Here is a 144,179-nt window from a genome sequence, read left to right as displayed (position 1 = left end):
TACCGGCGGGCCGCCTTCGGCGGCCCACTACAATAAATATACATTATGTATTACCCATGACCCTCTTAACAGGCAGACGCCTTTGGCGGCCCACTCCAATTAGGTTTCTTCATGCAATGGCCATGATCGACCCTCTTTACCGGCGGGCCGCCAGCGGCGGCCACTCCAATAAATTGACTTTATGTAATACCCCACGGCAATCTTAATGGCCGTGCGCCTTCAGCAGCCCTGTCCAGTAAAGTCTATTTATGCAATAGCCATGATCGACCCTCTTTACCGGTGGTACCGGTGGCCCACTAGAATAAAGTTGACTTTACGTAATGGCCCATGACCCTCTTAACCGGAGGGCTGCCTTTGGCGAACCACTCCAATAAAGTTCACTTTATACAATGTCCATGGACATGAGTTGTCTATTGAAATGAAGTTAAAAATTGCCTTACAGTCGTCCTAATTAACAGACGTTTCAATGGATGTGGCTGAGAAGTTTGTGCACTGGCATCTCTGCTACACTAATAAAGTGCGCGGCGTACCGGAGTTCAAATCCAAACCATGCGGGTAAATTTGACGTATGGGTTTTAGTTATTTTTAAGCGGGGGGGGGGGGGTCATCAATTTTTTTCGTCTGACAAAGGGGGGGTCATCTTTTTTTCACGAAAAATGCAGGGGGGGTCTATATTTTTTTGAAACACCGGCGACAAGATTTTGCCGGGCCCCCCCCCCCAGCCGTAAAAACTGAACGCTCCCTTAGAAGGTGGCGTTGAAGCCCGAATTTTTATTTATCCATGAAATGAATCAATAAATTAAATTGCAGTGAAAATGCACCTATTTCTAGCGTAACATGCTAATCGTGCATCGTGAACTTTGGCTCGCGGCATGCGGATCGTAGGTCGTGGCACGCGGCACGCGGCACGTGAATTAGGCTTATCCTACCTCCCTGCTATACGGCAAGCATGGCGGAATACTTAATGTCATTACATGCGCACTGTGTTTCAAATGTCGTTACAAACGGTTATGCTAGGTCTGCTAGGTGCTTGTATGATGAATATTAGTGTTGTACTTGAAGGGAAACTTATGAAAGCAACACATTTGCCTTGCTTTATTTCGGAATCGTGACTCTCTTCCAAACAGCAATCTTAATTCACTGTCCACGCGTGTCAACCAGATGTTATAGCCATTCCCCAGATTTCCTATAGATATGAGTGTGTGCGTAAACAAGGAAAGTAGCATATTATTTTTAGGGGTGGACCATTGTGATATCCTGGGGGGCTAGGAAGATTGGTGGAGAGCCATTATTTTTTTCCCACCTGCTTCACCATGAATTATTTTTTTTTTCTACAGGGCATATGCTGGCAACTTTTTTTTTCACTTTCCTTCTTCGAGATATATTTTTTTTACCAAATTTCGGTGCAATGTTTGTTTGCTTGGTTTTTCACACCCAGTAACAAGATGCTGTTCTATCGCACACAGACTATATTCAAGAAACTAAATAAAGATATGTAAATACATGTACATTTTTGATTCACTTTACAAAAATATCAGTTTATAGATCTTATGTATACCATGGGTAACACACTGAAAATACAAATCAAACAACCTGATTACTGAGTTCTACATTAAGCATTAACAAACTTACAGTGAAAACTTTTCTGAGAACATCACTGGTGTCATCAGAAGAGATGATGGTATCCTACATATATTTGTAAAATCATGTACATTTATGGCAGGCATTTACTTGTGCTTGAAAAAAATATGTCATTGTCTGACAAGTGTCCTGGTTTGAGTGATATTAGCAAGTTGAACAGTCCACTTGACTGACTGAGTCCACTTGACCCAGTTCATGGCAGGCTGTCTCTCTTCTTGTGGTATTTTGACAAAATCCATAAATTCAGATTTACACATTTCTGGTAAACACTGGTGAGCAATTTCAATTTCAGCATACTTCCTCTAATCAGAAGGTCATGTATACTGTACAATTGTTCATATTCAGTTATTGTTCCTCAAGCTTGAAATGGTTTATGCTTTATAAAACTCCAGAGCTACTGCTTGATTTTTATTGATGCTGCAGTGTGCATCGAACAATTGCCAAGATTTTTTTTTCCGAGTCGCAATGGTCCATAATTGTTTTTCCATCAGCCACTTAAAGCCAGATTTTTTTTCGAGCAACTCCACCTGGCATCTTTTTTTTCCCCAAATCTTCCAAGCCCCCTCCCAGGATATCAAATGGTCCACCCCTAAATAGATGTGGTTGGTATGGCCGATCTGCCCCAAATAGGCCATAACCGCCATGTCTAAACAATGTGGGGGAAAGCCGTCATGTTAACCGCAGTCCCCGCACACAACGTTAACCAAAATTTTCAAGAGTCCCTTACTTCTGTAGGTAAGAAAATGTCGGTAGGCTCGATCCACCTCCAGCCCTCATAAAAGAGCTATCTGTTTGTAGTGTTTCTAAAATACTTCCGTAGTCTGTGCAAATATTTTCTCTGGCTTGTCTTCAACATGACAGCTTTTCTCCATACGTAATCTACCTTTACTCTAACGGTAACACACATTGTATTCTATTTAAACTATCTCGTTATACAACGAAATGTCGACTCTTCATGATATGCTGACTCCGCAAACTTACAGTCATTATCGACACTTTTATTACTACCTGGATTGTTACGTTGAAACATCGCGCGTTATGCATGTGTAAAGATGCTGACGTGTATAATGCTGACGTGGGAGATATTACACCATAAATCAACATCATAAAACTCTGTTCGTGTCACTCGGACAAGGTGGACAATACGTTCGACGTGAGAAATTCAAGACTGTGACACTATTAGCCCTACTGCCGGTATTAGTCAGAGTGCTGGGTTACAACTACGCTGTAGCCCTATTATAGCCCTGCCACGAATAGCGCAGTATCGTTTCTGTAAACGCCAAAGAAGTAAGGCACTTCTTTTATTTTATATGTGGTCTTTTGTCCTGGTAAACTTTGCAGCCACCTAAGTATGTGTACGGTAATTTGTTAGCCCGCGTACAAAGCTGTGTGTTAACGGCGTTATACGGCCTCCCACCACCGAGAACACACAACATCGTACGCAGGGCTAGGTGATTTTTGTTCGTCCACTGTTTCCTCCATTGTGGTTGAGGGTAACGTAGTGAACGAAACGTGTAAACAGAGGTCCACACAGCATCGTACCTATAGTGCATCAGAAAAATCATGAAGATTTGTTTCTATGTAGAGAGGGTGAAATGCATACATTAGCCCCTAGTTAAAATATTAGTGGATGTGTTATAATCCCAAGCAGGCCAGTTTCTGTGTGGGGGAAATGTTGGAATGAAACGTTCTGTTTGTGATAATGTAACCAAATGTACATGCTTATCGCTTGCAGAGGGTTCAACAAGGTTTCAGCAAGGTGGCAATCATAGGCTGATGTTTTAAGCATTCAGTACGCTGTCATGCATCATATCACGGTCGAAATGACACATTGTATCGTTTCTTGCAGAAAAAACTCTTAACACCACGGCGATTGTGATGTAACAAATGGCACAGTATATCATATAGGTGCGGCTCGGTCGTCTTTTCAGTAATTCTGTTGAATTCCAATTTTTTAATTCTCGTTTCACCTTACACACTGATTCAAAGGAAACGTTTGCTATGGTTCAGAACGCTGTTGGGGTTTATCAGCCACTCCGATCACATAACACCCCACCTGTTAGCCCAGCATTATATATAAGGTAAATGTTGCAAACAACACCGCGTGCCCTTTTGACAAGGTTGAAGACTTTTCACATGCGTGAGTGACATGTATGTGTGCGATAAATTATGATTTTTAGGCCTCAGGTCATTTAAAGGTATTCGCACTTCAAAAACAAAGCATAACACTTTCAGCAAACTTTCCTTAAAGAAACGTTAAACCATCGTACTGTTCCAAATTTAAAAATAAAAACCGAGGTTACCGTACAAATTGCGGCAGTAGACAACCAAATTACCCAAAAGTTTTGAAATTCAAAATGCCGCGAACATTGTGTAAGACAGTTGAAACTGTATTTACTTACTGAGCTTGAAATGAGCCCCCGCAACTGGTTGCCAAAAGAATATTCTTTTCTTGCCTGTCATTTGGGGGCTCATTTTAAAGCTTTTCTTTGTAGAAGAATAATGAACTGCGATAGACATCAATTCAATGTTTAACACGCTTCAATATTACTTCTGGTCATATATGGCTTATGTTAATACTTATTGTTAATAAATGGAGAGTCATCGCTGAGACTTGCCAGCCTTGCAGTATTTCATTCAAAGTTTGAAACAGACAATATACTTCGATTTGCATATGCACTCTATTTTTTTTTTTTTTAGCAAAAAGAAGATAGGACAAATATGCGCCGGATGATTTACACCACGTGATGACCGTTCTTACACATGAGGTTAATGGTGCATCTTCCGCCCCAACACACATTGCATATTCATTTGATATCTCGCTTTGTGATAAGTGTTCACTTTCCTTTCACGACTTAATAATTAGTCGGCCACTTCGACCCCTTTCTGAATTATAGGTAGGTATGCCTCAAAACATTTGGATTATGTGACGTAAGCTCTTGCAAAGACTAGAAATTATGCAGGCAGGTTTTTGATGGATATTTCACAAGTGACCATAAACATTACAACGATAGCCCTGTGAAAATGAAAATGTGGTCAGGCCTGATGCGTCGTCCTTAAATATCGTATGAACATGTAAAATTTACAGTTTGTTCAGATGTAGAAAAAATTTCACGAGTTTGTCATCGCTGTTCTGCGATGTTACAAAACGTTTTAGAAAGTCCATGTACAGTCCAGGGCACGGCATGTAATTTGATCTCGCTGCCTATTCTTTCGTATACCTTAAACTATTCAACTAACTCGTTTTTGTGTATTGTCATAGTGCCTATATATAATGTTGCAGGACACATGATCTGTAGATTATGCCGTTAAAAAGCTCTTAGTTTTTAGATCTGACAAGTTGAGCTGACGAGAGTCCACTTACAGAGAGTGTTAGGCTGCATTCAGAAATACTGGTGGGGGAGCTAGAGGAATTTTGGGAGGATTTGAAAATTCTGGGTAGTAGAGAGGGGACTTGAAAGTTTTGCTCTGCGTATAAGGGGTGGGAGACAAAAAAGTATTTTGTTACCTGTTATTTTTTACAATTTCAGAGTCCATAGTTTGGTATTATTTCAACGAAAAAAATAGCATTTTTTATTTTATCCAATGGTTATATGTAAGTAATTATAATAATTAAACAAAATATTGATGAATTTTGTCACATTTCATGACATTACAATCTATCAAATACAGTCTAGCTGTCTCCCTACAGCACGCTAAAACACACAATCGTAAGTTGGCAGACAAAGCCTGCATATGTAAACACTATTGGGGATAATTGAATAAGAGTCCAGACTGACATTTGATGTAGTGAAGAAGGGTTTGGGTCATATGACGCTCATAACAATGAAACATACTTGTACACAAGATCAGACCGGACAACACATTGAAGACCAGGAGACGTTACAGTTATCAATAGACAAAGGCGAAAGGGGACAATAGATGTATCACTCTTCACCAAAATCAATGTTGACTGAGTTACACAAAAAGAGTGCATTTCGTTGAATGTAATGGTACGGTTTACTTATGTTCCTATATGGCTACCTGTATTTGTCATTTTACAATGAATACATTGTCCAAAGAGTGCATCATAAATGTGAACGAACAGTAGGTATGTTAAACTTTATTGTTTTTCAACATTGTATTATTTATCAATAATTTGTTTTTTGATTTCTTTAGAATCGCGTTTTAATGTTTTAAACTTCTTCGTACAGTGTGAGTATTAATATGCGTCAGTTTTATGGTATGTTGACATTTCGATGTACATTACATGCAACTGACAGCATGTAGTGGTACATAACACATATGTAGATTGCATTGATAGGTTGAATACTATATTTTTTTCAGGATAACCTTAATAGTGTATACCCAACTGAGTTATTGCCTTTATACTCTTAGAGTTTGTTAAATTTGAAAAGGATGATATAAAGAATGGCATTGTTGGGTCAGACCAACCATAGATCTTGGGTTTTGATAACAAGATTGTATGATCAACAAGATCAAATGCTTGCTAGGGTCCAGAAATACTGAATCAACGAATTTCCACTATCAATTTCTTAAGTCCATAACGCTGCGTTCACAAATAACGGTTAGCGCCACTACCTGTAATTGCATTGTTATGTCGCCCTCTCGCGTTCAGCGCATCACTCTTTACTTAATGTTTATGCGCATGTGTCTCTCTCTCTCTCTGCATCGCCATTTTGTTGTTGTGTTAGTCTTACACCAGTCGTAATAAAGTTCGACGTTTATCTCCGACATCCTGTGTCTGGTTGTGGTCTTGACCTGATGGTTAAACAGGGATTGTCTCCCTACTGGCTAGGGGGTGGGGGTGGGGTGGAGGAATCGTGACTGAAATCTTATTTTTTTAAATCCCTCCAGTACCCTCAAAAGGTTTCAAGTTCCCCCGTCTATATGATCAAAATTTTTCAAGTCCCCCCCCCCCCGCAATTATCATATAGCCGCATAAATACTTATTAGGGATGCACGCAAAGAAACAATAAACATGTATTGGGCAGTTCTACTCCCAGATGTTCGACACTACCTGTTATGAGTAGTTTATAGGGCCATATTCTAATAAGGCAAGTTCTTAATTGATTCATTTTAAACGCATCAGTGGATTTTTTTGGTTTTAGCAGCCCTCTGGGTCACTTGAGTTAATCCAACTCTGGCCAGGTCAAGGGCACCTGCTGAAGAGCACAAAAATGACGATCATGAAAGAGTATGCAAATTGTGAATTCCTGGTTACATTTTGCCAAATTGTCATAGTGAAAAACTGAGCACAGTGACTTACCAAAAATTTTTTTTTCAAAAGTACGAGACTTATATGACTTAGATGCTGCTCAAAATTGACAAAACTGGAAGGTTAAAAGATTCCATAAAATAAACTTTTTAATCCCTAACATGTTTGGTGAAATAATGGCAAATTTGGTAGAAAATAACTAATTTCATTCAGTCACACATTTTTTCGTTAGAGTCTTTACTGTTCAAAGTTTTACGTTGTGTTTTACCGTTGTGTTGCGATGAGAATGTGAAAATGTAGAAAATCAAGCTTGGAGACCCCGATATGCAGTGACAGTGACACTGCAGTAGCCACGCAGTAGCTGTATAGATTATTTGACAATATTTTATTCGGTTTAGACAACTGTGTTCTTGTTCTTAAATAAATAAATTATAATTATTTCTACTCCCTACAGCACGTTGAGCTGTTCAGTATTCAGCTTGCCAACACAGCCTGTGTATGTGTACTTTGCATTGTATCATTGACAAATGACTTTAAGTCTGGACTCCAGTTCAATTATCATCCAATACATATTTACATACATGTTTTGTCGACAAACTGAACATTCTGTCGGGAGACAGTAAGAAACTGTATTTGATATATTGCATAAAAATATTGAAAAAATTATCAAGAGCTGCAGCTTCTGCCCTTTACTAGGCCCATGTGTTTGGATATAGAAGTATAGAACAATTAAAGTATAGAACAATTAGATGACATTAATATGTTATATATTTTTAATTTAATTACCTGAAAAACCTTGTTTTGGAAAATGTAAAGGTAAATGGAACTAAAAAAAATTCAGGTCCCCCTATGAGCAGTACAAAACTTTCAAGTCCTCGCTCCACTGCCCCTTAAATTTCGAATCCCACCGAATTCTCAAGCCCCCTTCACCGTTTTCTGTGAACGCAGCCTTAGTTAATTAGCCCAGCCACTGTAGTTTCACCAGAGTGTCTGGCACGAAATCCAGTTGGTTAAGGACCAAAACAGTAAACCACCCTCCCTCGTGAAGAGAGGACCTGATAGTCTACATTATAGTTTCTACTTGGTAGAGGAATTCAGATGGCTGAGATCTGTAAAGGGGTCAATCTATGTCTTGTCATGATAAGGAATACATGACTGTAAAAGCCCGAAGTATAGGCGTAAATTAAAACCAATGCACGGGATCCACAAGTCCCTCTGATAAGTACCATCGCAGATAGGGTAAGCCTATTCAAGATTCACGATTCAATATTCAAGATTCACGATTTATGTTCTGCAGTTTAAGCTAGAAACAGATACATTTTCACTCAGCTTTACATTATCGATACAGTACGCTGATTAATCACCGTAGGACTTCAACGGTGCCTTCTATGTGCATGGAGTGGTGGCCTGCGATATGTCTGTTTACGAATTCTACATTTAGGGTCCCCGAGGTTATTACAGTAAGGGACTGGACAGAATTTACAGGGAGGGAAGGCCGGTGTTTTTCAAAATGACGCCGAGCATAAAATAGTGAACCTTCAAGAGTGTTTTCAAGAAAAAGTGACCCTTCCCAATTTTCATGCGCAGCTAAAACTGGTTAATGATTTGTAGGACCAGTAGTAAATCGAGGTCAAAGATCATTCTGGTCACTTGACATTTTGTAAGAAAAGCTTTCTCTCCAATACTTATCCCTCTCCACCAAAAATCAGACTTCTGGCTCTATTGGCTAAGGTAGAATTACTATGTGCGTAATTAATGATGTACAGGATGATGTAATGGCCAAGGGTCAGGGGCAACCCCAAAATTTGGGTGTGCAAATTGTTCCCATGCATCGTCCTTCAATAGACACTAGCCCTCTGGGACTCTTATATGGGGCTAGATAAAGCCATAGCTTAGCCGCAAGCTGCAAAGGTCTAGGGCAGGTCAAAGGTCATAGAAAATTCGGAAATAACTCTTGAGAGGGCCGTGACCTTGAAATTTGGCACGTGGGAACCTGGCCATATTCTACAAAGTATTTGTAGAGAAATTTGATTGTTAATTTTGGTGCGAGCGAGGTAAGGTTTAAAGTTAAAATCCGCATGGCCACAAGAGAAAGGGTCTAAATATTATTGATATGGATTGTGATACATAGGAAGAGGATCACTGTTTGTTGCTTATCTCATTTTGGGAGGGTCACTTTTTTTCTTGCGAACACTTTTGAAGGGACACTTTTGTGAAAACACCGGTCGTCCTCCCTGTAATTTTTGTCCAGTCCCTTACTGTAATAACCTGGGCCCCTATACGTGAAGGATTTGTAAACACAAGAATCGCAGGTAATCACTTTATGCATGTAGAAGGCACTGTTCTTTCGACAAACAACGGTCCTCCCTCCCTATAATTTTTTTCCAGTCTCCCTATATGTAGTATGCGTCAACACTCATATCGCAGGGCACTACTTCATGCGTATAGAAGGCATTGTTGAAGCCCTAATGATGTTTTATCAGTGTGTAAGAATCGAAAAAGTCAATAGGAGTGAAAATGCATTTGTCTCTGGTTTAAACTGCAGAACATAAAATTGTGAATCGTGAATCTTGGATTAGGCTTACCCTCCCAGATTAGCTTAAGTATAAATGTGAAATATAAATATGTTTAGCTATTACGATAGTGGAGTAAAAACATCAAATTTAAAATTGTAAGTGAATACAAACACGATTTCACAGATACTTCAAATGCTATAATTTTGAGATGCAATTAATGACCAACTGAGGTGGTCATACCATATTGAAATTGTGTAATATGTACATTTCTTATCATGTCTTTCAGTAAAATTAATGCACTTTGTATACTGACCCCTATGAAATTATTTGCAGTATTTTCCTGTGAACTATTTTCTATTTACGGCTATACAATGCTTCAAAACTTACCACCCTGTCTCAATAATTTTGTCTGCCACTAAAAACTTGAAATGAGGAAACTATGCGCTTAAAATAATTTTTAAAATGAACACAAGGTTTGGAGTTTCTTTACACATGGCATGGCAATTTCTGTGAGAGTACAAACTAAAGGAAGTTAAGGAGGATCTCTAGCACTTGCAGTTTTCACGATTTTTAGTCGTGTTATCTATTGTCACGTGTCCCTTATTTATATTGACTTTTCTTACGATTTGTTCTCCTCAGTTGATAACAAACACATCTTCTTTGACCACAAATACGATCACATCGCATTTGCTTTGATTGCTTGCATGTGACAAAAGTAACTAGGTTTGTGTGTTGCGGTAAGTGTGGTGAGGAAGATTTTCATCATAGTATGCATGTAGTAAATAGGTCAATTGCAGAGCCACATGGTGGTACATTGGTATATTTAATAGCATTGAATCAAGGGAAGTGTAATTGATGAACATCTACAATCTTACCTATTACTATCACATGGAAGTGACAGGAATTCCAATTTCCATATGGATCACTGGCATTGAAGGAGACCTCTGTTGAACCAATTTTGAACTTGGTTCCTGATTCATGGCTACAAGTCACAGTCACATCGCCTGAATTATCAGTAGCATTAGGGAGTGACCAATTCACAACAGCGAAAGGCTTGCCAATCAGCGTTTCGTGTTTAATATCACCTGGGCAGGTGATGTTTGGCTGTTCCTTATCTATGAAAATAGTAAAAAATGCTTTTAGTGTTTAAATTTGGACATTTTATATTTTCTGGCAGATCATTCGGAAGGATTATCACAATGATTGTCAAGTAAATACACGATTACTTTCCAAACTTACAAATAATAGTGCAAAATTAATCTATCTTACTGATTACTATGCATCTGCAGGGCCTTCAAGATGTTATTACAGACAATCGGCTAAAAGCCTAGCAAAAGTTGTATGCATGGTTGGCTCCAGTGGGTGAGTGTGCGAATCTATCAAGCGACTAAATTGCAGATACAGTTTAATATCTGTGATAGTGTAAACCAGAACAAGTTATAGGTATTTCTCATTGCGTTTCAGTTGTGTGATCATCGTCACGTTTTGCTTATTTATATTTTACTGACTTTCTTACAATTTGTTTTCCGAAATTGATAACAAATACATCTTATTTGACAACAAATACAATCACATTGCATTTAGTTTAATTGCTTGTAAATGATAAAAGTAACAAGGTATGCGTGTTGTGGGTAAGTGTTGTATGTGAGATTTTAATTATAGTATGCATGTAGTAAATAGGTCAATTGCAAAGCACATGGTGGTACATTGGTATATTTAATAGCATTGAATCAAGGGAAGTGCTAATTGATGAACATCTACAATCTTACCTATTACTTTCACATGGAAGTGACAGGAATCCCAATTTCCAGACGGATCACTGGCATTGCAGGAGACCTCTGTTGAACCAATTTTGAACTCGGTTCCTGATTCATGGCTACAAGTCACAGTCACATTGCCTGTATTATCAGTAGCATTAGGGGATGACCAAGTCACAATATCAAAATCTTTGCCGACCATCGTTTCGTGTTCAATATCATCTGGGCAGATGATGTTCGGCTGTTCTTTATCTATGAAAATAAAAAATGCTTTGGCATTTTATGGTGTCTCCTACCAGATCATTCAGAAGACTTATCTCAATGCTCGTCAAGTAAATAAATCATCATTTTCCAAAAGTACAAGTAACAGTGCAAAATTAATATATCGAACTGATTATTATGCATCTAATGGGTCGTCAACAAATATTTATAGTCAATTGGCCATAGGAAGACTTTGTTTTGCAAGGCCAGGCAAAGGTTTTATTCATGCGTGGCACTAGAAGGAGAGTGTACAAATCTATCAAGCGACTACATTGTAGATAGGGTCCCACTGGGTTTTTTCACCGAAAACAATACAAACGGCATTGTGTGTGTTACTTGCAAATCACATGCAGATGACTAAAATTGCACGTATTTATTGATTTTTTCCACGGACATTGGTGACAGCCAAAACGATGTGAATGGCATGAAAGGGACTTCACAGACACAATATGCCAAACAGTTCTGAAATAATTTGCTCAAGAACAATGTCGCCATTAGGAACCATAGTAATACGGCTAGTTTTTCACCGGGTTTGAACTCACAACATACGGCATCCAGTTGCCTAGCGGAGAGGCAACAGACAGAACTGCTCGGCTAATTCCGACTCTCAAAAAGAGTGGTTCAATAACGCAGCTAAGTTGTCACACTTTTCTGACTGCAGCCCCTCCATACGTTGTAGAGGTCATGAAGCACTCACGTTCGTACACTCATTGTCACTCATCGCACACAAACTTTATCGAAGCAATGAATACATCGCTTAACTGGGCGAAAACAACATTAAAAGTACTTCAACAAGTTATTGCCGAAAAAACTGGTTCTTGACCAAACAAAGCTTAGTACTTTTCATCATCATTTGAGCAATTTTATGTGGAAATCCATAAATAACAAAATATTTTTCTTGAAAACACGGGAACTTTCGCACCAGTTACGCACACATACTAGACATAAGCATCCGAATTCAAAATACACTGCATGTATGTTGAGCTTGAATTACACGTTAAAGGTTGCTAGTTTGGTGTAATTATTTGACCTTCAGCAAGCAATATACCTTACACAACTGCTAAATGGATACAACTTTGAAATCATGGCTCGCTACCTCCGCTACCCTTCGTTGCCCAAGTTTTATTTGCATAAATGAATCGTGCCTCGATCGTGCATTAGTCGGTTTGGTGAAGCTTTAACACTAACATCAGCTCCAACGGAATTGTGTTCCGTTTCTATGTCAAAATTCCTATTTTATCAATTTTCAATAGATTGACAGGTGGCCCTTTTCCCACCCAATGCCCTGGTTTTGACCCTATGTGCATAGGTATTCCCCTGTCTATTTATGACAATGAATACCCATGAAACTAGTTTCGCCAACACAACTTAGTGCTCACCATGACACGGACCTCATAGATTCAGAACTGTGCACGCATCTTTTACCTGTCACCCTTGTATAGATTATTTCCCACTCGTCCATTTCATGTATTTTGTGCATGCGAGCGAAAATTGTAGCCTCCTGGCCAGTTGAATACACTGTGACCAGTTACCCCGTATCCAACAGCAAAAATGTTTCAAGTAGTGATTCACATCTTTCTGTATTACCAATCTTACTTTTAATGATAATTTTACCCAGTAATAAAACATCTGAACCATGAACTTGTGTAAGATAATTGCCAGCATCGATTACTTCAGGACGTCCTTTTTTAGCAACGAAATACAAAAACTACTTGGCGAGTGTCAATCCATTGTCGATCATAATTTTGTTGACACTTTGAATCAATCCCTGGCGTGTTTTTTAAGCCGAAGTGCTCAGATGACTTTTACCTATGACATAAGTGTTATCTACATTTTACTCAGTAGTTTCCTGTTGTAATTTGGTGTGGTTTTACCCCACCTACAGTTTTTCCTCGTACCTCTATTCTATTTGTAATTTATTAAGTCATTATGGTAAAGGTAATTTTGGAACCTCAAGTTGTTACATTATCAGCTCGATCTATTCAGATTCATCACAAAAAGACTAGCTGAAGTCAGATTGAGGCATTACCGGCCTCCGCAATTCTCTGTCGTTTTTCAATGTATCCTTGTTTTCAGTTTGCTCTTGCTGGCATAGTTTGCAAGTTGTTTACATCTCCCTACTATTCCATAATACCAACATACTGCTGTCTTTGTTGGATCTACGACTTTGGCATTATTTGTACTACCCATTTAATAAATTACCTTTAAATAGGTAGTAAAAGGCAATCAATATTATCCTTAAATCCCGAATAAAGCTGACGTTTCACCATGTTTTGGGGACTGGTCAGTTTCTTCGGCCTGGGGGTGGATTCATTGGGGGTCACCGGTCACCCTATTTTTGACTTTGGTGATTGGTCACCCTGTTTTTGAAATGCCCGATGGGGGGGGGGGGTTCAGTGTGTTTTTGAAATTTCGACACGGGCTCATACTTACCTAAAATGCATCGTGCTAGTCATAAATTTCCTAATTCAGTTGCATTTTTCGGCGCGCCCTTCGGGCTCGTTACTTTAAAATATCAAACGTATTTTTCAGCATGCCCTTCAGCCACATGACTTTCATATATCAGATATATATATATATCAGAGATATCTAGATGTTTAATATTTTTCAGCGCGCCCTTTGCTATATGAGAGCTATATGCCAGAAATATCTTGATGTCTGTAAATTTAAAGTCTGTTTTGCAAACTGTACTGATCATTATGAAATCAGCAATTCATATGAAAAGCATGACAAGTTCCTGATATTTTTCTGTTTTTCTATGAGAATTAAGTATTAGAAAGCAACACACAATTCCGGACATCTGATTATCAATAAAGAGTGTGGGATACATTCACACCTCATCCAAATACTGTATTCAAACTTTAGAATTGACACTTTTAAGTTACTATCTTAAATTGACATGACAACAATTTCTTTACAACACAGAATGACTGAATGTTTAAAATATACCTCTTTAAATCAAGTCCTACATAGGTCATTTTTCCAGTCCTAAAAATTTGCAGTGTAAATATATTCCACCTTTTGTTTTACCTTTGTTGCGCGCAGGGGGAGGGGGTCACCCAGTGTTCAAAAGTTGGAATTTGGGAGGTCACCTTGTTTTCGAAAGTTGGAATAGGGGGGTTCAGCCACTTTTTGACGTTGGCAAAAAATAATCCACTGCCCCCCGCCCGGCCAAAGAAACTGACCAGTCCCTAAAACATGGTGAAACGTCAGCTTTATTCGGGATTTCAGGATAATATTGATCGCCCCGCCCACCTTTGAAGTATAAATCGATCATAACTGTTGTTCGCTAAAGCAGGAACAGCTCAACGGTAATTGAATTATGATTGGAAAAAGACTTCATACCATACAGATTGATGAGAGGAGTGTGAAAGATGACGTCCTTGAACCTTATACAACTAATGCCCGTTTAAGGAACTTTTGCCAGTCCGGTCATTGCAAAACTTAACTTTGAAAGCTATTATATCCTCCAACAGTCAGAAAAAATGAGAACATATTTATATGACTTGCAGACTCTCTGTCGGTGGAATTTTGATGTTGAAAATTTTTAACCACATGTGTATATGAAATACATTGTGATATTTGGTGAAAAGCAAATATCAATGCTACTGAAAAATGTAGGTATATATTGGCTTTTGCACTGATCTAAATTGGTGCAGGCTAAAAACGACAAACAGACACATCGTTTAAGTAAATCCTGTACAAGGGGCTGCATGACGATAAGTTGTATTATATTCTTGGTTTTGTCAAAGAATGCCCAAAAACAAAAGGCTAGGCATTTTTGATTTTTTTCATGGTGCAGAATATGACAACTAGCTTATACCTGCAAGAATAGTGGTTGTTTAAGTTGATCGGCGACACGGAAAATATTCAGATTTTTAAGGCAGACGGGAATAATCATGTTAAAACACAATGACTACATGGTAATGTCAACTATTACGGAGTACTAGGTGGATATTGCGTCAGACCCTTATGAGGCACAATGCATACCTCTCTCATGGAGTTAAGGTGTGGATGTAGTTTTTAAAACCGTCACGTGACTGCATTGCATGTAAACCTTAATGCTTGCAGCACCAGTCCCAACTGGTTTTGAGCACACCACGTGTTCACCAAGCGACACTTTCTAGCCGGTCACGTGATCAACTATCCCATGTCATGTCAACATTTTGTGTTACTGCGTAACTGTACATACGATCAACTATCCACTGTAGGAAACATCTCCAAACCTGTTCAAACTCGTCACTATACCGGAGTAGGACATGTCCATATAGTCACATGATCAACTCTCCTAGTAGAACACGCACCCTACCTAAGTTGCTTTAAACGATCATGTTGATCAACTCAGCCATGCTACACCCTTACAGAGAAATGACATAAATACCTGTTTTTTATGGTTATATTGGTAATTACGTCGTAAAAAACTTTAAAAAGGTGTAAAACCCGCACCAGAGCAAGTGTGAAAGAGAGGGCACCACGGTACCAGAACAAATAGCGGATACAAACACTGGGTGTCGAGGATTAAAACAACAGACGTTACAGGTTCGACCCTTCGTCAGTAAAAGGGTTACTGACGAAAGATCAAACTCGAAACGTATGTTATTTTAATGTCCTGACACAGTGACTAAAAGTTTTTTATCCACTGTTTTTGGCACCGTTAATTTTATCACTGGTAATTATATCGTTGGTCTGTGAGGGTATAGGGAGTAGCATGGCTAAGCTGACAAAGATTCAATGAATTAGGCATGGCATGGTCGATTCATTGCACAAGCGTACTTTGCCTGCAACTGGGTCAATTATGGTGTTTTGTGGCCATGACTGTGACGGTTTAAGATGAAGATTTACTGACAGAAATGAAGCGAGCTTCAATGGCAAATTCGATGAAATATCATGGAAGTACAACGGTGGTACCTAGTGGTGACCTTGCCATGAAGGACTGTGTGCGATGAACGGCATGAGATGGAGAGGTTGCATGTGGTTCTATACTGTATAATGTTTATCCTTTTATGACGACTTGTTGTTTTGTAGGGACAATAGAGATGTTTTAAGTAATAAATGGCATACCAGCAAGGATGTCCTCTTGAATTGCATTCGGGACTAATTCTCATCTTTGAAACACATATCCATCCCTGTCAGTCAGTATCATACACATGACAAATCTCCTGAACTAACTGTGGGCGCACTTGTTGTTGCCTGGTATCTCTCTCCAAACAGGAGTAGGTGTCTAACAAAGTTCAATGCGGCACCTCCTCGTACATGTTTCACTGCAGAGCAAAGGCCATTAATGACAATCGATTGTCGCACTGATGTACGCTCTAATTATGATTTGCCGAATTTCATTTCATGTAGGTTTCTTTCCAAATATACTTTGAGGCTGAAGTAGACATCTGACAACATGTCGGAAACATGTTTCGGATAAAATCGCATAGCTTCTAGAGCTGTAATCATTCACTTTGTCGATGTTATACCCGGCAAATTCCGGAGCCCAACCTCGTAATTTGATCAAGAGAATGTGAAATTTCCCTTAAGGTAATATGCGCCTCGAAAGTGAAAGACTTAAACTTTTGCTCAAACTTCCCTTAATTTTCAACCATACTCTTTCGAAATCAAGAATAAAAATCGGGGTCACCGTGCAAAATTTGGAACTAGAGAAACAAATAACCACAGATTTACCGATATTTGAAATTCAAAATGGCCGCTATCCCTGTGTTAACTCTATGGAAAAAATTTAAAAAAATTAATTTCGTAAACTAAGCCGGTGAAAAGTTCTTTTACACCAAGAGCTTTAAATTGAACCCCCACAAGCGGTATATCAAAAGAGAATTATAAGAGTTTGTGAGTCCGAATATCTGTCCCCGAGGTCTCTATAGGGCGTGGTTGACAATGAGTTAAGAAATTCCAATGGTCAGTTCGTTGCCACTCTTAAGGTGAAGTACTACGAATTACGTCAAAATTAAGTTGTGGTGTCATTTTCTTGAAACTTTGCACAAATATTCTTGGAAGTTGTGCAAGTGCAAAAATGAAATAAAAAATGGGGGTCACCACGCTTGTTTCCATGGAAACGGACGTTAAATGGCGTCGTTTAGAAATGAATAAAAATGATATAATTCACTTAAACTAAAGACAGCAATCATAAAACGCTTAGCAAGTGAGTTAATTTTAATAAATACCAAGACTTAAGATCCATATCTATCGAATGTATAGTTTTCATGATGTTTGTGAAGAAATTTTAACATAAATATCGATTACAAAATGACGAAATACCCATTTGCGGCAGGCTGGAGTTAAATCTGCGCAGAAACGTTCTAAAGCGTGTGCGCGTCCGAATTCGTCGCCCTTTACCTTAATTTGGAGGTTCGTTTTCGAACGACTGCGCATGCCCAGATCTCAACTCGATTACGTCACTGAATCTTCGTGTTTGGTTTGGGACATCGGCTAATTTCGGCCTTTGTTTTAACGCTATGCAAGTTCAAGTTAGGAAAAATTCGGTAATGGTGAACCTCGAGACTAACCTCACTACTACATCATCGCACAAGAGAGCATGATAAGTCGTAATTTGCCAATTTTTCGAGCTTTCTGTTTGACGTAGTGCGATCGTCACCTCGATGTTTTCAGTATTGGCAGTGACAGGTCAAGCACGTGCAGTTCAAAAAAGTCCCATTTTCGCGTACTTATGTGTTTGTGAGCAATGTCATTCGAGTTATTCAATCAATAAATATAGATGAACAAAGGATGGCAGTTTCATTGAGCTACGTTGACGGGGGACGTTGGGGGACATTTTTGAAAATCGGTTACCCTTCCAAATTGTATTCGTTTAGCCTGGTCAAGCCAGCGAAATTGATGATCGCCGAACTGTGGATGGTTCAAAGACTTTGGAAGTGCAGATTTTTGATAAAGAGCTATGTTTATTGACTGAATGTTTCCAAGTTGTCTTTCCCGGGGTTGAGGCATTTGACAAACTTCATAAGATTATTTCCAAATACCCCACACTAGGGTAGTACGTAGGTAGGGGTTGGCATTGACTTCCTACTTTCCACTGCCCCTTATGAAGTTAAACCACATCGTAAATATGTTGAAGCTTCAGCATGCTCGAGATACATGTTTTAATACAGATACACTGCTGTTAGTCAAACACGTGTATGTCACACATTCAGAACGACCTAGACACATTGGGCATGGAGTGAAATCAGTTACTTGCACGTCGCCTTCATCTAATATTCTGAAACTTCATCATTATAGTACGTACAGTGACATTACCAATGAATTGTCCCGGGAATTTACCAATGAATGGGAGCTCAGTTATGAACACGGAGGAAAATGTACGGCAAAGCGAAACTTGAGGTCTAAATCAGCTTGAAATTGTGTGTAAACAACCTATTTATCTTCGCTAAGTGATCGGTCCCGGCATTATTACCACTTGCCCGCCTGCACTGTGGCCGGTCACAGTCCATTTCCGAGTGATTACAGTTCAACAGCTGATTCCCGCTGCGCTGTAATCTGTGTAATCGGGATTGAATAGGCATGCGCGTATCAAAGTTCACGAGGTCATACAATCTGCGATTGCGCGAACGAACCTCCAAATTAAGAGTGGCAACGAACTGATAGTTAACATTGGCAGAGATTTCAAAGTGCATTTTACAACAAATGAAATCTGCCTCCTCCGTCAAAGGTGTAAACTTCTACTGTTCTGTTATGGTGTCATACGCCAGTGGTCTAAAAGTGCATTCATCCACGGGAAGAGACATCCGTTTTAATGGTCACGGGTATCGCTAATCGGACCCTATGCGTACCAGTAAACTCTTGCCCAAATCTGAAATCTGAACTGATGGCTTTTCAACGGGGTGTAAAGCCAATGTAGTATTTGTAATCATAACACGCCACATGCTCATTCCGTGTCATGATTTGCGAGAAAACGTCAACGTGTCGTGAAAATAGAGACGTCTAGTCCCCAAAAAGTGACGCCAGGGGGTATTTTTTTGAAAGCTATTTCCCTAGGGAAATAGTTTTGACCAAATTAGGAAAAGTGCCTGGTGACCGCAGCTTTTCAAACAATGGCGGGTGACTAGAACGTGATGTGCGCCCGGGATGAGCGACGAGCCTCTCTAAAACAGATGGATTTTCCATTCCAACAGCGTAGGAACTTGAACAACTCATCGACGAAAAGATTCGAGTGCAACCAAGGATAGGTATGCTTAGAATATTTTTTGGAAGAAAGTGGTACTATGTACTTCTGTAACTTGAACCACTGTGGAAATATCGCCAGGTAAACTTATGATGGATTGCTGAGGTGCAAAATATGATTAAAAGCTATAAAATAATACAACATGAGCGTGTGTTGTGTTATAAAACCCCTATAACCCTGGTCTTTATACGGGCTGTAGTGCCCGTTTATTACCCCCGTGGCCCTGCGTTACCAGAAACACATCGCTGTACCCTCGGCCTACCGCCTCGGGGAATAGCGATGTGTTTCTAGTAACGCTCGGCCCCTCGGGGTAATATACGGGCGCTATAGCCCTCACGACCAGGAAATAGTTGTTTGCTATTGTTAGCTGTCACGAAAATAGCTTTCAGCACATATTCAATCACGGGTTCTACGACATATTCCGAGGTCCCAACAGGTCGATGCAAATGAACAATACTCCATTCAAACTGTAGTGACACTTGGAACTGCTCAGCAATGACTAAAGGGACTAATTTCCGGTGGAAATTCCCACGGTTTCGTCATGTTTAAACAAACTCCTACTGAATGCGGTACTGTGGAAGGCACGCTCCATTATTGGAATAAAGGGTCTTCGCCATAGAGACCACCTTGGTAGAGGACAGTCTGGATATTCTAATAATTACAGAACCTTGGAGCAATAGTCATACTGATCATATCCTAGTCAAATTTTATCCTTCCGTCAGTGGCAATACGAACCATCATCAAGCCCCCGGCATCAAACCCAGGCTAGGTAGTGGATTAGTTCTTGGTGTGAGTTTCGACCATAGTACAGATCATCAGCAATCGTGCCTTCTGTGCCCTAGTCACTTATACATCACATAAGAAGCGTATACATGTACATCATGAAATGATGTGGCAAACAGCAATATTTCATTTAAGACTATGTATGTGTTATATATAAAATGCCCTTTTCAAGTAAGTGGTGAGAATGCATGTCCAGCAAGAAACAGCATGAAGAGAGGTTTGCTGTATCTGCAAATAGACTACAACATCAACAAATGCTGTGAAAAGTTAAAATTCTCCTCCCGATTGCTTCATCAGGAAAGATAGGTTTCAGTATTCACCCGTTACTCTCATCACTTCTGGGCGGCAAAACTGTCTGCATTCACAAGCTCATCAAATTTCTGTTACAATTCTACGATCTGGTCTGTGTACTAAGAACACGTCCTTGGGGTGCTTACTGGCCCAATGTTGACTGATGCTTAAAAGCAACCCATGGCGCCACTGTATCCAGTAAATGTTTGATCAAAATCATCGCAATAATGTAGCACGTTTTATAATAGGGTTTAGTCTTCTTCAAGTAAGATAGAGTCCTGGTCCAGTTGTACACTCGAGGAGTGGTGGCGACTAATTATAATCGACGAAATCGCGAAACGGCGAAGTAGCGAAATGAAGAAATAAAGCAACTGAATAATAAATTCACACATTAATAAAGAAATAAAGAAACTTGAATATATAGAATGAAATAAATCCGACAAATAGGAAAACAGATGGTCGATTCAATGTATTACTCGCGCCACTCGCCACCCCCCCCCCCCGGCATTGTCATGTTATTAGAGCGCCCGTATGTGAGTAAGGGAAGGGGAGAAATTAAAGGGAGGGGGGTCAATTTTTTTTCAAAATGACGCTGTTCGTAAAATGGTGACCCCTCAAAAGCGTTGGTGACCTCCCCTATTTTCATGTGCAAAAGCAGTGACCAATCCCTTCGTGAACTATAATCTGCCGGCGTCTAAAATGTTTGATAATGGCAATCTTACCATCGGAATATTCATGGTCTTGGTACCAAAATTACTGAAAATGACTTTCTTACTCAAGAAATTTGGTTAGGTAGTTTAAGTAGTAACTTATCTTTAGATATCGATAGTTACAGTTATTTTAGGTCTGATAGGCAAATTAAGGCTATCAACTAAGAGTAGAAGAGATTCAGCAGGAATTACGGTCTTATTTAAATCAAAATTTAAAAGGTGTATTACTAAACTTAAATATGAAATTAGTGACATTATTTGGTGCAAGATAGATAAACGTCACTTTTCTGTGGAAAATGATGTTTATTTAGGATTCATATACATTCCTTCAAAAAATTCAGTTTATCATGTCTGTCATAATTACTTTCATTCTTTGGAGAAAGAAATTTCTATATTTTCCCAATTAGGAGAGGTGGTAATTAACTAATGACTTTAACAGTAGATTAGGGAATTTAATGTATTATGTTGCATATGATGATAATACTCACATTCCTGTTCCACATAATTATTCACTAAAATTTTTCACAAGAGACACACACAAGATAAATTTGCAGCAAATTATGGCTATATCTTTTCGTAAATACCAGTAAAGTCCGAGACGGCAAGTGTCTCGTGAACAATGGCCGGTATGGGACGAAAATGCTCGACTACATTTTTCGGGTGCTGATGACCTTTGACCCTCATATCATCCTGTACCCTATTAATTATACACAAATATAATTAAAGGCCAGCGAGTACGGCTAGAGATCTGATTTTGATGGACAGGTATGAAGATGTCAGAATGTCACGTGTCACTTTCTGTCAAATGTCACGTGACCAAATGATCTTTGACCTCGTTATCATAAGCTAGAATGAGTGTGTTTATAAGGGACAGAGAGGACAAGCCTCAGAACAGCAAAGGGAAAGATCAGGAACTATCAACCAATCCTTTCGCACCAGTCATGAATGCAGAGAGTGTCCATTTGCAAGGGAAGATGAATCATCTCAAGAACAACAGTGGAAAACACCCAGGGTAAAGTTTGTAAGAAAGACTCAGACATTCATTGTTGGTGACTCTATGCTGAAGGATATCAATCCTTCCAGGGTGTACAGAAATACTCATGTGAGAACTATTAGGGGAAGTAATATTCCTCAAATCACAAGTCATATTCAATCTGTGTCAGCTTCCAACATAAATAATATTGTCATTCATGCTGGTAAAAATGATATTGATAGTGGTATTCCTATAGAGGAATATGTAAACAAATATTCTGAGTTTTGGTTCAGGTAACATTAGTTAAATTCCCAAAGTCAACAGTTTTAATCTCATCAGTCATTCCAAGACAAAATAATTCATTATTCAATGATCACACTCATGTTTTAAACACACAACTGCATAAAATGTGCAATATGCATTATAATTTAGTGTTTGCCAATCACAACAATAACAATGCAGTAACATATTTGCATGACAATGTTCTTTTAAATGACCGGGGTACAGCTTTTTTAGTGAGGAATATTAAGGATATGCTCGCTCCAATCCCTGGTGTGAACCGAAACCTTTTCAGGAGAAGACAGTATTTTCAACATCCTGTAAATCCGGCGGTACAGCAATACAGGGACGCAACATAAGGATTTCATATGTCTAGACTTCGCCCCATTTTGCCACAATATATTGATACACCTCAAAGCCATAGGCAAATGATACCAAACAATAGATATGTGTAACTGTACATTTCAGAAAAACAGCAATATACAAAGTTCACTGTCAATATCATATTGGAACGTACAGGGTTACCAAGAGAGAAAGTTTCAAGATAGTGACTTATAAATAATATTACTCAACATGACATTATTGATATTGGAGAAACTTGACTTACAGAGCAATTGAAACATACTTTTTACATTCCTGGATACTAAGACTATTCTGTTGTCAGAAAAAAGACAAACAGAGGGGTGGTCTTCCACTTTTGGAAAAAATACCATAAAGAAGGGTGTAAAAATGGTTCATTTAGATGCGGAAGACATGTGTTGCAAACTTTCAAAAGCATTTTTAGATTACAACAGGATACATTTATTTGCTTTGTTTACAACGCACCAGAAAATTCCAAACATAAGTCTGAATAATTTTTCGAACGTTTAGAACAGTTGATCATAAAAACGTAGCTGTCTGGATCTGTCATGATTATAGGGGATTTTAACGCAGAGTAGATTACTGCCAGATTTTATTGACAATGATTTCTCAAATCTATACCATTTCCACCAGGATATTCTGTTGATACACATCTTAATTGCTGCAATATGGATAAGATTGAAATAAGTATGGTAGAAACCTCATAGCTTTTATGTAAAACCAGCAATACAAGAATTATGAATGGCAGACTACCTGTAGGCATTTGTGGAAAATTTACATGTTACCACTGGAAGGTAGTAGATTATGGTCTTGCAACAACAGACATCATCGATAACTTTGAGTATTTTAAAATACACAATTTGTCAATTTTTTCAGATCACTCTCAAATTTCTACTCTTCTTACACTAACAAATTTTAATCCAAGCGGTGTTAAAGATACTGTGAATTTATTGCAAATGCCCCCAAAATGGAAATGGGATAAGTTATCTGTTTTCAATATCACGGATAGATTAGCATCAGATGAGCTACAAAAAAAATTTGCAGAATTTTTGAATACTAATATTGGTAATAACAAATCTGACATTAACTCAGCCACTAAGCATTTTAATGACATCTTAGATAAAGCCTGCAGTGCAATTTTCAATAGACAAAAGCAGAGAAAGAAAACTTTAAAGAGAAAGAAATCAAAATGGTTTGACAAAAGCTGTGATGCAGCAAAAAGGGACCTAATAGCAACAGCTAAACTATTAAATAAAGCTCCATATGACAGTCAGTTAAAAATTATCTATTACACAAAGAAAAAGAAGTTTTAAAAACTTGTTAAAAATAAGAAATTGCAATTCTGGCAAAACAACTTAGACAAATTAAACAGTCTATATGCTAACAATTCACATGATATGTGGAAATTGATCAAGTCCATAAAAAATAATGATAAAGATAATAATACTGGAGATTGTATCTCAGCATGGAGGGAATTTTACAAAAATCCTTACTCAATTGAAAATGACAGATATAATGATTTTTCAACAGCAAATTATTGATAGTTTAACATCTGAAGAAACTAAGAATCGGGCTAATAGGCAGCTGGATAAGTCAATAACATCTAAAGAAGTGTTATCAGCAATTAGAAATTTAAAAAGTAAAAAAGCAGCAGGGATTGATGGCTTTTGTAAAGAGCTGTTAAAACATGGTTCCTCCTTTCTATGTAAACCCTTAGCTAAATTATTTAATGCAGTTTTAGATACACCAAACTTTCCAGACATACAAGCATTATGACACTCTTATTTAAAAAGGGAGATAAATATGATCCGAAAAATTATAGGGGCATTTATGTCGGAAATTGTATAGGAAAACTTCTCTCTTACATTCTAAATGAAAGGCTAAATAGTTTTTTAGATGATAATCATATTAAACATAATAATCAACCTGCATTTTGCAATAACCATAGCACAATAAATCACATATTTACCCTGAAGACAATAATACACAAATATATTAACAATAACCAGAATATTTATGTTTGTTTTGTTGACTTTGCTAAGGCTTTGACTCTGTATGGAGAGTAGTTTTTAGATGATAATCATATTAAACATAATAATCAACCTGCATTTTGCAATAACCATAGCACAATAAATCACATATTTACCCTGAAGACAATAATACACAAATATATTAACAATAACCAGAATATTTATGTTTGTTTTGTTGACTTTGCTAAGGCTTTTGACTCTGTATGGAGAGTTGGTCTTTTTCATAAACTTCTCAAAAATAACATTAATGGCAAATTATACAGACTTATAAACACGTGTACACTTACACAGAATTACACATTAAAACAAATAATTTTGTCTCGCCTAGCCTGAAAGTTGAAAAAGTAGTAAAACAAGGCTGTGTTTAGTCCTAGTCTGTTCAATTTATATGTCAATGACTTGAAAACAAATCTAGACATAGTAAATACTGAATCACCAGTGTTGAATAATACTCCAATTAACTCATTATTTTACGCTGATGACCTAGTCTTAATCTCTACTTCAAAACAAGGTTTGCAGAGGAAGTTAAATACACTACACACATTTTGCTCTAATTGGAAACTTGATGTTAATATACAGAAAACCAAAGCAATTAATTTTAGTAAATCTCCTTTGATAGATAAACACTTATTTAACTATGGTAGTACATGCATCAAATATGTTAAGAGCAATACATATACTTAGGACTTGCACAACAGAAAGATAAAATTTCCCCTACATTTAAACCTGTTTAACTGTATGGCTCAGAGATTTGGGGGACAAGATTTCATGGATTACAAGAAGTGGGATAAATCAGGAAATTGAAAAAGTTCACCTCAGATTTTGTAAGAACATTTTACATTGTAATAGACAAGCTTCAAACGCCGCTGTGAGGGGTGAACTAGGACAATTCCCACTTCTACCATTATTATTATTATTATTATTATTAGACTTTATTTAAACTCGATAGACTGTTGAGCCGAAGGCTCTTCTCACACAGTGTCGAGATGCAAGAAATATACAATATGTACATTAAAAAAAAATATATAAAAAAACAGAACAGAGAAAAACAAAACATTAAGACATCAAGAAACAGACGACAAAATATAAAAAAACTCCAAAAATGGCTCAAAAATTACATTTTGCCCAAAAGATGAGACTTACATTTCTTTTTAAAAGAGTGAAGAGTAGAGCAAAATTTGACATCTGCTGGTAAACTATTCCATATTTTGACACCGCTATACGTAAAACTCCTCTTAAAAATTTGAGTTCTGTGTCTTGGAATATATAATTCATTTCTGTCTACAGATCTTGTACTACGACTGTGGACGTTCTGGACACTTCTAAAAACATTCAAATAATTAGGAGCCAAATTATTTTGGACTTTGTACATCAAGACTGATTCATTAAAAACAATCCTTTCTCTAAATGGTAACCAGTTTAAAACGTCGAATAAATTACGACTAGGAGTGCTAAAATCTGAGTCTAAAAGTACTCTGGCTACAGCTTTCTGTAGTCTTTCAACACGAAGTAAAAGTTTGTTGGAACAATGACCCCATATGTTAGAACAATAGTCAAAATGGGGTAAAATAAAACAATTGTAAAATATCATCTTAGCTCTCTGAGTTAAAAAGGGACGAATACGTTTTAGATGCAGCAATTTAAAGGCTACCTTACTACAAACTGAATTTACTTGCTTTTCCCAATTTAGGGTGTCGTCAATGGTTACACCCAACAATTTTTCATGGGTTACACAATCGAGCTGATCATTGCCACACATAACATTGATGTGATTTTTCGTTCTGGCTTTTTTCTGCGTTGTACCAATGACAATAACCTTAGTTTTCTGTGAATTAACACACATGCTATTTTGATCGCACCAGCGTGTGATCAGATTCATATCTCTGCTCAGCTTGGTTTCAATTACTTAATTTTGGGACTGATCACCTGAGCTGCTGTGTCATCAGCATACATATACATATCAGAATTTCAGAAGCCAGAGGGAGGTCATTTATAAAAAGTAGGAACAACAGGGGCCCTAAAATAGATCCCTGCGGTACACCTGTACTGACAGGAAGAGAATCACTCAGGGTTCCATTAAAGGACACCAACTGAGTTCTGTTTGCGAGGTATGAAGTGAAAAAGCCCATTGTCTGCTCTGAACAACCATAAAGTCTGAGTTTCTTAAGTAAAGTACCATGATGAACTAGGTCAAAGGCTTTTCTAAAATCAACGAGTAAAACACCTATTAGATTTCCACTATCGATTGCCTGGTACCATGAGTTGGTAATGTTAGTCAAAGCTGTTTGACAAGAGTGGAACGTACGAAAACCGGATTGTTTATCTGACAGTAAATTGTGCAATGAAAGAAAATTGTAAAAATGACTATGTACATGTCTTTCTAACAATTTTGACAAAACAGGAAGGACTGAAATAGGTCTGTAGTTTGAGATGTTATCTTTGATACCCTTTTTGAACAGAGGAGTTACTTTAGCTGACTTCCATTGACTTGGAAAAGTACTTGTTGTGATTACATAATTAAAAAGAGCTGTGAGACTCGGTGTGATTTGACCTGCGCCAATTTCAAAAATTTTGAACTGATGCCGTCTAAACCAGTGGATTTGTTACAATTTAAATTCATAAGATATTTCAAATGTCTGAGTCTTTTAGCAATGGTATATTGAATTTTGCATCATCCGGAAGGTGTTTTGTTATAAAATTTGTCAATTTGTTGAGAAGGTCATCGTTGTTGTTTGCTTGTTTTATGTATTCTGAAGCTACATTTGTGAAAAAGTTGTTAAAAGTGTCAGCAATGTCTTTATTGTCAGAAATTTCATTACCTTCTCTGATAAGAAATGTAGGATTCTGTGATTGTGAGCGTGGAACGAGATGTTTGAAAACTTTCCAAAAATCGTTTGAGCAATTATTCAACATACCATTGTAAAAATCACGTTTAGCTGCCCTGATTAAACCTGTGACTTTATTTCTCCATTTCTTGTATAATTCAAATGATTTATTTTGTTTGTGATTATCTCTAATCTTGATTGAGAGTTCAATATCCTCATTCCACCATTCTGGAATTTTTGGATATTTTACACGTTACTACTTGAGATCAAACTTAACATTGTTAAATACTGGCTTCATATCGTACAACTTCCACATTATAATCTTGCTAAAGAAGCTTTTCTGGAGCAAATGGTAAACAATACTAACAGTAGATCCTGGTTTAACTGTTTAAGTGCTCTGATTAAAGAAAATGGAATGGACTTTCTCCTTGATAAAGCTCCATCACTTAAACACCATGAATTTATAACTGGATTAATGAAAACAAATTTAACAAACAATTATGAAGTCTTTTGGAAAAATTTGATCACTGATAAAAATAGTAAACTAAGAATACATGCCAAAATAAAACATAATTTTAGATTAGAACCCTACTTAACAAAGTTACACGGTGAGAGAAGAAAATTACTCACCAAACTTCGCATTTTTAGCAATCATGATCTAGCGATTGAAAAAGGGAGACACACTGTTCCAAAAACCCCCAATTACTGAAAGATACTGCAGTCAGTGTAACACCAACAGTATTGAAGATGAAACACACTTTTTATTAGTCTGTCAGAAATACAAAGTCCAAAGAAAGAACTTTTTCAGTAAAATCAATTTCCCAAACGATACAACTGAAAATCGGCTTATTTCTCCACTAACAAAACAAGAGTTATCTTTTAATGAACAACTTACAGATTATATTTTTAGTATAGGATAAAGCCCGAGTACGAGGGCTCTACCGGTATATAAAGTCCAACCCAACGATAAAATGTCGAGGCCGCAGGCCGAGACATTTTTTACGTAGGGTTGGACTTTATGTACCAGAAGAGCCCGAGTACGAGGGTTTTATCCGACTTAAAAACTATCGCCCCTAACTGATATATTTTCGTTTTCAATGTGTTTACGTCAACCGTCCCCTTTGTCAATGTAACATGTTTAGGATATGAATTAAAACTTTTATTTGTGAAATAGCCTTCCAATGTAATGGAACATCCTATAAGTGCCCTAGGGCACATCAGTTTAAATGCCCTAGGGCACATTAGTTTATGTTTGTACCACAGCAGATTTTGTGTTGCAGCTGGTTTCCGCTGTGTTACCAAATTTGAATATTAAAATGTACCAGATGTCTACAGAATATGACATGTTCACTTTTGATTGGACCGTACTTTACTATGGCGGTGTCATTCGTTTCTGGAATTTGGTGACCAAGGCTTTACGAGTAGATAAAACACCCTGAATTGAGCACTCTGATTGGTCAATCAACAGTAGATAGTTTTTAACTTTATATAAACAAAGAATTATCTAGTTATATTTATTATTAGCTACTATTATTATACTGTATTACTTTATCTTTATTGGAGAAAAATTTGAACTTATTTTTGTATCACACTTTTATTGCCACAAATGTGATGTAAATCCTATATTTACAAGCAAGCAATAAATTATTATTATTATTAAGTATGCCTAGAAATCAGTCACTTAAAAAGCTACAGCCTTCGTATTTGGTTAAAATGAGGCACCTAATTGCGTCATATCCTGAACCTCGATAATTATATGTCAAATAAAATATTACATTTTATGTTGCGCATAGAAGTAGGGAGAGTCACTTTTTAAGGTCACTATATTTCGCCATTTCGCCGTTTCGCGATTTTGTTTATTTACAGTGGTGGTCCATTGATGAAGATGTCATGTTCTGTTATGGGCCATACTGGTATTTATGTCATTAGTCTGTGAAGTTGTAGCATGGCTGAGCTGGTTACACAGGCATACTTTATCTGTAACTGAGGTAATTATGAAGGGTTATGGCCATGACTGTGACGTTTTAAGATGGCGACAACTGGCAGCATTGAAGCGAGGCTCAATGGAAACTTCGATGAAATCCCCAGGCATAACAATGGTGGTAGCTTGTGGCATAGAGAAAGATAGATAGTCTATGTTTCTCTGTGCTTGTGGTGACCTTACTATGAGAATGTCTGCGATGAACATTATCAGAGGTGGAACGGTTTAAAGTTGTTATATATTTTATGATGTTTATCGCTTTGATGACAACTTGTTGTTGTGCAGGGCGAATAATGACGTCATTCGAAGTAATAAATGCCACACAACTTCCACACTTTTTAACTAGCGATACCAACATTATGTGATAGTTTCTATGCTTATTTGAAAGCTTTGCAACTCACTTTTGCCGCTCATCAATATACAGGTCTGACATTTTTCCGATTTTTCTGTGTAATTATATGAATATTTTTAGCTGTCCGTTCTTCTATATAGCGGCCATTCCTCTTTTTTTTAATAAACAAGTGGTATTTTCTTTCCATAAAGCTAGAGGAGGTTGAGCAAATTTTTCTGGTCGTAAACATTGAATTATATGTAATCAAGCTATCGGAGGTATTATGGAGGTTTCAAATATTAAAGAATGACCAGTTTTCCATTTATGAAGATGATTCACTAAGATACTACGTATTTTCATCAGATTACTGATGAGAATGGAAATTTGTGGACACCAACATTTACATCCAGTAATCGAATATCAGCATGAACGAAATGTTCAACATTTCCTTCTGATCTGAAACGTATTATGAAATGCCACTTTTGCTATAAACAAGAAGATCAGAGAACTTGCTTTATAGCACTAAGAAATGATACGTTTTAGTCAGCAATCTCGATAATTTAACTCAATTTTTAACAGTATTCTTGTATAAAAAGCGTTTTCAATTTACTCATTTAATGAAGACAAACGGAACTCTTGCTTGAAAAATTGATCCCACGGCTTCTATAGTTACCAAGTGAAAATCCGCCTTGACGGCAAACATGAAAACCCGAGATGACCCGAGACGAAGCAGGGACACCCAGACCCTTCAATATGCCGATGAGGATGATTGGAAAATGTTTTTGTTTTGTTCTTGCGCCCTCACAGTCCGACACTCATTTCCTTGATTTTGTTAATGTCAATTTTCCCCTAAGCATTGATAGGATCAAATTATAAAGTGCTCAAATAAAGTAAGCTTTCGTTTTTAATATGTTGCACGAGTGCAGATACGATATTTAAATTCCACATTTTCGGTGTATAGAAGAAGGTGCAGTTTCAGCAAAATCGACGAACACCTCTATCCAAAATAATGTTGAACATCGACGCCTCAAGGGCGAGCTTGGTTGTTTTCAAATTGTGCAAATCACCTCAAGAGAGATATTTTCTTAGTGCAGACGTGTACAACGGGAGTCTGAATACAATAAAAAACGGTGGAGTATTTCAAAATATCTTAAAGTTTTGCTGTAAATATAATAGGCTGCGATAGGTGAAGTTGCAGCGCTTGTGTCAAAATTGGGCTTACGTATGTCGATCTAGGGGCCGGTCTGGTTGCCGCTGGCTCATCTTTGGTTGCTTCAGGTTTCATGTTTTGCCTGCCCTTGACCGAAGTAAGTATTACGGAGTAGAAATCCAGGATTTTTGTGTTTAAAATGTTTTAGACGGAGACAGTACTTGACTCTCTTGTACCACACGGGTTCAATTGAAAATTAAAAGACGAATACATCGATCGCGGATTTCCCCCTGGCTTAGTCTGGCAGAGACCCTGCGATTCGCGTTCTCGCCTGTTGGAACACGCGCGCCCTTCAGAGACGCGACGCGAATCCCAGGGTCTGGACGTTCTTGCAAGCGACCGGTCGGATTTCTGCCTGATCCGGGTACTTTATAGAACTCCACACACCCGTTAATCAAAACAAAAATGACAAGTAGCATAGCCAAATAAAATGAAAAATGAAAAATAAAATATACCACGTATATAGGTCTACCGGCTACTAGTATATATTGTCTCCGCCCAGTTAGATAGGTGTTTCTTTTGAGGTCACTACCCTTATGAATATTCATACCCTTGCAAAAACGGACAGTCGCTGTGTCTGGCAGCGCGTGCTCACAGCTGCACAGCGTATACGCGTAGTCTTCGAATGCAGGCGCTAGGCCCATCGTGGGCGCGCACAAAACAAGGCACAGCGACTGTGGAGAGTCTACCCCAGGGCTGTGCACGGGTGGCCCGATGAGAGCCCCGCAGAGTAATCTGGGTTACCTAAACTAGAAAATTCGAAAACGCTCATGGTAACACAGGCGAACTAGGAGGAGTAAATAGTCTAAGAATATGATACTATTTTCATAATAATTATGGAAATAACGGACGACGCGCTGACCATTAACGTTTATTTGTGGGCAAGGGCGAGAGGAAAGCCAAAAATTAACGGGCGAGACTTGCCGAGCCCGTTAATGGTCAGCGCGGAGTCGATTATTTCAATTATATTATCAACGAACCCCGGAAACCCGTCAAAATTTACGAAATTTCCCGTGCGAACGACAACGGGGCCCCAGAAACCTGTCAGTGAGTAGTACGCGCGCTGCAAAAAAATCCAAATCCGGGAGATTTTTTGAAAAAAAAAGCGTCTAAACGTGGCCCACAAATGCTCCATTTTATTTAAAAGTAAATACTTATACATACTAAGATTTAAAAAAGATCTTTGAGTTAATAAAAAATCAAAAAATACTGAACAGTATCACAAATTTATGTTTGTAATGTTGTTTGATTGAGGGTAGACAATCAGGAAAATGTAGCTATTGTTATACTTTTGTATTTGACATTCTAAATTCTGGTAAACAGAATTATCAAATATTAAAGAAAATTATGGAGTCACCATGCTTGATTTTCTACAAATGAACGATGAAAAAGTCACTGTTTTACGTAAAAATCACTTAAAATTATTATATCAAACCATTCATTTCAAGTTCATTCATTAACAAATGTTCACATTCTCGTCGTGCTTTAAGGTAAAATTTTGAACAGTAAAGATTCTAATTGTAATGAAAAAATATGTAAATAAATGGAATTTTTTATTTCTTATACTTTCCAGTGTTGTCAATTTTGTACAACTTTTATAAGTATTATTAAGCACATATATATCTTGTACTTTATATAAAAAAAATTCTTCAGTAGATCACCCTGCTCGGTTTTTCAATATTCGGGAAAGTGGTCAGGAATTCACAATTCGCACTGGCTCTCTCATGACCGTCATTTTGGGTGCTCTTCAGCGGGTTCCATTGATCCGACAAGATTTGATTGACTCGAGTCGGCTTTAGACTGATAAATCCAAAAATCCCACTGATGAATTTAAAAATAAATAATCAATTTAAGAATTTGCCTTAGGAGTATGGCCTCTTCAAACTGCTGACAATGTTTCTATAACCGCTACAGAAGTTTTATGTGCACCAAAAGGTAGTGTCGAACATCTGCGCAATACATGTTTTTTTTTTGGCGCGAACATCCCTAATAAATATGCGGCTACATGATAGTTTAGGGTTAGGGACTCGAGAAATTTTGATGATATTGATTGGGGATTTGAATTTTTTTAAAGAGCGCAAGGGATCTGAAAAAAAAATTAACTCGCGATTCTTCAACCCCACTCCCACCCCACCCACCCCCCCATAGAGACAAAGCCGTATTACTCGCACTCACGTAACAATTTTAGAAATTTGTACCAGGGAGAATCTTGCAACAAGGTTTGCTGATAAGATATGATTAAAAGTAACAATTACAAGCATGGTTGTCTATTAAGGAACGAACTTAATCCGGAATCAACGATTCAATTTGTGATGTTTTCAGGAGGATCCAACCATTCGAGTTCAAGAGACTGCAAGGTTTAATCAAACAAAAAATGAAACTTTTTAGGGAGGCGACAATTCTTAGCAACCGCCTGCCAATACAATATGATTTCTTTTTCTTTCTGAGATCAGTTCCCCCTCTGCTTACTTTATAACCTCGCTGTTATTTTATGCAGGAAATACAATAACAATGCTTGGTCGAATGACGCAGTGCCTTGAGGGCGGGATCGCCAGTGGTATAGGGGAGGAGTACCTTCCCGATGGTGATAAGTGGTGCGGATTACCGTCGCCTAGGTGACTGGCGCATACGCGTGCCAAAAGACACCTATGGTTGATTTCCTGTTGACCAGTCGGATGGCAGAGTTGCAAATACCTGGACTGAACCATTTTGTTTTTTGTGGGTGTCGGTGGTACTTTGACAATAAAAGTAAAGATGCACACATATTGAGTTTATTGTCTTGTTTATGAGCGGCCAGTATTTCCAACAGCATAAATTATGTGCATTTGCCCTAGAAGAAATAATTTCGAATAAAACATCGCGAATGTAACCACATTCCTTAAGCTCGACGTACACTTAAGTGCCCCAAAGAACCATGAATCGCCCGACTTTCGATTGAAGAGATGAGTTTTGCCAAACCGCGTATACAGAAATTTCAAAGTTGCAGATGACTTATTTTTGGAATCATAGACAGTATAGAGAGATGTAAAAATGTGAAAGAGGCTCCCCACCTAACTATCCTAAATGTTTTTGTGTCGAGTTTGTGTTTGATTCGTTTCGAAAATGTGTTCCTACATTCTTATCCGATTGTTTGTGTTAATGAAATGTTTGTTTCGCTTTGGATATTTGTAGGGAAGTTTGGATTAGTGTGTACGGTAATGTTTTGTTTGTGTGGGGAAAGCTTATGGCGAGACGCAGCCGGGCCTATGGTGTTACAAAGTTGATAGAGTGGCCCTTTGACGCTTGCGGCGAAACCCGAGTGTGGTTTCTTATCAGTCGCAGTGTAGATTCTTTCCTTAGTTTGTGTTTGTGAAAATTTATTTTAATGCATTTTAGTGGTCTTGCTCTTCGAGTAGCGAGGCAAGTATATTAATTTTGGTCACGTTGTGAGTCCGTTTGGTGGTTCGGTTTGTTTGTTCTATGTTTCTTTACTTCGGTAAATTTTGTTTTGACTGGTGTGTCTTTTAGATTTTTGCAGAGGTTTGTGAATTTTTAGGCAATAAGTACCACTGCGGGGTACGGATTTTATGTTTATTGGATCAAGATACTTACAAGTATCATGATTGATGTGCTTGTTCTCGCACATTTTGATTAATAGTTCGTTTACTTTGTTTACTGTTTGTTCTGGCTTGTTGTGTATAATACTGAGTGTTGCGTAATTGCCTTTCGCATTCGAGTACGTAATCGTTTGTGTTGACAATGACGAAAACCCGACCCTTGTCGAAGGGTTTTTTCCGAAATTTGTCTATTGTTTGCAAGCTGGTTTATCGCGATTCTTTTGGCACGCGACATGTTTTGTTTCCTTGTTTGAAAGGATATCTCTAGAAGTGCGAGTTTAGCAGCTTCAGATAGCTTTCAAGTTTTTGGGTTGTTTTTTTTTGTTGTTGTTCGGGGAGTCCAATTTGACTTTTCTTTGAATTGGTGTTGTTGCGATTGTTTGTGTCTCACGATGTAGCGTAGTCACATTTTACGACTGTATTTGTTGAAATCCTGAGGTGGTTTTATTCTGTTTGGTTTTGTTGGTGTCCGAATGAATTTTAAGGCTTTTGCCTAGTGCTATTTTTCGGAGTTTCATAGTTTGAGCGATGATAGGTTCTTGCTGAATTTCATGTTGTTGTCGGCTTTTCTTTGGAAATAGCTGATTTATTTCCACGGCCATTTTTTCTGTTCGTTACGGTGATTGTTTATTTTGTATCTAATGTTGTGTTTCAGTTGTTTGTTATGCGTACGATTTTTGTTATTTCTTTTAAGTGTTTGCGTGTTCTATGTCATTTTATGGTTTTTTTGGTAGTTCTCTTTTTGGAGTATTTGGTGGCCCTGAAAAGGGCCGCTTGGTATGGGTTTGGGCGATGAGCCTTGCTTTTTTATGCTTCTTTTCGCCGATTCGATGTGCTTGGTGAGTAGGCTTTTGCCTAGTACTATATACCGCTTGGTATGGGTTTTTGTTAGCGCTTGGCGCGTTTGTTTTGGCGATGAGCCTAGCTTTTTATGCTTCTTTTCGCCGATTCGATGTGCTTGGTGAGTAGGTGTTTGCCGCCTTCTTGTCACTGTGTGTGCGTACATGGACAGTCTGCATAGCCCTCGAATGTGGTCTCGATTTTTATCAAACTTACAATTTAGGAGTATATATCAAAACTGATAAATGATTTATGTTTTCACATGGATTCACAAAACGTTTCGCCCCGGTGTTCATTTTTGGCCCAGGAATTCCATCTACCCACCCTTTGCAGAGTAGTAAGCTTATGGGGCAAGTAAACATGGATGCGCCGGTGCGATTCAACGATCAACCTGTATATCGGATCGAAAGTCAACAATTTTACGGCTCGGACTATGATTTTATAAGTTTATATAAAAAGTATAAGGCGCGGGGTATTATATATTGACTGATTACTGTAGCTATAGATAGGCTACATTCAGGACGGGCAGCGACGGGCAGTAATTAGTAGGCAAAACAGGTGGTTTTCACCGTGGGCAGAACTCGGTGCCATGATACTGAACTTTAATAGTAAGCCTGTCACCTTGAAGGTAATACTGTAGGTGAAACAAGGACTTCAAACGCACGATGGTACAAACAACACCACAAGTGAAACGTACACATAGAAATACACGCGTTCCTACGTTGTGCCCACCCGGGCCATGCGATTAAAATATGACTGATACTGCTGGATAGTGTTAATTGGGTCGGTAAACAGTCAATTAATAGTTTAATTGACTACCTGGGTGATTGGCAGGTCGTGTCCAACGACGTCATATGCAAAGCAGGCCAAAAGACAAAAGCCCCAAAGATATTGACAGCTGGCCAGGGGTCACCATGAATACGTAATGAAGCTTCACTACGCAGAAATTGCGTTGTCAAGCCCTTCTTAACCGTCAAATCCTCTTGGCATTTCCTCCATGTGAATGTTTTAAATTAAGTCGCAGAAAAATATATTAACAATAAAAGCTTTTCCTATAAGCATGTTTTTACCCAAATTGAAATTAAATCGTCATAATTTATGGCTGCATTTCAACTTATCTCCGCTTGTCATGGAAACCCTGCTTCAGTGAAATCACACAATGGAAGAGAAAAGTGTGACGTTTCCTTTGCGTTGCTGCGACGCGAGGGCTTTTTGTCAGGCTATAGTTGCTTTGAAATAGGTCCTTTATGGCCACGGAAATTAGTCCCATACAGGGAGTGAAAAACAATCGAAGTAGAACAGCGAAACGATATTAAAGAATGAATAACAGAACAGATCGATAACGGATAAACCGATGATTTAATGATAGAGTCAGTGACTGCTCACGAAGTTGTCACCAGATACTCAAACTCGTCATTAGTCCTTGAGAGCTGCAGCAGTTTAACCAACGACAATTTCAAGAGAAATCTTGATGTCTGTCACACCAAACTCGACCGAAAAAGAAAAGGTTGAGTACGATGTGTCGCGCAACACAACGCAGATCCCATGATAAAAATTGTCTCTTAACCAAATCTCTTGTCAGTTCCCCTCTACCTGAGCGCTAGTAAAAGAGTTACGATGAATTCTTTCAAAATCAAAAATGGGAAACCTTATTCAAGGTGTCTCGCATAGAATTTGGTTACATGCTTGAAATTAGATACTACTTGTTTGACCTGTGAACAACAGGTTGCGCTAAACAACGAAATGTCGGTTTTAAAAGTGTCATTAACCATCGTGGAAGATATAAGAAAGTCAGTTTTCAGTCGCCATTAGGCAACTAAAGATCTTGATAACCTTACTTAGTATTTGCAAGAGAGGATAATCAAATATTCATTCCGTGCGCGGCTCTTACCTCCAGCTGACCTGTCCAACGTGCTCAGCAAAACCATGATTCCAAAGATTAGTCGAACGAGCTCCCGAAGGCGCCATAGTGATTCTCAACCGTCGAAAGTTCGACGGAACTATCCTTGTGGTAGACCTTCAAACATTTGCTGCGGACTGTCGAGACAGATTTGCTTAAAATCGTGCACCACACCCAATTTTGAATAAGGTACAGGTTAACATAACCAGAGACAAGTGCGTGATTGATGACCTGTCGAGCGTACGGTAGAGTGCTCAACACATTTTCAAATGTCAGCTTTTCGTTTGTTACGTTTCTTGCTTTGCATTCAGTTCGCGGGAGTTGTTATAAGGTGCACACTGAGACATAAGCTATGTGAAGCTTTAGCGTTGGGACTGGTCTTGCATACCTGCTATTTGACCGAGATTCACCTGTCTGTTGATTCTCTTGCGTAATTTTTTCACAGGTTTGAAATTGAAATTGACCTATGGGGATGATTAAAAACTTATACTTCATGGATAAGATTTCATCATTGCTTTCTTGTCAATCATGTTAAGCTGCTGTTGTTACAATTAATCTTTGATTTAAGTTGACAACTTGATACCCTTAAGGCTTAATGGTTTGGATAATTTCTCAACTATTAAAAATGACCAAAATGTGTACGTATACATTTTGCTTGTGTTTATTCGCAAAGTTTTAACAGGAGCGGAACAACTAGCCGACAGTTACATTGAAGACCTTTCACCAAGATAAATCTATGCCCATGTATCGGCTCAATTGGTTGTCGATTATACGCATCAGAAATAAGCCATCGTCAAAGACAGGTAGATGCATAATGAGAATATTTATAGAGCGCCTAGTATCCGTCAGGGATGCTCACTGGCGCTGATCAGGATCAATCACAATAAGCTCTCTTAAATAAGTAGGTTTTGAGTTTAGACTTAAGCTTTCCACAGTTGGAGCACATGAAACTTCGTCTTGAAGTTGGTTCCATAGAAGAGGACGGTACGCCCATGGCCAACCATGCCAAACTTCGGTCACAAAAGAGAGAAAAAATGCTGATTAAGTCGAGGGGTGGCAACCGAGATGATATGTTGACATAATGAGGTGAAAGTAACAATATAATTACATGTATAACTTGTGTGTGAATATTTATTTTCTCACATTATGGTTTGAAATATTTAAGCCATCAAGCGCCGTTGTAAGATGAGTTCAGCAATCAGTTTCTAAATCATATTGCATTTATCTTGGAACTTTCGAAAGTTCCTTTAAAAATGTCGTTGTAAATGTAATACATTTGTATTACGGATGTTTGTTTGCAGCCTTTCATAGAAATGTCATAGAAATATCATGTCACTTGGCGTCGTTTTGACAGGAAGACGTAAGTAGAAGTTGACACTTTGGTGAGCATTAATATTTTGAAGTTTGAATTTCTTCGATCTAGCTGCAAGTTCCAAAAAATGACAGGATGAACGAAATATTTATCGGGCCGTATGAGCTGCACACTGTGGTAGTTATATGACCGTTCACCTCTCATGAAACTGTGTTGTTATTTACTCGACACAAACCACTTTACTCATACCCTCAGCTTACCGCACACCGACCAATTTTAGAAGAGACTAAGCTTATTTGTAGCACTGTCGCTCAGTGTTGATATTTTGATGTTTCGAAAATTTACGAAGATTTCCATGTGAAAATAAGTGGTATTGCACAAATTTTTCAAACTAACAGGTTTTCAGTGAGACACGTTCATAAAACTACTCAACCCTTTCTCATAGCATGGTCTGGCCTAAAGCAATTGTTCATTGATGGTACAAATTGACTGCTTTTACAGAAAATGGAGATGGACATGTTAAGCCAGCATCAAAAAAGTTTGTCCCTACATGCTCTATCACTTATGATCCTTTTTCTTCCATCGTTAAGATTTTAAGGAGCCAAGATTCATCTCTTTCTGATTGATATTCGTTTCGTGTCCAATGCCAAGACGTTATGAAAGTAGAGGAAATACGAGCAGCTCTGCATTTTTATGAATCCGGTCAGAATAAGAATTATCAGAAACTAAAGTTTGTTGTAGGTGTTTTATCAACATTGCATTGGAGTAATTTTGATTTATAATTACTGTATATCAACAATAGCATATTAAGACCACACAGAATTGAGCTTTACAACCGGTGACAAGGACGTGTTTGACAAGACAAGTTTTATGATACCACTGTACGAATCTATCATAACAGCATAATGCGCATGCGCAGTTCAATCACCAGAAGGGCCAGAAAATGTCATGTCTTCATGTCACAAATGGTGTAGTCAAATTCCAAAGTAAAATATATAACGTCGTATTAGTATACATGTCATGTTAGTAGAGTACAGAGGAGGAGACGAGTTCTTAACTGTCTGTATTGCCCATGGACAAAGCGCCATTGTATGGTAAATCGCGAAGTCGTACAGCACACCGAGGTGTGGTCTATCTATTGACACTGTCATAGTAGTAATTATAAATTAACAAATCAAGACGTGAGCCCTCTTCATCAGAAGAACAAAGATGAGTCCACTTCCAACCCCATGTACACGCAGACATGCGTTCACAAAATCTGTAATGAGCAGTTAAAAAGACAGAAGTGCGCGTGATGTTCATCATGTACCCTGAAAATTAAGCTGGAAATCACAGTCTGAAATAAGTATTGTCAGCAACCATCAAAATCCATTAGAGTGTAAGTGTATGACCCATTTATCTGGAATCGAAGTACAAATCGAGGATCGTTAAGTACTTCTTTATAAATTCACTCTTACTTCAGTTGTTGTAAAATAATTGTGCAAGTTTTATCAATACCTCGCCACATATTTTCATCAGGCTTAATTACATGTATTTAGGTAGAGATGTACGCCTTTCTTGACGACATGACGTCTCACAGTTCCTTACTGATATCCCTCAGCTGCGTTAACTTTTAAATATGCGCGATGATGTGGAACTACTTGACGCTCGGTGGTGTGGAACTATTCGGTACCACCCAACATTCTTACTGGGATACTACAGGGAAAACAACTTGGCCTGTTATTTGTTCTTGAATTATATAGTTGAAATGTTCAGGTAGGGTAATTCATTTCCTTATCCCGGTGCGTTCATCAGGACAAGGTGGGTCAGTGAGTCAGCATGCGCCTTAGGAGTTCTCTGCTGAGGTGAAGATCAAGGATACTTTCCGGGGACTCAGTGTTTTAGAAGTTTTTCTTTCGTTTCTTTGCGCATCTTTTCGAGAGTCTGATTGTGTTTCACAATCCCCGTCCAGAGACAGTGCATCTGCGACATGTTTCCGGACAGGAAAACACTCTCTTAAATTTAATTCTACCACGCTTTAAGCTGTGGAACAACTGACCCTGAAACGACTGACTTGAGCCACAAGCAACACTAACAACTTCAGGAACTTTGCATACATTTTACAGTCTTTTCTATATTTGTGTGCCCCGTGTGATGTGTGACCATAACATAGCCAACTGTACCCCTTAACACACTTTGAAGCACACAAAGATAGAATTGTTAGCAAAGTGCATTCACTTGTGGGGCGCGAATACCATTGTTTACTACTGCTTTCAATTCAAGTCCCAGTTATCAAAATTTCAAATGCACCTAAGGGATAAAAAGACTGCGTTAACCATATTATATTATGTGATATGGGCATAAAGCGACCAAATGTTGCCAGAAAAATAATGCAAAAATATTATGGGCAGCCAACATAGTTATTCTCGCAAAACTTCGATCACGGTCATTTTATTGCGCAGACCAATGTTTTCGTCCACAAAATCAAAACATGCGAGTAAAATTTGATGTAAGTGACTGGCGGCATTTTCCGAAGATCAGCCAAACTGACAACGTCAAAGTTTACGATACTGTAGGTTCTCAACACCTCTTGTCCACACGTAGCTCACAACTTCGCTCACAGTTTGCAAAATTGCAATGTATTGTTTTCCATGCATTACCAATGTACTGTACAACCACAGTTGTAAATGTATGAATAAAACATGTGACATCTTGTTAAATGTAAATCTTACCATCGCAGCATGAGATTTTAAACAGCGTATCTATTACAGTAGCCTAGACCCTATTTCTTCGAATTCGCTTTGGCCTCCGTGCCTCCTTGGTTGGAGGCACGGGGGCCAAAGCGAAGAGATAGGGTCTAGGCTACTACTACAGCGGCTGAGAACAGAAAAACAACAATGTTCAAAATCAAACACGGCACTAAATCTGTGAAAACTCGGTATTTGAGACAAATGAAAGAACAATGAGGAAATATTGTGTTTGATTGTTTTGATAACATATTCACAGTGATTCGCGGGTTTTACTGAAGAAGTATCTGACTGAAAAAGCAAATTTGAACTCTTCCAGCCTATTGACTGGGCGATGTCAGACCTCAGAGGATTCACAAATAGATTGGGCAATCGTTTTCTCTTTCGTGTTCACTCTTTGTCTATCAACACTGATGCGGAAAAAACTTCATTCTTGTGTCCAGCGGGCATCTTTGTAAATAACCCATAACCATAAGTTGGCAGCGAGCAGGCTCCCGTAGTTCGCCGAGTTTGCCGATTAAGGAAGGTCGAAGTCACGTCGGTTTACAGGGACACAACAGTAAGAGCTTTCATATGATGGGGAGAGGGTCAGCAAGGGTTTTAACGCGTGTGGACAAGGGAGGGACGAAACTGCGAATGGCAGATGGGACTCTGAGAAAATATGTTACATTGTAAGGGAGAACAGCTATGAACGGCTTTCACTTTACCTCCCAAATGTGATGGTATTCAAAATCCCTTAAAATATTACATTAACATGTAAAAATACCACTGCTTCAAGTGTTCAAATCAACAGGTTTGGCGCGAATTAAATATCATCTTTTTAAATTGTCGAGAGTTCTATAGTTTGCCTCAATAAGGCTATGGCAAGTGAGTGGTCGAGCGGAAATTCTAGTATACGGGAAGCGAACAGTTTACTGAAACCCAGCATTGTTGTATTCAAGTAAGAGGCAGACTTCAGAGACAATCTGCGCTGTCACGGACTTTGCACGTGATTTCAGATATGGTAGAAAGAAACTTTAGCGAGTTCGCTTTAGGTGAAAGGTTAAATGGAGCCCAAAATATCCATCGAATCGTTAACAATGGAGTTCTCACATGCGCCCTTTTTGTTGATTGGTGCGAAACGATAGTTTGTTGTTGTTGTTGCTGTTGTTGTTGTTGTTGTTGATGATGATGATGATGATGTTGATGTTAATGGTGATGACGATAATAATGATAATGATATCATCTGATCAGCCTGATTAGGACGTTAGGCACACTTATCCCTGCATTGTAAGTAGAATGACGTCATGCCATGCACTCAAGACTAACGGTAACTTCTGTTCTGTCGATGCTTAGTTTGCAACCCGATGATTTTTCGTATCTATATGTTTGATTGCAGGTGTGTGTTTGTTATTTAGAAGTCAGTAATCTTTCATTCACAAGCTTCATTAGATTAAAGCACTGCCTGACATGTCTCTGTATTCGACCTGTCCATTGTGTAGCCATTGACATCCGTGACCTCGTTTTGTGTAAACCAGGTAGTGCGTGGAAATCTGGGGAATGGATCGAACTTTGACCAAGCACGGTCCCTCTATAGGACCGTGTACCAAGTAACCATATGAATAGACCATTATAGACTTAGGAAGGGGTGACAAGGATGCCGATATCACCGGCAAAATTTATTTCACATTTCAAAAATTGACTTTGTGGGGTTTTTGAATGGCATGCATACTATTTTCTTCGCAATTCATCCACTTTTAGGGGTTTATGTGAATATTTTTCAAAAAATAAGCACAGCTTTAATTATTTTTAGAAATTATTGCTATGCACATTTGTTTTCCATTGTGACCATTCCCATTCTCAGATGAAATGGTCCATCCCTTAGCTTCCAGTAAAGCTGATGCGTACATGTACAGTTTAGTTATAAGATGCATCAATCGGATGGGTTTTGCAAGGTATACATTCCTCCCTAGTCGTTGCGGCCTAAGTTTCTTTTCCTCCGATTTCATTGTTTGGGTTTAGACTAAGGTTACATTCAACGGGCCGGGAGATATTTGTCTATACGATCATATTCAACTTACGTGCAATGAAAATAGTTATCAAGCACAGCGTCAGAGAAATCGACGCATTAAGAGTGGTTTGCTTCAGGACTAGTGGCAATTCTTCGTACTAGTCTCGGTAAATGTAATACATGACGACATGATAATAGAAGCAATATGAAATTGGTACTATTATGAAATAACCACATAGTACATGCGATGGTGGTGTTTTTAAAGTAACAATTACCCTTTTAAAGTGTTTGCCTTACCGTGACGGGGACACGCATAGACTTGTACAAGAGATATTATTAAGAAAAGTGCAATCCATAGAAGGTGTTGAGATAACTGTAAACTCCATGAAAACAATGCAACAAAGATGCAACAACGTCGGATTTTATCCTTTCTTACTCCCGTCCCCATTTCGCTGTGTAAACATCCCTCGTTACAGTAAAAACAGAGAGGTCGGGTCAAAAAACGTTAGCCAATGGGTTTAATGGTATATGCAATTTGACAAACAACCTGAACAAAAGAAATGATAAACAGAGAGAAAACAGAGAAGTCTGTCACTGTAGTTTGGAAAGGTAATGTGTTCCGAGGTACATCCAAAGTGCACTCTTCCACCGGTCAGACACGAAGTAACATCAAAATGACATGAAACTTGACTGGGAATCAATAACGACTCATTGGGCAATCAAATGTGAGCGATATGTCTTCCGCGACTCTCACACTTATCCGGGTTTGCTACCAAGCTTCTAATCCCTGACCTTCACTGATGTGCCCTCAAAGGTCAGCCTAACCATCCACAATGCTAACGCACTGTGAAACCAGGATGGCTATGTTATGCGGCCGCTGAGCAAGGCTAAGCTTGAAATCAAGGTTGCTGAGTGCAACACTACATATGCGCCTCGAAAGTGAAAGACTTAAACTTTCACTCAAACTTTCCTCAATGAAACTTTTGACCATTCTCTTACCAAACGCAAGAATAAAATCAGTGGTCACGCTGTAAAATTTGGTACAAGAGAGACAAATTCCTAAGATGTCCTGATGACATTCAAAATGGCCGCCATCCGTGTGTTGACTCGATGGGAAAAAATAAAATTTTCGATTATCGAAAAACTAAGACGGTATAAACTTTTCTTTCATCAAGTGTTCTGAAATGAGCCCAAACAAGAGGTAGATCAGAAGAGAATTGATAAAAACTTGAAAGCCCGGATTTCTGTCCCCCTAGGCGCGTTCTATCTTAACGGGGACGGCTTTGAGAGAGTCCAATGTTTCCGTCCCAGGTCTGTCCTTTTCATTCAGTCGGGGTACTTCGGTGTAAATGACTATAGTGGTTTTGTTTGTTTAGCTCATACATAGCAGGGATACGTCAGCCTTTGCAGACATCCCAGGGTTAGTTTGTATATGACGCAGAAAACAATGCCAAGAGGTACTGAAACTATAATAAGCCAATCCTTGAAACGTGACCAGCAATTTTTATGCGAATAGAATGACTGTGGTAATTATTCCAAAATAAAAAAATACTGCACACTTGTTAACCGGAGTAATTGTTGTTGCGACACGCAACATTCAGTGCATTTAAGCGAGGCCACAATGTCGCCTGATTAAAGATCCCTTGGCGATGAATTGTCGTCATGCCAACTCGGAGTGACCTCCATAAATTAAGAAACGATGGCAGTTGTCGTTATTTGAGCCCTATGCCAAGATTCCCCGGCACAAACACTGTAGGTTCGAAATCATTCCAAATATATCTTACTTGAGGTGCAAATTGAATTGAAAATCGTTCAGCTTCTTTACGTATAGGGATAGTTACTGCGTTACTGGCTCATTCTTAGGAACAGCAGGACGTCGAGTCTTTCACGAAGTTACTGGCCTGGCATGACATGAAAATAGCTGGCCTCGGGCCATCGGGTTAGCGTACATGGAATCTACAACACCCTACCTCAAAACAACGGGCGGGTTGGTATCGGGCGAGTTTGAATCGGGCGAGTTGGTTTGGCGGGTTGGAAAAAGTGCGAGTTGACTGTAATCTGTTTTTACTTTACCAACCTTGGAAGCTGATGAAAAACCCTGTCGCCAAATAGAAAACTTCCCCTGAAAGGAATTTATTTATTTTCCAACAACCAAATACCTAATCAGTGATATTTAAAAGTTGTACGTTATGGTCAAAAAGCAGAGAGGAAATTCTTCCGTACTGATTTCCTGTATTATTATTATTATTATTATTATTATTATTATTATTATTATTATTACAAGTTTAGGGGCTATAAGTATTATATAGAAATATAATAATAGTTCATTGAGGCTGTGTGGGAATTCTGATAAAGAGGTGTTATATATTTTAATTTTGTCAATAGGGGTGACTTCCCATTGATGTACGTGCAGCGCAGTTTTCTTCCATCAAAAGTCACGACTATGAAAAAGATTTCCAATATAAATTAACTCTCTCTCTCTCTCTCTCTCTCTCTCTCTCTCTCTCTCTCTCTCTCTCTCTCTCTCTCTCTCTCTCTCTCTCTCCTATGAAAAAGATTTCCAATAGGCCTATAAATTAACACACACACACACTCTCTCTCTCTCTCTCTCTCTCTCTCTCTCTCTCTCTCTCTCTCTCTCTCTCTCTCTCTCTCTCTCTCTCTGCAGTGAAATTGCTATGCTGCGACCACCGAACGAATATTTTCCATACATTAGGAATAACATTAAAAGTTCATTATATAAATCTAACCAGTGTAGTCTGGCGTTCTTCGCGTTCTTCTCTGTTGGAACACGCGCGCGCCCTTCAGAGGGACGACGCGATTCCCAGAGCATGCGCAATTGAGAGTGCGTGGCGTGACATTTAGAACGTCTCCGATCTCGTGCTATCGTGTCGTTAGCCTTAAAAATGATGGAATGTCAACAGAAACTGAAATTACTGCAGAGAATACTTTTCAGGATATCACATGTGAGTGTCTAAGGTACCAAGTAGGACGTTTAGGAAATCCTTTCAGAAACTTCACGCCGCCTGTGGCCATTTTGTGGAGTATAAGCTTATAAGCTTACGTAACTGCAGCGTAACAGTATTTCTACTGTGTATATATTGCCGGAACATATGCGATGGAAATGTTTGCGTTTCACGTCTTTCAATTATTCAGATGGAAATGCCGCCCTCTACTCAAAACTTTGAAAAAAAAATGGTGACAGACTTTGGAAGGCTAACTCTTGTCTAACAATGACGTAATTTTATGGGAAGACATTTGTATTCGAGCACGGCTACAGTACAGTTTTTGATTCGAGAACTCTCATCATGTCGGATTCACTGAAACAGTCAGTTGTATGCTCAACAATCCAGAGGGTGAGTCGAACTTTTTCCTATGTCCATGTAGAACTTGTGCAAAAATAAGCGAATCCACAGGCCTTTGGCGAATCAATAAATGCGTTTTTCACCAAGCTGAAAGGTGGAAAGATTAATTATTTTGTAGCACGTCAGTAGTTTGATATGACTAACGCCTTTCACAATAATACTGGCTATTCCATTGAGCATCGTGCTACAGGTCAAAATCTTATTCCTCAGGTTGATATACATATGTAGAGATTTTTATAGAAACTGTTCCATAGCTATTACATTTCTTTATCACTTTTTGCGGTTTTGCGGTTTCCTGTTTTTTGTTAGCCGATTAGCCGGCACACGCCAAAACGACTAGTCTTTGCGGTTTTCTATAATTTTGGCACGCGCCAAAACGATTAGTCTATTGCGCTCGTATGGCACGTTTAGTCTCACTGTTTACTCCGGTTGGTTAGCAACCACAGTTTAATTGACAGCCGATTCTTATATTTAGGGTAAATTGTTGCAATAAGTGTTTCCTACGACGTTCGCACAAGTGAGAGCCCTATACTATGTCAAGTAGGGCAGTATTAAACGTGATATCTTGTAATATTTCCCCTTGTCTTGGCCTGCTGGGTTTTTAAAAAGTGTTTAAAGGTATACAGGCACCATGTTCAAATTAAGCCGTTGCTACCATGGAAAGGGATCTTGCTAGTCATAGAGTTTATGGGGTCACGCCAGGTCACATTAAATAATGCACCACTACATGGTCATAATTTTACTATAGTTAAACAATCAGAAATAATTTGTCTTCATTATTCTTCCTTGAATGGGACAAAGAAATTATTAATTGTCAATCCATAAAATAAATAAGTACCAGTGAATCTTGAGTGCTAAGGGGAATTGGGTTCACAAAATTAATTTGAGATACTAGTAGAATTAATTTATCACATAAAATTAATTTGAAGGCATAAACTTAATTCGATGAATGCGAAGTAAGTAATATACTACATAACACTTATTTGAGATGACTGCATGAAACAAAATTAAAAATGCTTGAAAAATTATTTCTGGTCTATATAAAATTACTGTTAACACACTAAAATTAACGGAAAACATAATTTTGACCAGAATGGCCCCAATATACATTATCTTATCATTATACACCTGCGTCTGCAATCTTGGAGTTTTCTTCGTACAGTAAATTTCGGTATCAGAGGACGCAGAGTCCAATACCTTTGCCGCGGAGTACAATAACTTTTGGTGTTATTGGACGCTATTTGACCTTTGACCTCAAAACACCATTACGTCAATATGGGGAAATACTTCTAAATATTGGGTATTTCACAACGTTAGTAGTGGTGAATCAAAAGCCTGTGAATTCGGGTGAAATTATGCTGCCGGCCTACAATTTCTCACACGTACACTGCGCTGCGCGGGTTTGAAATTTCGTCCTGTGCGCTCAGCTGACGCGCTTAACGCGTTCTCAGTTTGCTCGCGATCGCTCAGTGCAGTGTGGGACGGTCATCCCCAAAAAAGCTTTAATTTTGATTTTTTCGAGGTAAAATTGGATTAAAACAGGTGTATAATAATGAAGTTATTCCCAAATACCGGGATTTATGTCCGAGTACATTTTAAATAGAAATAAGGGAAAAAGGAACATTTTCAATGCCAAAATAGTTACCATGGCAACTCGAAACATTAAAATAAGTCTGGTTTTTGTGTTCTCTGACCCGAATTCCCCTACTAGATAATTTTCATATCAATCAAAGTAACTTTTCATGGGATATTAGAAAAATTGATATTTTCAACCCCTAAAATGGTTACCATGGAAACATGGGGCAGTGAAATCGATATCATATTTGGTCTTTTCGACCCAAAATACCCTACTTGTGAAATTTTCACGGAAATTGAACCTATTATTATTCGCGTTATTATTTCTATATAATACTTATATTAATTATTATTACAAGTTTAGGGGCTATAAGTATTATATAGAAATCTAATAACAGTTCATTGAAGCTGTGGGAATTCTGAAAAAGAGGTGTTGTTTATTTTAATTTTGTCAATAGGGGTGACTTCTAATTGTCGTACGTATATTCTCTCCGCCCAGTTAGGTGTTCCTTTTGACATCACTACCCTTATGAATATTCATATACTTGCAAAAACTGACAGTCGCTGTGTCTGGCAGTGCCTGCTCACAGCTGCTGAGCTGCACAGCGTAGGCTTCGAATGCAGGCCCATCGTGGCAGTCGTGGGCATGTAGAAAACAAGGCACAGCGACTGTGGAGAGTCTATGCCAGTGTAATTGGCCTTGTAAACGTACCTTCAGCGTGGCATTTGTAGTTGTGGCGAAAACCATAAACCCTCTCCCTATGCTGACGTTGTTGGTTTTATTTTGTTCATGTGCATTAACTGTAAGCAATCAAGGAAGTTTTGGGATGGAAATAGAGCAAAGGCATGAGCTTCCATGAGATCTGTGCTACAAATATAACTTTACGCATGCGCACTCTTTTGCCAGTGTAATCTGCCAATATGAGCGTGCGCAGTTGAGTGAACGTGCTCGTGAATGTGTAGTCTGCACCACTACGTCTCGTGTCATTCAGCTTTGCATGTTGACAGAAACTGGAATTACTGCAGAGAATACTTTTCAGGACATCACATGTGAGTCTCTAAGGTAACAAGTAGGACGTTTGGGAAATCTTTTCAGAAAGTTCACGTCGCCTGTGGCCATTTTGTGGAGTATAAGCTTATAGTTATACATACCTGGAGCGTATACAGTATTTCTTCTGTACAGTGTACATATTGCCGGATAATATGCGATGGAATTTTGCGTTTCACGTCGTTCAATCATTCAGATGGAAATGCTGCCCTTCTCCAAACTTTGAAAAAAACAGGGTGACAGATTTGGAATGCTAACAATTGTATATCAAGAATGACGTAATTTAATGAGAAGACATTTGTATTCGAGCACGGCTACAGTTTTTGATTCGAGAACTCTCATCATGATGGACCGTGGTTGTATTCAACAATCGAGAGGGCAAGGGTGAGTCGAACTTTTTCCTATGTCCATGTAGCACTTGTGCAAAAATAAGCGAATCCACAGGCCTTTGGCGAATCAATAAATGCGTTTTTCACCAAGCTGAAAGGTTGAAAGATCCGTCCGTCACTTGGGACGAGCTAGATAAATGCAGTCAAACCCAGCTGGGCAAATAATGTGACTTTGTTCTGGAAATTACGAAGACGACGTGCTGTGGAACTTTGCAATAAAGTTTCAATATCTGTACTGACGTACTTGAATGACTGGCACAGGAAACAATGGCCAATAAAAACGCATTCTCGTTGCATTTTGATAATGTATCAATCACAATGACACAGAAATTATGCCTCCTCCCGGCAGAAGGGCCATGGCCAATTTTTAGCCCTGCTACAGTATGTCTCAGTGCTGAAAAGGCCATGTTGTTGTCAGGTTGTCACGGCGACTTTTAAAATTGACATACAACTCTGAGAGTGAAACGGGTTATAGGTCACAGAACTTTTGAGTCCCACTGTCGTCCATTATACCTGTTTCCTTGGGTATAAAGGTGTGCAAGTATACACATCAAAAGACTAGAAAATTCACTTCATCGGCAGAATCTCGTAAAGTAGCCTTTTCTTGTCTTGTTAACGAAAAAAGATACCCCTGATCTAAAATATGCATGGTTTTAAATAAAAAGCTGTGGTTACTGGAATGGTTACTATGGTAACATTAAACAAAAATGAACATGGAGTTCATACTGTTATAAATACACTTAGGAGAGCATTTGCATAGTAACTGGGATCACTTTATATGGACTTTGGACAAAAATTGAAATTTTAAACGCAAATAGGGTACTATGGAAAAACAGGGCAGTAAAAATGGATATCATATTTTGTCTTTCTAACCCGAAACAACCCTTTGGTATAATATTTCTGTTGATTACTGGATTTTTACACTGGATATTTGGTCTTTCTAACCCAAAATATCCCTTTGATATAACACATTCTGTTGATTCCTGGATTTTAGGTGGAATCTTTGAAAAACTGGTAATTTTAACTCCTGAATGGTTGCCATGGAAACATCTCACATTAAAATGAGTGTAATTCTTTTGGTGTTCTAACCAGAAAAACCCCTATTATCAATTTTTACATCAATCAATAGTTCTTTAATAGGAATTAGGGAAAAAGTAACGTTTTCAAAAATGAACATGGAGTTCATGCAGTGATAAATACACTTAGGAGAGCATTTGCATAGTAACTGGGATTACTTTTAATGGAATTTGGAAAAACTTTGAAATTTTAAAACGCAAATAGATTACTATGGAAACACAGGGCAGTAAAAATGGATATCATGTTTTGTCTTTCTAACCCAAAATAACCCTTTGGTATAATATTTCTGTTGATTACTGGATTTTTACACTTGATATTTGGTCTTTCTAACCCAAAATATCCCTTTGATATAACATATTCTGTTGGTTACTGGATTTTAGGTGGAATCTTTGAAAAACTGGTAATTTTTACTCCTGAATGGTTTCCATGGAAACATCTCACATGAAAATGAGTGTGATTTTTTTGGTGTGCTAACCAGAAAAACCCTTATTATCAATGTTTACAATAGTTCTTTAATAGGAGTTAGGGAAAAAGTAACATTTTCAATCCCGAATAGTTACCATGGCAACTCAAAACATTAAGATAAGTCTGGTTTTTGTGTTCTCTGACCCGAACTCCCCCACTAGATAATTTTCATATCAATCAAAGTAACTTTTCATGGGATATTAGAAAAACTGAAATTTAAACCCTAAAAATGGTTACCATGGAAACATGGGGCAGTGAAATCGATATCATATTTGGTCTTTTCGACCCAAAATACCCTTATGGTGAAATTTTCACGGAAATTGAACCTATTATTATTCGCGTTATTATTTCTATATAATACTTATATTAATTATTATTATTTTGTGGTTTCCAAAGCTTACATAAAACGAAAAAGACTAACATTTTGACAGGACAGGAAACGCCAGCTGAAAGCCATATAAAAGGTGTTGCTAAACACATATTTTCCGCTGCAAAAAGTTTTAATATTTTATTAAAGCTCGGCAGACAGACACTTTATGAAGTTCACAAGCTTAATTTTCAATTTTGATAAGGGGGTCAAAATTATCTCAATGGCAATTAAGCAAATATTTACAACGAAAACATCACGAGATTTCTAAAAGTTAACAGTATTTGCGAATAGAGGTCACTTTCGCAATTTCCGAAGTTATTTTGTGAACACTTGTCAAGGAAGAAACTCCTCCACGGCTTTCATTTCATTCTCTCCATTGTACAACATACATTGTGACGCAAATAGATACCAACTTTCCGATGCTGCTCGTCGAATTATGAGATAAAAAAGTTGACACAAGAATACCTAGAAAAGATTACAGTAGCGTGTAGTTATGACACGAAAATAGTTTGCAGCAATCTGTACTATCTGACCGTACCAGCTATGCGTGTAACAAAATTATTTAATTATCTCAGAACTGAGTAACCTGCACTATAGCGTTAAACTCCTATTTGTTAAGAAACGACGAAATCATCTCAATCCCAAGCATTCTTCAATATGCTCACGGCTATCTATTGTCGTCAGTTTCACTTTGCTGCAATCTGCATAGTTTTGATATCGCAGCGGTACTTGTGGCGGTGTATCGAACGCGCTCGGGTCATTGAGGTCATCGCCACTGTGGCGATGACCTCAATGACCCGAGCGCGTTCGATACACGCCATACCGCTGCGACATCACAGCTATACAACCTGCAATATCCGACAATCTATGACTCGGCTCCGAGTAACCTTCACTAACGTTAAAACTCCGTCTAGGCTAAAAAAATTACCAATCCGTCTCAGTCTGCAGCATCCTCCAATACACTCAGGACTCTATGAAAGTCCACACATAAGAAAAGTCAATCACTTTGCAGCTATCTGCAATATCTGACAAGCTTTGTATAGTACAAAATAAAATAATGTCTCAGCTCAGAGCAAACTGCACTGATGTTAAACTCCGTCAAGGCTGAGAAATTACTGATCTATCTCAGGCCGTAGCATTCTCCAATACACTTAGGACTCTATCAAAGTCCACAGATATGAAAAGTCAATCACTTTGCAGCCATCTGCAATATCTGACAAGCTTTGTATAGTACAAAATAAAATAATGTCTCAGCTCAGAGCAAACTGCACCAAGGTTAAAACTCCGACAATGAAAACAAATTTCAAATCGCAGTCTGTTGCATCTACAATAAACTAAAACTGTATCTACAGTCCATACATACGAAAAGTCAATAGTTTGAAGCCATCTGCAATATCTGACACGCTATGTATAGTACAGAAATTATAAAATGTCTCAGCTCGGAGCAAACCGCACCAAGGTAACAATTCCGACCATGTAAAGAAATTTCAAATCTATGTCAGTCCGTTGCATCCACAATAAACTCAGAACTCTATCAGTGACGTCTGGCGGTTCGCCTGCAATGAGTCGAGAGCCTGTGGGCAAAACCACTGGTTGCAACGCGGTTCCTCCACCGAAAACAATCGGGTTTTTTTCACCCAAAATCGTGATCGATCTCCTATTTTGAGCACGCTCAACTTGTCTAGATGCACGATGAGCTAAGCTGTGCTTTTGAACTTACACAAAGCCCACTTTCATCTCTCTATGCGATGGGACCATATCCGTATCAGATGCGCCATATAGTAAATCTCGGTCTTTCACGATAAGCCTCCCACGCACGGTGCACAATAGACAAAACTGCTGATTGCAGCGCGCAGTTTCTTTTCCAAAAACAGCCAATTTTTAATTTAAAATCGTGATCGATCCTAGTTTCGAGCACGCTCATCTTGTTTAGATACACAATGTGCTAAGCTGCGTTTTTAGACTTGTGCAAAGTTCGCATTTCTCTCTCTGTGCGAGGGGACCATTTCGCGTCCGCCATTTTGAATCTTGTTCGATAGCCAGTAACACTGCCCTGCTCCGCAGAGCTAGGTTTAGAATGGGATGTTGAATTGTGAAATAGGATTTGAAGTGCATGATGTGTTGTCAAATGAAATTCGGAAGAGCATGTTGAGTTGTAAAATAGGATTTGGAATGGCATGATGTGTTGTCAAATGAAATTCGGAAGAGCATGTTGAGTTGTAAAATAGGATTTGGAATGGCATGTTGTGTTGTCAAATGAAATTCGGAAGAGCATGTTGAATTGTAAAATAGAATTCGGAATGGCATGTTGTGTTGTGAAATAGCATGTTGAATTGTAAAATAGAATTCGGAATGGCATGTTGTGTTGTAAAATCAAAGTAGTAATTTGGCATCGATTGGACACCATAGTCTATGGACTGCCTTATACATGGGAGTCTAGGGACTGCCTTATACATGGGAGTCTATGGACTGCCTTATACATGGGAGTCTATGGAGGTGAAAACTAAAAAGTCCTCTGACACGGCCAAATTTGATCGCATTGTGAAACAAATCGACGTGCATCTGTATGAGGTAGAGTACTATCCTTGTACCAAGTTTGAACGAAATCGCTCCAGGCGTCTCTGAGATATCTGCGTGAACGGACGGACGGACGCACGCACGGACGGACGGACGGACGCACGGACGCACGGACATGACCAAACCTATAAGTCCCCCCCCCAGACGGTGTCCGTGGGGACTAATTAAGTATGTGTACAGTCACATCAAATTTGGTTCAATATTTCTTGAGATATAGCCCTATGGCAAAAAAGTCATAAAATATGCAAATGAGCAATTAATTAATAAGCCACACCCACCAAAATCTAATCAGATCTAAGTCTCATCATGATAATACCAAATACCAAATTGCATGACATTGGACCTAAGGGTTCTTAAGTTATGAGTGGAACAAAATCTGTCTACGGACGGACGGACGGACGGACGGACGGACGATGGACAGACGGACACACCACACAGACATTGTGGCGACAAAGGACACCTTTGGTGCTTCGCACAACGGTGTCCACCAAGTGTGTTATATAAAAATTAAAGTAGATGAGATAAGATTTGTACATTAAATCAACATTACTTCACCATATACCATCCAATTATCACAAATTAGTTCCAATCATGTTTGATAGAAAAAATCCGCTGAATTAAAGCCCAGTTAGATGTTAAAGTTTAATTATAGCATAAATAGCCCTGTCTCTTAATCCCTTCATAATTGGCAATAATGGACACATGAAAGGAACTGGCAGGAGCTCCAGAGAAGGCCCATTTTACAGTACCATACCCAGATATTATACATTTTTTGAACATCCCTGGTAGTGGCTCTGAAGTTAACTTTTCCCCGACTCCCTATTTTAAGTCAGTTGTTTATGCAAAAACTTATCTTATAGCTGTTTAACAGTTAAAATGCAGTCAACCTAGAATTCGAAGCGCTGCGAATCTCATAGAAACACGATATGGTGATAACCTGACAAAGTACAGCATCTAAGAGCCATTGTTATGATCAGTTTTTTGACAAAAAATTATGCATATCAATTTCTTGACAAATTAATTGTGCATATATCAACGGTGTATAAGTTTCTTTACTTGAAAAACCCTGCTTCATTTTCAGGCCAACGATTCAGTACATACACTGCACTGAAGAGAGCAGTAGTTTGTATTTGTCAATTGGTCAAAAGAGATCATTGAATTGTCATTCCATGAGATTTTGCACTGTAATTGAGTATAACCGGTAATCGGCGGTACTGTCGAGACAGCTCGAGTCGCCCCTAGTTCATTCGTGTTTTTGTGGTAATTTTTTTCTTTCTCTCTGCGGTAAAAGAAAGGGATAACGAAGAGGTACTTGGCCATTGTACGATAGGAATTTCATTTGAACCAGCGATTCTCGATAGCAGAGGAGTATTTATTGTACACGAAATCACAAAAGGCGGAAGTTTTTTGCATGCTGACGATACCGCATGAATGAAAATGTTTTTATGGTGTGACCTACAGGTCAAGTCGAGGTCGAGCATTTACACCAATGAGAACACTTGGATACAGTGCGTCATCGCTTTTCCTTCAACTGATTGGCTGTTACAGGTGAAACCACTGATCACATCCCAATTCTCCGTGTAGGCAAACGTGCTAATCGCTCCAAGGGTAAAAAATATCGCAAAAATTCTCCCTCAACCCGGATATAGTTTTTATTTGGCGTGGAATTCCCTTTAAATAAAAAGCCATAAGATTGTGCATCGTTGGTAAATCTCTAAATTTAATCCTTATGTCCGCACTCAGGTCCTTAGAAAATTCGGTTGCACAACCTCTCTTACTATTTGTCTATTTTGCTTCATGCGTACGATTCTCACTGTTCCAATTTCTGCCGCTGGTGGCGCTGTGCATTCCACTCGCTACAGACACCACACTACGCGTAGCCGATTACACCATAGACCCCCACCCTCTACTGTCTATGATTACACTCAACATGCTCAAGATACTTCGCATTGCGACAGCCCACAGGCCTTCTGTTGACTGGGTAGTTTGTAAAAGTGTAGGTATGCTACGTTCCCACGTTCTTTTCTGTAGCCTTATCACCAAGGTGTGAAAAGACTTATCCGGCATGCAAGAAAACTGCCTGTTGTGGTCGAAAACATTCCAACTTTTCCCCACACAGAAACTGGGCACTTTGGATTATTCATACCTATCTTAATCCTACTGTTCGTAATGTTTATGTCGTAAACACATCTATCGCACACTTTAAACACCTTTCCCGGGTTCTTGAACCCGGTTGGTCAAAATTGGCTGTTCTGGCCTTTTTGATCACCCCTCTTAAAATGCTTGGATAGTTGACTTGGAAAACAATTAACATTAAAAGTTTCATTAGCAATTAAGCCAAACACCGGAGACATCATGAGACACGAACAATCGCAACAACACCAATTCAAAGAAAAGTCAAATTAGACTCCACGAACAGCAAAAATTACAAAAATCTGAAAGCTATCTGAAGCTGCTAAACTCGCACTTCTAGAGATACCCTTTCAAGAATCGCGATAAACCAGCTTGCAAACAGTAGACAAATTACCATAAAAAAAACCTTTGTTTTGTCTTCGTCAACACAAAAGATTACGTACACGAATGCGAAAGGCAATTACGCAACACTAAGTATTATACACAACTAGCCAGTGACGACACAGAACAAACAGTAAACAAAGTACACGAACTATTAAACAAAATGTACGAGAACAAACACATCGATCATGATACTTGTATCTTGATCAAGAAAACATAAAAGTCGTACCCCGCAGTGGTACTTATTGCCTAAAAATTCACAAACCTCGGCAAAATTCTAAAAGACACACTATTCAAAACAAAATTAACTGAAGTAAAGAAACATTGAACAAACAAACTGAACCACCAACGAGAACTCACAACGAGACCCAAACATTAATATACTTGCCTCGCTACTCGAAGAGCAAGACCACTAAAATGCATTAAAATAATTTTTCACAAACACAAACTAAGGAAAGAATCTACACTGCGACTGATGAGAAACCACTCTCGGGTTTCGAAACGCAAGCGTCAAAGGGCCACTCTATCAACTCTGTAACACAATAGGTCCGACTGCGTCTCGCCATAAGCTTTCCCCACACAAACAAAACATTACCGTACACACTGACCCAAACTTCCCTACAAATATCCGACGCGAAACAAACATTTTTGTTAACACAAACAATCGGATAAGAATGTAGGAACACATTTTTGAAAGGAATCAAACATAACTCGACACAAAAACTTTTGGATAGTTAGGTGGGAGCCTCTTTCACACTTTTTACATTCATTGCTCTTGTGTGGGGGGTTGTCAACCTGATGTAATCGCAAATCCTCAGATTTCCATCTGATATAGGTATGTACGTAAACAAGAAAAGTAAACTCATGAATTTTAATAGACGGGGTGGCTAAGACCAATTTCAATAGAGATTGGTCTCAGCCACCCCGTCTAAGTCTGTGTGGGGAAAAGTTGTCATGAAACAAACACGAATCCTACAATTAGTTACCCCGTTCGACGCGGAAGGCTCTGTACTGTCAAAAAACACTCTCATGTCACGATAAAATTAAAACTTTAGGAGAAACAAGGCATTTCTGGCGTCCACCGTTGTAATAACGCAACTCATTATCATAATGGTACGCCGTCCACATCGCTGATTGGTCATCAACGGCATCAGACATATATATATATATATATATATATATATATAATATATATATATATATATATATATATATATATATATATATATATATATATATATATATATATATATATATATACAGATTTGTGTGTGTCTAGGTGTGTGGTAGGCACAATAATCATAACAACTTTATGTCAGGTGTGATTACTGCGTTTACAGAAACAACACTAACTATTACATCTTACATTTTGAATGTCTATATTAATGACATCGATAAATACTTATAACAATTATTATTACAAAACGATATAAATTCAGAAACACTGTTATTTTTCTTGTATATGTAATAGAAACTGAATACCGCATTAACTGCATTATGTTTTTGACATCATCACTAGTGCAAAATATTTCTGGTAGATCTTCATCCATACGCAATGAAAATATCGCTAGAATGATGGAGACATAGACTAAATTAAATACTTAACGGGCATGTCAACGCATTTCCGACTTCAACGCATGCTCCATCATAGACCATAGAACGAGGTCCCCATGACCTCGGGTCTTCAACAACACGGACTATGGCTTAAATAAAATAGTTGATTTGATATCGTTACCAATTAAAAAACTTGAAACAAACTGCAAACGATGACCGCCTGTATCGTTCAGTGAAACCTTGCATTATACAGTTAGAACAAAAATTTCATAGTAAACAAAATGACCTTAAAGGTCATAAAAATTATCACAAAATTATTCGTCCTTTCTACAGATCAATTTCATAAATGATTCACACCGTTACCTTATTTTAAGTACAAATTATACCAGACAATTTTTTGTCCACTTAAACTACAAAGGATTAAGCTCATACATACACGTATAGTAACGTACATATAAAATCACAAATAACAACAATAATAAGATTCCTGGGGTATACAATAATGTCCGGTTGTACTAACAGGAAGAGTTCACTGTACTAGTATTTCATAATAAGCACCACAGAAGCCACCATGAAAGATAATAACGTACTAGCAGAGTTATAAAAGACCACTCCATTTTGACTGACATCTTATCTTACATGTATGTTGGCGAATTGGTCAGTGTGGTGGTTGCAGTAAGCGAGCTCTTGGGATCTTGAATTCTTTGTCTATTTCAATAGTACCCAATGGGTTATACGGTGCATCCTGTAAAATATCAGATATATATATATATATATAATATATATATATATATATATATATATATATATATATATATATATAATATATATATATCACAAATTACTTCAAGTACAAAGTAATTATAGATTGTTTGTCTGTCTGTCTGTCTGAAGATTGCAGGATGCATGAAACTTAAACGGGAGTCAAAAGACCGTGGGCGTGCAATAGGCGGATTACTGATGACGCAGGCATTTGCATACACTAGGCCGGAGTTTTTAAAAAATTTCATAGCATCGCTTTGACCGTCAGATAAATTTAATTAATCATCTTATGCACTTTAGTGACTTTTGCAAAGATGAGTCAAATGGTCGTACAGGGAACACAGTTTGAAACATATGCGTTCTCTGACAAAAAAAGAACTTTTTTTTCAGTTTATTTTCAACTCAAGTTTAGTCGCTATTATATTATCAGACATCTAATGTAAGATATAATGACAATTAACGCCAAAAACATGGGAAAATTATGGGATTCTGGGACAAAACTCGGCACGTCGAATCATTTGCATACATTTGCATAGATTTGCGATAATCCGGCTTTTATAGGAGAGTTCTGTTTAAGTAACAAATATCACTCCTTTGTACTTGAAGTAATTTGTGTTTTGTATGACGCTCTGCTTTCCGCATCGAGCATGGTAATTTCCACACACAGACACACAGACACAGACACACAGACACACAAACACACACACACACACACACACACACATGTATATATATATTATATATATATATATATATATATATATATATATATATATATATATATATATATATTGTATTTGAAATTATTCATGTTATATTATCTATCACATACAAACACCCAGAACCCAGATTTTTAGACAGTGTGACATCCCACAATTAGAATCATATGGTTTACAGGATTCCGTATTCCCGTTCTTCTGACATCAGAAATAAGAAATAGAGTAACAGTGCCTGCACTTTTCTCTCCTTTTTTTCTGACGAGATAGTACAGTTTGTCGGCGTTATCGCGTAGACGAAATGACATTAAATGGTTTATGAAGAATGATTGCGAATCAAAAATACTATAAACATATGATGAAAAATCCCCAGGCATCGACAAACGATGGTCATGTCAGTTTATTTGTGTCAAATGAAAGCGTCCACTATCGTCTGCTGCTACAAGAGCAAGCTCGTCCACCAAGCCGTAAATCCCCGAGTCACGTGTTCATATTGAAACACTTCTCACAATCGGTGAGAATCGAGCACACGAAAAATCAACAATTAATGCTGTCAAGCGCTAATACAATATTGAGCATAGGCAAAGGATTCAACGAATGTTTAGTATCAGTAGTAGGCCACATCAAGGGAAAGTGAGATCATCGGCGCTACCACTGTGAACGTTGTTTTCAGTAGCTTGTCATTCCTCGACCCGCCCGAACGGTTTCCTCAAAGTTGTTTGAGTGCAATCTCATATATATGGTACAAGAGATAGTTGGCTCGAACAAATGCCAAACGATACATAGCAAATATTAAATGCTTCTTTGTCCGCTTTGTTTACTATTACGGAAATCGTTTTTGTTTCATTTATAATTCAAGATAGCTTTTTTGCGCCAAACGATTCCGCTGACTTCTTCATACTGCATCGTACTTCAATTTGAGTTCCGCTTGTGCACTGTGGTTGCATCAATAATAGACAAGAACAATGTGATGTACAGTTTAATTGTGGTTTTATGACATAACTGAAGTCAAGATTTGACATGATCTTGAAATAGAGCAGACAAACTGTCATCTTCGTTGGAAAGTGTTCGATCATGCAATAGGGCTAACTGTGGTAATGTAGAGGAAAGCGTGAATGTGTACAGGATAGCAACAATGAATGACAAATTTTGAAGTACCTTTTGATGGAATCACGTTACCTTCACATACTATGCTGCATCTGATGGTTAACATTTCCCTAATGATGATGGCTGTTGCCATTCAAGTTTGTAAGAATATTCGACAGAGAACGACTGTTAAAAATACCATTTGAGCACTCTGACTGGAAGCGTGCGATATCGACTCGTCCAAATTATATACTATAGAAAAATGTTTGTATTCGGAATAAAAATAAGACGACATCGAAACCTAGTCTAGGTTCACTCCTCATAGCTGTATTCCCCGCATACCAACTCATTGGATAGTTCATCTATGTTAGGGGATCCCTAGTCTTCGATGACGTCAAACTCGCTCGAAATATTGAAAGATGTTATAATAGTCAAGCACACACAGATAGATGGATAATAGATAGATTATTAGATAGATAGATTACTTGCATTAAAGTTGTATACTTTGCTTTCAACCTATAGAGTCAATCTCTGCTACACTCGCTCTACTCGCTATATTCCATCGCCGTACTAAATTCTTACCGTGTATTCATGAAGTTCTGACCCATCAACGACAAATGGCCGTACAAATTCACTGTTCAGTGATGGATCTGACATATCTACAGCCCTCTCCGCCCGATTTCCACGAGGAAACAGGAGCGTCTATGACACATAAGAGTAAAGGGAGTCAATTACAACCATGTCAAAATCTACATATACAGTTTCTATCAGAAAAATCTGCATGAGAGAAGTTGCAAATTTACTTTGGATATGATGACGTATACCATACGTTGCAAGTCTGATTGACACAAGTGAATGATATATTGAATCAGGATATTCAACTTGGTGGAGTGTAAAGAAAGTTGTCTGCAGCTCACATGATACAGTCACTATTAACTGTCTTTGCTTTCAATCTGCCATTTCCCTGTTAGGATAACATGAATATACAGTGCAGCACTCTCGTCAAAAATACCGTAACACCAAACTTGAATGTCCGTCGTTTTGCTTTACTTCATCACTTCGACAGCTTTATTCCTGCCCAAAATTAACTATAAATCAGGCATAAGATTCACTGATGCCAGAATCTCATGTCAAAGAGACAGCTTGATTTTTTCAGGCACGAAGGCTGATACAAAAAGATTGATATCGTGAAAGATTCAGTAGTGTGGATTATGAAGAATTATGAAGAATTATTAACATCTTGCTGTGAATCTCCCACCAGCTGTCTTGTCCCACACGATAATCGCTATGCAAAACATACCTTGTAATGTGGTGTTAATTTTTTCAACTCTAGCTTTGACCGGTCATAATATATACCCGTAACGTTTCTCGTCTCGAGCAAATGCGATTAGCTTTCAAATAATACAATTAATAACTTGTTGTCTCATATATCTTGACATCAAATTTGTGTAGCATATCAGTTAAATTTCATTCGTAAAGTGCACCATCTATATACGTCTCTGTTACAAAGGTGTTGACGTGGCAAATGTCTGTTAACAAATGGATGAATACTTATGGGTGTGAATATTTACAATCGAGTTATCCCTTGCCGCAACGTTTGTAGACATTTCCCCTATTATCTATAAAGGTGAGCAGTCGATCGTGTTACCTGGAAATCCCTCGCCATAACCATTGCACTACGCAGTCTTTCAGCTCTGCCATGTGGGATACCCATGTGAGTGCTGCCTGGGCTAGCCCTTTCATCTTCACCATACGAACTGCTGCTGTAATTGTCCCAGTGCTCCTCCTCTCTGTAATAATCAGAGCCGATACGTTTTCGTCCTGACCAAGAAAGCGTCCATGGCCGGTGAGCATTTTCTACGTAAGGTTTGGCTTTTTCTTCAGAAATCGTCTGTACAACACCAGAAACAGAATCAAGGCAAGCAAAATGAAACCAGCTGTGAGGCCCGTCGATACTCCAATTATTCCTGCCAGACCTAAACCTGTAATATAAGCAGACAGCACTTAGAAGCTCTGATTAGAAGTCTAACACGCAGCTTCTGCTCGGCTCCATCAGCACAATTTTAGTGGTCGAGGTTTAAACAGCGAGATGGAGAAAATATGGCAATACCAATGTAACATCTTTTTTCAATCTAAAGTGCAAAGATATCCCTGGAAGAAGCAATGAATTGCTGAGACCGATATTTGATAAAACTGAGTTTTGCAAACACATAATTCATAAAACAAGACTGTATAAATGGACAAAACCTTAAGGCTCACGAACCTCGTTCTTCTATTGTCAGGGACTTTACCACTTGGCAAATATCACCTTCAAACTTGTATGAGCACCTGCATTGTTGAAGTAATGACACAATGTACAGTGAAAGAAGTCATTCTTGAAAAATATTGTGCCTCTGTTGTATGCACAGAAATTAAATCGTTTTCTCTGTCTATGTTTATATGATTAAAGAGGCACTCCCACTTGGTAACATTTTTAAAACACATTTTTTTAATGCCAACGGTCGATATTTGACGTGGCGACTGCGCGCGGATCGCGAGATATCGATAAAAACACGTCATTTCCCGAGCGTATTTTTCACATCCCGAAGTTTTACGATCGTTTCTGATTTTGACCCGAAATCCCCCGAAGGTTTGTTGTTGTGCTGATTGACGATATTCTAGGGAGTCTACAATAAGTTCTAACGACGCAATTAATTTACTTCCCACTGCAAAGACTTTATACAGCATTATGCCATTACCTCAGGTAAGTTTTGTAAAACTTCTCCTTAGTTTTGTCATTTTCACTGTTCTAAATCAGTTGTACTATATTTTTAACCAATACTACATACACATCAGTTTTTACGTGTCAAATATTAGCTGCCTCTGATGACTGCATTTTGTCGCCTGCCACACAGTACGCCGCGCGCGTGGTAAGCGTCTATGCGTACCACTCGGCAGCCGCCATGTATCAACCGCACGTAACTGCTAGACACCTATGCGAATTCTGGTGGAATCAGCAAACTTTGTTTTCCGTTTTTATCTCAGAGTCCGTAAGACTCGGCTTTCCCAAGGGGAGCATGACCGCGAGTGGTACTGTGGCGTACAGCAGCGTTAGCGTAGACTCGTACTTCATAGCTTAGTTTACAATGGCCTCAGTGCCGAACGTTCGATGTTCGGAAGCTGAATTTAGGTGGGCCACCGGAATTCAAACTTTAAATTTTTTGAGGACATGTTTTTTATCGATATCTCGTGATCCGCGCGCAGTCGCGACGTCGAATATCGACCGTTGGCATTAAAAAAATGTGCTTTAAAAATGTTACCAAGTGGAGTGCCACTTTAAGATGAGATGTAAATACACTTTACATTTAATTTTCTACGACTGCGTGTGTCATTGCTTATTCCGTTTTTCTTCAAAATGCCAAAGCCACTTTCAAACTCGTCGATGCAAAACGCCCACAATAGCAAAATTGTAAGGGTACCATTCTTTTACTTACGTGCATGTAAAATTATCATCTTTTTCCGTACACGTTCCTCCATTTTCACACGGATTAGGGTTACATGGATCTATCATAAAGAGGAGTTGAAATTTGACATGACGTGCTATTATAATTAGTCCAATGACCAGGTGGAAAACGAACAATATTACACATGCAATTTAAAGACGAAATTTCATCGCATGTTAGCTGTAACTATGTTACAATCTGAATTAAATATCATACATCAAGATGTACACCGAATGTGATGCAGATGCTTTCCATGTACTATTAGTAGTAACAGAACGTGATATGTATACACCAGGGTACGAGACTCACCTGCAACACAAGTAAAGGTACCCTCTACATCTACGCATGTCTGGTCATTCGTGCAATGATGTCTATCTGGACTGGAACATACCCTGTCCTCATACTCTGAAATAGATGGAACAAAGTAATAAGCGGTAACATAATGATTGGATTCGAAAAGTAATTGTTGAAGAATGAATAGCGTGACACTAACCTTCAAACCTCACTTCAGTGACAGTGAAATTGAACAAAGTACCATTTTAACATTTTCGTTGATCGCGTCCCCCAGATTTTGTGTGGTGACATTTTCCTTGTCATGCCAGGTGGTGGTGTAATCGACTCCAACGCTGCCTCTTGTGAAACCAAGAACAGTTGATCCAATGTATATGTTTGGAAATTGGGCCTTCATGATCATGTCGATCTGTAGATAAGGTATTAACATTTTCTTCACATTTAGATATAATGTGACTTCTTCTGAAACCAAACATTTTGATCAAAATATACTAAGCATATGTTGTATTTCATAGGAAGAAACATTACCTTTCTTTTGATTTAGAAATTTAGAAATGTTTCTTTCAGCAATTTCTGTGCTATTATTATGTTTAAACTCAGAACAATAGGTTTGGAAAAGATTATCCTGTTTTGGAAACAATGTCATAATGTAAGTGAATACAAGCTACAGAGGTTTCATAACAACTCACCATTTTAATGAAACTTTCAGCTAAAGACTTGAACTCATTTGACTCGGGATCGTTTAATTCAGGTGTGTAATCAACTTCCTTGCCATGAATTTCTTGGATCTTCAAAGTACCCTTGAACAGTTGAACAGCTGTTGACAAAAATGAAATATTACTTTTTAAGATTATTTACGCTTTTGATGCTACACTCCAAATTCCATTGAGATCGTCAAACTCAGTTCATATGTAGGTAAGTTCAAATGGCAATGCATAATTATTATACAACTTGTTTCAAGAAGCGAACTGCTATAATAATGCAGATGAACTGGCTTATCGAGTAGCTCTATTGGTAGACTACCTTCTGACTGCTGTCGACAGCAAAGTTCACATTGACTTTTGTCGACCACGTCACAGAAGAAAGATACTTCTTCAAGACATTACAATTATCCTTCGGTATGATGCAGCTTAAATCTTTGCATCGTAAAAACCTACATCTCCCCTCTGCGCCAAGAGGAGGGGTAGGTAGGTGGGCGGTTAGGGAAGTCGGTTACGCAATAAGCATGTCTGCATGCCTGCATTCATGCATATATGTTTGCGTGTGTATCATACAGCACTGTGACATTTTATGAAAGTGTTATACAAGCGTGAAATACCATAATATGTATCTGACCTTGGTAATGACAATTGTTCATCAGGGCACTGAATCCTTCAGGCATACAAACAACATACATTTCTTCAGTTTGTCTCTCATTATTTATAGTTAATGTTATTGAAATGCATTCACTATACTTCTTTATTTACTAATACTTACGCGCACATTCACCATGGACGAATCGCCGGCTAGCCTTGCAAAGACACTTGTGTCCCCTTGCTTCATTTTACAATATTCGGTGTCTCGATCACATGAAAAATCGGTACAGTTATTGGTGCCTGTTGTGTAGAAATGAACCATAGAAATTCAATGTGAACACTGATACCCGCCAATGAGTGTTGTACAAAAGATAAAAAAGATACCTTATGAACATTAGTGGCAATTCATTAAAATAGTCGCTAAACCCGATTAACCAGTCTTTTCAAAAATGGAAAGCTGGAACAAAACGTCAACAGTTTAACTCGAGCTCGTATTAAAATGTGTATTTCCGTTTACATACAAATGTAATCATTTAGGCTTGTCCACCTTAATTTCTCCAAAGACTCACAAATTGTGTTTCTTAGTTTGATTTATTTCTAATTCATGTGTTATTTTGACTCTTTGTTATTTAAGGGTCTCACCTATACAGATTCTACCGGGCGAATTTATACTATCCACCGAAGCATCGTCATACCCGTCATTGCAACGGCACTGATAACCCATGCCAACGCCTGTTGGCATACACTGTGCGCTCAAAGAACAATCGTTGTTATCACAGGCAACAGCTGAAACAGATAACAAATGTTAAGGTTGTGCCGGGTGCTTGAGGAATATATATAAACCACGGCGACAAAATAAGGATTCTATCATACTATTCCTATACAGCTCTACAATATTAACAACGGTAGATGTCTATCTACAGCATCCTACTTGGAGGTAAGAAGAGGATAACGTACGCGGAATAGACCGTTGAAAAGAATCGTTTTCATATACTGCTTGGATGTACAACATCTCCGATACCACTAGTGTCGACACATTTCGCTCTAAAATCTGCAGAACTTTTTCAAATTCACTAATTTCTCATCGAGTTGCTTTGTCTTTGTTTTGTTACTCACTCATACAAATCCCATTAAGTTCATTTTTGTTGCTTGAATGTCAGTCATTTTTTGAAAATGTTAAAAGTATTGTCACAGTCTTGGCTCTTTGATTTGAAAAACGCTACCAGTAAATGCATTCACCCGGTGATATGGTTGCTTGGTAATGATAACATATCATCGAAGACTTTATGAGTTCCGAAGCGTACTTCAAAATCAAACTTTGCAATAACAAGAAGCCTGACAATGACAGACGAAAAAGCTCTTGTTTCATTTCTAAGTATATGCAAGGCTCCATTTTTATGTATAATGCTCCAATGATACCTATGCACAGCATTCAACAGTAAGTAGCGAGCAAAAAGGCTTTACTGTCAACTTCGACACAGGCTTCAAGGGAAGGTGACTTTTACTACATACATGAAACAAATATCATAGCTGCCATCTTTATCGCAATTTTGTAACCCTATAGAAGCTCTAGGACTACAATCAAATCAGAAATTAAAAAGAGTTCATCCACTTACATTGACATGTGCCATCCTTAAAGGCATAACCTCTGCCTTCATCACAGTTGCATTCGTATCCACCGATAGTGTTCTTACAAACTTCAATTGAATTGTTGCAATTATTGTTCGAGTCACATTCATTAATATCTGCAGATCAAAGCATTCAAGGTAGGTTTTGCATTCATGAAAGCAACAAAATGTTCATAGTTTTAAATTATTCTTAGCTCACAATCTTGAAATGAACGTGCCCGATAATAGACAATATAGAATCAAACATTTTAATAGATCATAGATGTTTGCAATGCAATTAAGTGTCATTTGTATCTACAAATCTAATGCTGAAAACGGTTGCCTAAATATTAAGTTAATGTCACATTCATATTTATTTGTCATATTGTTGCTCAGACATAAACACGTATTCACATGATTAATTAGAAAGCATAAAGAGCTTGAAATTCTCCAAACAATGACTAATTAATATTATATAGGGCTCAGCCCTTGGTGTCTCGCCAGGGGTTATTAAAGATTGGCAATGTTATTTGTATTGATTCATGATAAACTGTAATTGTTACTTCATAAACGTTTATATGACAACTATGCCCAGTTTCCTTCTGATGAAAGCAGTTCACGTACGTACACGACGCAAACCCTGCAGCAGGGCAGGTTAGATTTTCTGTAGCGTGTAAAAATTTTGGACAAAAATTGGCAATTTTACAATGATAACAGCCTATTGCGATAAACAAGGGACGTATTATGCAATCATTATCATTGCAATGGTAACCGCACTGCCCACCTTCCACTTGCAAGCTGAAAACTATAGCGTTCCGTCTAAAAACTGGCAATTTTTGAATCTAATTATTGACACAGGGGGCGCTCTTCTATAATTCAATCCCAGCATTCTTTGCGTATGCCCCCGTTCATATGCACGACAGTTTTCTCCCTTTATCTATATTAACGATATTTTGTATCAGCGACAAGGTGCATAATAACATTTACTGGCTAATAAAAGAGGTATATTTTATAAAAGGCATGTTATATAATAGTAATTTGTTTCGTTTTTGTTTATTTACGAGTACTCAAAAAAAATGGCGGCGCCCATGAAAGAAGGGTACACTTCCGGTACTCGCATAGTATATTATGAATAAGCGCATGCGTAGTCAGAAGCCGCTAGCGCGACTATACTGTTACATCTTTAGTAAACCACTGACACTTTTCATTACCACTGTTTCAAACAAAAGGGCCGACTGGTGGAATTAATAGCGCTGATCGCAAATGACGTCATATTTCTTTCATTATCACTCAAAAATAAATATTTGTGCACATTTCCCGCAAGAACGACGAAAACAACACCTGCTAGTGTTATAATGGATACTTACTTATGACTCAAACTATGCAACAACACAATTTGTCAGGCAGCAGTGAGCGATGTCGCGGGCGTGCAGCTATATTTAGTAACAACCCTGAAATCGCGATCTGCGCTATATTCATTTGACAACCAACTCTCGATATGATATGAAAGGTATTGTTAGCCAACCTTTACAAGACGAGGTGTCGTTTTCGTAACCTTGGTCACATACACAGCTGTACGACCCAAGAGTGTTTTCACAGTGAGAGTTCATCGGACAGAATGGTGTTTCCTCCAAGTCCGTGCATTCGTTTATGTCACTACAACTTGTTCTACCGTCTCCTGTGTATCCTGTTTTACAAGTACACTCATAACTTCCTGGAAGGTTGACACATTCACCACCATCAGCATCGGACTGGCAGTTGTTATCATCATTTCTTGCACATTCGTTGTCATCTAGTACGGGGCAAGTAAGGAAATATTTAATTTAATATTAAAGAGGCACTCCCACTTGGTAACATTTTTAAAACACATTTTTTTAATGCCAACGGTCGATATTTGACATGGCGACTCCGCGCGGATCGCGAGATATCGATAAAAACAAGTCCTCAAAAAAGTTAAAGTTTGAATTCCGGTGGCCCACATGAATTCAGCTTCCGAACATAGAACATTCGGCACTGGGGCCATTGTCAACTAAGCTATGGAGTACTAGTACGAGTCTACGCTGACGCTGCTGTACGCCACAGCAGTACCACTCTCGTCGGTGAGCGGTCATGTCCCATGGGAGAAAGCCGAGTCCTACTGACTCGGCAAAACAACCCCGAAAAACAAAGTTTGCTGATTCCACCAGAATTCGCATAGGTGACTAGCACAGATAGGTGCAGTTGATACATAGTATGCATAGTGGCCGCCGCGTGGTATGCGCGCATACCACACGCGGCGGCCGCTATGTATCGAACCACGCGTAACTGTGTGGCAGACGACAAAATGTAGTCATCAGAGGCAACTAATATTTTACACGTAAAAACTGATATCTATGTGGTATTGTTTAAAAATTTAATACAATTGATTGAGAATAATGTAAACGACAAAAACTAAGGAGAAGTTTTAAAAAAGAATTACCAGAGGTAAAGGCATTGATAATGATGTATATAAAGTCATCGCAGTAGGAGGTAAATTAATTGCGTCATTCGAACGTTTTGGACTGCTTAGAATATCGTCAATCAGCACAACAACACACTTTCGGGGGATTTCGGGTCATAACCAGAAACGATCGTAAAACTTCGGGATGTGAAAAATACGCTCGGGAAATGACATGTTTTTATCGATATCTCGCGAACCGTGCGGAGTCGCCACGTCAAATATCGACCGTTGGCATTAAAAAAATGTGTTTTAAAAATGTTACCAAGTGGGGTGCCTCTTTAAGAAATTAATTAAAATTTAATGAATATTTTCAAAAAATTGATTTGTAGCATAAGATACTGTGTTGGGTCACAGAGTAACATAAACAGAGTGGCAACACTTGCATGCCTTTTGTTCCATGGTCGTCTCGGTAGACTATTGGCTTTTATATTAAAATGAGCTTCAAAGGTGTTAAACTTTTTGGAGGCTTTGTTTGTGGTTGATAATTACACGAGATTATGCGAAACATACGACGAGATGGCATCGTACTGCCAGTCGCGTAACAACCATAGTTACTTTGTGAGCTCTCAGGCCAGAAACACTGCTTCACGCCAATCAAAACATAACACGCCAGCAGTTTCATAAACATGTCCTTTCTTGACGCACGTGTAAAGACGGTATGACTGACCGTAAACCATTGAGTAAACCAGACAGTATCGATAAAAGACTTTCAAATTTGGTTCAAACACACTCATTATATATTCATAAAAATATGAGAGGAATTTTTAAAACGGTAAAACCCACTTCCTAAAGCTCAAAACACTCCCGCTTTTGCCAGCACATCCATTTCCATCAGCACCACACGACAACAACAACACAAACTTTGTCGAACATACTTTCGCTTAACAATTGGTGAAAATCCGAAAATTACCGAAGGGTGCATGGTCGGCACTCTTCGGAAAAGAGAGCCAAGAGCTTCGTGAGGCGAGGCAAACATGGATTGCTTACGTAACCGCTTCACGCCTTAACAATAGGTGTTGCCACTCTGTGTATGTTACTCTGTGGTTGGGTGTAGCGCTCTTAAAGAGAACTCTCCCGAACGTAGTTGAGACTGTAGACATGCGTATGGTCATTATGAATATCGTCCTTATATCGTCCTTCCAAAAATAACAAAGTAAGAATTTTAAAAAAAGAACTAGCTGATGGTGATTGGCAGTACAACTTATTTTTTCATAAACTGACTAGTATCTTATTTTCGAACGGTAGCAGTAAGGAATGGTTTTAAATTGTGGCACGCCGGGCAAATTTGGCACACTTAATCGTTACATTGTTGTCATAGCTCATCTATCTGAGTAATGACTGACGTTGGTTGACTCATCATAGATTTGTTTGACTGTATGTTTCATATTGGTTTGGCTTGTATTCTATATTGTTAAGGACATAATGTGCAATACCTATTAGTGATATTTTCGAAATAGTTGGGAAAAGCAATAAATATAGCAAATAGCCGGTATGGGCAAAAAAGACACCTACATGTACCTCTCGTTAAATGTCAAATCTTCAAACTGTCGCGAATGTATCATTGGAATCAGTCTTTTGAAATGGAAATATAGTCTACAGAAGGTGTTCGAAATATAAAATGCAATATGCTAGTTACATGAATATTACACTTTGACAAAGAGTTATTATCATTATCACATGAACTGGCCCGAATCTCCACCTGTGTGGCATAGAACAGGAAGGATAAGAAATCCGAATTACGTCTGTTGTACGTCATCTACCGGAACTTTTTTCGTGCATAGTAACGTTCATTCATGCAGGTCAACGTTGCGACACAAACAGATTTGTTGTGATCGATGCCGTGCTCGCTCGCACGTTATTTTTACAAAAGGTGACCCGATAAATCCAGACATGGAAACATAGAAGGCATATTTGTCCAACGAAATTTCAAGTCGCCAAAACTATAGCTTTTCCCGAGAATCGAATGGAGATACCGATGATCGTTTTATTTTAATGCTCAGTAAATTCTCGCTCGGAATCAAACTTGCAGCGCGGCATAATAAGCATATAAGGCTGTAGCGAAGACATAAGCTGTCGAGCTGTGTGCAGCGCTGTGGAATCCCATGTACTTCGAAAGTTGACTCAGACAACACTCAAAACAGTTTCCGTCAAGTAACAAAATTAGGATGTATCCACGGGCGAGATATGTGTCACTGCAAACATCAAAGTCCGTAAGACGAAAACATTGACGACCGAGATCGGGATTGACGAGTTGACACCGGCAGAGACCGGTGACGGCAACGTTGTGGAATGAGTGTGTCATCGAACGGAATCTTTCGCGCTCGCCAAGGTCGTAAACTTGTGTGATATTTTGAAAGCCACGGCATCTCTGAGAATGAAGAATTACTGTTTCGATCGTGTCGTTGCATTTACTTCATAAATCTATTTGTAATATTCTATAAGGAACTCTGAATTCTATGGCTATCAGTCGCTAGCACGGTGAAAGCTATGTCCGCCGATGGCCAACTTGCCTTGGCATCGGTACAGCGCGAGACAATGATTGACACGTTCACGTGACCGAATCCGTATGTCTGGTTGGTGGAGATACCATTTAATGAAGCAAATTTCAGCTTGATGGGATTCATGAATGAAAGTATCTCCTGGGTTACAGGCCGCTTTACTCTTTAAATGAAAGTAATCCGCGTAAGTAAAACACAAATCGAGACGAAATTCATGTAATTTGTTACGATAATTTTGATCCATCTACGTCAAAAGAAAATAAGAAGACTGTTCATGTGATAAATTATAATCCCATGGTATTTTTATCTGTTTGACGTCATCGTATACTCGTGCTTTTCGCAAAGCCGCACAACTCCTTGCCTTCAGCTCGAAGTTTTACGGCTCCTCGAAAAACACTCGTATACGATGACGTCAAACAGAGAAGAATATCATGGGATTATATATTATAATTGTTTTAGTAAAAAAAAACTGTGTAATCTGTATAGAGAAATACAAATACACCTAGAATTTGCACAAAGAGGTAAAGTAAATAACCTTCCTCTCATCGTTTAGTATGCAATACACTTTGCCAATAAATAAAGAGCCGATAAATGTTGCGAACTCATGTCATCCAAGGTCTCCTAGCCGTATCCTCAGTGCATCAAAACAACAACACTTTGGCAAGATGTGACCTTGGTTGCAATTCATAAACCATTTACCTGTGTTCGACGATTTTCGAAAGAAAGATGAAATGCTTACATGAATTAAAAGAGTCATTACCTTCGCATACTGATCCAACCATATGATAACCATCAAAACATCGGCAGTAATATGACCCGACTGTGTTTATGCAGTCTGCTTCGTCAGAGCAGTCGTCAGTCAGTCTCTCACACTCATTTACATCGCTGCAGGTTTTGCCATCTCCATCGAAGCCGGCCTTGCACAAACATCCATACGAGCCAATCTTGTTGATACAAGTAGCATTGGTATGACAGTCATTATCTTCGAAATCATTACATTCATTAATATCTGCAGGATAAAGAAAAAATCACATCTGCATGGTAAAGCTACCATCAACGTAATTGGAACATATAGCAAACTGTTACTACAAAGTTTGTTGCATGACCCTTTACGTATCTCTTTCAGAATGATAAAGAGTTTCAAAAACAGTTTTGAAGAAAGCCATAATAACTTTACATTTATCGATATTTCAAATTCAACTGACGCTAATTCTTATTTTTTTTGGGGGGGGGGAGGGGTGAATTTATTGAAAAAATAAATACCGATATCGTTTTGCAAACTTTCATATGGTAGAAACGTGCCATTCTTTTAGTTCACAAAATAGGTCGTCTAAAGCTGTGGAAATAGCAAATGATTGTACCAGTTTGAAATGCCGAGATACATTCAGATATATATCTATCAAAGTAATTATCAGTTTTTCGTCTTCTCCCCTTGTCATTCAAACAAAAATATATTAGCATAATGATGCATTGCAAACCTTGGCAGTCTTCTCCGTCGCCAACGAAGCCTTCATTACAATGACAAGTGTATGAACCGACTGTGTTGTTACACGTGGAGTCGTCATGACAGGTATCTATATTCTCTTCACATTCATTAATTTCAACGCAAGAATCTTTGCCGTCTCCGCGAAACCCCATGTTGCAAGTGCATCTGTAACTCCCTGGGATATTCGTACATTCAGCATTGTCTGCACAATCATGACCGTTGAGACATTCGTCAATATCTATATACAAATGTATGAAAAAAAAACAATCTTCATCATTTTCGGTTACATTGACACACGACACATGTAAAAGTGAATAGACTTTCCTTTGTTCCAAAAACAGTCGTAGCTCATCCAATTCAATACGTTAAAAATAACGTTAGAAAGTTCTATGTATATTATTAGTAGGACCGTTCTACTTTTTGAAAGATAGTAAGACTAATAGGTGGTTTACATTCATACTCGGTTACAGTTACTCATACTTGATATTAAAGGGTAATTATAATAATAAACGAATGAATTATGTTTTACCATCACATTTGATGCCTGTACCGTTGTAACCGTCTTTGCAAGTACAGTTGAAGTCGCCCAGTCCGTTTACACATACCGCAGCACTAGCGCAATTATCGGCCTGGGGGTCGTCTCTCGGTAACTTGCATTCGTCGACGTCTGTAATGGTAATGCTATATATTCATGTTTGCTAAATTACACTAGCATAAAGGGCCATGAAAATATTCTCCTTTCAGATCAGTAGGTTTGTGAAACAAAATATATATGAAAGCTTTAGACTAGAACTTTCAGATATGAAGTTAGTTATGCTAAACCTGTAAATGTATTCCATACTCTATGCACATTTTTACAAATATTTAATAACTTCGGAATTAAATTACCCTCGTTCACTGCAAAGATATATGGCAAAGATAGTGATTTGTACAATAAATATGTATGCAAGTTCATCGTCATATGAACAAACTAGAAAAAGGTGAACCTCAATTACCGCTATATTATTTCAAAACTTGCAAATACCATTAAGGAGTCGATACTTTTTTGAAGTTTTCTCAACGAAAGTGCGTAAATCAGAATGCAGGTTACATTAACCACACTTAAGGTGGTCAGCAAGAGAGATCTTTATACCGAACACAGGGTATATCTGATGGAAAAGATCAAACAACAAAAGTACTTGTGTTTGTATTTACTAGACAGGTGACGCGTCTATAGATCTCAGTGGTGGTATTTTTTTCATGCCTATTGTTTTTAATAAGCTTCCTAACAAACAGTAAGAGTTACAAACATATTTTCATGATGGACGAAATAAATGATAATATCAGTTACTGAGGCAGTTTTTGACATGGTGACAAACCGGTCCCAAACTTTAACAAACATTGTATCAGTGAATATCTGTATAGGAAAGGATTTGTTCACAATATGGTTGTTTGTGTTCTATATTAGGTTGCTAGGATTCACGGTGGAAAATTCTGACGAACAGAGATGTACCATATCCTTTTCCAGTTAACAATGGTTAAAATTTCCTTACCGACACAGGTTCTACCATCGCCCATAAATCCAGACTCGCATCGGCAGGTAAACGAACCAGCCGTATTGCTGCAGTTGCCGTGTTTTCCATGGCAGTCATGCATCTCAGTAAGACATTCATTGATATCTGAAAGGAAGAATGGCGATCATTAAATTTTTGAACGCAAGCACGAAAGTGGACTTCTTTGTTTATTTAAATACTTGATGAATAAAAACGGGAAATTCAAAAATGATACTGAAATTTACTAAGTAATAAAAACGGGAAATTCAAAAATGATACTGAAATTCACGATCAAAATAACACGTTTTTTTCTTGCAGTCTACATTCACTAGTGTTTGCTAGTATCAACTGTCACTGCAATAATACTGAGATCAATAATTTATTTATTGTTGTATAATTACATTTATAATGCCGTTATAATGACAGACAATCATTCTTGCTTTGACGTATACTGAGCATAACCACCAAAATTCTGTTGACTTTGTTGTAGCCGTTTTCTCCGCTTGAGTTGTTATGTGTTGTTGACTTAACAGCTAAAGTCGTCAGTATTGACTGGCGATTTGACCTTGACCTCCACACTTGGTGTTTTCAGATTCGCTTCATCTTATTTTGACAATCTCCAATTAGGGGCTGCATTCCGATAAGACTGACTTATCTTTTTTTAAATATGTAAAACGACACAGTAAGTCACTATCATATTCAATTTTGGAACCGAACTTGTCCAGTTTCTAGACACAAATGCACCTTTACAGAGAGAGGAGACGTAGATACAATTGGACACCCTGACACGCTGATGCTACCGACTTCTGAGAGCAGTTTAGGTAGTGGACTGTTTTGGACCATGTCTTTTTTGCGCATTAGACTTTCTTTGATATCGCAACCATTAAGGAGCATCATCCTTAAACTTACGTCAAGTCATTGAGTATCTCTCGTTTATACATGGTTTATAATTACATATTCCTGTTTATACACAGTTTAAACAGTTCATGTAAACGGCGACGTGACATTACATATAATATGTTTAGATCTCGAAAGCAACTATTCGCTGTGCCATACTTTGAGCGAATTGTATCCGATGAAGGCATTTTAATTGATGCATTGCCTTCAATGCCTAAAGTTGGCCACACATTTAAAATTTGATGTTTATACGATCTGATATCATTCTCTTTTGAAGAAGGTTGGTTCACACCTTCACATTTCACCGGTACCGTTGTAACCCGTGATACAAGTACAATTGTATGACCCGGGAAAGTTTGTACATATGGCGTTCTGATCGCAGGGATCTTCCTCTGCACATTCATTTTTGTCTGAAAGAGGTAAAAAGTCGTATAAATTTATAGAAAGAAATATAATGGAATCTGTAGGTCACGAGCACTTGCTGCTACGTTAATGAATATTCTTTTACTGTTAAAAACTTACTTTCTGTTTTCATGACTCACTCACTTTTCTCAACAATGCCTTTGCAAATATTGTCGGTAACGAAACATCCAAGCATTTGATTCACTGCGCATGGGACTATCAAGCAATGAAACGATCTTTTGGTATAGCAGAATGTGAAATGACTCAGGACAGACAAGCATTATGATGGGAAGGCCATCACAGACAGTTTGAGCACGACACATGGCAGCAATGGAGTAGTGGGATCAAAGTTAATGGTAAAAATTAAAGTTAAATCGCTCTGTGTTACCGTTGTCGTTTCGTAAATATTAGAGTTCTTACTCACCTACACATAGAAATCCATTGCCTTCATACCCGTCATTACAATTACAGAAGAAGGATCCTTCTGTATTGTTACAAAAAGCATTTCCATCACAGGCAACCGTGCCGTTCTCACATTCATTAATGTCTGTCAAGAAAACACGACAATGGGCATACTCCAGTGTGACAAGTTGAAATAGGAAGGGAAAACGTGTAAGAGGAGACTCGGATAGATTCAGTATCTACAAAGTCCAGAAATATTACCGATGTCAGCAAAGCCAAGGCATTATCGAAGTACCATACTGAAAACTTGGCTAATCAGATTCTCAAAGTCATTGATAATGTATTCCGTTTTCGCTCTTTTGACTAACAACTCAATAACGATTTCAAAGTGCACCATGTTGAATAAATACCTTCACATTCCGAGGCTGTACTGCGGTAGCCATCTTTACATACACAATCGTAACCACCATCGTTGTTAACACAAATCTCACGGTCTGTACAATTATCTTCTCCCAATATGCATTCATCTTCGTCTGTGAGAACCAAATGAACGATTGAATACTTGTTATATGTTCTGCTAATCAAGGTGACGCAATGTTGATCGATTTATGCAACCTTGACGGTGTTAAGATCTTTTACTATCAAATGCATAACTGCCAAATCCAATAATTAGTAGGTATGTCTACAAATAGATATATATATATCCATCTACAATGATTCAAGCACCCTTCGAATTTTACTTTTGACATCAACTCAATATCTCTCTCATGGTAATGTTTTACACAAACTACAAAACCGCTTCACTTAACCTAAAGCAAATTTCCGGTTAAAGATATTTTAATGACTAATACTTTGCTCCAAGAAATGATCTCTTCAAAATAATACGAGAAAATGAAGAACCAGGATTGTGCAAATATTGATGGATAGATTTTCCATTATTACCCCAATGTGTAGATTTCAAGGCAATCACACAAAGCAAACACAGGATCCGAGTCGAGAATCTATCTCCTGGAGCTATCCAAGCAGAAATATGATTTTCGTCATGCACGATATCAATGACAAAGGTTCATATCATTAGACGCCATAAGGTCATTCATCCTCACCAGAACAAGTCCTTAGATCAGCTGTGAGTTCATAACCATCATCGCATTCGCATCTGTAGCCAGGCGTCTCGTCAATGCAGGTATGTTCACAGGCTTGTTTATATTGCATTGGGTCATACTCCGTGTCATTACACTCATTTATCGCTGAATATTGAAATATAAAGTGTCTCTTTGAATACGTTATCAGTCTAAAATGGGGCCCTCTGCAGCCTGTTATTCACTTTAAACACACGCAACTGTCCAATTTTACTTCTGGTGAATAATGCAAGGTTTGTTACTTTAAGTGGCATATGTCAGCAATCTATACACTATGAGAGTAGTATAAAAGTATGGATGAAATTATTTGCTTTCGACATCATCAAAGCAAGTGAAACAAAATTCTAGATCTAATCCTTATGAGAGAGTACTTATATCAGTACATACGTGTACATAGGGTGTCGTTCGTTTCGCTAATCCATATCCCCGATCACAGTAGCAGTTTTCTCGTCAGAGTCATTAAGATAGCAGATACCGTTCATGCAGTCCTTAGAGCAATTCCGCGTTTCATTAACTGTATAAAAGGTGAATTCACTTAAACCATATCTTGTTGAAGAAGAATGACTATATATGAACTTTTCATGCTAAATGTGGATTGACTTCCATCTAATCTACACACGAGTATGCAGGTTTCATTTAACGAACGATTAAATTGTTTGTCGTATACTATAACTGACAGTGTGAAGTATGACGTTTAACATCAATTTCGATAATGTATGGGAATCATTACTATTTATTTATTATAGCCTTTTTAATGAAGCCATGAAAAAAACTCGATTGATCAGTTCTATGTATTGCGCACACGCTTTCCAGAGCATAGATAAGGCTTAAATTATGATATTGATTACAATGCTGAGGTTATATGTTTGAGAACCTTAGAATAATAATTTTAATTAATATTAATACACTGGCTAACCTTTACATGCAAAACCGTTATGATCCAGGTAAAACCGTCCGCACAACTGCATCGATACCCATATGAAGAGTCTTCAGTGCTGTTAGTATCCTCACAAAGTTGAGAGCAATCATCGGTTTCATACGTACACTCGTTGATTGCTAGATTAAAATAGAAATTCATGTTTAGCCGGAATCGAATGATCCTGACGGTAATCAGATCTCTCTCTCTCTCTCTCTCCTCTCCTCTCTCTCTCTCTCTCTCTCTTCCTCTCTCTCTCTCTCTCTCTCTCTCTCTCTCTCTCTCTCTCTCTCTCTCCTCTCTCTCTCTCTCTCCTCTCTCTCCCTCTCCTCTCTCTCCTCTCTCCTCTCTCTCCTCTCTCTCTCCTCTCTCTCTCAGCTTTGGACGCCCACTTAGTTAATATTGCTGCAATCATTTTGACCTCTTAGTTGAACGATGTCGCCCTGTGAATATTTATCTAATACCAGGGATGCCAGGTAACGAATCACTAAACTAACGCATGTTATCAGTGTATCTTACGATCACAGTTAATTCCATTGGGATTAAGTATGTAGCCCTGTCCGCAGGAACACCGGTAAGCACCCTTTTCGTTTGTGCAGTTCTGTTCACAAATATCCAAATTGCATTCATCAATATCTGAAAAAAGGAAATGAACTCGTATAGTCGTTAGATGCTTCATTATTCCGCTTAATGATTTGAATGTTACGGCATTAGAAAACCGAGTGTATAGATAATAATAGAACAAATATAAACGCTTCTCTGTAGGGTTTCTTATTGGTATAAAAGTGCTAGACCGCGACTTAATGGTTGGTTCAATAGGGCGATTAGTTTTTTGATTGATCAAAGACATTTATATCTTTATATAGTTTTAAATTCAACTTATCATTAAAATTCAAACTGAATCGAATATCTGAAAGTTGTTGTTGTTTGTACAAGCCTCTAAACAAACCCCACGGAGAAAACGTGACTCACTGACCTTCACAATATGTTCCATTGCCGGTGTATCCAGGATTACAGAGGCATTGAAAACTACCAAGCGTGTTAGAGCAGGTGGCGTCTTCATGGCAATCAGATTGTCCATGACCAGCACACTCATCGATATCTAGTTCGTAAATCGTTCAGAAAAATACAGATACTTGGTATCACAGAAATGTTATTGTCAAAAACTTGGTTGTAATCCATATCATACATTGCAATTAATGTACAGACAGTTTGCTAAGGAGAGGAACATGCAAATTGAGGTCTAAATATTTTTCTCACATCTTCGACCATCATGTATATTTAGTTGCAGTCTGGTGAACGTTTAGTGTAGCGATTGCTCGTTGGCCATTCGAGAGGCGAGGAAAACGTACGAGCAGGCAATTATTGAGTTAACGTCAAAGAGCAAGAATGAATCTCAGGGACAAACACACTTGTATAGCTGATGCAACTGACGCATGTCACTAAATTAACGAATATCTTACCAGAGCATGTCTGGCCATCTCAAGGAAACCACTCTTGCAGATACATTGGTATGACCCTGGTATATTCTCACACAAGGCGTAATCAGAGCAGGAGTACGTAGAATTCTCCGCGCATTCATTGACATCTAAGACGAATCGTTTTACATTAAAGCACTGAATTTAAATACATGAAGAAGCGGTGACATAATTGAAGTAAATATGCATATCAGAATATTGTGAAAATATTGTACTTCGCTGAAATATTGAAGGAATGTAAAAGCTAATAACGTAAAATTCCTGGCAGGTATTCATGCTTTTCTTGATAACATATGCCAAAGCTTGGAACGAACTTCCCCTAATAATTAAAAAACTTTTATGATGAGGATTTCATAAGTATGGGTGGCCCGAAATTATACAGTTGAGTGATATCAAAAGCATTCGTTTCCAGCAGTTGCCAATCCTGAACCCTTCCATAATCTATACTCTTTTAAAATGTGTTAAATATGTATGACCTGGCAATGACAAAAAAACTTGTTGATTCTGTATTTGAAAGCGCAACACACAATGTGACGTCTTAACCGCTACAGGAGGTCCCATTACCAGTGTAACCGTCCGTACAAACACATATATAAGACCCAACTTTATTTACGCACTTTGATCCCTCGACTTCGCAGTTATGCTGTCCAGTATCGCACTCGTCCATATCTGAAACACCATTAACACATCAGTCTGTTACGCTTTAATATTGACGGGCACACATGTACTGAAATACAGACGATGTCAAATTGTCTACGACAACACACAATGACGCAAACTTGCACCAACACAACAATATCTCTTTTCAACTACTAAAAGCTTGTTAATTCTAATACAGTAAATGTTACATCAGTGTGTCAAATACGCCAATGTGTCACACTGATCGGAGGAAAGCTTACACCATCAATGGTAAAAAGGTTACTTTACCAGTACTAATATGCCCATTGAACTATCACAGAAGGTCAATACCATAGTGCAGGGAGTTTAGATGACAAGGAAATTCTTCTTGAAAACAGCGACAGCAAATTAACAATCAAAAGACATGTTTTCAGCGGTAGCATAAAGCCTTGAAATCGAGGTTTTAGGCCCAATTGGAACATTCGCTGAGTGGTCAAAATTTCGTCATCTACTTGACTTACACTAACATGACTGAGTGGGCGTGAAAAATATCAACATCACGCAATGCTTCTTTATTGGCTCAACCTTTACGTTCAATGAGGCGTATTCAATTTTGAAACTACTCCTTCCTTTTTGGGTACTCAAACCATCATTGAACGAAAGAAACTCATTGAGTGATATGATATAATAGAAATATCCCCTTTTCAGGAGAGCATATACTCGAATTGGGTATACTATTTTGTACAGCACTCGCCTCTGGCTCATTCTATGTTTTGCGATTCACTGAATTCTGCTATATACCCATCAACACCTGAGTTGGCTATTACGTATGCTCTTAGCATACCTTCACATGTTATACCATCTCCGATGTATCCAGGTTTGCATGCACATGAGTAGCTGCCTTCAAGTTCGGTACAGGTAGCCCTTTTCACGTGACAATTGTTCATTGTGATGTCACTACATTCCTTGACATCGGAGCAGTTGACTCCATTTCCAGTCCATCCAGCATTGCAATGACAGTCAAAGGAACCGATCGTGTTGGTACAAGTTGATTGCGGACTGCAGTTGTCTGTGTGTCTCTCACATTCATTTACATCTAAAAACAGCAACATAACTTTACTTACTTTTTGTGTACGTTCCCTTCTCTCGCAACTGACATGTAAAACGCGAATGAGTGATGAACAGTGTCCAATGATTATTCATTACAGTCATAATTAAACATTTACAGTCAAGGACGCCGTCAAAGTTTTCAAATTAATCCTTAAAGTGACAATTTCCTAAACTTCATCTTCGAGCCAGTGCCTTTACTTACAACGAAGTAAGATTTGATATAGATCTTTGAAAGTAATTTAAAATATAATAAGTTTAATAGAAAATTAAAGATTAAAATGTTGACCAAGAGTTTGCTAATTGTTTACCTTACTTTTTCCTATCGTCGAAAAAACTACTCATCGGAGGTAATCGAGCTAAAACGTAGGACAGGAAGTGAACATTGCCTTTGCAAGCCAAAATTTACGCCCTTCTTTAGGCAGTCCTAATGCTAGACATGAAATTTAACTTTTACGATATAAACTGACGAAATCCATGTTATCTCAATGTTTGCTTTTGATTAACAAAGGACGGTGAATTTTAAAAGTCTAATTATCAGAGGCGCATTCCACCAAAACAGGCATTCGACACTGTCGCTCCTCGTCCATCCGCACCCAAAAACTTGCTTGCAAAAGGGAGATAACTAAATGACGGCCTACCAGAGCAATTGAATCCACCACTATCAAATTCGTAACCATCCAAACAGGTACACTTGTAACTTCCAACGATGTTTGTACAGTCTGTGTTTTCACCGCAAGGCTCTTGCAAACATTCATTCACGTCTGAAACACAGTTCAAGCTTCTTATTCACATTGAATACAAGTAAGAAGATTCTGAAAAGATTCCGATTTTAAGTGTGTAGCGGCCATGTTTATATATTTCTATATCCAAATAATGTTTACAACAAAAACTATGATTACAAGGGACTCATAGTAATTATATAATACTCAGTCAGGACCATTGTGTTTGACGCATTTCTACTTAATCTCAAAGCCTCGCATGAGGATCCATTACCTTCACACAGTGTTCTGTTGCTGTCGACGCCAATGTAACCATCATTACAGGTGCAGTTAAATCCACCGCCAATGTTAATGCATGTTGCCTTCTGGTGACAGTCATCAATGTTTTCCGTACATTCATTGATATCTGAAAACGAATGTTTATCAAAACAACTATATTACACAAATTAGCCTGAGCTTAAATAGCTAAGAATTTTAATGGATGTTCTGTTTTTAGCTAAGAACACGATTTGAACTAATTTGGGATAACTGGATCTTCACATTTTTCAAATTTCTCAAAATGTTTGGTGCAATATAATTGAATGTTGCCTTATTACAAATTACTTGCAAAAACAACTGTTTAACTGAAAAAGGAAAGCAGATGAGCTTACATTCGCAGATCAAACAGACATTACTTCACCATCCAATTATGCTAAATTAGTTCCAATCGTGTTTAAGAAAGAATACACACATATTGGCCGTGAATTCAAAACAAACAATCAATCACCACACACCCTTAGTTTGGTACAGCAGATACCACATGAAGGAAAACGATGTATCACACTAAATCCAAACCACCATATTCACCTGCCAACATCTCATCTTAAGATGGTATCGATACGAGTTTCTAATTCCTGAGATTCCAGTATTGATAATAACGCTTTTATACAATGACAAACGTTGGATTTGCCACATCGCTTAACTCACAGATCACCTTTCAGTCGTGCTTGCGTGATTGATTTGTGTATGCTACAGTGACTTTTGCAGTTTAGTATCCCAGCTGTGTGCAGTAGCTATGACAAAATTGCTACATGAAAGTGGGTCATTGAGCCGTCCTGTGTGAGGATGGGAATGTGACTCGGAGGTGCTTTCTACTGTCATAAATTTTAAAGCGACCATGCTGAAAGTCTGCAATTGTATAGTATAACGTTGATGGCACGCAATGAAGGCAAGTAGTTCAATAGGCTTGATCATACACTGCTGTTCAGGAGAAAGAAAATATCAATTAATTACCTCTACAGCCTTTCTCATCAGCGTCGAGGCGATAGCCCTCTGAACAGTGGCAAACATAACTTCGAAGAGTATTTTCACATATTTGATCGCAAAATGGTTCACTGGAGTCAAAATCTCTCTCTTCTTCGCATTCGTCAAAGTCTGCAAATATACATGATACAAGATTGAGAAGATCATCCTATACCTGTAAAATTCCATCCAGACCAAGCGTTTGGAAAACCTTCTCGTAATGGTTTATGAAAATGAAGAATAATGGCATAAACAATCTTCTGATCACCATAACAATATGATCAATTTCCTAGAGATAACAGTTTACATTGATTGAGAGAGCACAGCCATATTATACGTAACAGTAAGACTTCGTTTGTAGACTCCGACACATAGTGGGTTATTTCTTCACATACAAATATTAAGCCGGTGCTTGTATGCATTATTTATAACAATGATTATAATATAAATTCTAACTCATGAGAAGCCCGCGAACTTGTAAAAGTCCATACAAGGTTTACGGAGACATGCCATACTCACCAAAGCATTTCGTGCCATTCCCTATCAACCCTGTCGGACATTCTCCACATTCGAAACCTATCGACGGTGCTTTATCGTCGGTACAATTGACACCAGGAAAACATGGATTATCTGCACATGCGTCGTAGTCGTCTTGACAAAAGTCACCGGTGTAGCCAGGTGGGCAATCGCACGTTACAACCTTTTAATAGAAAAAGGCAAGTTTCAAATGTTTGGAGGTTGGGAGAATTTTTCGAGGATTAATCTCTTGCTAACTAATGTGAGAGGAACTGACAATGATGACAAGTAAACTCGTTTAATTTGCTATGAAGCCATTATATGAATACACTAACATAACGTGATACATCATAACTTCAGATAATTTCAGAAGTACATGCGTTCTATGTTATAGTTTACTATATCAACCTAAGTGAATACATAAAGCTTAAAGTGTATCCTGCTGTGCTGTTCATATTCTTTTTCGTTAAGACTAAATCCGGTCACCTACCTCAAATTTGTCATTTACGAGATCTGACCCTTCTACGGATATATTGTAATTGCAACTGCCACCATTTTGGCAGTCGCATACTTTGACTTGAAGCACAACGGCAGTACTGGCTAAAGTATCGGTAACAATGATTGATATATTGACTTTTTAGTGTCCTGAGGGGTCCATATGAAGTTACCATCTGTTGATCAGAAACAATAAAGCATTTGCTTATATTGGTCACTGTTGGCCGTAAATACTGAAGAACACCATCGAAAACCTAGATCTTTTTAACCATATCATTGTTGGCATAATGTTTTGAATGTGCGTATTAATTATCTTACCTTGGTCAATGGAAGCGCCGAGCACGGGATCCGAAAGTTTATATGTTTATGGTGTCTCCGGGGTTCGGATCTGTCGCATCCAATTTTAATGATATGGCCTTACCAACTTCCACTTCTAATAAGAACTGCCTTTTATCGTTACATTCGGAGGGAAGTTACCTGGTCATCACATAGCAAAAAATGGAATCGTTACATGTCTACACAACATTCTAGATTACTTCTCGGTGCATACTCAAAATAGAGTGAGATTCGACCTACCCAAATCTGTTTGCTGTTGTCGTATTTGTGTTGATGAGTTCCTTGTCAAAAGACCAATCTCTTCTCTCTCCGTAGCCAATGAATCAAACAGACATTCCTGATCGTCGCCACAGTTTGATCTGATCTTATTGAGATAAGTTGGGTCTTCTGTTTCATATTTCTTGATAAGCTCGTCCAAGAACAACGGTTTGAATGTTGGGTCGTTGTAATCTGACCACGACTTTCCTCCTTCATACAAGAAGAGTGACTGATCGACTGATATGTTCCCTGTGTGGAACAATTGTGTTATAATTATGTAACAATATTAACAGTACTGTTAAAGGCCTGTGCCTTGGTCACTGGAATATTCAACATATTACGAACAAAATTGATCAGTTAAGATTTTGGTTTTGCTACACCAAGAATGTCTTTGATGTGTTAATTATCAGTGAAACTTTTCTCAATGACTTTCACTCTGACACTGACTTTCTGATCGATGGTTATGACTTATGCAGAAAAGATAGGGCAACAGGTATAGGAGGTGGGCTTCTTGCATTTGTGAAGTCACAAATTTTGTTCAAACGCAGGAGAGATCTTGAGTCCAATTCAGTAGAGATGATTGTTCTCGAACTTGAAATGAAAAGTGCACGCCCACTGATTGTAGTTGGAGTATACAGGCCACCCGCTTCCTCAATTTCAGTAGACATCGAAATTGAATCAGTTATTGAAACTCTTTATCTTGAAGATAAAGAAATTGTCGTCTTGGGAGATTTCAATTTTAACTTATTATCTCAGAATGGTAACAATCACTATATTTTTAAGTGTATGGATTCAATGAATTTTACACAGCTTGTCTCTGTTCCAACCAGACCAGTGTCGGGACTCTCCTTGATCACGTGTATGTCAGTTGCCCACAGAATTTTTCATCTGTCTGTGTTGCTGAAGTTGGCCTATCTGATCATTATCCTGTTTTTGTTGTACGACGTTTGAATGCATGCTCTGATACCACTGGTTCCCATATTACGATTAAGTCAGACAGTTTCGTAATTTTATTCCCAAGCACTTTGTTGGGATCTGGAATCTACCTCATGGCCAGATGTCCAAATGTCTGATGATGTGGATACTACTTTCATAATTGGACTAACTCCTTCAGTCGTATTTGTGATGCGCTTGCATCAATTATCTTAAGACATGTGGGTAGGATTCGATGACCATCTAGATTCTCTCCTGAAATTCTGGATATTATTTATGTGAGAGATTACAATCTTGTGAAAGCCACTCGGTCCAAAAACTCCAACGACTGGCTTGTGTAAGCGACGTCATTATAATGTCTTCATAAACAACCCTAATAACGCTTCTGTTCTTTGGCGTTCTGTTAATGATATTTTGTCCCGTGGTAACAGTCAGTCTCTCAGCTCAACTTTCTACCATGATGGTAAGAGGCTGAAAAACCACGGGGATATCGCCAAGGCTTTCAATATTCATTTTACTAGCATCATTGATAAGTTTCGTCAGCATTTTGACAACACTCGTGATCTCAGTATAACCAAAGCTTGGGTTAACTCGTGCCATGGTAACTCTTCACCAAGCTTCCAAATTCCTCCTGTCACTGTTGACTTTGTGAAAAAGCATCTTTCTTTGCTCGATGAAAAGAAGTCTCCTGGTAATGATGAGCTCTCCTCAAAATTTCTGAAGATTGGTGCGCCATGTATTGCTGATTGTGTTACCAGTATTTTTAATATGTCAATAACAAATGGGGTCTTCCCTACTTGTTATAAATGTGCCCGTGTTGTTCCCATTCACAAGGGTGGTTCGAAAAGTGATGTAAACAACTATAGGCCAATTTCGATTTTGCCCTTCCTCTCTAAAATCCTGGAAAAGCATGTTTACATTAGCCTTTTTAACTATTTGCATATGAATCATTTGATTGTTGAGTCCCAATCTGGCTTCAGAGAACATCACTCATGTCACACTGCTCTGATTAAACTGACGGATCATCTATTTTCGAACATTGATTCTGGTCTCTTCAATGGTTTATTATTTTTGGATCTACGTAAGGCCTTTGATCTGGTTGACCATGATATTCTCATAGATAAACTTGCTATTTATGGTGTTTCCGGGTCATCCCTCCGTTGGTTTCGCTCGTACCTGACAGACAGAACTCAGCTTGTTCAGTATCTTGGATGTGAGTCTGAGGTCTTGCAATTGTTAGTGGCGTCCCTCAAGGGTCTATTCTTGGCCCTCTGCTTTTTTGATTTTTATCAACGACCTTCCCCTTTGCCTTAACAAGGTGAGTTAGATATGTTCGCTGATGACCAGACTTTGTGTGTTTCAGGTAATAGCGTCGATAAATTACTTCTCGTATGAACGATAATGTTGTCCCAATCTCATCGTGGGTTTCTAATAATGCTATGGTTGTCAACACGGAGAAAACTAAAAGTATGGTTATTGCTTCTTGCCCTAAAATTAGACATGTTACTAACACTGAGGCCTCTATTTGTGTCACGATACAAGAAACAATTATCTCCAATGTCTCTTCTCACATCCTTTTAGGCGTTTCAATTGATTCAACTTTAAGTTGGGATGTTCACGTTGATAACCTGTGTAAGAAACTTTCTACCAGAATTGGTATCCTTCGCAAACTACGTCCATTTGCCACTACGAGTACTCTTTTGGTTGTGTACAATGCACTTTTCCTTTCTTTAATTGATTATTGTTGCACTGTTTGGGGTAATACTTCGAAGTCAAATCTTCACCGTATTTACAAACTCCAGAAGAGGGCTGGAAGAGTAATTTTAGGGGTTGACATTAGTGTTCCCTCACGAACTATCTTTTTAACTTTGCACTGGTTGCCGATTGACCTTCGTATTATCTATTTCACCGCATTGTTGACATTCAAATCATTGAATGGCCTTGCACCCTCTTATTTGAGTGACGTTTTTCATCGAATTTCATCAAACACCCGTAATGCCAGTCATGGAAATTTGTGTGTTCCAAAATTTAAGACTACCACAGGTCAAAAGTCTTTCTCTTTTCGTGCTGCAACTACTGGAATACAATTCCCCCTGCGATTAGAAATACCTCAACTTTAGCCACTTTCAAAGTAAAGATGCGAGATTATCTTATGACGAAGTTTACAAATGAGGGTTCAGATCTAGATTAATTTATTTCTTTTGTTGCAATGAAGATGTTACTCATCCTTTTTTGCACACTTGCTGTATTTACATGTACATTGTCTTTGCTATTTATACGCATGTACTTTTTTTTCGAGCTCACAGAGGGCTCTGATGTAAATTACAATTTGTTTTGTAACTCAGATTACCCTCTTTAAATAAAGTCTAATAATAATAATAATAATGATAATAATAATAACACAGAAAGGTGATGCTTCTCTCTTATTGCGAGGCGTCCGATTGGAGGGGAAGCTGTAAGCATTGAAAACATTTATTGAAACTGCATGCATATAACACTGTCTTCCCAGCTGCTAAACCACAAATTAAAGGTTTGACGGCATTTTGAAAATAGGATAAGTAGGATAGATGGAAGTTTGCGCAATCTTACCATGGATATGTTGAACTTGTTTCCATGTTCAATTCTCAATGGGAAATAGGAAACTCGATTAAACACAGGCATTGGGTTGGTAGGATTATGACAAACGGGTAAAACAGTATAATCCTTTGTTGTGTGCGCAAAGAAATTTGCTATCATAAATAGCTCTAAAATCCACCCACGACCTTACAAAGAAATTATCCGCAAAATCAAAATCATATAAGCAGTCTTTATACTTGTTCATCTCTCTCCTCTCCTCTCTCTCTCTCTCTCTCGCTCTCTCTCTCTCTCCTCTCTCTCTCTCTCATTCTCTCTCTCACATACACTTAAATAAGTGATGTCAAATAATGATGATCTACTCACATTGCTGACCAAATTCGAAGTACTCGGCGTCTGTAAAGTTGTCACCTGTAGGTTGCTTTATGTTACCGTCTGGGAGTTTGAAATCGTTTGTAGGATCGCCATCCCAAAATCCTTGTAAGATGGGATGTCAATAAATGTAAAATTACTAGCTACGGCTGCGAAGTTGAGGCAATTTAAAATATTTGTTACATCCTAAACATCCTAGTTGTTAGTCAGATCTACTCACAGCTGAACATTCATTGTGATACTGTAAATGTTTTTTCAGCTAGAATGGTTGTAGCTAAGTAAGCTGGAGTCAAATTATCATACTTCATTAACAATTTGTCAAAGTGTTGTTTAAGGTAAAATTAAGAACCCACTAATTGAATTTAAATTCCCAATTCAAAAAGAAAGTATAGACCTAATTGACAACGTTGAACAGTACTGAAATTAAAATGAAAACTGCTGGGGCAAGGGACTGCTGTACAAATGTTTACTTTGGTCAATGAAGCCAACTCTGTGTAGTTATGTTTAGCCTCTCACAATAGTATATTCGATGTGGAGTTTGGTCTGCAGCATGTGCAATTTACCTAGTAAGCCTGTAACACGACCTTTGAACTCTTCTGGTGCCGAAAACAGGACATCAAGCATCTTCTCTGCGACTCCGATAGATATCGACATTTTGGATGTAAATGATGCGACAAATCTAACTTTAGCACCCGACCCTACAGTGGATTCTTCTTGTTTTAATGACATAGAAACGTTGGTGCCGTTTGGAGTAAATGGTTCTGGTGGTGTAAAAAATTTCAAAGTGAATCAAAGTAGCAAAAACGATTGCGATAATCTAAAGTCAGTATGCTTGCCATCGTCTAAGTATGTTCGATCACATTCTGTGCCTGAAATTATAAATGCAAAACGCAGAGAGAACAAGACAACAAACCACTTTTTGATGAAAAAAATAAAATTCGATTGAGATTGTCGACGATACAGAAAACTAATGCATGCATGCTTTGAGTACATGTAAATTTATATGAGTATGCACATATATGTGTAATAGGACACTAAATTTTGGATTATAACTGGAATACTGCGGATACTTCGCATCTGACAACGTCGGCTTGCAAACCCATAGATTTGCGTCCCAACAACTTAAACATTGTGATAAATAGCAAACGTAGGTTTCAATTAAAATCAACATAGGTAGGTAGAATGGTGAGTGGGGGTTGTTTGGTGACTGAGTGATGAGTTAGTGAGTGAGTGAGTAAGTGAGTGAGTAAGTAAGTAAGTATTACTAAGTAAGGGACTGGACATAAATTACAGGGGGGGGTGGCCGGTGTTTTTCGAAAAAACCGCTGCGTAAAAAATAGTGACCCTTCAAAAGTTCATGCACAAAAATTAGTGACCCTCCCCCTTATCCGTGCATGAAAATAAGTGACCCTCCCCTGTTACTCAATACCCCCAAAAAAACCCGCAATGTGTTAAAGACCCCCTTCTGACTTGCTATACTTTTTAAGTCGCCCTTCCGAAAGGAAGGCAAAATGTGGCCGATATAACGCGTTGTCCAAGAAATATCAAATCATATGTGTGTGATAATTCATGTAAATGTACTTTGCTTGAAGTGGCAGGTAAAAAGTGCATGCCTGTACAAAAAATGTAATTTTTAGATTTTATCGATAATGTTGATTCACTATACATGTAGTCGACTATAAGAAAACTATGAACGTGTATTTTCCAGTATAAAACTAGCTATATCTGTTCATATACAGATGTTTAATAACTGATATAGATATACTTGATTAGCATGGGTTGTTACAAGTGCACATGTGAACAAGATATTTGATTTTGGAATTTCTGTCAAAATGTTGATCCACTATACATGGGAGTCTATGACAAAACTATACATGGGAGTCTATGACAACACTGTCAAAAAATTTTCAGAATTAAAAATTTGCACTATTTGTGCATATATGGACCCTGAATAATTGACATAATTGTGCTTGATTAGAAGAGGGTGGTAAAATGTGCATCTGTGTACAATAACTTTGTTTTTGGAATTTCGCATAAAATGTTGATCCACTATACATGGGAGTCTATGACAAAACTGTGAAAAAAAATTTTCAGAATTAAAAATATGCACTATTTGTGTATATATGACCCTGAATAATTGACATAATTGTGCTTGATTAGAAGAGGGTGGTAACACGTGCATCTGTGTACAATAACTTTGTTTTTGAATTTCGCATGAAATGTGGATCCATTATACATTGTAGTCTATGAAGAAACTATGAATAATTTTTTTTAAATACAAAACTTGGCAAATCTGTGTATTTATGTATGCTTGATTATTGATATTTATGTTCTTGATTAGACTAGAGTGGTTACAAGTCCATGTGTGTGTAAGAAATTTGATTTTGGAATTTCACCGAAATGTTGATTCACTATACATGGCAGTCTATGGTGAAACCCTATGAATAATTTTTTTCCAATACAAAAAATAGGTAAATCTGTGCATATATGTACACTGAATTATTAGTACTAATGTTCATGATAGACTAGAGTGGTTTCAAGTCAATGGTTGTGCAAGAAATTTGATTTTGGCATATCACTTAAATGTCGATTCACTATACATGGCAGTCTATGATGAAACTATGAATAATTTTTTCCAATACAAAACTTGGTAAACCTGTGCATTTATGTACACCTAATTATTAGTATTAATATTCATGATTAGACTAGAGTGGTTTCAAGTCAGTGGTTGTGCAAGAAATTTGATTTTGGAATTTCACCAAAATGTTGATTCACTATACATTGTAGGCTATGAGGAAACTACAAATAACTCATAGGTTATCTGATCCTAAATTGTTATTCAAAAGTTGTTCGGCCTGAAGCTTCCAGTTGTTATTGATGACACTATGCACTATTCTGAACAGTTTGTATTCTGTCAATGTCCTCAAAAAATTAAAAAATGTACATACAGCGACATGAACGTTTGACACCGACCTATACCCAATGTATTGTCAATGGGAGAATGATGTCAAATAAGTAATCTCCCAAATTGTTATTGAAAGAGTTATTATAGGGGACAGTTATGCACAATAGTGTTGAATAAGTAGAAATCATGACAACTTAAATCAATGTGGCTGCTTGGATCATCAATACATTGTTTATTATACCTGAAATTTGCGCCCGAAGGGCGCGCCGAAAATGGTAATGGCAGAAAATGAAAGTGCCAGGAGGTATTTTTTCTTTTTTCAGTATTCCATAACGTGCACATGCAATTTCAGCTTTGATGCATGAAAAAAGGTGACCCTCCCCCATAGGCTTGCACAAAATTTTATGACCCTTCAAAAATGCTTGCGCGAAAAATGGCGACCCACCCCCAAAAAACACCGGCCCACCCCCCCCTGTAATTTGTGTCCAGTCCCTAAGTAAGTATCTATATATCTATGCACGCATACATGCTTGCTTGCGTGTATGTATCTATGTATGTATGTACTTACCAACATACATGCGTACGTATATGTGCCCTAGTACTTCTGTATGTTATACAAAGATATTTTATGTCTCAGTGTTTGCGTTCCGTCATGTGCCTCAGTATGTGTGTTTACGAACCCCGCAAAATGAAAATGAAAAGAGGTTTAACTACAGTAATATAGTTACGAAACTTACGATCATCAAGAAACGTCTTATTAAATAGCTCTCCATCGACGAGTACGTCATAATCGGTACCATCGTCTGTCAGCTGGACTTGAACCTGTTTAAAGGTAAATGCATCCGATTTCTTTAATAAGATGACAATAAATTTAATCTTAAAAGTTATTTTCAGTTTATTTTAATGTCTCTAGTGTTCTATATTTCGTTTTTTATCGAAGCATGTTCTATTACACTATATGGTTGGATAACTATTCTTTGTCTTTTGGCCGCAGATAAATCATCTGAATCTACTTGCCTGCTTTTGATTATTCACTTCGATCAGAAATTATGGTCTGACGGCACCAATATAATTAATGTTAGAAACCTTACCGTAGAACTGTTCTGTTGTTTTTGCAGCAAATGCTACAAACACCGTGGCTTGACTCAGTGTGCCATTCTTTGTTAGTGCCCTAGCTGTTCTTCCTTGTAAATTGAAGATGTCGTCATCAACATGCACCAACGTGTACTCGCCTAATCCATTAAAGGTGTACGATACGCCATCGAGAGTTTTCATGTGGGGATCTCCAAGCATCCAGCCTATGATTGATGACAATATTTTGCTCAGCAATTATATTATATTATTTATATTATATTATATTATATTATATTATATTATATTATATTATATTATATTATATTATATTATATTATATTATATTATATTATATTATATTATATTATATTATATTATATTATATTATATTATATTATATTATATATATTATATTATTATATTATATTATATTATATTATATTATATTATATTATATTATATTATATTATATTATATTATATTATAGTATATTATATTATATTATATTATATTATATTATATTATATTATATTATAGTATAGTATAGTATAGTATAGTATGTATAGTATAGTATAGTATAGTATAGTAGTATAGTATATTATAGTATATGATATGATAGATATGATATGATATGATATGATGTGATGTGATTGATATGATATGATATGATATGATATTATATTATTACATTATAATTATATTATATTATATTATATTATATTATATTATATTATATTATATCATATCATATCATATCATATCATATTATATTATAGCATATAATATATAGTATAGTATAGTATAGTATAGTATAGTATAGTATAGTATAGTATAGTATAGTATATTTAGTATAGTATAGTATAGTATAGTATAGTATAGTATAGTATAGTATAGTATAGTATAGTATAGTATAGTATAGTATAGTATAGTATAGTATAGTATAGTATAGTATAGTATAGTATAGTATAGTATAGTATAGTATAGTATAGTATAGTATAGTATAGTATAGTATAGTATAGTACAGTATAGTATAGTATAGTATAGTACAGTATAGTATAGAAAAGAAGATTATTTAGTATAGAGTAGTATGTAGTAGAGAATAAAAGAGTATAGTTGAGTATAGAAGAGTTTATAAGTATGGTATGATGTGATATGATATACTATACTGCAATATACAGTATATCATAGCATCCCATACTTAATGATACAATATTGAACGTAAATTCCGGTGAATATGTGTAACCCTTGCCGTACCTCTGAAACAAAACAATTCAAGCATTTCAGTAACACATCAGTGGTAATAGATAGACCACTATTAAAGACCTACAAGTGGGACCCTGGCTTTCTCATTGCCAATTTTCAAATATATTAGTAGTTCTCAATGATACAGGATTGCAGCAAGTATTTGACTTACCCCATATAGGTGGAAAGTACCCATTACATGTTCCTGGTGGTCGTTTCTCGGCATACAAGTCACAAAAATATGGATCCCTTGAATACTGGCAGCAGTAATAACGTGGCAACACATCTTCGTCTGGAAATTAGAATGACCAGATATGAGAAGTGTGTTATTGAGCCTTTGTCCAATTTCTCATGTTCTAATAGTTTTTCATAAAATCGTGAAATGAAACTGAATGACATGATTACTCATGGCAACTTTTCACTTATCATAAGTTTATTTTATCGCGCCAGATTAAACATCTGCCGTGAAAGCTAGTTTCTCTTTAGTACACGTGACACAAATGATACCTAAGTTATACTATGAAAAGTAATGTATACATGTAATTTGGGCATCAAGCTGTCAGTACTTTAACAATTTGTACGGACGGCGCAGACATTTCACCACAGATCAATATTCATATAATCGAAAAAAGTACCAGGGAATATTCGTAAATACACTAAATAATCCAGATCGATGTAGGACTGAAAAATGACCATTTCAAAACGAAGTACTCACTGTACCAAAGTCTGTACAAATACCAATTGAACCATCTCCACCCCACGAAACGGCCGCCAAATTGCCATCGCTCCATAAAACTACTATCCCATGCATATCTACCGTAACCTTCCACCAACGTGTGATCAGACCGGTAGCGACATCTTTGCCCTGCTCCCCATGGGTTGGGGAAAATGGTTTGGATCGTAAAACTTCGGCCTATGGGCGAAAACTGTTAGTTAATTTCTGACCCAGAAACCTGTATATAAAAATAATTCTCGCGCCGTGATTGTAATACGAAATTCTGAAACACATTTCATCAAACAGTAAAATTGCAAGCGTTCCCAGGTGGGTAATGTTGGTCTCTTCTAAATTTTGTAACATATGATAAAAAAAGATGGTATATACTACAGCGAATATTTTATTCAATTTGACGTGTATTATCGACTGGTGAATTTTTAATGTATCGGATTGAGAACATTTTCTTTTAGAAAGTACATTATTGACAAGAAATGTTTGTGCTCGACAATACTGCTTGCCTTGCCGTCGGTTGATCTCTGAAAGTAAATTTGGATCGATGTCGTCATCATTGAGTTTTGCGCTGCTTCTCCATCCTCCTCAGTGCCACTGCCGAAAGAATTATCTTGCCTTCCCTGTCCAAATCCACAAGGACAGGTTCCAAGTCCCCAACTCCATGTGTCCGGATGAGGTTGTCGATAGTACCACTCAAGGCAATATTTCTTTGGATTGACCGTGTATCGGTAATGGTTTTCAACACGAAATATCCACCTTCCTTTCTTGTTTGTGTTCCATTGTACTGATCAGGCCGGTATTTTTGATGAAGCAAGGAAAGTTCCGATTTTTGTACGTTACGTACGTAGTGATATTTATACGAACTGTAGTAGTAGCTGTAGATTCCATGGTAACCGATAATGACGTCATTGTTCTCGCGCACTTTGTAGTTCCATTTCATTTCATCTTCCATGTAATTGATGGCAACGAATCCGTACACACCGTCTGTCACTAAAGCTGCTTGAAAAGTGTTGGTCTGGAAACAAAATAAAATAATCCAGAAACCCTGAATGAGTTGAATTCATTCATTAAGAGGCCCGAAACTGTAAGCGATAGTATTTGGTAATCGACGTAGACTTGTCAGGACAAGTTAGTACTTTTCACGGTAAATGTCGTGCGACGATGTTTGAATATTTGCCCTAAAGTACAATAATTTTCCCAAGAAAGGCTATCCATCGCCAATCGCACCGTTTATAATCTCGTATAAATAGACAGAAATATAAAGTCTTAAACAGAAAGTTACATACACAGGACCGTGGGCGCACAATGAGGGATTACTGATGACACAGCCATTTCCATACACTTGGTTTATCAGGGGGTAAACACTACCTGTTCCACACTAGGGGGGTGTGGAGTATTCAATTATCGCCTGTCTGAATATCAAAATCGCGGTCTCAACTGAACAAGATCATATTCCGTGGATGGGAGAACTATTAAACTATTAACCCCTCCATCGTCGCGTCTGCCTAACAGTCAGTGCAAACATTGAGTGGCAATACAGCTTTTTATAATACTACACGATGATGACAGTAATATTTATATCCAGGTAAGTTGCTAAATTTAATGAATCATAGACAACATTTTCGCCTACAATTTGGCAACATAACAGCGCTTGCAGCGATCAACAGCCTGTCGTGAGTTGGCAGACTTTGCTGAGGTGACCCGAGGCACAGAAGTGAAGGTGAATATCTTGACAGCGGAGTAGACGTAATTCAGATGACATCACGGATTTGATATCCATGATGACATGTACGTAGATGAGTGCATATATTATGCGACACAACAGTAGAACAAAACGTTGTGACATTCATATATTGGAGATGGGAATGGCAAATTCGAACTTGGATTATTAGTTTTCACTTCGCCATGATGTAAGGAGTAATGCGGGCCAGCCCCCGCGTGGTCAAGAATGGTCTTTACCGTCGAGGGACTCTTGTCTGCATGTGCTGGTTACAAAAATTCAGAGCTACTAGATGGCCTTTTGAGCTTGATAAAGGAAAATCAAATGAGTATTGAACTCCACTTATCGGCAATCGCTTCAAGTTGAATATTTGTCACAAATCGACTGGCTGTGAACGAGATCGACGCAAACAAACAAACAACAAAATGGCTGTCATTTGCGAGGAACTTTAAGATGTACTGATTGCCAATGTTCTGAAGTATACAAGAACAGACATAAACCATTCGCTTTTGGTAAAACTAAATGCAACACGGCTCTGAAATAGACATATTCCTATAGGATTTTTTCGTGCACTACCGAAGACTCAATCGATGATACAATCACTGGCTGACTTTCTTTGATCCGTCGAAGTCGGCATGAATAAGTTTATATACCTTACACGTACTTCCGCTGAAATAACGTATATAAATTTTTATCATTTGTTACAACCGAAAAAACCTGTACCCACATAAGGAGGGTAACTTAGCATGAAATTGTTCGCGTCCGCTATGTTTGCTTCGACCAGCTGGGATAAACATAGTTTTGACCGTATGATAAATTTGAATAATCATGATGGACCTTTTGTTATATTATATGCAAATATGGGTCAAGTGGTCGTTCAGGAACACATTTTTCAATACATGCGTTCTCCGACAAAATGGAACTATTTTTCCGTTTATTTTCGACTCAAGTCAAGTCGCGATACATTCACAGACATCATATGCAAGATTCAATGACAATGAATGCCTAAAACATGGCAAAATTATGGGATCCTGGGACCAAACATGGAACGTCCGGGTATTGTTACATTTGCATACATTTACTATAATCCGGCTTTTATAGGAGAATTCCTGTTAAGGGAGAGACACACGTTAGATGATACTTATTTTAAACTCACTTTTTGTCAATAAATTTCACTTTTAGACCCAACACATTATCTATTTTCTGTTAGCCTTTTATCCAAACATTATGAAAAATATGTTTATTTTTCCGAAATCACAGTGTTTGTGACCATTTCTCTCAAAAATATGCGTTTTTTTAGTTATTTTACCTAAAAACTTAGGTGTTACAGGACTATGGCGACTTGAGATCTTTAACAGAAATCAACAATTGAGTAGTCTGGGAAAAAAACAGTGTCCCAGATTTTTTCTATTCCCTTTTGTTTCAGCACAATAAGGTTTGAAAGTAACAACTCTGGGTTTTTGAATAAATTACCGGGTTTCGTTCACTTTAGCAAGAATTTATCTTGTTCTATCAATTTTACCGAAAATCTGGGACACCGTTTTTCCCCAGACTTCTCAATTGTTGATTTCTGTTAAAAGATCCCAAGTCGCCATAGTCCTGTAACACCTATTTTTTTTTAGGTAAAAAACTCAAAAACGCATATTTTTGAGAGAAATGGTCACAATCACTGCGATTTTGGAAAATAACATATTTTCATAATGTTGAGATATAGGGCTAACAGAAAATATATATGTGTGGGGTCTAAAAGTGAAATTTATTGAGAAAAAGTGAGTTTAAAATAAGTATCATATAACGTGTGTCTCTACCTTAATGTCAGGTGTTATTTCAAACATAATGTATTAGGAAGGGATATATCAAGTTGAAGTGCCTTATATTCTGAAACATATCCACGAAAGCCGCGGTGACCCTGGCTGACCGCCTTAACATTGCTTCTGCTGCTTGACACGACTTCATACGGAAAGTGGCTTCATTTAACTTATAAAGTGTAAATATTAGATCAAACTGACCTTGACATTCGCGCATTGCACTTTCGAAATTAGCGACAGTTTTACACTGTTCGATTCGGTAAGCAGATTAAATGCCTAGGTTCCAGTTTTATTTTATGATTTATCATTCTGCTACTAAGCATTCTGCTCGAAACTATCAATCTGGGATTTACAGAATCGGATGGCTACATTCAGAAAAAGCAAACAACGATACTTATTTACGAGGAAATGAATTAAAGATGACAAGAATTTCTAACATCGCTAATATCAAAACATCTTTTGCGAGCAATTTTCGTACGACCACCTTATTTTTCTTAGTCAATAAGAACATCTGTTGTTTGTCGATTTCATGATCGCAATAGAGATAATTAATCGTAAAAATTTTGGTTTGTAATTGTCGCATTGATGGACTCAAATATAAGAGCACTTGTTCATCATCAGACCAGTCAACTGTCACAGTTTAATAAGTGACAGTTGCATATAAAAATGAATAAGTATGTATTTAAATCCGTAATCGAAATTTAAAGAGACGGGAGGAGTCATGTAATAACTACTAAATGGCTTCTTAATATATTCCAGTCATGTGACTATTTCTGGTTGTTAAAAGTTTCTTTATGGGCGATCTCGTTATCGATTGGTTTTTTTAGTTTTCTACAATGTCGCTTCATCAGCTACTGAGTCCCTGTTTTACAGAATTAAGCTGAGTTACTTGTGAAATAGATAGGTAACACTATGTTTCGACGATATAATATACTTACATTTGATTTTGTATAGGCCACCGGTACAGCCGCTACTTGGTACCAAGTTATTAAAAGCATCCACTCTGCTTTGAAGTCGTAAATCTCGGATCATAATAATACCACCAGTACCAATAGTAGTAGGCGGTTCTGGATAGGCAACTCTATTATCCCTGACGTATTTACTAGCTCTGTCCAACATTTCATGGTCTTTATCAGAAGCGTATTTCCCAGGACTCCGATCATATACCTACACGGGGAAGTTAGAGCGCTCATCAACGTCAGTTTAGCGAGAATTATCGCGGTTGGCATACTCACATTTTAAGTGGTCGTAATCTGTTACTGAAGAGTTGCAGATAGAACAGCATACTTGCAGTACATCACTCTTTTTGCAAGGATTCATTCAATTTTCATTATTTTGCTAGCCAGGATTTAAATATTGCTATGGTGCACATTTTAACACGACAATTTATCGTAGGTTAGTTGAGAAAGAAACAAATTTATGCATATTTATGGCAATAACCCGATATCCTGGCTGCGTGTTTGTCCCTTTTAACATTTCTAAACCAGTTAAGTCCTTGCTGGTTTGGTCAAATTTTGTAACGTTTTTACATTATATTCTATAACACTATATGATAAAAAATTTTTCTGGTAAAATGATCTCAAAGTTAGAATAGTAGTTAACTCAGTTTTGCTTATGATGAATTAAATAGAATTGTTAATATCTGTCTTTAAACCAACGTTATTAAAGGATGGCAATAGATAAACGCAAAACAATGTTGTCGTGTTCTCTACGAATACTATAGTTTAAAAATGAAATAAATTTCTTTAATGGTTTTTGACTTCAATTAATTTACTGGGGGTATGTCATCTTTGGTAACATTGCTATGAAAAAGTGACAGTGTTGATATATGCAAATCAACGTGAACTTTGAGTAGTTGTATCGTAAGAATTATGTGAGCAGGCTACAAATGTTTCATTGCTTAATCAAATGAACCACATTAACTTTGCATATGTTAGTTTAGACATAAGTTGTCATGAAAAAGCGATGTGTTTTCGTCGATGTGTATTGTTCAATGACATTAAGTATAAATGATGTGCAGAACTTACAAACTTACGATGCAAAGATGCTCCTTCTCAACCAGGGCCCTAATGGTCTACGATATCGCATTTTATCGCGGTGAAATAACAGTTAATTGATTAGAAGTGGAATAAACATCATAGAAGGCATACGTTTGACATAAGAGATCTGTCTAGATATGTCGTCCCAACTAATGGTGTAACGGTACATCGTAGGTGGGTAAATAACAATTGGCACTATACATCTTATGGACGCACTAGTATCCGAGCTTGGTGACAATCAGTCAACCGAACAAACAGTCCAAAGGTTGTAAAACTTGCCCCTTGAAACACAGTATACTTACATGATAGAAGACTTCGCCAACAGTCGTATCAGAGACATCAACATCATCCCAAAACACAGCCACCATGGGAATTGAAAAGGAGTCATTGTACGTTGAAATCCATTTTTGTAGGGGTTCGGGAAGGCAAATTTTTCATCGTTCACATTTTTGAAGATAATCAAACCATTGTCAGTGAACTGTAGAGAATGAATATGCACCGAGTTAATTCATCTTCCACAAAACGCACGTGTAGGCAGAGGAAATCCAACTTTCAATCAATACTATGCTAATGCAAAAGGGGGAAGCCAATCAGCAGATTTTTGAAAACATGAAACCTGAGGCTGTGTTTTTCATGTTCGTTGATCAGTATTACTTTAACAATATTACAATTTCAAGAACAAAAATAACTGTCTGAAATAGCGAGCCAAAATACTTGGAACACGCCTAATCCAATTAACTTTTCCTCGTAACACGAAAATCTCCCCACTTACACCTCCCTTCCAAAATATCCGAACTACCGTCACACTACTACAAAAGTACTTATTCAGGTTGCCTTGTCTTTGCAAATCATCTCTCTCCATTCCTCTCTGACGAACTATAGGGAACAACCGAATGGTAATCCCTGCTTGCCCGTTGGGCTTTTTCAAGTTAACACATGAGCAATTAACTAAGATTGTCCCTGCTTATCGGAGAAAACAGTGGAACAAATCTAAAAGTAGTATTTCATCAGATTACTTACATAAACGTTACTGTAGAAGTTCCTCCAGAATGGAAAGCTGTCAGGTATGTAATTGTTTCACTGACAAGATCAAACGATGGTGAGGTGGATGCATCCCTATCGTATCGATCTCTCAGTTTAAGATCACCCTCGTTTTCACCAAACGGAAACATTATTATCTCTGAAAATAGTTGTGATAAAAAGTATATAAGCAATGTTTTCGAAATGCAAAAAGAAAGATTCATATAAAATCCTTATAACCGCATAGGTAAACTGTAATTTACAAATCGTTTTCTCATAACCCTATTTGCTAAATGATTAACATCTTAAAAAGCTATGTAGCCTACTATAAAGCAAATGCAGGGGCATTCGCGAAAATTGCACCAGCAAAAATGGCCCTCTTGTGACAAATCCGACTTCATTATAATAATATAGTTTTAACAATAGACACAGTAACTGATCAGCAATTACTCAATAAAATTTACAAAAAATTGAGAACAAAAAAATTACCTTTGCAGTCGAAACCGTCACCTCTATATCCAATCTGGCATATACAATAATAGCTTCCACGGTATTGGTGCAATTTGCATGGAAATGACAACTGTGTAAACCACCGTTACATTCGTCCATATCTATGTAACAAAATGATGAGAGAATGCTTTATAGCGTCAACTTCATGTTCTTACTGACATGAGCAAATTTAACAAAGTACACATTCCTTCAGCGCTTTCAATTCTCCGTCCCTGAAGATTTAAGTATGGCTATAATGCTCGCCTACCGGAAAGCATTACCAAAAGTTTAATCGTAAACCTTACACTTTGCGGCCTACGCTTTTTTACCGTTTAATAATAGTTACCTATGCAAGTTGCATCATCGCTATCGAGGTGATAACCATCTTGGCAAAGGCAATAGTATCCCCTTCCGTCCATAGTTACGGTCAACGTTGACACAAATGTGACTACAGTCGTCATCGTTCGATTCACACTCGTCCACATCTGCCGAGTCGAAAATAAACATAAACGAAAACACAATCGTCACTCGTACAATGCCTGCTGTAACTTTTCGGGCGTTTCTCACGGAAGTGTGTCTATTAGATCAATTTAAAACATACCCTGCTGAGTAGGATCACAGGGCAAACAAAGCCATGCAATATGTACTTATAGTAAGTCAATGTACTAGATGCCTAGTAGGGTGTCTTTAAGTTTCGTCGTCCTTAACTAATAGACATGGAAAAATATCTACGCATTAATAACAACTGCTGCTAGTTTTCGCACCCATTGCTGCAGACCAATTGTGACGTACTCGGAGGATCACTTCAAAAAAAAGTAAAGCAACTGACGAACAGGCTCAAATTCGTACGTGAATTTATTCTTACCTGTGTCACAGGTGCTTCCATCCCAGCCTATTTCACAAACGCAAGAATACATGTTTATCGAATCTCTGCAAGTACCATGGACACACGGGTTACTGAAACATTCGTCAATATCTGTAACGAGAGTGAAAAAACCGTGCGTATATACTATTTGACATTTTCAAAGTGCAGCATTTAAGACGTATATCAGCTATTTATCTACATGCGTTTCTGTAACAATGGCAATACAGCAATACCTAGCAATGGACTCCTAATCTTTCATGTATCGATGCCATAGCACCAATGTGAAATCACCTGTGCTACTTCACTGTAGCCGATTACAGATATTTGTTTGTTTTCTGTTTATCTACATTTGTAACATGTACGTGGATTCCTTGTTACTTTCAAATAAACGTTTTTTATTATAAATGGTTGAAAATATGCTTTCTTAAGGGAGAATGGATATATATAGAGAGAGAGAGAGAGAGAGAGAGAGAGAGAGAGAGGAGAGAGAGAGAGAGAGAGAGAGAGTAAAACAGAGAGAGAAAGGAATACATAATATATATATATATATATATATATATATATATATATATATATATATATATATATATATATATATATATATCAAAACTTTAGCAAGTTTCAACCTGAAAATCACGATAGAATTCATCATGGTGGCAAACTTCCTAGGCGTAACCTTCAACCTCATCAACGGTAAATACCAGCCATTTAGAAAACCCAACGATCGCCCATTATACATCTACACGAGGTCAAAATACACGCCAACTATCATCAAGCACATCAAAGCGGCAATGAATAAATGCCTTCAAGAGAGCCAACCCAACATATGAAATGGCACTGAAAGCAAGCGGATACAAGGAGAACGCATTATACGCAAGAATATGTGCACCACCTATTAAAGAAGAAAGAATGTCAAAACAGCAAGAATGTCAAAACCAATGTTGGGAAAACCTTCTTCAGGCTGATTGAAAAACACTTTCTAAGGACTCCAACCTACACCCAATAATCAACAAGAACAACGTAGCTACAGCTGCAACATGCCTTCGATCATCAACGACCACATCAGAAGAATCGCAACACGCCAGAATGATGCTAAACAGAAGGCCTGCAACTGCCGAAAGAATGAAATTTGTCTTCTGCATGGAAACTGCCAAGTGACATCTGTCATATACAAAAGCATAGTGAAAGAAGAAATTGAAGACACTAAATGCTACTACGGACTAACAGAATCAACATTCAAAAGCCATTACACCAACCACAGGTACTCATTCAACCACAAGAAACATGCAAATAGCACCGAAGTTAAAAACAACCTATAAAAACTAAAACAAGGAGGACTACCTTTTACCGTCACCCGGTCAATCATCACCAGGACAACAGCCTACACCGACGAAACAAAATGATGCAACTTGTGCCTCGCACAAAAACTCTGCAAAATCAATACCGGCAAGACAAAAGGTCAGAACTAGTCTCTAAATCTCGCCACGAAAACAAATTTTAATTGATGAAATAGACCTGCCTTCCTACCTAGAAAATTGAACTGTTTACCACATACCAGCAGCTTCGCTACCTGGCTGCCAAAGAACATATAATCATGCCGGGAGCAATAATTCCTCAGTTGTCTGATGACCGCGAAATATAGCGCGAAACTCAGCGTCATCACTCAGTTACTTTGTCACTTCAGCCTATCCTGAAGTATACAGTATATATATATATATATATATATATAAATATATATATATATATATATATATATATATATAGTGGTATATATATATATATATATATATATATTATATATATATATATATATATATATATATATTATATCTCATCGTTTCTTTTTGTCCACATAATGCTACCCACAATGGACAAGGGATTGTACACACTTCTACGTTACAAAGTCAGATACCAAAGCGATTTCAATTTGTCAACTTACCTAATTCGCATATAAGAACCAGTCCATCCAGGCGCACATGTGCACTCGTAGCGAGCAAGTAAATCATGGCAAGTTGCTCCATTCATACATGGCTCACTTTCACATTCGTCGATTTCTACACAAAAAAAAACAAAACAGGTGAGTGAATGCATATTTTCAGTTCGCCTATCCTGTTCACTTCTCTCCATTCATCAGTCGATGGGTTCTTTCTTCTCCGTTACCTTTTACCGCTAGTTGTTATTATTTAATCTCTGCACCATTTGCGGTGTTAACATTCATTTTGCTATTTATTAATACGAGTTAATTAATTGCAAAGTGTTTCAATGTTTAACTATGTGACCGATTTAACAACATGCCAGTTGAAAATACATTGAGGAAAAAAGTCTGGCTCTGTTAATTTCACGGCCACGAAGGTGTATATTCGTTTGACTTAAATTTGTCAACATTTCCATTTTTATGATTGATGTAATCTTCAGAGTATACCTCGTAAAATGCAGTTTTCATATAATTATTAACTACAGTATACGAATCTTCGATATTATTGATTTCTTTTACCGTATTTAATATAATTTTATGGATAGGATTGAGTCAGCACGGACAGATTGAGCTTATTTCTGGAGTGTAGGAGACATCTAGATACCTGTTTTTTCGATGTCTCCCACACTCCAGGAATAAGCTCAATCTGTCCCTGCTAACTCAATCCTATCGATAAAATTATGTTAAATACGAAACATATTTTCTAAACTGTGACATTGTCTTTCGTTTGCACTCATGTGAATTCTAAATTATCATAATTGTGGCCTACCATGATTACAGTTGATCGCTTCAAAACCTTCCCAACAATCACATCGATATGCATTGATCAAATCGACGCAGTCACCATATATACACGGGTCGGACTCGCATTCGTCGATCTCTAAGAAAACATAATAGAGTTAGCAATGTAGTATAATTAATGATACATGCTGTAGTGTATGAGCTCCTTAACGTAGCAGGGGAGAAGACATGCTAATGTGTTGTCGACTTCGATAGAAGTGGCAATATTGTCACCCCTGGTACATTCACCGTCGTATTTGTCGGCAGCATCGTTGTTATCGTCATCATCAACATCATCACCATCACCATCATCATCATCATAATCGCCACCAGCACCACCAACACCAGTTCAACCACCACCAGCATCGATCGATACATAAATAACATTATCATTGCAAGGAACTACACAAACTAAATTAAGAAAATATACAATGAGTGTCAAAATGACCACAGGACAGAAGTCAGTCCCCTGGGATGGGGAAGGGGTGGGAGGGATGGGTTTTTGTGCGACATTACTTTATATGATTTTATTAATTTTGACTGTGATATTTCAAATAAAGATTTCAACTCCAAACCGTCAGCTGCTTTCTTTATTAAATTTTGACTGTGGTATTTCAAATAAAGATTTCGACTCCACACCGTCTGACTGCTTTCTATATAACCTATAATTCCTTATCTCCTCTCCAACTTGTGTATACACCACTGTAACTGCACCGAAACATTGCCAACTGGCTAATTCGCTGTCCGTATCAGTGGATTAATTGATTGAGCCAACACCATAGTCGTCACACACGTAATTCTTATTTTACTACGTGTGGGACGGCTGTGGTGTCGACTTAATAAGCTAATCCACTGATACGCAGTCATTAACAAGTTGGCAATGTTTGCGGAGCAATTGGAGTGGTATGTACACTGGTTGAAGAGGGGATAAGGAATTATAGGTATTAAAAACGCAGTCAGACAGTATGGAGTCAAATCATTATTTGAAATATCACAGTCAAAATTGATAAAATAAACTGTTGCAAAAAAGTCCACCCCTCCCCAACACAACTAAAGTAACGTTGCACAAAAACCCCTACCCACCCCTCCCCCACCCCAGGGACTGACTTCTGTGCCCTGTGACCCTGACCATCATTGCGATCGCCAATAATTGGTGACTGGTACTAACATGCAGGTAGTAACAAGTACCAAATAAAAGCGAACAGACCACTCCAGGGGTCTGACAATTATAATGATCCTCTATAACTGTAGTCAACAACTTCAAAAGACGCTACTGTCGAATGCGAAACTTTAGTGATAACCACAACAGAACATAATAAATCTCTTTACCAATTCAAGTGAAATGTGCATATGTCGAATACATCTATTAAACTAGTCGTAAATGGCTGTTTATAGTCTGCTATTACACTTACCCGTGTCACAGTGTTTACCCGTATAGCCTGGACAACATTCACATCTATATGAATTGACCATATCCACGCATGTCCCATTTATACAGGGATTCGATGCACATTCGTCAATATCTGAGGTAAGGAGTAAATTTGTACAGTGCATCGATTAAGCATTAGGCTTATAACAAGTTAAGCTCTGATATTTTGGTATTAGAGGCAAATTGAGTCCTCTGATTGATCTGATACGATGCAAAAATTCGAATCATAAGGACGCCTGCTTAACCTTTTTAACCCTAGCGCCATCACTCAGACATTCTTTCCGCACTTGTTTCATAATTTACAACAAAAATAATCTATAAAATACATTTGCATACATCTTTACCGACAATGTGATCCATTATGACAAGCAGACAAACTTTTGTTGCAATTTTTATATTTGAGGTGTTTTCGTAGATGTTAATTAACTAACTTTGTTAAAAGTTGTTACTTGGACAATTCGTTATGTTAAACAATTTACGTTGTCTATAGATCTTTCGGCAATAACAGGCACGCGAAAGACGATATAAGAAACACGCAATGAAGAGATAAGTTATGGAGTGGTGTTACAGTGGTTATACGATACCATTGTGTTTTGGCAAACTGTCAATAGCGCCATCATTGTGTGTATTTCTGAACACAAGACCCGTGTCAACGGTAAACTACTTTTTGTTCGATGTAATTGCCTCTGAACTATGCGATCTGGTTTATTTCTATAGTACAATAGATGTATTAACTTTGCATTACACCTTTCTGATCAATAAAATTCCAATGATATTTAATTTCCGAATATCAGTAACTACGAAGCGCGCATACTGCTATAAAATTAGATATAGAGAGGTTCGGCTACACGTTTTACGTGAACGTGAATGCGTAACGTCACGAATTTCTGCGATGATGTCATCGACTTGTGCGTACGTTCTACACGTACACGGAGCCGGCGTCGCGTATTTACGTGGAGACAGCTGTTTTCACGTAATTTGTAAACGTGTAAATTTATTCTCATCTTTAGATATCAAAACATGATATAAACTGTGAATCATTCATGCACGTTGTTAGTTGGATATATGATAGTGACATCCTCAAAGATATTCATGTATTTTCGTTATTTTTTATGTGGAATTTTTTCGTCGATTAACGGCATACGGGCAAACCATTGAGCTATCCCTGTGATGCGGAAACAGACTACGCGGGCGGCCGGGCCCAAGCCGGGCCGAATCATTTCTTACGCGTGCCACAAGAACGGTTGGCGTAATGCGTAGCCAAACGGACTTTTGCACGCGAACGTGTACGCCAACGCCAACGTGGATTCTAGGCGTTCACGTTCACGTAAAACGTGTAGCCGAACCTCTCTATTATTCCCTATTATATTATAGCTTTGTCAATACCAGTGAATTTTGTGACGTCATATCCATACATTATTACTGATAATGTATTCCATTATTCAGCATTGCGGCCCCACAGTGAGCAAGTTTGTTTTTTGGAAAACGAAAAAAGGACTGCACATTTTAAAGGAGGGAAATATCGGATAAACCATGTAATACACAAAACTATAAATCTTGACAATGGTTCACAATATTGATAATAATGTCTTACTGTACGATTTATTACATTTTTTGAGTCCTCACGCACGCACTTGCCGTCTGTCTGGCTGGCGCTCAGCATGCAGTCCCCGTCCGATACGCTGGTTGTACTACGTTTGTTTACAACATGGTTCGCTTCGTTGCTCCTAGACGATACTGGGTTTGACACATGGCATATTATGTATGTCAGTGGCCATGTAAACGATGCAAGCGTGAAAGGCTACTCGAACCAGCCGTAAACGGGCCAACAATTAACGGCAACTGTCATCAACGTTGACCGTAAGTGTCTACGGAAATTACTACGGAAACATTCAAAGTCTCGGTCCAAGGTCAGCTACTGCCAACAATCATGACGACCGTGGACTCTCCGTTGATCTAACATCTCAGCCACCTAGTTCTAATGCACTGACTGTAATCGGAGACAACTTTCATTCATCGTTTTTTTCTCTCCTTGTCTTTGGTTTCACCTTGTCTTGTTCTCGACACCGCGACGGAAACGAAACCCTCCATTATGTTTGTCAACTGTACCTTTCAAGCACCCGTTTACGTCGAGTTTTCTCGTTCGCCGAAATAAAATAGCTCTTCTCAAGGAGCCATCGAAAATTGAATTTATAGACACAATTATTATTGAAATATAAACATTTGAATAACAATGTTGAACTCTATTGATATCGTTTGCAATGAATGCTGGACTACTAGCGACATAATAATGATCGTATTGATCAGCTGATACCATGGCATGCAGCTCGCTGATCATACTGATGTCGATGCATGAACATTCCGTATTCTTCTTTGGCATTTCACCGTGTCTACTTTTTGAATGGCATGATATTTAAAGGTGATGTTTCAAGTTTGATATAGACGGTAGGATGCGGTTACTTTTCATTTCCTTCGAAATACATCGTTTTTCATTCGAAATGAACCGTGAAAGTGCTGGATATTTTTTGTGCTGAACGTGCGTGTTCAGTGCAGTGCAGTGCAGTGCAGTGTGGAGTGCATGTAATATGTACAGAGTCAGGGCCGATCATGCTGGACGACGCTCACTGGCTTCAAACTCTGTTAAAATTTCCTTTTTTATTCGTTTTCTACAACTACAATTCACTGGCATTGCCAAAACTATAAAATAATAGCAATAATGCACCCCCTCCCGGCCATAATGGACTCAAGCAAACTTTGCACTCCATAATGTACTCGGCTTCGCCTCGTACATTATGTCGTGCAAAGTTTGCTTTCGTCCACTATGAGCCGGGAGGGGTGCATTATTGCTTAAATATTTTCTTAGTTCAGCGAAGGAAATACGAGTGACGTAATGACCGTGTCACCACTCGTCTTCGACTCGTGGTGACACGGTCATTACGTCACGAGTATTTTCCGAGCTGAATGAAGAAAATATTAGGGAATAATATACTTTTCACATGCACAAGCTAAGAATTCGTCATTTTTTGCAAAATAAAATAAGTTTCCATGACGATTCCGCGTTTTAACTTTTGAACTACTTTAGGAATAAATATCAGTACGCCGTGCACAATTTGTCAATCATTTCCAGTCGTCCGTAGTGTGCGTTAGCGCTCACGTTCGTTCGTGTGTTTTGAGCAAATGACAGCTCTCGGTCTACACGTAGGCTACCTTCCGCAAAGTTATACTCTATACAGAAAGCATAGTCCTAGAAATTTATCACAGACGAAGATACGCTATTTTTCGGGAGCAAATATCGACTGAATCTCGACGGCGCGAACACTGTAAACGTCGCGCCTGACCCTGTTTGCAATGCATACGGAACCCACGGTATACGCGACCAGCTTCGAGTTCGTTGTTTCCGCAAATTATTCACGTAATTCTTTCGGAATATACAGGCTGTACACTCTTGTGTTTACATTGTTCGGATTTGTAATGTCGTAGTCTGTGAAAATATCGATTTCATTACATGACTTTTGATCATGGGAGAAACATCGGCCGCCATGTTGTTTGTTTACATATTTACGAGCACACCGAAGATCGACAAAAAAGGTCCGACGCACAAATATTGATGACATAGACGCGGGTTGTCGTGACGTAGAACGACCAGAGAATAATCCCGTATTTTTTGTTCGGAGACGACAAACTTGCTTGTGCATGTGATAACAGTAATTTACTCTTCCAAGAAGCAAGTAAAATTCCACCTACCGGTACAGGTTATTCCATCGTATTCCGGGATATATCCAGGTCACAGAGACAAATATGGGATCCAGGAAAATTAACACAGTGCTGAGAACATTGATGCGATCCGATCGAGCATTCATTTATATCTGATGAAAATATAATTCAATCTATAATATAAGAACTGTTGCTATACTCATATCGGTGTAATTATTTAACTTTGCGAATAGTTTGCTAATCCAAAATTGTGTGTTCAGTCTTATGCACTAGCTATTGCTCGTGCACATATGCAGTTTAACTGGTCAAAATCTCCTTGTTTACCGTCGTTGGGTGCGCTTTATTGCTTAAGTATTGTTGACCATGTTATTGATATTAAGAAATATTCCATGAACAAGCATAAAGCAAAGATTGATATGTTATTCAGTCATGTGTAGACGTGTTAAATGTGAATGATTTCTTTGCAAGGGTTTGCATACCACGTACCAATGTTGTGGTATATTTTTTGGCTATACGCATACCACATGACATTTGAATAAACTGCGTCATAAGGCTAACTTACCGACACAGCGATCAGTTTCGATACCTCCTTGGACCCATTTTTCAAAACCACTGTTGCACCTGCATGCCTGTTTGCCATCCACTATCTCACATGAGCCGAATATACAGTTTTTTGTGCAATCTGGGCGAGTTGACCCTAAAAATATAGCATACACTTAAGGAGCGTTCAGTTTTTACGGCCTGGGGGGCCGGCAAAATCTTGTCGCCGGTGTTAAAAAAAATATAGACCCCCCCCTGCATTTTTCGTGAAAAAAAGATGACCCCCCTTTGTCAGACGAAAAAATTTGATGACCCCCCCCCCCTTGAAAAATAACCAAAACCCATATGTCAAATTTACCCGCATGGTTTGGATTTGAACTACGGTACGCGGCGCACTTTATTCGTGTAGCAGAGATGCCAGTGCACAACTTCTCAGCCACATCCATTGAAACGTCTGTAACTTAGGACGACTGTAAGGCAATTTTTAACTTCATTTCCATAGACAACTTATCCCCATGGACATTGTATAAAGTAAACTTTATTGGAGTGGTTCGCCAAAGGCAGCCCTCCGGTTAAGGGGGTCATGGGCCATTACGTAAAGTCAATTTTATTCTAGTGGGCCACCAAAGGTGGCCCGCCGGTAAAGAGGGTCGATCATGGCTATTGCATAAAGTAAACTTTACTGGACAGGGCTGCTGAAGGCGTGCGGCCATTAAGATTGCCAGGGGTATTACATTAAGTCAATTTATTGTAGTGGGCCGCCGCGGGCGGCCCGCCGGTAAAGAGGGTCGATCATGGCCATCGCATGAAGTAAACCTAATTGGAGTGGGCCGCCAAAGGCGTCTGCCCGTTAAGAGGGTCATGGGTAATACATAATGTATATTTATTGTAGTGGGCCGCCAAAGGTGGCCCGCCGGTAAAGAGGGTCGATCATGGCCATGGCATAAAGTGAACTTTATTGTTGGTATTATGTTTTTGAAAATGTGGTGACCCCCCTTTCCTACCAGTGAAAAAGCGATGACCCCCCTTTGCGGATTCCAAAATTATGATGACCCCCCCCCCCCCGCCCGTAAAAACTGAACGGTCCCTAAGGTAGAATGCGCCTTTGGGATAGATTTTCGGACTCTCCATCTTGTACAGGATCTTTGACCTATCACTTGCGGGGCTTATAACGTAGCTTATGGGGTAATTTTAAGTTTCCTAAGGCTTAGTTTCCTGAAAATCGGGAATTTTATTTTCTTCTACATAGATAAAACATAGATATAGATCATTTCGAATTTGAACAGTCGATAATTCGTTTCTCTTTGCAGGATAACCTGGTATGTATTCTTGATTTGAAAGAGAAAGCTTGATTAAGGGTAGTTTGAGCACAAGGTTAAGTCTTTTATTTTTAGGGCGTAAACTACCTTAATAGCATATTCTAGGTGACACGCCAGACAAGGCATATAGAAGTAAAAGAATATAAATTCACTGAACTCACTGTGAATGAAGTGCTGAGATTGACCAACACTGTACACAATTGTTTTTAATTAACACAATGTTTCAGTTTGGGTAATTTAACAAATTGATGTTTAAATATATCATATTGCACCATTATTTTCACGACTAATTACAATTATAGTCCCTCATTATGAATATGGCTTTTCACATATTCAACTGTTCATATAAAATTAAAGTTATTTATCAGTGTCATCAAAATATGCATCAATGCCAACATTGATGCCAACATAGACATGTATTACAGTGTTTCCTCAGAAATATGACGACAGAATACATTCTTTCAATATTTTATGTGGCACTCCTTGAAAAACTCTTCTTCGTTTTGGTAACATATATCGGATTATTTTAACACAAAAAAGCTCAATGTATACGCATACATGTACTCACTTTGTTCGCAAGAATCTCCATTGTAACCCGGTAAGCACTCACACCCATGCCCATCTACTGTACTTGTACATGTACCACCATTTGCACAAGGTGCATTCAAACACCAATCTCTCACTGGAATCAGAAAACTTATTTTCGTGAAAACTTTCAGGAGAGTTTGTTTCAACACGGTAAATATAGAACATTAGTTGTATTGTTTTCAAAAGCAGCGAATTTTATATTTGGAGGTTAAACGGTGCGCTCGGGTATTTGGTTGCAGATATTACATCTTGGGTGAAAGTAAGCATATTTGGCGTTATATTGTAACCTCGCCTCGCTCGGTGATGATTCCCTGCCAAATATGCTAATTTTCACCCCAGGGGTCTTATATCCGCAATTATATCATACCAGTATATTGATGGCGCAAATACAGCGATCTGATTGGTCGAGACGCGAAAAGAACCGTGGTATATTGGCGATATACCACGGCTGGCAAACGCGCGAGCTCTCAGCTTAAACAAAATTCCGTTTTGACGTTCCACGCCAGAATTTCAATATATTGTTATGATATAATAGCAATAAATCACACCCAGCGACTGTATACCACTCGATTTAGACCAGTTCACTTCGTATATGCACTCGCTATCACTCGTGCATATATGTCGTGAACTGGTTAAAATCTCGTGGTATACCGTCGCTGGGTGTGCTTTATTGCTTAATCAAATACCCGAACGCACCGTTTATAACCTCATTATAATATGCTAAAGTTAAATACAAGTGGATAATGTTGTTATTTATGACCGATATTTGAACGAGAGTACAAGAGCCCAGCCTCAAGGCCAAGGCAACAAAGAAGTCACGTTTCAGAACGCACGCGTGTGCACGATTGTTTCCATACAGCACGGTAACGCAACGCATCGATATCGCGATTATACGTCAAATTTGAAGAATTTTACTTGAAAAAACGCTCAGAAAGAACTTTTAAAAAGTATGTTGTTGTTACATCGTCATCGCTGCTTATACAAAGTCTTCATTGTGGGTTCATCGAGCTCCACCAGAATAAAATTTAACAATCAAAATAAATCTCAAGCCGTAGACTTGTTCGACATTTTGGCGTGTTGAGCTCTCAAGTTGGAGTTCTAAATTTGCGCGAGGTCAAAAATGTATGCAGCGCACAGGTCTTCTTGTTGAGGATATAAACCCCGCCGCACGTCAATCAGATTGCCGGATTCAAGCTAAGCATTTTATAATTGACAATATGAAAGGAGTGTCATCAGATTATCTTGGCCCTTCGGTCAACGAGTTCATTCCATTGATTATTTCAATTAATAAGTCGTATCAGGCTACAAGAATAAATATTGACTTTACGGATAAGTCACTGCATGCCTTGTGGAAGTTTTACAGAAATGTACTTGTACAAATTCGGACTCAACTCTATCTATATGGAGTATTTGATGACCATTGTGTGCGTTCGCGGTAACATAATAGCTAGCAGTCGGCAAACATCAAAAATGTACAGATGCGACATTACAGCACTTACTGAGTGTGCAGTTTCTTCCAACCCAGCCTCGATGGCAGTAACATATGTAAGAGGATCCGGTTCCGTAACAGGTACCTCCGTTTTGGCAGGGATTAGGACGACATGGATCTTTTGGTAGAAAACAATAGTAAATTGATGTTTAAAGCTTATTTTGACATAGATGTAAATAAGCAATATTCAAAATATGCCATTAGTTATACAAGAAAAATATTAGATCCAACTTAACAAAATTTATTCCATATTAAGCTTTAGTGCTGAAATAACAAAAAAAATATTACTTGCCGATTTGTTCTGGACATTTATCAATAGTCGCATTGAGTGGAATAGTTGACTCGATTGTTACCTTGTTGTAGTATGCGTAATGGTTGTTGTTTTCTCTGTTGTACTGGGTGTGGTAGTTTGCACAGTTGCTGTTTCCTTTGTAGTACTTGTCGTTGACGGGGGAAGAGTATATGGCTGCTTCGTTGTACTCATAGTTGTAGGTACAAATGTTGTTGTTTCCTCTTTCATGCTGAATTTCGTCGTAGCATCAGTTGTTTCTTCCTCTGTTGTACTGATCGTTGTAGGAAGTGTTGTTTCTTCTTCTGTTGTACTGATCGTTGTAGGAAGTGTTGTTTCTTCTTCTGTTGTACTGATAGTAGTAGGAAGTGTTGTTTCTTCCTCTGTTGTACTGATAGTAGTAGGAAGTGTTGTTTCTTCCTCTGTTGTACTGATAGTAGTAGGAAGTGTTGTTTCTTCCTCTGTTGTACTGATAGTAGTAGGAAGTGTTGTTTCTTCCTCTGTTGTACTGATAGTAGTAGGAAGTGTTGTTTCTTCCTCTGTTGTATTTAAAGCTGTTGTTAGAATTCCTGTTGTTTCTTCTACCATAGCGGACGCTGTTGCAGTAACGGTTGCTTCGACGTCTGTTGTATTCATCGCTGTAGTTGAATCTCCTGTTGAAATATCGGGGGAAGACATGCCGATGAAAGTAGATGTTTCGCTGCGTGTTTCCTCTGATGTAAGTTGTGATGCCCAAATAAAACCAAACAAAAACGTTAGAGTCATGCAACTGAAAAAACTTGTTTGAAGTGTTGTACTCGTAGTTACGTAATTAGTCCCAATTCTACAGCAGATAATTCGTTCACATTGGGCATCTTTAAGGTGGTGTTGCACTTAACCAACATACTTTTTCTAAATCATTATCAGTCGTCAAAGACGAAAATCCTCTTATGAAATTAATTTTCGAACCACAGAGAATCTTATGTTTAGTATTGTAGCATTCGTACACTTTAAGGATAAAGGGGTACATATTTGAGTTAAAAACACGATTTTGTCATTTATTGTTAAAATTAAATTATAAAGTCAAAAAGGTGACGCTATTACATAAGTTTTGATAATTCATTTGAAACTTGATACATTAAGTGGGCTCTGTGAACTGCCACCGTGCTGTTATAGTCACATATAACCGCCGCCCTCGGAATTTCTTGTTTAAAATCGCCTCAGCCTATGGCCTCGGCGATTCTTAACCTGAAATTCCGAGGTTTTACAGGTATCTACTACAGAAAAATTCCAGAGAACTCTCCGAACGCTTTGGTATTGCTGAAGTATAAACCACCTGCCATGCAGGAAAATGTACCATCCTGCTCATCTACGCATGTCTGGTTATCGAAGCAGTGATGTCTGTCTGGACTGGAACATACTTTATCCTCATACACTGAAATAAAATGGAATAATGTTAGTGACGATAATGTAATGGTAAACCCTGATGTGTTTCTTTGCACAAGTGAATAGAATCTAATGCTCACCTTCAAATCTGAAATCCTCAGCGATAGTGAAATTGAACAAAGTTTCGTTTTCCACATTCTCCTTGATAGTTTCCGTCAGGTTTTCTGCAGTGACGTTCTGCTCGTCGCGAAAGGTGCTGGTGTAAGAGACTTCGATGCTGCCGCTTTTGAAACTAAGAACGGTTGATCCAATATATATGTATGGAAAGCGGGAGTTCATGATCATGTCAATCTGTCGAAAAGTAAAATTTATTTGAATTTTAAAGTCCTACGAGATATATACTGAGCAGGCTTTTGAGTTAAATGGAGGAGCAGTCCTGCCATAGCATGTCCAAACATCCTTCATGCATATTTTGGCTGTACGTATACTGGTAATCGCCAAACGAAGGGACTTCACCAACGATTATTTGGCAGAGTTTTTGGGTGATTGGAAGACTACAAATCTTATTATGAACAGGCATCAAATCTGTATTTGCTTCACTTTTGCACGACATTCATCGCCAGTTCTTTGGAAGAGGCATTATTTATCAAAAAGAATATACAGCTAGTTTTCAATCGGATTAGAACCCAAAACATACGGCATCAGTCGCCTAGCGGAGAGGCAGCAGAACCGCAGAAGCGCACGGCTAAATCCCCACTCTCAAAAAAGAGTGGTTCAATAGCCGGCCAAATTGTTACATTTTTCTGACTGCGACCGCTCCACACGTTGTAGAGTTCGTGAAGCACTCACGCACATAGGCTCACTATCACACATCGCACACACAAACTTTTATCGAAGCGAAGCAATGAATACAATGCTATAACTGGGCGAACGAGTAGTCTCGGGGACAAATCTGTCCACCAGCAGAACTATCACCCAGGCTAGAAAATACGGCTAGTTTTCAATTGAGTTTGAATCCACAACATACGGCATCAATCGCCTAGCGGAGAGGCAGTAGACAGAACCGCACGGCTAAATCCCCACTCTCAAAAAAGAGTGGTTCAATAGCCGGCCAAATTGTTTCATTTTTCTGACTGCGACCGCTCCACACGTTGTAGAAAGTCGCGCAGCCGCTTACAGGACGACCCTCCCTTTAACGCTCTGAAGAACACACCTTTTCATCAAACGGGAACTTAAAGGACCGTAGGCGCACAATAGGGGGATTACTGATGATGCAACAGTATGAGAAATTTGAATAATCATGATTGGAAATTTTGCGACATATACAAATGGGCGCACAGGGAATACATTTTGAAGCATATGCGTTGTCTGACAACAAACGGAATTTTTTTCAGTTATTTTCGACTCAAGTTTAGTCGCTTTATATTCACAGACATCATATACAAAATTCAATGGCAATGAACGCTTAAAACATGGCAAAACCATGGGATTCTTGGACAAGACATGACACGTCCGATCAGTAACGCGGCTTTTTACATTTGCATAGATGTACGATAACCGGGATTCTATAGCGGAAGTTCCTGTTAAAGCCCTTTGGGGGTTAGGGGGCCTATTGTATTTACTGATGTCTGATGACATTTGACTTTTTAATTAATTAATTAAACACTTAGATTCCTTAGGCCCCAGCATTACTTGCAGCAATAATTTTACTTTAGGTTTACCTTCAGTGATTCCTTATGCATTTTGACATTCTGTACAAGTTGTAAAATAGTTTTGAAATGGATACTTTGCAGGTGAACTGGTCGTTATAATATGTTTGAATGCGAACGATTTAGGTATGATACTTTAACTTACCATTTCAATAAAGCTGTTGGCTAAAGATATGTACGCTGTTGATCTTGAATCGTTTAACTCAGATGTGTAATCAACTGGTTGGCCATGAATTCGATGGATCTTCAGAACACCTTGAAACAGCTGAATACCTGTTAACCGAGCATGAAAGATTTCTTACAAGGGATTTTTTCCCCTTAATAAGTCTTCCATTGCAACTTATGTTTAATTCTATGGAGGCCAACTTCAAAATAGGTTGAATATCTAATAAAAGAGTGATTGTAATGGCTTTGGCTATAAAACAGCAGCATAAACTGGCGCCTTAGTTGAGTATCTCTATGAATCAGAAGACATATACTCGAATTCTACGTATATGTTTTGTTATTTATTAAATGAATATATGTACGTATGTATGTATGTATGTATGTACGTATGTATGTATGTATGTATCTATCTATCTATCTATCTATCTATCTATCTATCTATCTATCTATCTATCTGTCTGTCTATCTATCTTTCCTTCTTTCTTTCTTTCTATCTATCTATATATCTATCTATCTATCTATCTATAATCTTAAGGAAATTTTAAGTGGTATGTATATGTTGAACAAAACATGCAATATGCCGAATCGCAAATTATGAGGAAATATAACGGTCGAGTATAGGAACAACACACGGTATAAGTTTACTGTTGATGAAATGCTATTTTTATGCCAATACTCACGCACACATTCACCATCGACCGGTCGCCGGCCAGCCCTGCAAAGACACTTATGTCCCTCTCCTTCGTTCTTACAATACTCGGTGTCTCTATCACATGAATCTTCAGCACAGAGGCCTGTTCCTGAGATGTAGTAATGGACCGAGGGATTTTGTCATGAAAATTGACAATTGCAAAGGACTAATGTGCAGCCGATAGCAAATACTAAATGTAATATGAGGTAAAAATGTGCCCACTTAATTACACTAAAGCCCCTGGTCACTTAGTTACATGGAGACTGTTCGCTTTTTCACGCCTTAGCAGCGACCAACTTGCTCTCCCAAGAATAAGGAAAATATCTTACTTCAAACGGCATTGTCTTGATATTATTCTCAAGATATTTTGTACTTTCTCATGGGTTAATATTGGGTTCACTTTTATCAGGCGAAGTGAGAATCCTTTTTGATATGAAAAGTAGTAGCTCAGTGGTACTGAATAACATAAGTGACTATAGTTTGTTCCTAACCTGTTCTTATATTTGTAGTAAGCTTTGCGTTTGTAACTTCTGTTGTACTAAAGGTTGAAGCTGGTTGTGTCGTGTGTTCGACAGCTGTAACAGTAATTGAAAGGATGGCAGTTATTTGCTTCTCTATTGCCACTGTATTTGACGATGGCTTTGTTGATGTTTCTTCTGAATAACTGCAATACCCTTTTAGTTGATTGTATGTTTGGCTTTTCTGTTGTATCTCAAGTTGAGGTCATCCTCCTTTGAGAAGCCGGCTTGGTTATTGTTCTCTCGGTTACTCGATGTCGTTTCCTCCACTACATTACAGCGTATAAACCAGCATACTATAATCGATAATGTACACTTTACTGTGCATAAAACAAACAATTTCTCTGTGTTGGATGAATAGCATAGCCTATGACTCCATTGTGGCCATCAGCCTCTTTGTAGATTTGCATAAATTAAGCCAAATATGTGGACGGTAGAAAAGCTACAAGATCGGTGACATTTCTGCATATTTGTATCCATATGACTCTTGTCTTTTTCCACGTATAAATAAGAAATTGAGCAGTGTCCAAATATACTTACACTGACAAGCGCCATTCTCTTCAAAGTACCCTCTATCTTGATCACATTGCAGTCGTATCCACCGATAGTGTTTACACAAACTTCACTCGAGGTAGTGCAATCATTATGTGAATCACATTCATTAATATCTAGGAAAAAATCAAGGACAAGAAATATACCAATATTGAGAGTTAGAAATATTATCATGGCCTCAACTCCATAAAGAAAGTCTCATTGAGTATTGAAATTATTTTAAAAAGGTTTTGAGTGCATATTTCAATCTTCAGGGCATATCAATAGTTTTCAATCATACAACAATATTACATTTAGAGTTTACAAATATTATTGTTAACATCATTATATTTAATTCAAACTTCCATTATTATTAAAATCCTTAAACATTTGAAAACACAGTTTGTGAGAATTTTCAAAACGACTCAAACGCTGAAAATTGCCCATTACATTACGATTTTAATAGCATAATAATATTTCTTTATAATTAGTGGATGTCGACAGAATCGGCATAACATACACTGATGGTAGAGAGCAAGAATAAATGACAGGTATGAAAGATAATTAACATTTTATTAAATAAACCCATTAGCCGTATAAATTATATGTTAACTTCATTGAGATAATTTTCTACTGCTTTTGAACATTGCTGAAAATTGCCCGTTACATTACGATTTTAACAGCATAATAATATTTCTTTATAATTATTGGATGTCGACAGAATCGGCATAACATACACTGATGGTAGAGAGCAAGAATAAATGACAGGTATGAAAGATAATTTAAACTTCTTTAAATAAACCTATTAGCCTTATAAATTATATGTTTACTTCATTGAGATAATTTTCTACTGCTTTTGAACAATTTTCTTTAAGACACTGTATTTAGTATTACGTAGCCCACCTTTACAGGACGAGTTGTCGTTTTTGTAACCTGGGTCACATACGCAGCTGTAAGACCCAAGAGTATTTCACAGTGTGAATTCGTAGGACAAAATGGCGTTTTCCTCCAAGTCTGTGCATTCGTTTATGTCAGCACAACGTGTTCTACTACCGTCTCCTGTGTATCCTATTTTACAAGTACACTCATACGTTCCCGGAAGGTTGATACATTCACCACCATCAGCATCGGACTGGCAGTCGTTATCATCGTTTCTTGCACATTCGTTGTCATCTAGTACGGGGCAAGTAAGCAAATATGTAATTGAAGTATCAGAACAAGGTGAAGGGAACTCTCTGAACGTAGTTGAGATTAGAGACATGTGTGTGGTCATTATGAATGTCGCCCTTCCAAAAATTACAAAATAAGAATTTAAAAACAAACTAGCGAATGGCGTTTGGTAGTACAGCATATTGTTTTCTCAAACTTGGCACACTTTTTCATTGCATTGTTGTTATGGCTCATCGATCTGAATAATGACTGACGTTAGTTGACTCGTCATAGATTCGTTCGACTGTATGCTTCAAATAATTTCGCTCGTATTCTAGATTGCTAGGGACATAATGTAAAATACTTAGTAGTGACATTCTTGGGGAAAGCAACAATAATAGCAAATCGTCAGGATTGGCAAAACGACATATACTCCGCATTACATGGCAAATCTTAAAATTGTCGCGAATGAATCATACGAATCGGTCTTTCGAAACGGCCGTATAGTCTACAGAAGCTGTTGGAAATAGAAAATGCAAGATGCTAGTTACATGAATATTACACGTTGAAAAGAGTTTATACCGTAAAGTAGATTTTTGTGAAAAAATTATTTAATCCGTGTAGAGAAATACTAATACAGCTAAACTTTTGCACCGAGAGGTTACGAAACCAAGCAAACTTCTTCGCACCTATCTAATATTCTCAATGATTCATTACATACTTTTCTGATGAATAAAACCGATAAATGTTGCGAATTCATGTCATCAAAAGCCTCCTTGGCGTATCCTCAGCGTATCAAAAATAATACTTGGGAAAGATGTAACCTCTGGTAAAACTCATAACCCATTTACCAATTATCGCCAATTGTCGAAAAAGAGATGAAATTCTTACATGTCACTGAATAAAAAGTCATTACCTTGGCATATCGTTCCGTTCATATGATAACCATTAAAACATTGACAGTAAAATGATCCGACTGTGTTTATGCAGTCTGCTTCATCAGAGCAGTCGTCAGTCAGTCTCTCACACTCGTTTACATCACTGCAGGTTTTGCCATCTCCATCGAAACCGGAGTTGCACAAACATCCATACGAGCCAATCTTGTTGATACAAGTAGCATTGGTATGACACTCATTATCTTCGGAATCATTACATTCATTAATATCTGCAGGATTAAGAAAATTACATCATAAAATCTGCATGATAAATCTGCCTTCAACGTAATTTGAACATAGCAAACTGTTATACAATATTTGTTGCATGATACTTTAGATATCTCTTTCATAATAATGAGTTACATATATTTGATTAAATTCAAAATTAATATAAATTTATCGATATTTCAAATCCAGTGACGCTAATATTTCAGGTTGAATTCACTGACAAAATTAAATAACGGTATTCCTTTCACAAATTATCGTATGGTTGAAACATGCATTTTCTATAGTTTACAAAATAGGTGGTCAAAAGCTCTGGAAATATAAACTGTTTGCATTTATTGATGAACTTATTGGTTTTTCATTTCCTCTTGTCATTCGAACAAAACAATTAGCAAAAGTTTGTTTTACATGATGCATTGCAAACCTTGGCAGTCTTCTCCGTCGCCCATGAAGCCTTCATTACAGACACACGTGTATGAACCGATTGTGTTGTTACACGTGGAATCGTCATGACAAGTATCTATATTCTCTTCGCATTCATTAATGTCAACACAAGAGTCTTCTCCGTCTCCGCGAAACCCCGTGTTGCAAGTGCATCTGTAACTCCCTGGGATGTTCGTACATTCAGCATCGTCTGCACAATCATGACCGTTGATACATTCGTCAATATCTACATACAAATGTATGAAAAGACAATGTTCATCATTTTTCGGTTACATTGACACACGACACATGTAAAAGTGAATAGGCTCTTTTCTGCTCTAAAATAGCCGTACCTCTTCCAGTTCGATAAGTAAAAATAAGTTTTAGAAAGCCCAATGTATACTTGAAATAGGCCCGTTCAACTTTTTGAAAAATGTAAAAATAATAGGTGGTAAACATATTCGGAAATAGTTACTCATACTTGATAATTTATATTAATTAATAATAATAATAATAATAATAATTTTATTGTCATATATATACGCTATTGCATATACAATGAAATACATCTTGGTTTTGCGAAAACAAAAGGACAGACAGTGAGATACAAAAACAGGGAATAAAAGAGCAATACACAAAATAAAACAAACAGAATTAAAATAACATGTTAGAATAAAAGCGCCGACTTCAGAGGTACAAGTGTAGGAACTATGAGAGACGAGATGTGTGAGCTCTCACAGTACTCGATTTACATTCATTTAACACGCGAATTGCTGTAGGGTAAAAACTGTTTAGGGACCGATTAGAACTTGACTTGATTGAACGGTAACGTTCACCAGAACGCATAGTTGAAACAAATATAGGGCTCAACCCTTGATGTCGCGCCAGGGGTTAAGATTGGCAATGTTATATGTATTTATTCATGATAAAATAGAATTAATTGTTACTTCATATACGTTTGTATGGCAACTATGCCTAGTTTCCCTCTGATGAAAGCAGTTAACGTACGTACACGACGTCAAACCCTGCAGCAGTGCAGGTATAGATTTCTGTAATGTGTGAAATGTTGGACAAAAATTGGCAATTTTACCATGATAACAGCCTGTTATGCCATCATTACCATTGCAATGGTAACCGGACTGCCCACCTTCCACTTGCAAACTGAAAACTAGAGCGTTCCGTCTAAAAACCTGCAATTTTTGAATCTATTTATTGACACAGGGGGGGGGGGGGCTTTTCTAAAATTCATTCCCAGCATTCTTTGCGTATGCCTCCGTTCACATGACAGTTTTCTCCCATTTTCTATTTTTTATGCGTGATATTAACGATATTTTGTATCAGCGACAAGGTGGATAATAACACTAACTGGCTAATAAAAGATATATTTTATAAATGGCATGTTATAAAATAATAATTTGCACGTTTCATATTTGTTTATTTACAAGTACTCAAAAAAACATGGCGGCGCCCATGAAAGTAGGGTACACTTCCGGTTAGTCGCATAGTATATTAGGAATATGCGCATGCGTAGTCAGTAAGCCGCTAGCGTGACTATTTAAGTGTAAATAATACTAACCAAATGAATCATATCTTACCATCGCATTTGATGCCTGTACCGTTGTAACCGTCTTTGCAAGTACAGTTGAAGTCACCCAGTCCGTTTACACATACCGCAGCACTAGCGCAATCATCAGCCTGGGGGTCGTCTCTTGGTAACTTGCATTCGTCGACGTCTGTAATGGTAATGCTATATTTTCATGTTTGCTAAATTACACTTGCATACAGGGCCATGAAAATATGTTCAGTTTAGATCAATAGTTTTGACGAACAAAAAATACATGAAACCTATCAGACAATGACTTTCAAATATAAAGTTTGTTATACCAAAACTGTAATGTAATCCATACTTTCATGCAACTTTTACAAATATTTCAAATTTCGGGATTAAATTACCCTCGATCACCTGCAAAGATATATGACAGATATAGTGATTTGCGAACAAATATGTATGCAAATTCACTATCATTTGAACAAACTAGAAAAAGATGACTGATGTCTTATCTCCAGCTTGTCAAAGTGCATGCTAATTTGAGCACACTAAAAGTGGTTAGCAAGAGAGATCTTTATACTAAACACAGGTTGCATCTGATGACAGGGATCAACCATAATAGGTAAAAATTGCGATTACATTTACTAAACAGATGAAGTCTTAATAGATATATGCTGGTGTCTGCTTCATTTTTTTAAAATTTACCTTGGCACCAAACAGTAAGAGTTAGAAACACATCTTTCATAATCGACGAAATATAAAAATAATAATATTCAGTTACTGTAGTAGGTTTTTTGACCTGATAACACACGGATCCTAGACTTTACCAGATATTTCTGTAAAAGTGAATATCTGTATAGCAAATGATTTGTTCAAAATTTATTAATAACTGTTCGGGTTTTTATATAAGATTGCTAGTATTCAGGATAAAAAATTCTGACGAAAAGAGATACACTATGCCCTTCTTCAATCATTAATGGTAAAGCTTCCTTACCGAGACAGGTCCTACCATCCCCCATGAATCCAGACTTACATAGGCAGGTAAACGAACCAGCTGTATTGTTACAGTTGCCGTGTTTTTCATGACAGTCATGTATCTCAGTAAGACATTCATTGATATCTGAAAGGAAGTATGGCAATCGTTAAAAGTTTGAACCCGAAGACGACAGTGAACTTTTTTATTCAAATGCTTGATGAATATGGAAATTCAAAACTGATAATAATATTACGATCAAAATAACACGTTTTTTGTATTGCAATAAACATTCACAATTGTTTGCTGGTACCAAATGTTACTGCAAGAATACTTATTTATTGTCCTGTAATTTACAAATTATAATATTGTTGTAATGACGAAAACGATGCCTGCTTTGACGTATATTGAGCATAACCACCAAAGTCCTTTCGACTTTGATGTGGTCGTTTTCTTCGCTTGAGTTGTTATGTATTGCTTACGTAACAGCTAAAGTCATAAGTAATGACCGGAGATTGAACCTTGACCTCCACACTGGGTGTTTACAGATTCGCTTCATCTTATTTTGACAATTTCCAATTTGGAGGTGTCCTCCAATGAGACCAAATTGTCTTTTACTTAAGTAAAACCGCATAGCAAGTCACTATCATATCAAATTTTGGAACCAAACTGCTACAGTTTGTAGACACAGATACACCTTTACAGAGAGAGAAGACGTACATACAACTTAACACCTTGATACGCTTGATGCCGCCGACTTCTGTGGGCAGTCTAATCAGAGTGGACTATTTTGGACCGTGTATTTTTTGCGCATAAGGTTTTCTAAGATGTCGCAATCATTAGGGAGTATCGTGCTTAAACTCAATTCAAGACTTCAAGTATTTCTCGCCTGTATATGTTTTATAATTGTAGATTTCTATTTTTACACGGTATAGTATTACCACCAATTAATAGTGTTGTAACCGGCGACGTGACATCACATATGATGTTGATAGATCTCGAAAGCAACTTATCTTTGTGGTATACGTTGATCGAATTCTATGCGATGAAAGCACTTGAATTACCTTCTATACCTAAAGTTGGCCACACATTTAAAATGTGAATTTTAAAGGATTTGGTACCATACCCTTTTGAAGAAGGTTGGTTCTCACCTTCACAATTTTCACCAGTACCGTTGTAACCCGTGATACAAGTACAATTGTATGACCCGGGAAGGTTTGTACATACGGCGTTCTGATCGCAGGGATCTTCATCTGAACATTCATTTTTGTCTGAAAGAGTGCAAATTCGTACAAATTCATAGAGCAAAATATAATGTGACTTTTAGGTCACGAGCACTTATTGCTAATATTAATATTCCTTCGTTGTAACAAAACGTATGTTCCGCTATCATGACCTACCAACTTTTCTCAACAATTCCCTCGTCTATTTTTGTCTGTAAAGAAACATTCAAACATTTGTTCCAGTAGGGGACAAGCAAGCAATGAAACGATCGGATGGTAAAGCAGAATGTAGAATGACTCAGAAGAGACAAGCATTGTGATTGGAAGGACATCACAGACCGGTTTGACACCGACAAATAGCAGCAATAGGAGGGCAGTAAGATATCTTCTCAGAGATCAAAGTGAACGGTGCGTAAAATGGAATGAAAAGCAAATAGCAATCGCTATATGTTACCGTTGTCGTTTCGTAAATATTAGAGTTCTTACTCACCTACACATAGAAATCCATTGCCTTCATACCCGTCATTACAATTACAGAAGAAGGATCCTTCTGTATTGTTACAAAAAGCATTTCCATCACAGGCAACCGTGCCGTTCTCACATTCATTAATGTCTGTCAAGAAAACACGACAATGGGCATACTCCAGTGTGACAAGTTGAAATAGGAAGGGAAAACGTGTAAGAGGAGACTCGGATAGATTCAGTATCTACAAAGTCCAGAAATATTACCGATGTCAGCAAAGCCAAGGCATTATCGAAGTACCATACTGAAAACTTGGCTAATCAGAGTCTCAAAATCAATGATACCGTATACCGTCCTTGCTCTTTTGACTATCAACTCAATCACAATTTCAAAGTGTACCGTGTTGAATAATTACCTTCACATCCCGAGGCTGTAGTGCGGTAGCCATCTTTACATACACAATTGTAACCACCATCGTTATTGACACATACCTCACTGTCTGTACAGTTACCTTCTCCAAGTATGCATTCATCTTTGTCTGTGAGAACCAAATGAACGATTGAACTCTTCTTATATGTTCTGCAAATCCATGATGATCGATTCATGCAACCTTGACGGTGTCAATATCTTTTACTATCAAATGCATAACTGCGAAATTCATGTAATTAGTAGATATGTCTACAAATAGCAATGTATCTATCTCCAATGATTTGAGCATCCTTCAAATTTTATTTTAAACACCAACTAAATATCTGCTGCTTGGTAATGTTGTGCACAAAACTATGAAATCCGCTTCACTTAATCTACAGAAAAAATTTCAATTAAGCATTTCTTCATTACTAATACTTTGCACCAAGAAATCGATCTCTTCAAAATAAAGGGAGAACATGAAGGATCAGGATTGTGCAAATATCGATCAATAGATTTTCCATATTAGCTAATGTGTATATCTCAAGTTAAAAATCACACAAAGCAAACATAGCATCGAGAATCTATCTCCAGGAGCTATCTCAGAAGTAATATGATTTCCATCGCGCACGATATCAATGAGAAAATTTAAATGTCCTATACTAGACGCCATACAGCCATTCATCCTCACCAGAACAAGTCCTTAGATCAGCTGTGAGTTCATAACCATCATTGCATTCGCATCTGTAGCCAGGCGTTTCGTCAATGCAGGTCTCTTCACATGCTTGTTTATATTGCATTGTGTCATCCCCCGTGTCATTACACTCATTTATTGCTGAATTTTGAAATATAAAATAGGCCTCTTTAAATACGTTATCAGTAAAAAACGATGCTCCTCTGCAGCCAGCTGTTTACTTTAAGCAAATGCAAGTTGGTGTATGATTTCAAGTTTATTACATTGAGTGACATATGTCTGCAATCTGTACACTATGAAAGTGGTATGAACGTATGGAAGAAATGATTTGCTTCCGACAACATCAACACAAGAGAAACGGAATTCTAGATCTAAGCTCTATGAGAGAATACTTATATCCGTACATACGTGTACACAGGGTGTCGTCCGTGTCGCTAATCCGGTATCCCCGATTACAGTAACAGGTTTCCTCATCAATTCCATTAAGATAGCAGGTGCCACTGATACAGTCCTTGGAGCAATTTCGCGTTTCATTCACTGTAGAAAAGGATGAATTCACTTAAACCATATCTTGTCGAAGTCGTATTACTATACATGAATATGAACTTCTCATGCTAAATGTGCATTGACCGCAATCTAATCCACACGACTACGTAGGTTTCGTTTAATGAACTATTAAATTGTTTGTCGTATACTATAACTGACAGTGTGTAGTATGACGTATGACATCAATTTTGGATAACGGATGGGAATCATGCTATTTATTTATTACAGGCCCTTTTAATGAAGCCATGAAAAAAGCTCGATTGACAAATTCTATGATATTGCGCGTAAGATCTCCTGAACATAGACAGGGCTTAAATTATGACATTGATTATAATTCTGAGGTTATATGCTTTAGAACCTTCGAATGAAGATCTTAACTAATAGCCATGTACTTGCTAACCTGTACATGTAAGGCCATCAACTTCAAGGTAAAATCCGTCCACACAACTGCATCTATACCCATATGAAGAGTCTTCAGTGCTGTTAGTATCCTCACAAAGTTGAGAGCACTCGTCAGTTTGATACGTACACTCGTTGATGGCTAGGTGAAAATAGAATCAAACCAGCTTTAGGGTGATCAGATCTCTCTCTCTCTCTCTCTCTCTCTCTCTCTCTCTCTCTCTCTCTCTCTCTCTCTCTCTCTCTCTCTCCTCTCTCTCTCTCTCTCTCTCTCTCTCTCTCTCTCTCTCTCTCTCTCTCTCTCTCTCTCTCTCTCTCTCTCTCATGTATCCCAATGGTAACAGACACTGCCCACTTAGGATCAAAGATGTCGTCATATGCTCATATATCAACAACAGGTAACCCTGACAAATTTCTAAACAAAAATATATCATGTTTGTATCTTACGATCACAGTTAATTCCATTAGCGTTAAGTATGTAGCCCTGTCCACAGGAACACTGGTAAGCACCCTCTTCGTTTGTGCAGTTCTGTTCACAAATATCCAAATCGCATTCATCAATATCTGAAAAGGGTGAATGAATTCATATTGGCATTAGTTGCTTAATTATTCCCTCTTACTGATTAAATGTTATTGTTTTAGACAATCAAGTGTACATAAATATAGTGGGACGATTGTTAAAGCTACTTGGCAGTTTCATAGCCGAAAAGTGCAAGACCGCAATTATGCTCCTTTTAGGGTGATTAGTTTGTTTACATGTCAACGGCTTGTCATCACCTGACTTAGTTGAAAATTGAAAAGCATAATTTACTATAATTGAATCAAATATCTGAAACTCATTGTTGTTTTGAAAAGTTTCTACGTGAAGTCTGCGGTTAAAACGTAACTCACTGACCTTCACAATATGTCCCATTGCCGGTGTATCCAGGATTACAGAGGCAATGAAAACTACCAAGCGTGTTAGAGCAGGTGGCGTCTTCATGGCAAAGATGACGTCCATCATCAGCACACTCATCGATATCTAATTACGTATATCATTCAAAAAAATACAGATACTATGAGGTTATTACAAAAATACCTCAAAGAATGCACGAGGATATTGGCGCAGCGTATTCGCGTCGGGCGATGCGCGGCGCCAATATCCATCTTATATTCGTAACCGGGGCATCAAATTGTCAGAGTAGTGATCGTTTTCATGCAAGGTCAACGATTTTTCTTCCGACTTATAGCGCAAGTGTGGAACGCTATCTCGGACGCGCTTCTGCAAGTTCTGGATAGTGTGTGTACACTAACATGAAGTACAGAGAGCGCGCGAGAGACATGTTCTGGCACCCGTCCAATGAGTCCCTTGAAACCACTCAACAGTGAACGCGCAGATACAGCCGCAGGGGATGGGGCACCTGGAAACCGTACGTGTTAAGGAACGGGCGTTCCGTTCGGCTTTTTAGCGCACGCAAAATTCTATTGTTCTCGAAGCAAGATGTATAATAATTGGTCTTACCGGCAATGTTATTGTCAAAAAGAAACTTGGCTTTGATTCCATATTATACATGGCAATTAATGTACAGACGGTTTGCTAACGAGAGGAACATTGCAAATTGAGGTCTAAATATTGTTCTCACATCTTCGACCATCATGTATATTTAACCTCAGTCTGTTTTAGTGAAGCAATTTTTCGTTGGCCATTCGAGAGGCAAGGAAAACGAGGAGGTAATTATAGAGTCAATGTCAAAAGACCAAGAACGAACATCAAGGACAAACACACACTTGTACAGCTATAACACCTGACGCATTTCATGAAACGAACGAACATCTTACCGGAGCATGTTTGGCCATCTCCAAGGAAACCATCCCTGCAGATACATTGGTATGAGCCTGGTATATTCTCACACAAGGCGTAATCAGAGCAGGAGTACGTAGAATTGTCCGCGCATTCATTAACATCTGAGACGAATTTTTTAACATTAAAGCATTAAATTAAGATGTATGAAGAGGCGGTGACATAACTGAAGTAAATATGCATATCAGCATATTGTGCATAATATTGTATATCGCTGGATTGTAAAAGAAAATAACGTGGAATTCTTGGCCAGTTATGTGTGCTTTTCTTGACAACATATGCCAAAGCCTGGAACGAATCTCCCCATTCGGACACTAATTAAAAACCTTTTATGGTGAGGATCTCATAGGTATGGGAGGGAGCGAAATGATACAGGTGAATGATATCAATAAATATTCATTTCCAGCAGTCGTCATTCCTGAAACCTGGTATAATCTATGCTCTTTAAAATGTGTTAAATATGTATTACCCAGCAATAACAAATATATATACCTGTTGATTCTGTATTTAGAAAGCGCAATGCCCAATGTGATTTTAACACGTAGACACATCTTACCTCTACAGAAGGTCCCGTTACCAGTGTAACCGTCCGCACACACACATATATAAGATCCAACTTTATTTACGCACTGAGATCCCTCGACTTTACACTCGTGCTCTGCAGTATCGCACTCGTCCGTATCTGAAACACCATTAACACGTCAGACTATTATGTATTCATATTGACGGGCACATATGTACTCAAATGCAGACGATGTTGTCTATGACGAAACACAATGACGCAAACTTGCATCGACACAACAATATTTCGTTTTAACTCATTAACAACTTGATAAATCTAGTACGGTAACTGTAACATCAGTGTGTCAAATACGCCGATGCGTCACACTGATCGGAGGAAAGCTTACACCAGCAATGGTAAAATATTACTATACCAGTACATATACTGTCCCTTTAACTAGTACAGAAAGTGAATACCATAATGCAAGGAGTTTAGATGACAAAGAAATTTTTGATTAGAGCAAATAAACAATCAAAAGACAAGAACATTGTTTTCAGCGGCAGCATTAATCCTTGAAATCGAATTTTTAGGCCCCATTGGAACATTCGCTAAGTGGTCAAAACTTTGTCATGAGCTTAAATTGCACTGACATGCCTGAGTTGACGTGAAAAATATCCACATAACGCAATGCTTCTTTCTGGGCTCCTTCCTGTTTGGGCACTCAAACCACCTTAGAACGCCATAAACTTATTAAAAGATATAATACTAGTGTACGAGAAATATCTCCTTCATTGGTGAGCATACATTGGAATAAGACATACTTGTTGTAAAGCATTCGCCCACAGGCTTGTCTATGTTTTGCGATTCACCAAATTCTTCTATATGCCCATCAACACTTGAGTTGGCTATTACTTATGCTCTAAGCATACCTTCACAAGTTGAACCATCTCCGATATATCCGGGTTTGCATGCACATGAATAGCTGCCTTCAAGTTCGGTGCAGGTAGCCCTTTTCACGTGACAATTGTTCATTGTGATGTCACTACATTCCTTGACATCGGAACAATTGACACCGTTTCCAGTCCAGCCGTCATTACAATTACATTCAAAGGAACCGATCGTGTTGGTGCAAGTTGCCTGGGGGCTGCAGTTGTCTGTGTGTCTCTCACACTCATTTATATCTGAAAACAACAGCATACTTTACTAACTTTTTGTGTACTCTTCCTTCTTTCGCATCTGACTTGTAAAACCTGAATGAGTGATGAACAGCCTCCAATCATTATTCATTACAGTAATAAGTAAAAATTTACGGCCAAGGACGCCGTCAAAATTTTAAATTTAATCCTTAAAGTGACCATTTCCTAAACTTCATCTTCAAGCCAGTGCCTTGACTGACAACAAAGTAAGATTTGACAGGAATCGTTGAAAGTAATTTAAAATCTATTAAGTTTAATAGAAAATTAATATAGATTAAAATGTTGACCAAGATTTTGCTAAAAGACATTTTGACCTTCCTTTAAACGTTTTCTTATTATCGACAAAATTACTCATCGGAGGTAAACGAACGAAAACGTCTGACAGGAAGTAAACATTGCTTTGCAAGTCAAAGTCAAAGTCATTCTTTATGCAATCCTAATGCTTAATGTGAAATTTAACTTTCACGATATAAAGAGGCGAAACCAATGTTATGTCAATGTTTAATTTTGATTAACAAAGCACAGTGAATTTTCAAAGTCTAAATATTGGAGGCGCATTCTACCTTAATAGGCAATAGACACCGTCGCTCCAGTCAATCGACACCCCAAAAGCTAGCTTAATCAAGGGAAATAACTGAATGACGGCCTACCAGAACAATTGAATCCACCACTATCAAATTCGTAACCATCCAAACAGGTACACTTGTAACTTCCAACGATGTTGGTACAGTCTGTGTTTTCACCGCAAGGCTCTTGCAAACATTCATTCACATCTGAAACACAGTTAAAACTATTTATTCCCCTTGAATGCAAGATAAAGGACTTTGACAAGATTCCGATTTTGAATGTGTAGCGGCCATGTTTGTATATTTCGATAATTAAATAATTTTTATAGGAAAAACTATGATTACAAAGGGTTTATAGTAATTATATAATACTCGGTAAGGACCATTGTATTTGTTGCATTTCTACTTAATCTCACAGCCTTGCAAGAGGAGCTATTACCTTCACACAGTGTTCTGTTGCCATCGACGCCAATGTAACCATCATTACAGGTGCAGTTAAATCCGCCACCAATGTTAATACATGTTGCCTTCTGGTGACAGTCATCAATGTTTTCCGTACATTCATCGATATCTGAAAACGAATGTTTATGAAAATTACCATATTTACACAAATAAGGCAGTCTTTCGCAGTCTTTTTTGCTAAGAAAGTATACACACCGTTGGCCGTGAATTAAAAAAAAAACAATTAATTACCACGCATCCTTAGAATGGTACAGCAGACACCACAAGAAGGAAAACGATGGTATCACACTAAATCCAGACCATCTCGCTCACCTGAATAAATCTCATCTTAAGATGTTATCAATATAAATTTCTAATTTCTTAGATTCCAGTAATGATGATAACTATTTTATACAATGACAAAGATGAATTTGCCACATAGCTTAACTCACAGATGAGTCTTTCTAATGTACTTGTGTGATTGATTTGTGTATGCTGCAGTGACTGTTGCAGTTTTGTATTCCAGCTGTGTGCAGTAGCTATGACAAAATTGCTACATGAAAGTGGGTCATTGAGCCGTCCTGTGTGAGGATTAGAATGTGACTCGGAGGCGTTTTCTACTGTCCTTCACCGACCATGCTGCAAGTCTACAATTGTATAGTATACGTTGATGGCACCCAATGAAGGGCAAGTAGTTCAATTGGCTTGATCATACAGTGCTGTTCAGGAGAAAGAAAATATCAATTAATTAATTACCTGTACAGCCTTTCTCGTCAGCGTCGAGGCGATAGCCCTCTGAACAGCGGCAAACATAACTTCGAAGGGTATTTTCACATATTTGATCGCAAAATGGTTCACTGGAGTGAAAATCTCTCTCTTCTTCGCATTCGTCAAAGTCTGCAAATATACATGATACAAGAATGTGAAGATCATCACATACCTGGAAATTCCATTCCAACCAAGCGTTTAGGAAAACTGTCTCGTAATGGTTTATGAGAATGAAGAGTAATGGCATAAAAATCTTCTGATCACTATAACAATATGATCAATTTCCTAGACATAATTGTATACGTTGATTTGAGAGAGCAACAGCTATGTTATAATTAACAGCAACACTTCATTTGTAGACTCTGACACGTAATGGGTTATTTCTTCACATACAAATATTAAAGATATACTGTCACCTGTTCCAATTTTGCCACAGTTACCATGGAAACAGAAAATCTAACCAATCACAGATTTTAAGCGGGTGCCTGCTTTTTAAAAACAGCGCCCTCACATGGGCATTTTGAATACCAAGGAAGGCCCCTTTGACCATATATGGGCATATTTCGATTACAGGTGACTGTATACCTTTAAGCTGGTGCTTGTATGCATTACTTATACATATGATTATAATATGAATTCTAACTCATGAGAAGCCAATTAACTTGTAAAGGCTCATACAAAGCTATACAAAAACATGGCACAAGACCACTAATGCATTTCCCATAGGTAACCACAGTAGCGTTGAGCTTAATTTTCCCATTTTAAAACATTTAGTGGCACGAATCCTCTTAACATGTGTAAAGTTAATGTCAGCTTGACAACTGATGAATTTTTCGTATGGGCAAGTCCATGGAAATTTTCAGATAACGATAAAAATAGCGCCGTCAGGGGTGTTTTTTACAAAATTCAGGCTTATTATTATAATTTCTATGAGCCTTAGAACTCCACATATTACCACAGAATGCTTCAGCCATTATTCACAACAGTCTGCATTTTGATTCAAGCAGAAAAATATCTTTACAAAATACTTCAATTTAAGTTCAAACCAAACAAGCATCCATGCAGGTATCAAAACTTCAAGGTCTGCACTATTTTTCTTCCGAACTATTTTCATGGGTAACGAGCCCGGAAGTGAATAAGTGGTCTTGTTCCACATGCCATACTCACCAAAACATTTGTGCCGTTCCCTATCAACCCTGTTGGACATTCTCCACATTCAAAACCTATCGACGGTGCTTTATTGTCTGTACAATTGACACCAGGAAAACATGGATTGTCTGCACATGCGTCGTAGTCGTCCTGGCAAAAGTCACCGCTGTAGCCAGGTGGGCAATCGCACGTTACCACCTTTTCATTGCAAAGACAAGTTTAAAACCTTTAGAGTTTTGAAAAGAGTTCCATTTGCTATGAAGCCATTATATATGAATATACTAACCTAACGTGATACATTATAACTTCAAATAATTGCAGAAGTACATGCGTTCTGCTATAGTTGACTATATAAATCTCAGTGATAATGCACAAAGTTAACAATTATCGTGTTGTGCTGTTCATATTCTGCTTCATGTTCAGGATAAATCTGGTAACCTACCTCAAATTTGTCATTTACCAGATCTGACCCTTCTACAGATACATTGTAATTGCAACTGCCACCATTTTGGCAGTCGCATACTTTGACTTGAAGCACAACGGCAGTACTGGCTGAAGTATCGGTAACAATGATTGATAGATTGACTTTTTCGGTGTCCAGAGGGGTCCATGTGAAGTTACCATCTGTTCAGAAAGAATAAAATATTTGCTTCTATTTGGTCACTGTTTGATCTATTTTGTAACCAAGTCTCCGTTGACAATATATTTTGAATGTGCAAAATTATTATCTTACCTTGGGTAATGTGAGCGCCGAGCACGGGATCCGCAAGCATATATGTTATGGTGTCTCCAGGGTTCGGATCAGTCGCATCCAATTTCAATGACACAGCCTTTCCAACTTCCACTTCTAATAGAGAACTGCCCTCAATCGTTACATTCGGAGGGAAGTTACCTGGTCATTACATAACAAGAAAATGGAATTGTCACATGTCTCTACGACATTCTAGATTTATTCTCCATAAAAACTAAAAACAAAATAAGATTTGACCTACCCAAATCCGTTTGCTGTTGTCGTATTTGTGTTGATGAGTTCCTTGTCAAGAGACCAATCTCTTCCCTCTCCGTAGCCAATGAATCAAACAGACATTCCTGATCGTCGCCACAATTAGATCGGACCTTACTCAAGTAAGCTGGGTCTTCCCTTTCATAATTGTCGATTAACTCGTCCAAGAACAACGGTTCGAATGTTGGGTCGTTGTAATCTGACCACGACTTTCCTTCTTCGTACCAAAAAATTGACTGATTGGCCGATATATTCCCTATGTGTGGAACAATTGTGTTAACAATAAGTGATAATTTGGCACAAAAAGTTATGTTTCACTCCAAATGCGACCTCTCCATTGGAGGGGGTAACAGTAAATATTGGAAAAAGTAATTGAAGATACATGCATGTAACATTGTATTGTCTGCTCGACGGTATTTTAAATGCTATCATGAAAAGATGGACTTCTGAGCAATCTTACCACGGAGACGTTGAACGTGTTTTCATGTTCAATTGTCATTTGGAAATAGAAAAATTGATCATATATAGGTTTAGAGTTGGTCGGATTGTGAGAAAGAAATTTGCTATCAATCATAGATCCAAAATCTCACTAAGACAACCATACAAAGAAATGAAATAAATCAATATCAAATTAAGTAGTCTTCAGATGACTTGATCATTTTCATGTCCATTTCCGACATCCCTCCGCGCACTCACATGACAGTTAAATATGCGATATCAAGGTAAAATGATTTACTCACACTGCTGACCAAATTCAAAGTACTCGGCGTCTGTAAAGTTGTCACCTGTTGGTTGTTTTATATTGCCGTCTGGGAGTTTGAAGTCGTTTGTAGGATCACCATCCCAAAATCCTTGTGATATGAAATGTCGATAATTGTAAAATTACTATAGCTGCAGCTGTGAATTCGAGGCAATGTGAAACATATTTGTTTCGCGATTGCTTGTCAAAAAAATCCAGATGTTCATCAATAACAAAAATTTCACTTTCAATGAGATATAGTTTTGTAAATATGTTCAGTTAGCATGGTTATAATTAATTTAGCCGGAGTCAAAATGCTTCATGGCATTAGCAATGGTCAAAGAGCCTTGTTAGCAAAGATTAAGAATCTATTAATTGAACTTTAATTCCCCAAAAAGAAAGCATAAAGTTTATAGAGAAACTTTATACAGTATTTAAATCAAAAAGCAAATGCCAAGGCAACGAACAGCTGTGCAAATGTTGAAGGTTGCCAATGAAGTCAACTCTGTGTAGCTATGCTGAACCTCTCATAACAGTATACATGCGTTGTGGACTTTGGTCTACAGCATATGTGCAATTTACCCAGTAAGCCTGTAACACGACCTTTGAACTCTTCTGGTGCCGAAAACAGGACATCAAGCATCTTCTCTGCGACTCCAATAGATATCGACATTTTGGATGTGAATGATGCGACGAATCTAACTTTCGCACCCGACCCTACAGTGGATTCTTCTTGTTTCAATGACATAGAAACGTTGGTGCCGTTTGGAGTAAATGGTTCTGGGGATATAGTAAAGTTGGTATATCAATGATAGCAAAAATCCTAAGTAAGTATGTTTATAATCGTCTGTAAATGTTCTATTAAATTGCTAAGCACAAAAATGATGATAAAAATGCACAAGGGACGCTGAATCAAACGAGATTTTAAAAGCATCGAAATTCGTGGGAATTCATCACCGATACTAAAAACCTAATGCATGATGCATACTTTGAGTGCCAACGTATGCATGTATGTGTGTATTATGAGACTAACTTTGGATTCAAACCCGAAAACTCCCAAACACTTCGATTCTGATAAAACAAGCTTACGAAACCACATTCTACACCTAAAACAATGTGATTAATAAAAAAGGTAAGTTTAAATCATAATCAAGATCACTCCACTGTAGTTCAACTATTAATGTGTGTATATGTAATTAGGTAGGCACGTAGGTAGGTAAGTAGGTAGGTAGGTAGGTAGGTAGGTAGGTAGGTAGGTAGGTAGGTAGGTAGGTAGGTAGGTAGGTAGGTTGGTAGGTAGGTAGGTAGGTAGGTTGGTAGGTAGGTAGGTAGGCAGGAAGCTAGCTAGCTAGCTAGCTAGAAGTAGGTAGGTAGGTAGGTAGGTAGCTATCTATGAATCTACGTATCTATGCAGGTATCTTCGAATCTATATATCTTTGTATCTATGTACAATCATATGTCGATGTAATTAAAAAACATGCATACAAGTATTTGTTTGTATTTTTCTACAAATAGGCCTACATTAAACAGGTTTCAGTGCTAGTACTGCTATGTGTCGGACTATTTGTGTTTACCAACCCTGGAAAACAGATCTTACTACATCGATATAATTTGTAAAACTCACGATCATCCAGGAAAGTCTTATTGAATAGTTCGCCATCGACGAGTACGTCATAATCAGTACCATCATCTGTCAGCTTGACTTGAACCTATTTAGTGGTAATGTATTCAAGGCCTTTGATAAAATGACTATAAATTAACATCTTAAAAGTTATTTCATGGTTTATTTTAATGTCTTATTAATGTCTTAAGTCACCCTTGTTTCCTTCAGTGGGGTATGTTCCGTACAAATGTATAATTGGATAACTATTGGTTGTTCTTTGGCTGAGAGACATCGCATGAATACTTGCGTACTATTATCTCTGTTACTTCAGTTAGTAATTATGGTCTGACTGCACCAATATTAATAATGTCAAAAACCTTACCGTAGAACTGTTCTGTTGTTTTGCAGCAAAAGCTACAAACACCGTAGCTTGACTCATTGTGCCATTCTTTGTGATTGCCCTTGCTGTTCGTCCTTGTAACTTGAAGAAGTCGTCATCAACCTGCACCAAGGTGTACTCGCCTAATCCATTAAAGGTGTACGAAACGCCATCAAGAGTTTTCAAATGGGGATCTCCAAGCATCCAGCCTATGATCAATGACAATATTTTTTAACAACAAGGACATTCTATTCTATTCTATTCTATTCTATTCTATTCTATTCTATTCTATTCTATTCTATTCTATTATGTTAAACTATATTATATTATATTATATTATATTATATTATATTATATTATATTATATTATATTATATTATATTATATTATATTATATTATATTATATTGTTATATTATGTATATTATATTTTTTTTTTTTTTTTTTTGTATTAAAATAGTAATTTAGTATAGAATAGTATTACTATTACTATACTATAGTATACTATAGTATACTATAGTATAGTATAGTATAGTATATATAGTATAGTATAGTATATTATAGTATAGTATAGTATGGTATGGCATAGTACAGTATTGTATATATAGTATAGCATAGTTATAGCATAGTGTGGTGTAGTGTAGTGTAGTGTAGTGTAGTGTAGTGTAGTGTAGTGTAGTGTAGTGTAGTGTAGTGTAGTGTAGTGTAGTGTAGTTGAGTTGAGTGTAGTGAACTGGAGTGTATTTACTGTAGTGGAGTGCAGTGCAGTGCAGTAGAGTATAGTATAGTGTAGTGTAGTATAGTAGGCCTATAGTATAGTAGGCTATAGTATAGTAGATGTAGTAGTAGAGTAGAGTAGAGTAGAGTAGAGTAGAGTAGAGTAGAGTAGAGTAGAGTAGAGTAGAGTAGAGTAGAGTAGAGTAGAGTAGAGTAGAGTAGAGTAGAGTAGAGTAGAGTAGAGTAGAGAAGAGTAGAGTAGAGTAGAGTAGAGGAGAGGAGAGGAGAGTAGAGTAGAGTAGAGTAGAGTAGAGTAGAGTAGAGTAGAGAAGAGTAGAGTAGAGTAGAGTAGAGTAGAGTAGAGTAGAGTAGAGTAGAGTAGAGTAGAGTAGAGTAGAGTAGAGTAGAGTAGAGTAGAGTAAAGTAGAGTAGAGTAGAGCAAAGCAGAGCAGAGCAGAGTAGAGTAGAGTAGAGTAGAGTAGAGTAGAGTAGAGTAGAGTAGAGTAGAGTAGAGTGGAGTACAGTGCAGTACAGTACAGTACAGTAGAGTACAGTACAGTAGAGTACAGTACTCACAGTAGAGTAAGTAGAGTAGAGTAGTAGAGTAGAGTAGAGTAGAGTAGAGTACAGTACAGTACAGTACAGTACAGTACAGTACAGTAGAGTACAGTACAGTAGAGTACAGTAGAGTACAGTAGAGTACAGTAGAGTACAGTAGAGTAGAGTAGAGTAGAGTAGAGTAGAGTACAGTACAGTACAGTACAGTACAGTACAGTACAGTACAGTACAGTACAGTACAGTACAGTAGAGTAGAGAGAGTAGAGTAGAGTAGAGTAGAGTAGAGTAGAGTAGAGTAGAGTAGAGTAGAACAGAGCAGAGCAGAGTAGAGTAGAGTAGAGAAGAGTAGAGTAGAGTAGAGTTGAGTAGAGTAGAGTAGAGTAGAGTAGAGTAGAGTAGAGTAGAGTAGAGTAGAGTCGAGTAGAGTACATTACAGTACAGTACAGTACAGTACAGTACAGTACAGTAGAGTACAGTAAGTACAGTACAGTACAGTACAGTACAGTACAGTACAGTACAGTACAGTACAGTACAGTACAGTACAGTACAGTACAGTACAGTACAGTACAGTACAGTACAGTACAGTACAGTACAGTAGAGTAGAGTAGAGTAGAGTAGAGTAGAGTAGAGTAGAGTAGAGTAGAGTAGAACAGAGCAGAGCAAAGTAGAGTAGAGATGAGTAGAGTAGAGTAGAATAGAATACAGTACAGTACAGTACAGTACAGTACAGTACAGTACAGTACAGTACAGTGCAGTGCAGCACAGCACAGCACAGCACAGCACAGCAGCACAGCACAGCACAGTACAGTACAGTACAGTGCAGTACAGTACAGTACAGTACAGTACAGTAGCATAACATAGCATAGTATACTGCAGTATAGTGTAGTGAAGTATAATGTATTATACCATATCATACTTTATGGTACCATATTTGGTGAAAATGTCGGTGAATATATGTTGAAACACGACTGTTCCAGTATTTCCGGAAAACTAAGTGGGTAAAATTAATTGCTATTAAAAGACATACAAGTTTTGACCTGGCTTTACTAATTGTTAACGTTCATATATAGTAAAGTGCCTAAAAGATACATATTGCATCGAGTTTTAGTATTTTACTCACCCCATATAGGTGGGAAGTACCCATTACACGTTCCTGGTGGTCGTTTCTCGGCATACAAGTCACAAAAATAGGATCCCTTGAATACTGGCAGCAGTAATAACGTGGCAATATGTCTTCGTCTGGAAATTAGCATGACCAGATCTGATAAGTTTGCTATTAAGCCTTAGGTCCTATTCATTCCATATTCTAATAGTTTTTCGTGAAATGTCATTGAATGACATAATTACTCTACAAAACTTTTTACTTGAGTTTATCTTATCCCATTGGATTAAAATCTGTCGTGAAAGCTAGTTTCGTTCTTTTGTACGTAACACCAATTACACCCAAGTTGTACATTGAGTAGTGTTTTAAACGTAATTCGGTCATCGAGCTGTTAATGCGTTTACAATTTGCACGAATGGTTCAGACATTTTCACTTAAACTAGATCAATATTCTTACTTTATCGAAAAGAGTAGCTGAAAATATTCACAAATTACAGTAATTAAGCTAGATAGATGCAGCACTGTATAATGCTTCAAGCGAGTTTTCAAAACGAAATACTCACCGTACCAAAGCCTGTACAAATACCAATTGAACCATCTCCACCACAAGAAACGACCACCAAATTGCCATCTTTCTGTAAAACTACTATCCCATGCATATCTACCGTAGCCTTCCACCAACGTGTGATCAGACCGGTAGCGACACCTTTGCCCTGCTCCCCAACGGTTGGGGAAAATGGTTTGGATCGTAAAACTTCGGCCTATGGGCAAAAAGCAGATATTTTTTTTCCAATGACCAAACAACCTGTTGATGGAAATATTTCTTGCACTGTGGTTATACTATGAAATTTTGAAACACATTTCATCCAACGGTCAGATTGCAAGCATTTACAAATGTATGAGTCAATTGGTCTTTTCGAAATTTTGAAACATATGAAAAACAAGAGTATTATACATATCATCAAATAGTGTATTAAATTTGACAAATAGTATGGCGTAGTGTAGGAGTTTCTAATGTGTCATATAGGATTAAGGAAATATGTTTTATATAGGTACATTATTGACATAAAGTGTTTGTGCTCTACAATAATACTGGCCTTGTCGTCGGTTGATCGCTGAAAGTAAATTTGGATCAATCTCGTCATCATTGAAGTTTTGTGCTGCTTCTCCATCTTCCTCTGTGCCACTACCGAAAGAATTATCTTGCCTTCCCTGTCCAAATCCACACGGGCAGGTTCCAAGTCCCCAACTCCATGTGTCCGGATGAGGTTGTCGATAGTACCATTCGAGGCAATACTTTTTTGGATTAACTGTGT

General features: G+C 37.8%; 7 protein-coding genes and 2 long non-coding RNA genes across 9 annotated transcripts; all 9 read right to left on the bottom strand.

Moving 5' to 3' along the window:
* Positions 1–58,546: 58,546 nt before the first annotated feature.
* Positions 58,547–65,108, bottom strand: LOC139116803 (uncharacterized). Its single transcript, XR_011548384.1, has 6 exons — positions 64,999–65,108; positions 64,681–64,750; positions 63,471–63,535; positions 62,856–63,189; positions 61,790–61,909; positions 58,547–59,388 (listed from the first exon to the last, which is right to left on the bottom strand). It is a non-coding gene; the product is annotated as an uncharacterized lncRNA (long non-coding RNA).
* Positions 65,109–65,669: 561 nt separating this feature from the next.
* Positions 65,670–134,608, bottom strand: LOC139117920 (fibrillin-1-like). The gene is made up of 21 exons (XM_070681157.1): positions 134,490–134,608; positions 133,573–133,824; positions 132,698–132,823; positions 132,120–132,245; positions 131,197–131,322; positions 130,749–130,865; positions 130,303–130,443; positions 129,765–129,893; positions 129,354–129,497; positions 128,670–128,792; positions 128,282–128,404; positions 127,720–127,839; positions 126,590–126,715; positions 125,642–125,779; positions 124,048–124,293; positions 123,380–123,628; positions 122,218–122,487; positions 121,324–121,451; positions 120,757–120,840; positions 120,255–120,374; positions 65,670–65,797 (listed from the first exon to the last, which is right to left on the bottom strand). Exons 2-17 carry the CDS (start codon positions 133,673–133,675, stop codon positions 122,285–122,287), a joined length of 2,340 nt encoding a protein of 779 aa, XP_070537258.1. The 5' UTR covers positions 133,676–133,824; positions 134,490–134,608; the 3' UTR covers positions 65,670–65,797; positions 120,255–120,374; positions 120,757–120,840; positions 121,324–121,451; positions 122,218–122,284.
* On the bottom strand, positions 65,771–76,016 carry LOC139117923 (latent-transforming growth factor beta-binding protein 1-like). The gene is made up of 9 exons (XM_070681160.1): positions 75,878–76,016; positions 74,875–75,012; positions 74,338–74,583; positions 73,620–73,868; positions 69,408–69,674; positions 67,892–68,020; positions 66,918–67,061; positions 66,457–66,575; positions 65,771–65,797 (listed from the first exon to the last, which is right to left on the bottom strand). Exons 1-9 carry the CDS (start codon positions 75,978–75,980, stop codon positions 65,771–65,773), a joined length of 1,422 nt encoding a protein of 473 aa, XP_070537261.1. The 5' UTR covers positions 75,981–76,016.
* LOC139117922 (EGF-containing fibulin-like extracellular matrix protein 1) lies at positions 77,069–79,790 on the bottom strand. The gene is made up of 6 exons (XM_070681159.1): positions 79,634–79,790; positions 79,105–79,231; positions 78,682–78,825; positions 77,989–78,111; positions 77,601–77,723; positions 77,069–77,184 (listed from the first exon to the last, which is right to left on the bottom strand). Exons 3-6 carry the CDS (start codon positions 78,788–78,790, stop codon positions 77,069–77,071), a joined length of 471 nt encoding a protein of 156 aa, XP_070537260.1. The 5' UTR covers positions 78,791–78,825; positions 79,105–79,231; positions 79,634–79,790.
* Positions 80,124–86,097, bottom strand: LOC139117921 (fibrillin-2-like). The gene is made up of 11 exons (XM_070681158.1): positions 86,085–86,097; positions 85,846–85,988; positions 85,359–85,539; positions 84,831–84,971; positions 83,833–83,964; positions 83,478–83,600; positions 82,574–82,825; positions 81,655–81,780; positions 81,097–81,221; positions 80,610–80,735; positions 80,124–80,269 (listed from the first exon to the last, which is right to left on the bottom strand). Exons 1-11 carry the CDS (start codon positions 86,095–86,097, stop codon positions 80,126–80,128), a joined length of 1,506 nt encoding a protein of 501 aa, XP_070537259.1. The 3' UTR covers positions 80,124–80,125.
* On the bottom strand, positions 85,988–106,165 carry LOC139116801 (mucin-like protein). The gene is made up of 17 exons (XM_070679479.1): positions 106,152–106,165; positions 104,213–104,323; positions 103,694–103,832; positions 103,348–103,469; positions 102,859–103,018; positions 102,141–102,316; positions 100,738–100,966; positions 96,778–97,286; positions 96,260–96,457; positions 95,717–95,836; positions 94,320–94,526; positions 93,966–94,050; positions 90,887–91,084; positions 90,318–90,428; positions 86,427–86,693; positions 86,169–86,327; positions 85,988–86,026 (listed from the first exon to the last, which is right to left on the bottom strand). The coding sequence occupies exons 13-16, from the start codon at positions 91,050–91,052 to the stop codon at positions 86,284–86,286; spliced, it is 588 nt and encodes a 195-aa protein (XP_070535580.1). The 5' UTR covers positions 91,053–91,084; positions 93,966–94,050; positions 94,320–94,526; positions 95,717–95,836; positions 96,260–96,457; positions 96,778–97,286; positions 100,738–100,966; positions 102,141–102,316; positions 102,859–103,018; positions 103,348–103,469; positions 103,694–103,832; positions 104,213–104,323; positions 106,152–106,165; the 3' UTR covers positions 85,988–86,026; positions 86,169–86,283.
* LOC139116802 (fibropellin-3-like) lies at positions 106,159–116,569 on the bottom strand. Its single transcript, XM_070679480.1, has 8 exons — positions 116,339–116,569; positions 116,057–116,164; positions 114,538–114,651; positions 112,673–112,807; positions 112,141–112,262; positions 108,380–108,490; positions 106,957–107,067; positions 106,159–106,266 (listed from the first exon to the last, which is right to left on the bottom strand). Coding segments are annotated over exons 2-5 (363 nt in total). The 5' UTR covers positions 116,058–116,164; positions 116,339–116,569; the 3' UTR covers positions 106,159–106,266; positions 106,957–107,067; positions 108,380–108,490; positions 112,141–112,149.
* A 236-nt stretch (positions 134,609–134,844) lies between the features above and the next one.
* On the bottom strand, positions 134,845–137,383 carry LOC139116805 (uncharacterized). Its single transcript, XR_011548391.1, has 3 exons — positions 137,206–137,383; positions 135,603–135,743; positions 134,845–134,976 (listed from the first exon to the last, which is right to left on the bottom strand). It is a non-coding gene; the product is annotated as an uncharacterized lncRNA (long non-coding RNA).
* Positions 137,381–143,599, bottom strand: LOC139117918 (mucin-like protein). Its single transcript, XM_070681155.1, has 8 exons — positions 143,427–143,599; positions 142,882–143,000; positions 140,491–140,696; positions 140,130–140,214; positions 139,088–139,285; positions 138,507–138,617; positions 137,756–138,022; positions 137,381–137,655 (listed from the first exon to the last, which is right to left on the bottom strand). The coding sequence occupies exons 1-8, from the start codon at positions 143,492–143,494 to the stop codon at positions 137,381–137,383; spliced, it is 1,329 nt and encodes a 442-aa protein (XP_070537256.1). The 5' UTR covers positions 143,495–143,599.
* Between the last annotated feature and the right edge of the window lie 580 nt (positions 143,600–144,179).

The sequence above is a fragment of the Ptychodera flava genome, chromosome 18 (assembly GCF_041260155.1).
Source record: "Ptychodera flava strain L36383 chromosome 18, AS_Pfla_20210202, whole genome shotgun sequence".
NCBI lineage: Eukaryota > Metazoa > Hemichordata > Enteropneusta > Ptychoderidae > Ptychodera > Ptychodera flava.
The sequence above is the reverse complement of the archived record's forward strand: the minus strand, read 5'-3'. Positions and strand labels throughout refer to the sequence as shown.

What these genes read in the sequence shown, in the direction of transcription:
- LOC139117923 (XM_070681160.1), bottom strand. Translation starts at nt 75,980, where the DNA reads ATGCATGACTGCCATGGAAAACACGGCAACTGCAGCAATACGGCTGGT. An exon ending in CGACGGAGAAGACTGCCAAG is followed by an intron (nt 73,869 to 74,337) that starts GTTTGCAATGCA and finishes TTTATCCTGCAG; the next exon opens with ATATTAATGAATGTAATGAT. An exon ending in GCCCGGTAGAATCTGTATAG is followed by an intron (nt 66,576 to 66,917) that starts GTGAGACCCTTA and finishes TCTACACAACAG; the next exon opens with GCACCAATAACTGTACCGAT.
- LOC139117922 (XM_070681159.1), bottom strand. Translation starts at nt 78,790, where the DNA reads ATGCAATATAAACAAGCCTGTGAACATACCTGCATTGACGAGACGCCT. An exon ending in TGATCTAAGGACTTGTTCTG is followed by an intron (nt 78,112 to 78,681) that starts GTGAGGATGAAT and finishes TGGTTCTCACAG; the next exon opens with ACGAAGATGAATGCATATTG. An exon ending in TACAGCCTCGGAATGTGAAG is followed by an intron (nt 77,724 to 77,988) that starts GTATTTATTCAA and finishes TTTTCTTGACAG; the next exon opens with ACATTAATGAATGTGAGAAC.
- LOC139117921 (XM_070681158.1), bottom strand. An exon ending in TGATGAGAAAGGCTGTAGAG is followed by an intron (nt 83,965 to 84,830) that starts GTAATTAATTGA and finishes ATTCGTTTTCAG; the next exon opens with ATATCAATGAATGTACGGAA. An exon ending in TAATGGGACCTCCTGTAGCG is followed by an intron (nt 81,222 to 81,654) that starts GTTAAGACGTCA and finishes GATTCGTCTTAG; the next exon opens with ATGTCAATGAATGCGCGGAG.
- LOC139116801 (XM_070679479.1), bottom strand. Translation starts at nt 91,052, where the DNA reads ATGTCATTAAAACAAGAAGAATCCACTGTAGGGTCGGGTGCTAAAGTT. An exon ending in CTTCGAATTTGGTCAGCAAT is followed by an intron (nt 86,694 to 90,317) that starts GTGAGTAGATCA and finishes TGTTCCACACAG; the next exon opens with GGAACATATCAGTCGATCAG. An exon ending in ACAACAGCAAACAGATTTGG is followed by an intron (nt 86,328 to 86,426) that starts GTAGGTCGAATC and finishes TGTGATGACCAG; the next exon opens with GTAACTTCCCTCCGAATGTA.
- LOC139116802 (XM_070679480.1), bottom strand. An exon ending in TGGAGATTCTTGCGAACAAA is followed by an intron (nt 112,808 to 114,537) that starts GTGAGTACATGT and finishes CTATATTTTTAG; the next exon opens with GGTCAACTCGCCCAGATTGC. An exon ending in CGAAACTGATCGCTGTGTCG is followed by an intron (nt 112,263 to 112,672) that starts GTAAGTTAGCCT and finishes TATTTTCATCAG; the next exon opens with ATATAAATGAATGCTCGATC.
- LOC139117920 (XM_070681157.1), bottom strand. Translation starts at nt 133,675, where the DNA reads ATGAACAATTGTCACGTGAAAAGGGCTACCTGCACCGAACTTGAAGGC. An exon ending in CAATGGGACATATTGTGAAG is followed by an intron (nt 130,866 to 131,196) that starts GTCAGTGAGTTA and finishes CACCCTTTTCAG; the next exon opens with ATATTGATGAATGCGATTTG. An exon ending in CAATGGATTTCTATGTGTAG is followed by an intron (nt 127,840 to 128,281) that starts GTGAGTAAGAAC and finishes GCACTCTTTCAG; the next exon opens with ACAAAAATGAATGTTCAGAT.
- LOC139117918 (XM_070681155.1), bottom strand. Translation starts at nt 143,494, where the DNA reads ATGGCAATTTGGTGGTCGTTTCTTGTGGTGGAGATGGTTCAATTGGTA. An exon ending in TCGTGTTACAGGCTTACTGG is followed by an intron (nt 138,618 to 139,087) that starts GTAAATTGCACA and finishes TCATATCACAAG; the next exon opens with GATTTTGGGATGGTGATCCT. An exon ending in CTTTGAATTTGGTCAGCAGT is followed by an intron (nt 138,023 to 138,506) that starts GTGAGTAAATCA and finishes TTCCACACATAG; the next exon opens with GGAATATATCGGCCAATCAG.